The 133447-nt window shown below is 39.9% G+C and overlaps 3 protein-coding genes across 10 annotated transcripts; 2 read left to right on the top strand and 1 right to left on the bottom strand.

The window, feature by feature from the left end:
- Nucleotides 1–23005: 23005 nt before the first annotated feature.
- LOC126471200 (uncharacterized) lies at nt 23006–73321 on the bottom strand. 6 transcript variants are annotated; one of them, XM_050099343.1, is made up of 6 exons: nt 73178–73321; nt 64624–64828; nt 51621–51844; nt 36113–36318; nt 33769–35181; nt 23006–23668 (listed from the first exon to the last, which is right to left on the bottom strand). In XM_050099343.1, exons 2-6 carry the CDS (start codon nt 64743–64745, stop codon nt 23615–23617), a joined length of 2019 nt encoding a protein of 672 aa, XP_049955300.1. In that variant the 5' UTR covers nt 64746–64828; nt 73178–73321; the 3' UTR covers nt 23006–23614. The 6 variants fall into 6 exon arrangements, with proteins under 6 accessions (XP_049955300.1, XP_049955282.1, XP_049955274.1 ...); XM_050099325.1 differs by lacking the exon at nt 73178–73321 and adding an exon at nt 72566–72650; XM_050099317.1 differs by lacking the exon at nt 73178–73321 and adding an exon at nt 72497–72618.
- LOC126475126 (uncharacterized) lies at nt 68186–71061 on the top strand. The gene is made up of 2 exons (XM_050102766.1): nt 68186–68809; nt 70987–71061. The coding sequence occupies exons 1-2, from the start codon at nt 68186–68188 to the stop codon at nt 71059–71061; spliced, it is 699 nt and encodes a 232-aa protein (XP_049958723.1).
- On the top strand, nt 72849–110205 carry LOC126471180 (protein PTCD3 homolog, mitochondrial). 3 transcript variants are annotated; one of them, XM_050099290.1, is made up of 13 exons: nt 72849–73186; nt 73263–73383; nt 89713–89910; nt 91680–91809; nt 102561–102602; nt 106166–106307; nt 106409–106640; nt 107478–107679; nt 107770–107989; nt 108147–108255; nt 109437–109669; nt 109757–109943; nt 110026–110205. In XM_050099290.1, exons 1-13 carry the CDS (start codon nt 73152–73154, stop codon nt 110191–110193), a joined length of 2019 nt encoding a protein of 672 aa, XP_049955247.1. In that variant the 5' UTR covers nt 72849–73151; the 3' UTR covers nt 110194–110205. The 3 variants fall into 3 exon arrangements, with proteins under 3 accessions (XP_049955247.1, XP_049955256.1, XP_049955264.1); XM_050099299.1 differs by lacking the exon at nt 102561–102602 and having other exon boundaries at nt 72852–73186; XM_050099307.1 differs by lacking the exons at nt 72849–73186; nt 73263–73383 and adding an exon at nt 73666–73704.
- Nucleotides 110206–133447: the final 23242 nt, after the last annotated feature.

Here is a 133447-nt window from a genome sequence, read left to right as displayed (position 1 = left end):
GTCTTCTATTATATATATATATATATATATATATATATATATATATATATATATATATATATATGTGTGTGTGTGTGTGTGTGTGTGTGTGTTTGTGAACATTAATAAAATCAACGAACTGTAAGGTCGGTTTCCTGACTAGAAATGGAGAAAAAAATGTCCTATTAACAAGTGTTTGGAAATACGTCATTGCCATGGTAGATTGATGCCAACAAATGACAGTTCGTCTCACCATGTGCTGTGTGTTCTTTTTCTGTTGCAGGCTTTGTGATTGATGCAGCATACTGTAAGGCAGAATGATCCAGTATTCATGTAGGGAACAAGCCGAGATGGTGTAGTCAAGAAGATTTATTTACACATCAAGTTCCACAGGACCAAATTGAGGAGCAAATCTCGAAGCTCATGGAACGTGTCAGTACATGAAATTACAACATAAACGTAATAATAGATAAAAATTAGTGTTTATGAACCCGAAAAAAGTCCATGAGATTAAATAAAAGCAATCAACAATACAACAAGAATCAGCTTAATTTTTCAAGGAACTCCTCAACAGACTAGAAGGAGTGACCCATGAGGAAACTCTTCAGTTTCGATTTGAAAGTGCGTAGATTACTGCTAAGATATTTTGAGTGGTAGCTTCTTGGAAATGGATGCAGCAGTATACTGCACACCTTTCTGCACAAGAGTTAAGGAAGTCCGATCCAAATGCAGGTTTGATTTCTGCCGAGTATTAACCGGGTGAAAGCTGCTTATTCTTGGGAATAAGCTAATATTGTTAACAAGAAATGACAGTAAGGAATATATATATTGAGAGGCCAATGTCAAAACAACCAGACTCATGAACAGAGGTCGACAAGAGGTTCGAGAACTTACACCACTTATTGTCCAAACCATCCGTTTCTGAGTCAAAAATATCCTTTTAGAATAGGAAGAGTTACCATAATATAATACCATACAACATAAGTGAATGAAAATAAGCAAAGTAGACAAATTTTCGTGTCGAACGATCACTCACTTCAGATACAGTTCGAATATAAAAATGTCAGTATTAAGTCTTTGAACAATATCCGGAATGTGGGCCTTCCACAACAGCTTACCATCTATCTGAACACCCAGAAATTTGATCTGTTCAGTTTCACTAATCATATGCCCATTATGTGTAATTAAAAAGGCAGGTTTTGTTGAATTGTGTGTTAGAAACTGTAAAAACTGAGTCTTACTGTGATTTAGCGTTAGTTTATTTTCTACAAGCCATGAACCTATGTCATGTACTGCACTATTTGAAACCAAGCCAATGTTGCACACAACATCCTTTACTACCAAGCTAGTGTCATCAGCAAACAGAAATATTTTAGAGCTACACATAATTCTACAGGGCATATCATTTAGGTAAATAAGGAACGAGAGTGGCCCCAACACTGATCCCTGGGGCACCCCCCACTAGACCCTACCTCACTCAGACCCCACGTCACAGCCATTATCAGCATTGTGAATAATGACCTTTTGCTGTCTGTTGCTAAAGTAAGACGTGAACCAATTGTGAGCTACTCCCTGTATGGTGTAATGGTCCAACTTCTGGAGCAATATTTTGTGATCAATGCCTTAGTGAAAACAAAAAATGTGCCAAGGGCTCGAAACCTTTTGTTTAACCCATCCAGTACCTTACAGAGAAAAGAGTATATAGCGTTTTCAGTTGTTAAACTACTTCTGAAGCCGAACTGTACATTTGATAGCAAATCATGTGACATAGAAGGATCAATTATCCTTACATACACAGCCTTTTCAATAATTTTTGAAATCACTGATGGCATAGAAATAGGTCTAAAATTATCTACATTATTATTTCTCCCTTTTTATAAAGCGGCTTTGCCTTCTGAGTACTTCATTAGTTCAGGAAACCGACCATTCGTAAAGGAAAAACTACAAATATGGCAAAATACAGGGCTAACATGTGCAGCACAGTACTTTAATATTCTGCTAGACACTGCATCATAACAATGAGAGTCCTTAGTCTCCAGTGATTTGATTATTGACTCAATATCCCTCTTGATCATATCACAGAGGAGTATTTTAGACATCAATCTCAGAAAGCCATTTGCCATGAAAGTTATATGATTTCCTATATAAACTAAATTTTTATTTAATTCACCAGCAATGCTCAGGAAATTATTGTTAAATACTGTACATATATCTGATTTATCAGTAAGAGAAATATTTGTACTGTGAACTGACTTTATATTGTCGACCTTGTGCTGCTGACCAGACACTTCCTTCACAACTGACTGAATGGTTTTAATTTTATCCTGTGAATTAACTATTCTGTTTGTATACCACATATTCTTTGCCTTCCTAATAACATTTTTAAGCTCCTTACAATACTGTTTGTGATGGGCTACTGTAGCTGTAATCGGTCGAGAGGCAACATGGTTATATCTAAATAAGTACCCTCAGAAACACAACATTTCAAGCACTTTTTGGGCATTTTGTGATCATGGGTCCTTTCGCACAGACGAATCTGCAGGTAGGTGGTGGACTGTGCATGCATCAGATTTGGAGGACCAGGGACTAAAGGATATTGAAACAAACGCAAGTAGAAGCTCCAGGCATGGTGTAAGCCAGAATAAAATTACATGAATCCTGCATGACAACCATTCCTAACCCTATCACCTCCAATCCCATGGAGGCCACTCTGAACAACTGTTGTGACGTGGATGCGCTGCAGCTCACTATTGTGTTCTGGGACAATTTGTTGTTATTGCATGGACACTGTCCATTTCTGGACATACGTTCATAGGAGCTTTTCTCCTCTATCAAGAATCTGTCCCTGCAGTTTGTCAGTTTTATCACTGTTCACACTGTATATGTATGTGTGAGTTTCAAAACACTCCATAATGCATTTTAAATGGTGGCATTCACACAGACCATCAGCAGACAGTCCGTCATATCCTGTGATGTCAAGGTTTATTGGAAGGAAGACTTCAAAGTCATCATGCACAGTCAAGTTATAGTAGTGGACTGTGCTTACGTTTTTTCTTAATCTTCATCGTTATTATTATGCAGTTTTTCTGTAACAAATTGCAGATGTTCCATGATGACTTGGTTATTTTTTCGCCTACCACGCGAGAGGAGTTTTATCTGAAAGAGAAAAATACAGGACTGACCAACACATTGTAGATACTATAAACAAGAACTTAAGTCAACGCAGTTTTCATTAAATAATTGCTGGCTGGGGTGGCCAAGTGGTTCTAGGCGCTACAGTCTGGGACCGCGCGACCGCTACAGTCGCAGGTTCGAATCCTGCCTCGGGCATGGATGTGAGTGATCTCCTTAAGTTAGTTAGGTTTAAGTAGTTCTAAGTTCTAGGGGACTGATGACCTCTGACGTCAAGTCCCAAAGTGCTCAGAGCCATTTGAACTATTAAATAATTTTTAAGTGAAAAAGCAAGCTCTAGTGATGGAGCGAAATACAGTTGTTTACGAAAAAGACAAAACAGATAAGATATACCGGCTCTGTTTACGGTCAATTCACACCAACTGTTGAATCATGTAATGTCCTGTCTGCAATGCATTTCAAATGATGGCATCCACTCTGGCTGTTTTGTGATGTCACAGCACCAACAAGGTTTCTTGGGAAGAAAGCTTTGATGGCTTACATGATCCATTGATAATCGCATGATACCCATTCACAGCATTGTACTCATCTTCCATTCTTCGATTCACTGTGATTTTCATGGTTGATATCAGTTGTTATTCTAAGACATTGTTATTCATTAGTTTTGTTATTTGATGTAAATTGTTTTATTTCGTTGCTTCCTTTGTTAAAATTCAAAATTTTATAATGAATGACGAAAAATTAATTGAAGCAGTGAGATGGCAGTCTGAATTGTACGACACAAGTGATGAGAGGTTATCAGGCACAATTAGGAAAAAGGCAGTGTGGGACAGATACAGAATATGTGTGGTATTACACCTAAATATCATAAATTTTCTCATATTGATGTAATTATCGTGTATCAGATATGGATTTTCAATAATATTTATAAATTATGTGCCCTCTGCTATATTTACAAATTGGGTTTTTATACATACTAGTATTTAATATTTTACGACGAAATGGATAGCAAAAACACTGAAACTTGAACTGGAAAAAGAAATGTGAATATAAACAGACTGATTAGTATCTGAAATTTATTTGTTTGTTGCCAGGCATTTGTGATGTATGATAAAGAAATGGACCCAAACCTTCAGACACCGCAACAGCAGCAAATGGTTTTTTTGTGTGGTATACATCAAGTAGTGTATTAGAGTTGTTTGTTTAAGTATGTGTTTGTAGCAGGCTTATTTAATGTTAAGTGTCTTTCTGGATTTCGTGTGAAACAGTTTTGCAAGCATCAGTCATCAATAGTGTTTCACTAGTTAATCCCAATACAAATAAGGTACTTCAAGTATTAAAAGCCAAATACAAGACGTAAAGAAAACCTATAATTCCTGAAGTGAAAAGTATTGAGAGAGATATGACTATTTCACCAAAATTTGCACTAGACTGACAAATAAACTTAACCTTAAACAAACCAATTTTTCATGGGGTGTGATAGCTGCTCATAATGTTGTGCTCATTTTAGTAATTCTTGGTGCAATTTGTCTTAACAAATAAAAAAAGTGTTGCTTTGATCTTCTAAATGTTTATAAAATGCAGATTTCTCTTCCTCAGGCTCCTTGTACAGTATGTGGATTCCCCCTTCTTTGCCACACAATGACATCATTCTTGAGACCCATCCACTTTTTGCATTGTTTCGCACTTCTGTCTTCCTCTTCTGACGAGCAAGGTATCCCTGCAAATTACAAACCATATGAGTCCAATAGATGTCTTTTCCCATAAATGTCGACTCTAGCATCCACATATGTCAGCTACAGCGATGTTTATGAGCACTTTGTGTGAAAAAACAGTAGAGAGTCACAACGAAAGCACAACAAAACAAAGTCTGGGGATAAGAGCACTGCTGTATAATGAGGTTTTGGGTATCTTGATCAGCGATGGACAGTGACATCAACCATCAAACCTTCGTTCCCGACGTACATGACAGGCAATGTGGGTGGCACCACTTAAAATGCATTGCAGAATGTTTTGAAGTGCTGCGACTAGTGGTGTCCAGTTATCATGTGCTAAAATCCTACAGCATACTGTAAATATCCCACAAAAATTATATCATTTATTCTTGAATGCGACCGAAAACGGTACTAGAATTACGCCATTTCTCTTAGAATGCCAGCCGAAATTGCACTAAAATACGCAATTTCTCCTTGAATGTATGGTGGTAATCAAATAAAATAGACAACAACATGCTTTGTAACACTTTCTCTGCGATACTCAGATATGATGGTCATCCATGCTACAGGCAACTGGAAGGAAGGACACAGTTATCTCTTTTCGACTACTCATGCTCTGATGTGATATCATCTCTTCTGCCGTTATGAGTGCTATGTTGCTCACAGCACCAGATCAATAATTCCTTCGAAATTTTGTGTTACATGCAGTGCAAATGAGGTGTTTATTATGTGCAGTTCAAGTAACAGCTCTGTGGATGAGTGTTTAGCAGCATACACTGGTAAGTCTTTGGTCCAGGTTTGATTCTTCCTGCTAATAATGTTTTTTCTCTTTTTATTTTCTCCTCATAATGTTAAACAACAGATTATAAAATTTAAATATATCTAAACAGTTCATCTTGTATACATAAAATTAATATATTCAGTTTAGTTATGATTACCACCATTGCAAGTCAAAAGGCTATAGCCAGTCAACAATAAATAAATAAATAAGTGTATGAGAAAATTTAATATGACTTTTTTCTTTTCACAGCTGGTACTGCAGTAATGAATTTATTGAAAGAAGTTGGCATGTTGCGCTGTTGCTGTATTAATATTATTCATATATGACTAGTTTCACCCTTCTAGGTCATTCTCAAGCGATTTTTTAATCTGCAAAATATGGCTTACATATTGAAATGTCAGTGTTTTTAAATTTGTGCTTTCTATTTACTTTGGTTCACAAATGTTGTCTTGTTGGTGGGACAGCTTGGCATTTACAATACGATACATTTATAATACCTTTGTAAAAGTCAACTTGTCAAACCAACAAGAAAGGTTTCGTGAACCAAGGCAAAAAGCCGCGAGGTGCTGGGGCTAGCAGTGTATTTAACACTAAATTCTTCTAGAATTTTCATATGTAAATGATGCTCTAAGCCCCCCCCCCCACCCCCCCCATTCTAACTCTGACTTTTGTTGTTGCACATGGATTAAAAAGAAACGCGAACTGACTGTAATCGACCCTGCAAGTGGAGTAGAAAAGAGTTTGGCACCTGCAATAATTAAATTTGATAAATAAGTTAAATAAAGGAAAGTTTCATTAACGCAGTGAGAAATGATAGGGTTGCTCTACTGATTAACAGAATGAAAGTTCTGTCCAAAATAGCAATATAATTTATTATGTCTAAACTCAAAATAATAAACAAAACACATGAAACATTTACAATACATCAAATTGGCTCAAAGTGGATACTCAAATAAATGCTGTGAAAGTGAAGTTGTCCCTAAACTAGATTGTGACATTTATGATGAAGTGGTATGTGGAGCCAATTCCTTGCAACTCAAATCTTAAGAGAAACACACAGCCAACCCAACATTAATTGTTGCTACAGTAGTGAGAACTCAGGTAATGAACACCCAAGTCAGAACAAAGTTAGAAAAAGACGAACAGGCGCGCTCTGCTGAGCTCTGATTATCACCTAGGAAAACCCTAATCTGCCGGTGCTGCGGAGATACATTACCAAGCTGTCTTCTTAACTGCAAGAACACAATCTGGTGTACCAGAGGCGATGGCTGGTCACTTCGACGTCCCGTCGTGGTGATGATAATGTCGCGAGTATAGCCCGAAACAAATTATCCTGGGCTGGATGTTCTAGAATAAAGACTTCCTAGCAATACAAATGCGACTCTGAGGGAGACGAAGAAGGCTCGCCACACAATCACTGACGGTACAGTGATTGATTTTAACAAGCGAAGTCACACAGTAACTCTGATACAGTCAACTTTAGCCAAAACTGCTCAAGACAGACAACATAGGCCTCTTGTACGCAGAACGCTCAATTGCCAACTGTACTCAGAAAGTTACGTTGAAGTCGAAACTTCAGCAACGTCGTCAAACAGTTACAATTAAATAAAAGTATATTAGACAGCCAACGGAAAGCAAGCTGTCCAGAGCAGCGAGAGCTCAGTCTTGTAACCTACTCCGACTGACAGGCGAGAGCCGACTCTTCTCAAGAGCCCCCGTACAAGCCGAACCAGAACATTCCCGCTCCCACGACAGTGGCTGTGGTTAAACGTTCCAATCAGCAACTCGAAAACTGGCGGAAAACTCCACTCTATTGCCGAAGCACTACCATTCCACCAATGGAGATTCTTGGCGCCAATTTCTGCGCCGATTTTGCTACATCACGGAGCTATGCCCTCAGCAAGCCAATCACATTTACGATTTTGCAGAAAACGTGGGAATTTGCCCGACAAGACTGCCTGGGAACACAAGTCATTCCCACGCCTCGCTGGTAGCCCGCCAGAAAGTGTTTTCGCTAAGTTTCTGCGAAGTAACGGAATCTCTAGCCCAGCCGCTCCTTCAGGCCCCTGTGGGCGTGTCTCCGCCGCTCTTATGACAATGTCGGCGTCTGGAAAGCATTCACTCGACTCCCTCACACCCATCGGCTTAACCCTTTCAAGATCAGAAGAGCCCGCCTGTCACTGGACCACCCGGATGACGAGAGACGCTGCATGGGAAGTCCGCATGTGAAGGAATAGCGACTTTTCACCGCATGCAATTAGAGAGGAAGATCGAATTACTCAGAGTAAGATAGAAATATGAGAGGGGGCTCATGCCACCTCTCAAAGGAAACACAAGTTTTGCAACAGTGACATTTCAATATGTAAGGCACAGTCTTGTCTTGCAGAACTACAATATCTCTTGTGTTTGGCCTAGAAGGCTGCTGAAACTAACCATGAGAAAATAAAATTAATACAGAAAAAGTCACCTTCTTTTAGTATGAAAGTGTATTCTGTAGACAGTCTGCTAAATGGGCCCTTTCGATTATATCTTAGGAGGAGAAAGTGAGACTTAAAGAGTGAGGTACCTGTAGATCTTCTCCAAATGTAAATCTAACAACAGGTGCATGTGGGACAAGGCTCACTGATTTGGCTTATACTATGTTAATAGAAGCAGATAAATGCCCCTGTCATGTTCCTAGAATATTTCACCTGATTGGGACATAGAAAAGGTAAATTGTTCGCTAAAGATTTAACAGAGGATATGAGTAAAATTTGAATGACAGTTGTCATATAGGTGTAACAGCCAAGTGATTGGGAGTGTGGACTAGCTAGCTCGTGTTTTGGTGGCCTGGATTCGATTCCTACTGATTATGCAGTATACAGGAAAGTCAAAACAACCTTTGGTGACATTAAAAGCAATGGTGGTAACATTAAGAGTGCAACAGGAATTCCACTGTTAAATGCAGAGGAGAGAGCAGATAGGTGGAAAGAATACATTGAAAGCCTCTATGAGGGTGAAGATTTGGCGGATGTGATAGAAGAAGAAACAGGAGTCGACTTAGAAGAGATAGGGGAGCCAGTATTAGAATCGGAATTTAAAAGAGCTCAGAGATCAAATAACGCAGAAGGGATAGATAACATTCCATCAGAATTTCTAAAATCATTAGGGGTAGTGGCAACAAAACGGCTATTCACGTTGGTGTGTAGAATATATGAGTCTGGCGACATACCATCTGACTTCCGGAAAAGCATCATCCACACAATTCTGATGACGGCAAGAGCTGACAAGTGCGAGAATTATCGCACAATCAGCTTAGCAGCTCATACATCGAAGCTGCTTACAAGAATAATATACAGAAGAATGGAAAAGAAAATTGAGAATGCGCTAGGTGATGATCCGTTTGGCTTTAGGAAAAGTAAAGGGACGAGAGAGGCAATTCTGACATTACGGCTAATAGTGGAAGCAAGCCTAAAGAAAAATTAAGACACTTTCATAGGATTTGTCGACCTGGAAAAAGCGTTTGACAATATAAAATGGTGCAAGCTGTTCGAGATTCTGAAAAAAGTAGGGGTAAGCTATAGGGAGAGACGGGTCATATACAATATGTACAACAACCAAGAGGGAATAATAACAGTGGACGATTAAGAACGAAGTGCTTGTATTAAGAAGGGTGTAAGACAAGGCTGTAGCCTTTCGCCCCTACTCTTCAATCTGTACATCGAGGAAGCAATGATGGAAATAAAAGAAAAGTTCAGGAGTGGAATTAAAATACAAGGTGAAAGGATATCAATGATACGATTCGCTGATGACATTGCTATCCTGAGTGAAAGTGAAGAAGAATTAAATGATTTGCTGAACGGAATGAACAGTCTAATGAGTACACAGTATGGTTTGAGAGTAAATCGGAGAAAGACGAAGGTAATGAGAAGTAGTAGAAATGAGAACAGCGAGAAACTTAACATCAGGATTGATGGTCACGAAGTCAATGAAGTTAAGGAATTCTGCTACCTAGGCAGTAAAATAACCAATGATGGACGGAGCAAGGAGGACGTCAAAAACAGACTTGCTATGACAAAAAAGGCATTTCTGGCCAAGAGCAGTCTACTAATATCAAATACCGGCCTTAACTTGAGGAAGAAATTTCTGAGGATGTACGTCTGGAGTACAGCATTGTATGATAGTGAAACATGGACTGTGGGAAAACCAGAACAGAAGAGAATCGAAGCATTTGAGATGTGGTGCTATAGACGAATGCTGAAAATTAGGTGGACTGATAAGGTAAGGAATGAGGAGGTTCTACGCAGAATCGGAGAGGAAAGGAATATGTGAAAAACACTGATAAGGAGAAGGGACAGGATGATAGGACATCTGCTAAGACATGAGGGAATGACTTCCATGGTACTAGAGGGAGCTGTAGAGGGCAAAAACTGTAGAGGAAGACAGAGATTGGAATACGTCAAGCAAATAATTGAGGACGTAGGTTGCAAGTGCTACTCTGAGATGAAGAGGTTAGCACATGAAAGGAATTCGTGGCGGGCCGCATCAAACCAGTCAGTAGACTGATGACAAAAAAAATGCAGTTTCTTCCTTTATTTTGTTCCCTGCAAATATCGAACGATTGAATATGAAATTTAAATGTACTTAAACTGTTCTCTTTATATGTAAAATTAATAGATTCAATATAGATACGTTTACCAACCTCAGAGATCAAAAGGTTATGGGCCACCACATTGTAGCACTTTGGTGAAATTTCACACAAGCCAACTCTGACAATGAAGGGTCTTGGTGTGTCATTATAACCACTGTAAATGGCCTTAACTATTGTTTGATGTTTGTGTGTATACATTTTCGTTAGGAAATAAATGTCGAAGTTTTGAAGTATTGTTTCACTTCTCAGCAACTTATCACATAAAATTGATCAAAGAACATATGTCATGAAGTTTGCTTTGGTCATTAACTTATTTTATGGTCGGTAGTTTGTTGATTTCTATACTATACTCTGTCTTTTTGTGTAGTGGATTGTAAATCATTACCTCACTTTCGCCATTCGACACAGGGTTAAGCGAATTGGCACGACATGATGTGACAGTGCTGTGACAGCCATTCAAGTGTGTAGAAAACAACTGATATCAACCAAAAAAATACAATCAAATGGAAGCATGATGAAATGAAGTATGGAGGACATGTACTTTTCGTTACTAGTACTTCAAAATTTAATGTAATTACATTGTTCGAAAATGAAGAGAGCAACAATTTTACCTTATTTAATAAATAAACTGAGTGTATGTTCATTCATGCTGAAAGAGCTTGAAATTAATCTCCAGCTGAACAGTACTGAGCGAGGTGGTGCAGAGGTCAGCACATCGGACTTGCATTTGGGAGGACAATGCTTCAAACCAGGCCATCCTGATTTAGGTTTTCTGTGATCCCCAAAACACTTCAGGCACATGTCAGGATAGTTCCTTTCAGAGGGCCGACTTCCTTTCCCATGCTTCCCTAATACGATGGGACTGATGATCTTGCTGTTTGTTTCCCTCCCCGAAATCAACCAACCAACAATATTTTCACAACCCATCTTTTCATTTACTAAAAACAATTCAAATTAGGCATAGAAATTCCTCTTTCGACACTTGTAGTTTGATGGAACACATGAACATATTTTCTACCCTGCCTGATGTTAGGGATAATTTCTGCGTTCCCACAGTGACAGGATGTGTATAACAGAAAATATTATTCAAACCTCTCGCTTTTTAGACGTGTCTTCTACAAACAATTTCAGAACAACTTTTTCTTATGTAGTTGAAGTGTTAGCATGAGGGTCTCATTCATACTGGATAGAAACAAAGCTGTCTCTCAATGAACATGATTTTTATTTCTTTGTTGCGGCTTTAAACAGATTTACATTATTTGCAACGTTAAGCACCATAACTGCAACTTGAAAATTTTCCGTCTAAGCTACTAGATGTAAACAACAACAGAGTACTTATGAAAAGCAAATAATAAATGTATGTAGACATTTTTTGATGTAGAGTATACACTTTGTGTTAGGCTCACAATGGCCACTATATTGCTCGATCACTTCGCGATGACTTCAAGTTTTAATTTTTAGAATAGCTTTTTGTAAACCAAACAGACAAATTTTAACACCTGTTTCTCATTTACTTCTAGCAGATAAGGGTGTGTGGCGGAGGGTATTCTTGGTACCATTAACCTCCCTTCCCTCTTTCACTCGTGAATGGCGCGTGGGAAGAATGATTGTCGGTAAGCCTCTGTACTAGCTCTAATTTCTCGAATTTTTTCGTCGTGGTCATTTTGCGAGATGTGTATGGGAGATAGTAATGTGTTGCCCGATCTTCCCAGACGTCATACGGAACGTCTTTGTTGTACATAGTTATTGTACTGTTTCTTTTTTAAAAATAAACAGTATTTATAGCAAAATTGAACTTGTCAACATTTAATTCAGATTTTATTCGAAAATTGTTGATTTGTACCATAAAAACAGACATATGTTGTAGTAAAATTAAAAAAAACAAGACAGGTGTATCACATAGTGCTAGAAAAATACAATTTCCTCAACAAAAAGGTACAAAAATATATCAGACATCTCTTCAGTATTTTGTCCAACTTATATAAAACATGTTTATATTATTCATAAACTACTTTTGCATTTATCAATAATAACAGGAAACGCTTGCCTTTGATCATGACGAAGAATGTTCTATTGACTACAAAATAATAACAATAATTATACATATATATATTTTACGTTTGTGCATGTAAACTGTACCTTTATCAAAAGTAATTGCTTTGCTTGCATAAAAGTGCAGAAGTTACACAATCGATTAATTTTTGTTAGTTGTAAAATGCAGTTTATATTTCGTAAGAATATAAAATACACAATGGACTAACACTCAATGATGTGCAGTTCTAATTACATGCAAAAAAAAAAAAGTTCAACAAACAAAAAAAAGAAAGAAATCATTGGCTTACAGTTTCTGTCTTACACATTCTTTCATTTTCTATCCCCTACTAATCCTATCAATACTACCAATAATCCAAACGTTTACTGTGTCCTTTATGTAGTGTACCAAAACTACCAAACTGTAGTTTTGGTAGAGCGTAACTATAGTCCTATAACATGTCCTTGTGGAACTGCAGAAACTACCTTTACATCTACTGGTATCGTTCCATTAAGGGAGACTTGTTGAATTTTATCCACATGGAAGTGTTGAATCTGGTCCGATACTCGGTATATTTATCACTAAATGGTAGTACAGAATGATGTCAAATTACTTCGTGAAGCCAATGAGCATGACAACTACATGACCGCCGTTGTCTATGCTGCTGTGGATCTCATGGAAGAATAGAGCGATCTGAGTTTCATAAGATCTCTGTTTGCGGAATCCATGTTGATTTTCGTAGAGGTATTGTCATTCTCCAAAAAAGGCATAATACTGCAGCATAAGACATGGTCCATAAATCTACAACAGATTGACTCAGTGATATGGGCCTATAATTATATGCAACAGTCCTACAACCCTTCTTGAAAAATGGGAATGACCTGTTCTTTTGTCCAGTTGCTATGTGGTACCCTTCGTTGCTCCAGTGATCTACGATGAACTGCTGCTAGAAGTGGAATAAGTTCTTTCCCATAATCTTTATAGAATCTTATGTGTATATCATCTAGTCGTGATGCCTTTCCACTACTAAGTGATCGTAATTTCTTTTCTATTCCGCAATCAGTTATCTCAATATCTGCTATTTCGGCGTTCATACGACGACTGAAAAGAAGAATCGTGTTAAAATCTTCTGTCGTGAAACAATTTCGGAAGACCGAATTCAGTATTTTCATTTACTCTATGTTAACCTCCGTTTTGGTACCATTGTGGTCACAAAGTGTATTAATAGAGGATTTTGAACCACCTACTGATTTTACATAAGACAAAAACCTCTTTGTTTTTTTACTCACATCGGTTGACAAAATTTTACTTTCAGATTCAGTGAACGCTTCTCTCATTGCTCTCTTACACTCATTTTCGTTTCGATCAGCTTTTGTTGTCAGGTGGGTTTTGACTGTCCTCGAATCTATGATGAAGCTCTTTTACTTTTGTAACAGTTTTTTTCACATATCCATTAAATCACGGGGTTTTCCCAACCATTAGAACCTTGTTGGGAACATAATTGTCTAAGGTATATCGAACGATCCTTTTGAATTTTTTGCATTTGTGCTCCACTTCTTCGGCCTCATCACTGAATATTTGACGCTGAATGCTCAGATAATCTGCAGTTGCCGGCCGCAGTGGCCGAGCAGTTCTAGGTGCTTCAGTCCGGAACCGCGCTGCTGCTATGGTCGCAGGTTCGAATCCTACCTTGGGCATGGATGTGTGTGATGTCTTTAGGTTAGTTAGGTTTAAGTAGTTCTAAGTCTAGGGGACTGATGACCTCAGATGTTAAGCCTGTCAATTGTAGCACAAACAGATCCAGCAGCCAATGCTCCTTGTGTCCACCTACAACAAACACAATCCCTAGCCATATCATGCTGTGTAAAGAAACTGAATAAGACGACTAAAAATACAATCAAAGCAGTCAGGAGTATCTGAGAAAGTACAATCAGACCCCAACAGAAAAGATAACTACCCAACAGTGACAGCAATGATAATGAAAAAACACAAGATATAGCGACGACAGTAAACAAATATTGAAATCTGCTCTATAGATTTGTCACTATAGCCTGAGACCACACTATCTACAAACTCTTAAAATGTAAATAAATGTCTCTACTGAAAATGGATATATCAACAGTTACTTCTTACTAGAAACTTTGCTTGAACAAAAGCTACTGCAGGAATTATATATGTAAACTTAAATGCACCGAGCTAAACTATACGCCGTATACTAACACGAGATTTAAACGTAGTCACTTGATGTGGCACTTCTGGTGGCGATGAAATTATACGTGGAAGCCACCTCACACACGGATATGCACCAAGATAAACGCAAAAACAAAGAAAGCACTGGTAAGAATTGGTGTGATGGTGGACTTGCCTATAATCTCTTTGACTGATATTGATCTGTCTCATGTAGAATTTGGCTTTCATTTCTCTTCAAGTTTATTAACACACAGCTCATTTGGATGATCAGCTTGATAAACTGTAGGACATCTGCCGGTACTAACTACAATATGGAAACACCAAAAACACAATATATACCTTGCCTAATATGGTGTAGGAAATTTGTTGGCATTCAAAACTGCTTGCAGTTATCTTAGAATGGATCAATACTGTTCCATTACAGTTTTCAAGGGAATCTTGTACCACTCATTCTTTAAAGTAGCGGCAAGTTCATGTAACAGTAATGGAGATAGGCAGTGATCATGAGAGATTGCAGGGCACTCTCACTTCTGAGTCGGTGTCATGCCACATCATGGTCATAGGGAATATGATCTTTATTTCGATTTGACTTCATACATTATAATGAAATGGTGGGCAGCAGTTAATGCTCTTGCTTGCGTGTTCTAGGGAAGGAATAATGGAAGCTTTACCTGCTTTCAAAGGAATAAGGTGCCGATTTAAACGACTGCAGTGAAAGCGCACGGCGACGGTGGGCCGAGGGAAGTGAGTTTTTTCTGCGGAACCTGGGTGGAAACATTTCCGGACGGCAAATTGCGTGGTCTCATTGCGCAGACACGTTGGTCGGCGCCAGTCGGCCAGCATCCATGTCCAGGTAGAATGACTAGCGCCGAGAAGTCGCCACTGCAATGGCCAGAGCATTGTAGACCGGCAATAAAGCAGAGGATGGGGCCATGTTAGGCAGGAAGCCGACAAAACATCTGTGTGCGATCTGCGAATTTCCGTGGGACGGGTCACTGGCGCCCAGACTCTGTTACAAAACATATTTACTAAAGCACGAGGCTTGTAGCGAGTTTGTGGCTGTTCTTTGGAAACTTCGAAATGGATGCAACAGAAGAGGAAACAAACTTTTTATGGAGGGCTGTGGTTCCATCTACGTCATGTTGTTAGCAAAAGTCACAGCATAAACGCATGGGAAAGAGGCCATGAAGCTAAATCTTTTCTTCCTTTTCTCACAATTAACTTTAAAGTGTGTAATTGGTCAAATCGGTGTATGCAGAGCAAAGGGCGTTCTCTGAGCTTCGAATGCCGCACTCCAGCTCGTGATTGGCTTGTGCTAAAGTGGGGGAAGTCTAAGGTCGAAATGGGCTTTTGCTACCGAGTTGAGAAGGAAAGCGGACAGAAAGTGAAGAGATCACTCTTGTACTGGCGCTTTACTAGTAAAGAACTGGAGGTTCCTACCTAAATGGTGAGGCTTGTGTCCTTTGCTAGTGTGTCATTTAGAATCTGTGCCAGTCACCTTTGCAACCATCAGAGGTACTGCTTCTAGCATCATGCACACAACGAGTGATGCGTGGGTGTACTTATTTGTCTTGAGTCAGCCGTGTAAACATTTGACATACCGTCACCCACAGTCATGGCACGGAGTCAATTTGCTTTGGCAGACCAGCAAACGGATCTACCTGCATACTGGAATCCATCTGGGTTTCAGAGGCTCATAGGAAAGTACCTGCAATCCAAATTAAACGAACGCGAGACCACGTACTTGCATTTTGCAGACGCGCACCATTAATAACAGATTGCAGCCGTCCATGACTTCTGTCGCCGAACGCAAAGTAGTGTGATACCCCTACCAGCAGGAGGGTAAAGTATTCGCTGCTACGGCTTAGGGCTCCAATATATGTTTCTCAGCACCCTGTTCTTTCGAACCATATTTTTCTTTTTGGAAGGGTAGAATATAGATGCTTGATGGTAGCATAGTTTTTGTGCCATAACCCGGATTCACGAGTATGAAGTCAGATGAAGCGATTAGTGTTCCGGTTAGTGTCGTGTGTCGATCCCCAACTGATCACTTTGTCCACCATAGACCCCATGTTAGGACAACGTTTGTCAAATAAAAATGTTTGTGATGTTTCTTTAGTCATTTTTGTTGTCTTGTGATGTTAAGGATGAATAAATCTGTTGTCATTTAGATCACAACTTCTCCCTGCGTTCTGATTAACAGTACCTTCCCATTTAATTATTAAAGTCCAGTTTCAAAACGTAAGTAGAAGGTTTTCAATAACACACCCTTCTCTCCAAAGTAGACCACAAAGGATCAATAATATTGAGATCTGATGACTTGTGGCCAGAGATGTGACAAATCTCCCGCATGCTCATAAAATCAGTTCTGGACTATACGAGTTGTGTGAAGAGGGGCCCTGTCTTAGAACACGGCATCCCCATTGGGGAGCAAACCTTGTACCATGATATGAGCCAAAATGATCACATAATAGTTGGCAGTAATGCAACAGTGAAGAGTAACCACGGTACCCATGCAATACTACAATATGGCTGCCCAAATCATCACCAGCACCCCACCATGTTTCACTCTTCAGACACAATCTCAGTCAGAAGTTGGACACAGCATGAAACAAGGCTCATCTGAGCAAATTACTTTCTTCGATTGGTCCACGGCCCAGGTTTTCTGACTTCAGCACCACGTTTTCCTCATGGACAAAACCATCATTGATGAGTTTTCAGAAATTACTGCAACCAGTCGCCTTTTATGTAGATGTATTTTATTTAACCATGACCGGTTTCGAGCTGCCTAGCAACTCATCATCAGATGGTATATACATTTAGTGCTTTTTTTTTTTTTGTAACCATTGTGTGGGTGGTTGAGTATCTGTGGAGATAAATCTTTCTGCAGGTATATATATATCTCTTTTAGGACGTATTTTTGAAACCATTGTGTCTTGTTTTTCACAATTTCACAAGTTAAAACTTTCACTAGATGTATATTACTTTTATGAGGCACTGTTGGAAACATATATCTTGTTTTTCGTAAACATCGCTGAACACACTTAGCCACATGATGAGTTGCTAGGCAGCTCGAAACCGGTCATGGTTAAATAAAATACATCTACATAAAAGGCGACTGGTTGCAGTAATTTCTGAAAACCTTTTCACACCACAGTCGCAGTGTTCCACATCCACAATGGATAAAAGTCTTATCATTGATGAGTGTTTTTGGAGTTCCAGCTCGCCTTGCAATTCCCTACTTATGGTCCTCCCTTCGTGTTGCTCTATAGTGGCATTTGCAGCTATCGTTCCCTTAGTTTTGATCACAATCCTCTTCAATGACCACCTGTCACGATCACTCAACACAGGCTTTCCTCTGTGTTGTAATTTAACAGGTGACTTTTTCTGCTTTCCCTGTAAGTGACATAAATCTTCGATACGTTGTCTCATAAAACACCAAATACTTCATATATCTTGGATACAGAAACACTAACAATATGAACAACAACATTGTCAATGTTAGAATCGATTTAGCTGTGACATAATGCACACACAACTACACAGAACACTATTCTGACCACAGCTGACACTTGGAACGTATTGAGGACGTTGCACAGATGTCATCTGTGGTCAAATATACTCGGCTAAGATCTGGATTTCTCACGGTGTTTCCGTATTTTTGTCCAAGCCTTGTATATCTTGGCACAAGTCATAACAATGCAAAGAATTTTCAGTCCTTTTACAAATAGCAATAATCAACAAAACAAGTGTACATGTGAAGCTCCACTGGACTGACACATTAACTGTACGCTTTAAATATGAAATATACACAGTCCATCTTTTTAACTAGTGGAAGCGGACTGCCTAAGTCTGCTGGCTGCATGATGTTTATTTTTTCACTCTCAGATGCTGACTGGCTTAAGTTGAGTTCACATATCAACAAAACTGTCACTATAGCTAGTGGCATACTGCATGTCTAGGCGTAGACACGTTCAGAGTACCAGATAGAAGGACTGGTAGTGTGCATAAACATGTTCAGAGCACAAAGAGACAGGTACAAAGGCCCATGCGTTAACATGTCCAGAACAGTTACAGGATTAATGGTTCTCTCAACTGAATTATGATCTCTCCACCTACAGGCAGCAGTAGGCTGTTCAAGCTGTTGCTTACTCGGAGTGTGACCACTAAGGACATCACCTAGCCTACCTTGATGCTGTTGACAATCCAATACAATGGCATCGTGGTACTGCCAAGCTTGGCGGGTTTGCACTGCTCACAGCATTGTAATTCCTGCCCAGCAGCATTTTTCAGGTCCTTGGCATCATTTTCCTTCCAGTCATTGGCCAAGCCAGTCACTTGTTGCATGTTTGCTCACATGTGGAGGCCAAGTGTGGGTTATGCTGGTGGATAGGTCATTTGGCAGCTGTTTGTGACAGCCAATTGGGCCATGAACCAGTCAATGGCTGTCCCAATGATTTCACTGGACTCTGGGGCTATGTCTGACATCTTGCACATCTCCCCATTGTATTTCGCTGACATTGGTGGTGGATGGGCAGCTGGTTGAATTTCACACAGATACAAGAGTGATGGTCGGCCTAGTAAACTTCAGTATGTACAGGCTCTTTGGGTTCCTGGAGTTACAATGGCTGTGGTGTTACATTGTGTGTTATACTGATCAGCACATACCTTTGTGGGGACAATTCTCTATGCAAAATATCTTTGGACTCAGATCATTGACAAAGAGAATTTCATTTTTCAGTCAGCTTCTTTGCAGGATTTGGACTCATTACTGTGGGCCTACAGCGTGTCGTTTGAAAATACGAGTCCTCTGACCCGAGCAGAAAATTTTTAAGGCATGTGTTTCTCTTAAGCTGTCAGAAGTACCCAAATTTTGTCATTCCCACCCCATTTCCTTCTCCATGTGCGATAAGGTAAAGGGTAAGTTGCAGCATTGGCAGGATCAGGGCGTCATTTCTCCTATTTTGTTGAGTCGGTGGGCCACCCTTTGCTGGTGATTCCGAAGTCCGATGGCACCGTGCACATTTGTGGTGATTTCAAACAGATGATCAATGTACAATGTGTCGCAAATTTGGATCCCATTCCACGGCAGGCAGAGTTGTCGGAGGCCAGCGTATTTCCCGCATCAACTTGTGCAATGCTTACTTGCAGTTGGCACTGGACGTGGTTTCTTGGACTTTTCAGGTCCTACACAGCCCCATTAGGCTTCCCTAGTTTAATCACTTGCCTCTTGGAATATCATCTGCAGCAGGAATTTATCAAAAGTATTTGGAGCTGTTGACCCTGCTGCGTCAGCTACCTTGATGACATCTGTGTCACGAGCGCTTCTCATTATGAGCATTTAAGAAACCTTCAGTCGGTTTTCAAATGCTTCCTGAAGATTGAGCTTCATTGAAGCTTGGAGAAATGCAGTTTTTTCTCCCTGAAGGTACATTTCTCAGTTCATTTGTGTAGTAAAGATGGTCTTAATATCATGACCACTGTCAACCTACCAGTGGCCAAGAACCTGACGAAGCTCATATTTTTTGGGTAAGATTTTGTAATATGTCTGCTTAACCCCAGGCTGCATACATCTGACAGCCTTTTAACTGTATTCATCTATAGATTGTCAATGGGCTTTTCAGTCTGTCAAGCAGCATTTGTGCTCTGCTCCCTGTACGCAGGGTAAACTTTTAACCCTGGCCTGTGGCGCTTCCCAGTACGGTATTGGTGCCATCCCGTCCCAACGGAATCGAACAGCCTATCACTTACACATCAAAGATGTGTTTCCATTGCACAGTGTAAATATCCACATGTGGTAAAGATTTAACAAGTTTCAAGTCTTCCTGTATGGGATGAGGTTCCTCCTCATCACTGCCCTCAAGCCATTGGTTTCCTTACTTGGTCCTCATTCCAAGATGCTGGATAGGACTCTGCACAGGTTGCAGCAGCAGGCCCTCTTTGTCAGTAACTCTTGTTATGACATTTGTTAACATTCCACTGCCCAGCATACCACTGCTGCAGGGGGCTCGACCTGGAGTTCAATCGACAGGAGGTTCTCGTGTTCGTGTTCCAGCAAACCCTGTCGGACTTTCCATTGACGGCATGTGAAGTCACGACCACTATGGACCCTACCAGTTTTTCCATCATATTGTTTCAGCAGTCCTATTGCGTTGGCCAGAGTGCAGCTCTTTGGGCACAGTGCAGGGGTGGTGCGTGTTTTTTCTACTCTTGATCAACGCAACGTTGTCCGGGGTGCAGGAAGTTCTCGTGCTTGCCGAGAAAGAACAATGCTGTTGTGTGGTCAATACCTTGGCACTGCGTACTGCACACTCCAGTTGCTGTATGTGTCGCATTGGTGTACGACTCGTATGATGGCATTAGTGCAATGTCACGTCTACTTGCACACGATCAGTCATATCAAACATCTGGCGCATTCTTGTGGGCTTGTGCACAGAAGCAGGCTGCATCACTTCTGTCCTTGGCTGGTCCTGGAGCACCATCAGGAGATGCCACTGATTTCACTGGCCCATTTTTAGGCAGCACGTGGTTGTCGGTGGTCGATGCATTTTCTAATTTTTCACACACAACCAATCTGTCCTCCACATTGTTGAATGCCACAGTTTGCAAATCATCGGTTATTTTTGCCATTGAGGGGTTGATCTGGTTGGAAATTTGTGTCACGGGAGTTTGAAGACTTTTGTGTTTGCAGTGTGTAGTGTTTCGAGAATTTCTGTAAATTCTAGAACCACTCAGCCTTCTACCGTCCCGAACACACAATATTTTAGATGTGAGTGTGGGGCGATAGAATCCTACCTATTGCGTGTCACATGTTTGTGTGTGCAGGTTTGAAATTCTATCGCCAGAAGAATGTAGATGCAGCGGTTGAACGGCAACGACAAGTACTTGTTGGGTGATCCAAGGAAGTTTTTAGTGAAAGTGTGCGGAAGAACCATGGCGCTCCTATATTATTCTGTGCTAATTGTGTCAGTGACCATTGTTATAATAACGAGAACAGTTGAGAAGGTACTCTTGAGAAAAACTTTTGTTTAGCCTTGTTGAAGGGAAGACGTATATTATGGTTCATGTTGAGACTGGACATGGTGTTCTAGCCGACCTCCTCTTATATGTAAATTAGTTTGTTTCTAACATCTGGATACACGAGAAGCTTATGAAGCAGTACATATTTACATGAAGAGTGAGATTTGTAATATGCCTGAAGTTCAAATAAACGTCGTTAGTTGAAGCAAATGAAACTTTGTATGTCTACTTATTTTTATAAGTAGAGAGAGTCTTAAGCAATTCCTGTACCTAGCAGCATACTTCGGAGACGTCGCCCTAGTATGTCAAGTACGTCATCTTGTAAAAGAAGTGGAAGTTAGTATGTTTACTTCACACTTAAATTGTCATCCAAAGCCTTTAGAAGTGGTATCCAGCGTCTCACTATTGCCCTGTTTCACTCGGATTCTAACTCAGATGTGGAGCACTCCCTGTGTAAATTTAAGACCAAAATGAAGCAATCTGTCTCTGCGGCTTCCAAAAATGATGTGTTGTTGATCTATCTGGCTACATACCAAGCAACGCTGATCAACAGGTGCAGTCCGGTGGAACGATGCATAGGTGTCAGTGTAGGGTCTCCTGGGTTTGCTGCACTCAATTACATACCCTGGACTAGCTGCCATTTGGGACTATTTTTTCAGCCAGTAGTATGGGTGGCTACCTGGTATCATGGTGGGCCACAAAGGTCAGCAGTTGTTTGTGGTAGATGTTGGTATCGACCCTCTCCTCCTCCTCCTCCTCCTCCTCCTCCTCTCCCCCTCGCCGATGTATGTGGCATCGCCACCACTGCTGCCAGTGGACCTCATCTTGCCACAACCTCCGTGTCATTCCAGCAGAGCTATCATTGTTGGCTCCTTTGGTGGTTGGTCCACTGTTGGGTTTCCAGGGGCATCCCCAGCTGTTTGCCAGAGGTTGCAGACCAAGCCTCGTCAATGTTGGCCCCATGTGGTCTTTTCAGGGGGCAGGGATTTAGTATTGCCCTAATTCACATCGTGATGGAGGCAGGTAAATTGCATGGGTAGCACAGTGGGATAGTGCCATAGAGGGCAGACGCGACATGTAGGATGGCAGACCCACTGGCAGAGTTGTTTACTTGTGGGTGGCAGGTTGGCAGTGCTTACTGAGTCTGACCACCATGACCTAGCTTAGCTTACTGTACTGTGTTGTGACCAGTACTTAACTGTTAGCCATCTACGCCGCCCAAGCACTGAGTTCTTCACGTGTTCATTTCTAGGTGGGTCAGTCTCTTTGCTTGCTGTAGATCGACTCACGTGGCATGTTTGTTTCCCTCTCACGGGGTTCTATTCCCCAGCTATATTTGAGCCACCGTAGGTCTGTGAAGTATCCATGCTCAAGTGCCATTGTCACACCTGTGCACATACTAAAGATACAATGAAACCCTCAATACCCAAAGTACTTACAACATAACTGTCTGCAGATACACAGTATGTTAATTAAGCTAAGAGTTAAAAGCTCTGATAACCACATAAATCAAAATAAACTCAAGGTTTACAAAGAGTTTCACTTTATTCTTATTCCAGACTTCATGGACCCTTAATAAAAAGTACTAGCTTATCAATTTAACTATATGGGAAGTCTGCTAACACATCTACTCTTGAAATTAATATTTGTACAAAATGTGATGGAGCTTCTCTCAAGTTAGTCGATCATCTGGCAGGAATGTTGAAAATTAGTTTGTGAAGACAGGCCTCCACATGTTAGTCTCATCTGTTTGCAGTGCAACAACACAGGAGATGAGTGATAATTCAGAACTACTATAATAAATAAGCATTTTTAATGATTTATGACATAAAAATGATATATTACTACATAAATGATATACAACACATTTTTACATAAACTACCAGAAAAATCAATTATGTAGCTGACAGCACTGGTCTGCAATTTGAGATCTATTACTGTGCCCAACAGTTTGTTTCCAGATGGCAACATCAGGATAATCTGGTAGGAAAAGTCACATCTAATCAATTATAGAGTACTGTCTATTGCTATTTAGTTGTATTTTCACATATACAAAACATTCATCCATATGACCCATTCACAATGATTGTTGGAATGGTTTTCGTAACTATCCAAGGTTTGCATTTTGTGTACTCTCACCAGCCACTCATCATGTAGTGTATTTTCTTCACTTCTTCAAACATGTCACCCTGAAAATACACAAATTGAAAAATTTAAAAATAAAGTCATATAAAGAATTAAATTTTTTTCTTGTTTCAGAACATCTGAAAATAAAAATATATATGTTTTTCAAAATAAACAAGTTTACTGTACACTGCCAGATTGGATCTACTTAAAACAATTATTCAATGACAGCACAAGAACATGCCTTATTTTGTGCAGGTAAACAAAAGTACCACACAGGTGATAATATTTTATGGCGGTTGGTTAAACACAAATTCACAATGTAAAAAAACAGTGATTTCTTAGGATTTTCTTGTTGAAATGCATAAATTAAGAACTCCTGTCACACTTTTTCAATACCTGCAATGTTGCTGCCATTGTTAGACACTGGTGTATGTAACACAAACAGACAGGAAATAAGTAAGCTACAGAGAGAATTTTCGAGCAGTAGGTGAATTGGCAGAATGTATGTGTGGAGTAGTAGGAAGAATATTGTTTAACATCTTGCAAGTAGTGATATTAGATATAGTGCCAGCTCATATTGGGGCAAGAAATTGGCTGCAGTCTTTTTCAAAGAATGAACTTAGCATTTGCGCCTTAAATCATATGGAAACAATAAAGATAAATGAATTTGGTACACCCCCCCCCCCCCCAGAATTCCTTACAAATGTAAATTCAGTGTCTTAACCTCTTAATAACCTTGCTTAGTGGAGCATGAAGATGGACAGCAAGAAGGAAACAAATTACGTTGAGGAATACGCAAGAAAGCGAATAATACATAACACTCATGAAATGTTCAGTGACATATGAAGGAAATGGATTACATCAGTATGAACTAAAACACATATAGGTTTGTAAATAAGGACAAATACGAGGCCTGTTCAGACGGTAAGTGTACTGTGACTAGAACAGGTTATGGTTTTTTGAGGGTTGGCAATGCTGAACAGTAGAGGGAGATCCCCTGACATGCGAGCCATGTGCTGTGATCCACTTCCTACTCATCGAAGGAATAACTCCTATTGAAATTTTTTCATGATTCAAAAAGTGTCTATGATGAAGGTGTTATAAACAGAATGAGTGTGTTTAAATGGTGTAGGGAGTTTAGTTGAGACCAAACAAATGTTCATGATGAACAGAGGAGTGGAAGACTTTCCACTTTAACTGATGGTGCAAGAACCGAAACTGTTCATGAAGACCACTGATTGAAAGTGGACGAAATTTCCACACGTTTCCACAACTCTTCAGAACTCTCTTACATGAGACTCACATAGAAACACTGGCATGCAGGAAACTGTGTACAGTTTGGATCCCAAAACAGCTGGCAGAGCAGCACAAGAAAAATCAGGTCAATAGTGCCCACAAGTTTCTTGAGCGACTTGTTGGAAGAAGTGGATTTTCTGAGCTCTATTGTGACTGGAGATGAAACGTGGGTGGCTAATTACATGCCTGAGACAAAAAGACAGCTGTCACTGTTGCATCACACCAATTCTTCACACGGAAAAATTCAAAAACCACAATTTTGCACAAAAAAGTCATGGCCTCAGTGTTATGTAATCGAAAAGGCATAATTTTGGTCGAATTTCTGCCTCTATGGGAGACCACCTGAGCACAATGATATTGAGACACCCTAAAAACTCAAAAGGAGTGAAATGCAGACAAGAGGAGTGTCCTTGTTACACAACAACTTCCATCTTAACACAGCCTTGGCCACTAAGGTGCTCTAGGACTCATTTGGTTGGGATGTTTTGATCCACTGCCCACATTTCCCTGACTTGGCACTTTCAGATCTTTTCACCTCCCATAAGGCACACAAAAGAGGAACTAAATTTTCAACCAACGAGCAGGTGCAGAAAGAGGTTCTGAAGTGGGGTTAGAAGCTGGTGGAAGAGTTCTTCGAGAAGGGCATAAATAACCTTATGCCACAGCTCACCACATGCGCTGAATGGGATGGCGATTTTGGGGAAAAATAGTCAACAACTGTATCAATGATATCCTGTAACTGTCTTTCAAATACACTTTTTCTAAAAAATATAAAAATCTAGCACACTTATTTTCTGAATGTGCCTTATACAAATGAAACATTGAGGACGCGATAATACAGGGAACAATGGATGAATAAGAGAAATAGTTTCCTTTGCCACCTGTGTCTCATGTGTTTTTCTTTTTCATTTTTAATAGAAATAACAACCTAACCAGGGAACATATTGCTCCCACCCATTATCCCAAATACAAGAGCACATTGGTTACTTCGGTGTCCTGTAGATGGTTTAGAACTGGGTTACCAGGTTTTCATGTAAACATTCACCACTGGATTATAACATAGGCAATGAATGGTGTGCATGTGGCAGTTGGTTGTTCAGTATTAACACAGCAAGATGGGTCAACATGGAAATGTGACAAATCGCAGGAAGGTGTTTTTGTGGTAGGAGATACCCATGCCCACATTGTAAACGTAGCAGCCCAATTTGACCAATTGGGCTAACTTGTCTACAAGGAATGATATACCACTCGCAACCATGTAACACAGTGGTTGTAGAATGATCCTAACTGACAGAGGCCAAAGAAAGTGTCCCATCTTGCAAATGGCAATCACTTTCAAACAACACAGAATTGCTGCTGTTACTGGGTATAGGCCAAGCTAAACCAATTTCTGACCTAACATTGTGAAAAAAATTGCACGCAATGGATTTGAAGTTGGGTGCCTTACAAAAGGCCATCCTTCACAGTGGCATATATAGCTGCACATCTACAATGGACCAAACAACAAAAATACTGGACAGTATTTGACTGGAGGCATGTAGTAAGGCTGACAGTCACACTTTTGCCTCTTTTCAAATGATTCAAGGTGTCGAGGGTGCTGACAGCACAATGAGGCATTTAACCTGCAGTTGAAGTTCAGGCTGGAGGCAATTCTGTAATTTGTGGAAGCGGTGTTCATATGAAAACTCGGCCCCACTCATTCAGATTACCTCACACACGAAAAATGATGTTTGCTTGAACATTCAAGGTGACCAAGTGTTTGCCTTTCCTGCACGTCTTTATGATAACTATGCTGTTGACAGTCCCATCTTCCACGATGGCAACAGTCACGGTAACAAGACTGCATGCAAATGAACACCACACGTAGCCCATTACATTACCTACTCCCACAGAAAATATTTAGGTCATTCTGGAACCACATGTGAAATGTAGCAACAATAAAAGTGCAGTTTACAATAAAAGTGCAGTTTAGTAGCTCTGCAGAATCTAATCATCAATGAATGGATACATGTAGATATGGCATACTTGAATAAACTTGTGGACTCACTTTCCGCCAAATTGCAACCATTATCAATGCTAGAGGCAGTGTTACAAGATACTGATGTGCTATTTCCTATGGTGGGGAGGTCACTTACTTTTTGTCTTCGCATTTTTTAAAATAAATAATTACTGTTCAGGTATACTCATAAGAAAGCGTTAACTACGCATTCTGAGATAGACTGAAGTTTTCCTCGGAGCTATTTCAGAAAAGTTCCAGGTAACACTTTGTCTTAACACCTTTAAATACGATAGTCATGAAGTGCCTATACTGAGCAGGAACCACCTGAATTTCTTAAGGATGGGGATTTGAAGCCAGTGAATCTGTTGAACTCTTCTGTATCTGTAATGTCATTTGTAGTTCATTGTCTAAAAGAGATTTCAGACTTAGTTGTTGTAACATATCAGTTTTGAGATGATATGGAACAAGCTTTCATAGTAATTAGTAAGCTAATTTGGATTTTAAATTGGATAGTTGTTTTACAAATATTAACTTAGGCACAAGAGATACGAGTGCCATTTCGTGGATTGTAGAATACTCTTCCAAGAATTTGTGCTCTGACCTGAATACCAAAGGGCCTTCCATCACACCAGTCGAACACGTTCTAAATATGACACAAATAATAATGGATAATAGGTCCTGCCAGGAGATAGCACCATGCAAGTGAAAGCAATTCAACAGAAAAATGAGCAGAACAATGGGAATACTTGTAACTAAGGCTGAGACAAAGTTTATGGCTGAGGCTGAAAGTTTGTATGCTAAAAAATATTTCAGCAATTTTACTGCAATCTACAGATAAATGAATAAACCTTTGACTAAAGCAGAGAGTGAGAGCAATAACTATTTGCAGTTCTGATTTCTGCAAGTGATGATTTACTCTCAGCATATGAGCTTCTGAGCACCACCCTTTGCTGGGTTGTAGCTAGAAAATGAAATAAACTACAATATTTGTGTGGAAACTATGGTGATTGTTTCAATATCAGTTTCATTCTTGTGTTGTACCATTATTATACTGAGACCTTTCCTTCTCCACAATTTGAGGACATTATAAGAAACATACAGACTGTTAACAATGTATAATTTACATTCCATTTGTCACATCATGAACTTATCTAAGTACTATCAGATAAAGCTAGAGCTCAAACAAGTGATGTAGTACCTGTAACTAATCAAATATATATCACAGATTGTAGTAACACTGCAATAATTATTCATGCAATTTCAAAAATACAAAAACACAGAAAGGAAAAAAAAGCCAATTCTCTCTCCCTCTCATAGCTGCTTTTGGAGTTATTTCATGGGATAATGAAATATGTCACACTTCATCTGGACCATATGAACAACAGTGGATGTTATTTTGACTTCATGGAAGAAGACCTAAAAGCAGGTTACTGTAAAACTCATCCAACATTAGATATGACACCTTACTGCAGCAGCATGCTGTTCTACTTGGATATTGCCTTGAGAATACGGCTTAATTCAGCATCAGCAGCATTATTTAGCCATGGAGGAATGCAGGACACAGAGATGATAAAAAGCCTGAATTTTAAGTTATCACAAATTGTACAGAACTAAATGTATCATAATCTTCCAAAATTTGAAAAATAATGCCCGTCCATTGTTACATGAGCAGGGTAGTCAACAGTTTTTCTACTTTCAGAACAGTCATGTTAATGAATGTAAAGTGATACCTTCTAAGGACACACAGAGATTTCTGGATTCAATAATATACACCGAATCGCAACTGACTATGCATGCAAAAGTCTTTCTTTTTTAGAAGAGGCAGTTTTCTTACTAATTTACTTGAAAAAAATTATATGGCACAGTGGTGAATAGCTGTATGCAGCACAGTGATAGTATACTGTAAATGTAGGGTAAAGGTTATGTTTTTACCATTTCCTTGTGTTTTGTTAATGTACAGTTGACTCATTCTCCATCCCTGAAGGTTATTTTTCTTGATGGAATTTACGGTACATAATGAATTCAAATGGTAAGGAAAACAGTCTCACAACCATTTCAGTTTGCCCATGTGATAGCTATCCTCCACCATGAAAGGCACTCTTTAAGACCAAGTTCCATTAAATATTATGATGACTATTCTCTACCATGAAAGGCACTATTTAAGACCAAGTTCCATTAAATATTGTAATGAAGTATCCTTATGTATAGCAATAAAAGCTTAAATCACTTCCCACTGTAGTCCATATAGCAAAATACTAGGCTGCCAAAAAAAGGGCACAATCCATTTTCTACAAGGTGATGCAACATTTAGTATCCACCAAACTGAACTTGTACTTCAATTCTTGAGTCTGCCAGTGCGAGAGACAGGTAAAGGTAGCTGTCAACTTTTGAAACTGATCAACCATATCTAAGAAACTGCACTTGCAGTAGTAACCACGATAACATTGCTAATTCTATTCACTCAAAACATTGCTCTGCTTTTCACATTACATTGATACAGTTAACGGACAACCAGGATTCTTGTAGTGATCTTTCTGATATTGTGTTTAACACTGGATTATTATGATCAAAAGGCTGGGATGTTTCCGCCTAACAGGCAAAATTATGAACCTCACAGTGTTTCTTAAAATGTCCTTATCCTTAGTGAGTTTTTGGCCCTTTACCACATACTTGTATTTATTATGGCAGACTTTTGGCAGAAATCTCTACATTCCACCACACAAGAACACTTCTGCACACAAAAAATTAGAGAATATATATAAAAGAATGATTTCAGATGTAGGAGATAAAAATATAAAAAAACTTGCATGCTTCCAGCCTATTATGTCATATGGGATTATATTTTGGGGTAATTCATCAAACTGAGCCAAAGTTTTTAGATCGCAAAACTGTAATAAGACTCATTTGTGGTGTAAATTCAAGAACATCACATAGAAACCTGTTAAAGGAACTGGATATTCTAGCAACTGCTTCTCAGTATATTTATTCCTTAATGAAATTTGTTGCAAATAACATGTCACAATTTCCAATCAATAGCTCAATACATAGTATCATTACTAGGAATAAGAACTATGTATTAGGGTTGCAACTTTAATAGTGGCAACTATTTATTTACAGCTCGTACAAAATAGATACGTGTTTCAAAGTTTTACTGACCTTCAAAGTAGTCACCAGCATTGTGTATAACCTGTTGCCAGCAATGTGGAAGTCGTAGGATACTCTTAGCAGTGCCACTTGTGTTGACAGTTCGAGCGGCGCAGTCTATCGCGGGATGAATCTGTAGCAGTTCTGAAGCACATACTGTGAAGTGTTTCCTTCAGTTTAGAAATTGAGTTGAACTTATGAGGGCTTAATTCAGGGAAGTGCAGTAGGTGGTATAGCACTTAGCAGCCCCATCAGTCAAAGAAATCAGTAACAGCTTGCACTGTACGTGCTTGAGCATTGTCCTGCAGAAAGTGTCATCACTTCTGTCTCTAAGCTGGTCGTAGGTTGTGTTCCAAAAATGAACAGCATAAAGACAGAGGTGATGACACTTTCTGCAGGACCTGACCATCATTTCGCAGGACAATGCTCAAGCACGTACAGTGCAAGCTGTTACTGATTTCTTTGACTGATGGGGCTGCTAAGTGCTATACCACCAACTGCACTCCCCTGACTTAAGCCCTCATAAGTTCAACTCAATTTCTAAACTGAAGGAAACACTTCACAGTATTCGCTTCAGAACTGCAACAAATTCGTCCCGCGATAGACCGCACCGCTCGAACTGTCAACACAAGTGGCTATGCTAACAGTATCCTACAACTTCCGGATTGCTGGCAACGGGTTATACACAATGCTGGTGACTACTTTGAAGGTCAGTAAAACTTTGTAGCACATATCTATTTTGCATTAGCTGTAAATAAATAATTGCCACAATTAAAGTTCCACCCCTCGTACATAAAGTCCTAAAATCACTTACCTTGGTTCAATATACAGGAACACACATTTTCAATAAATTGACTGCAACCATTAAATATTTGGTTTCAGATAAAACACAGTTGAAACAGAGTTTCAAAGACTTTTTGATAGTTTGAAAGTCTTTTTGATACTCCAGAAATGAATATCTTAACAGGGACTGTTAGACCAGCTTAAATAGAAATGTCTGTTAGATTTCAGTTTTGAGAGCACTTGGTTCAACAGTCAAGATTAGGAGGTATTTTGTGTATGATAAATTTATTAAAAGTGGATAATTATGTTTCATTCTGACAGGGTATTAATTATGTAAATATTAGCAGTTCCAGTTTACTGTAATGTATGCACATACTCTCACAATCTCCTGACAAATGATCAGGGAAGTGAGTGTAATATTCAAATGTTTTATGTTTAAGTTATATCATTTCATTTTTTGGTCTTTGGAACAAAAACTGAGTCTAATGTATTGCTTGTTGAAGGGAAATAATGAACAGAGACTCAGCTGGTTTGTAAATGGAATGAGGATTACCGGAGTTTGTGGAAGTAAAGAACATGTCAGTAGTAAGCTCAGACATAACCAAAACTTATTTAACTTCAAAATTACTAATACTTTCTGAGTGTGTTAATGCTTCAAGTCAAAATTTTACAAATCAAGCTGAACAAGCTATTTTGAATATCACTCTAAAGTTTGGTCAAGCTATGTTACTTGGCAGTGACACAGCATGCAAAAGTAAAAGTTTGCAAAAATCTTCTCTTAGATATAACATCTGAAGGGCAAATGTGTGTGTCTCTTCTTATGCAGCCAATCTTTCAAGGAATACCATTCTCTTTCTGATTAGCAATGTGCTAATGGCACTGAATAATAATGACTCTGAAGAATGGAATTGACACACAATAATCATGCACTTGGATTATGCTGAACTGCATATACAATTATTAAATGTTTGCACAAAATGTGTTTTGAAACTGCCATTTACAGAAGTTACAGCTTAATTGGGTTAAAGCAATTTAATAGCATCATATATGCCACCTTTTGCAATATTTTATATGTCTAATAGTGGTCTACTCATTAAATCAAACATGAACATAGATGTCCACATGACATACTGAAATAATGTGACATAGTCCCTTGTCTCAAGTGAGTGGAGTATTTCGAGCTATATCTGTGAACTGTGCACTGTAGCGCTGTGCACGTTATTATGGATCATTATGAAAATGAAAGTAAGCTTCCAATAGAGATCACTACGACAGTATCACAAGTCCTCATTTCATGTGTGGCTTAGAAATTAAAACAGGAACTCTCACACTAGTAACAATAAACTATAAACTGCATGGGACTACAACTTTATCCTTTGTCTCGTGTATGCTGGAGATCAAAATGTTGACCGTTCAGCTAACTAGTACTACCCTAAGTGCCTGTAAGTGTGCATGACTATTAAAATGTAAACTCCTGGAAATGGAAAAAAGAACACATTGACACCGGTGTGTCAGACCCACCATACTTGCTCCGGACACTGCGAGAGGGCTGTACAAGCAATGATCACTCGCACGGCACAGCGGACACACCAAGAACTGCGGTGTTGGCCGTCGAATGGCGCTAGCTGTGCAGCATTTGTGCACCACCGCCGTCAGTGTCAGCCAGTTTGCCGTGGCATACGGAGCTCCATCGCAGTCTTTAACACTGGTAGCATGCCGCGACAGCGTGGACGTGAACCGTATGTGCAGTTGACGGACTTTGAGCGAGGGCGTATAGTGGGCATGCGGGAGGCCGGGTGGACGTACCGCCGAATTGCTCAACACGTGGGGCGTGAGGTCTCCACAGTACATCGATGTTGTCGCCAGTGGCCGGCGGAAGGTGCACGTGCCCGTCGACCTGGGACCGGACCGCAGCGACGCACGGATGCACGCCAAGACCGTAGGATCCTACGCAGTGCCGTAAGGGACCGCACCGCCACTTCCCAGCAAATTAGGGACATTGTTGCTCATGGGGTATCGGCGAGGACCATTCGCAACCGTCTCCATGAAGCTGGGCTACGGTCCCGGACACCGTTAGGCCGTCTTCCGCTCACGCCCGAACATCGTGCAGCCCGCCTCCAGTGGTGTCGCGACAGGCGTGAATGGAGGGACGAATGGAGACGTGTCGTCTTCAGCGATGAGAGTCGCTTCTGCCTTGGTGCCAATGATGGTCGTATGCGTGTTTGGCGCCGTGCAGGTGAGCGCCACAATCAGGACTGCATACGACCGAGGCACACAGGGCCAACACCCGGCATCATGGTGTGGGGAGCGATCTCCTACACTGGCCGTACACCACTGGTGATCGTCGAGGGGACACTGAATAGTGCACGGTACATCCAAACCGTCATCGAACCCATCGTCCTACCATTCCTAGACCGGCAAGGGAACTTGCTGTTCCAACAGGACAATGCACGTCCGCATGTATCCCGTGCCACCCAACGTGCTCTAGAAGGTGTAAGTCAACTACCCTGGCCAGCAAGATCTCCGGATCTGTCCCCCATTGAGCATGTTTGGGACTGGATGAAGCGTCGTCTCACGCGGTCTGCACGTCCAGCACGAACGCTGGTCCAACTGAGGCGCCAGGTGGAAATGGCATGGCAAGCCGTTCCACAGGACTACATCCAGCATCTCTACGATCGCCTCCATGGGAGAATAGCAGCCTGCATTGCTGCGAAAGGTGGATATACACTGTACTAGTGCCGACATTGCGCATGCTATGTTGCCTGTGTCTATGTGCCTGTGGTTCTGTCAGTGTGATCATGTGATGTATCTGACCCCAGGAATGTGTCAATAAAGTTTCCCCTTCCTGGGACAATGAATTCACGGTGTTCTTATTTCAATTTCCAGGAGTGTATTTTTAAATAAACTACACATTACACATAAAAACAGGAAAAGACTTACAGCTTCCTCTTCAGCTTCAGAATTTTGTGGTGAAACACCAAACTTCAAGAGATCCAGGATTTGTCTCCAGCCTTCCTTGGGAGATCCCAGAAGCCTGTCAACTGTTTTGATCCTCCATATACACCAAAATCTATGTTCAACAACAGGATTGAGGTTTTTCTTCCTCAGTGGACTATTCTCTGAACTAATATTCAATCTCTTGTTTGGTCCCTCTGTTTGTTGGTCATCATCACAAATGAGCTGTCGTTTACCAACATTTGGACCAATTTCCTCAGAGGCAGAAATGGCAGCTATTTTTGCAATTTCATTCTGTTTTTTCTCAAAATTGCTATCTCCTCTGTATTCTTCCTCGGCTGGAGGCACATCATCAGATTTATTGCAAAGGGTATTCTGCACGCAATTTGAAGAGGATGAGGCTTCTTTTCCCTCAAGTTCATGGGGACTTACAAGCTGTTCGCTGACTGGCAGATTACTTTCAGTCATGTTTCTACTTATTTCAACATTTTCTGAGGTCAAATTTCTTGTAATCATCTCTGAATCTGATTCTGGTTTTACAGAATCTTCAGCACTACATTTCACATTAGACACTGTATCGATATCCACTTTATGCATATTAGAATTATTATCCTCAATTTTAGAAACATCAGCAGCAACTTTCTGCTGTTTGTCAATTTGACATATTTCAATATTCTCAGTGTCTTCATTATCAGGAAATTTTCTTTTAATACCATTTTTTCCATTCGGAGGACCAGAGTCTTCCCCATCAGTTTTGTCAATGTAATATAATTCTTGAGTAGGTTTCTCAGAAGCTGATTCATTTCCATTAGTTGTTATCTCATCTTCCACAATTATGTCACTTCCTGAATATTTCCTCCCCAAGTATTTTTTATTTTTACGGGATCCTCTGTGTTTGGGTAATTTAACACCATACCGCAAATGAAGCATATTACAAAAAGAGGGGAATTGCTGTTTAGTCACACAAGATAGAGCACGTGCCCGATGACGTGCGATTCTTGTATGAACTGCAGGCTGACCCCTTCTGATTCGTTTCATTGGGTGTAACGTATGAACACTCTCAATTTTACATCCACTGTCAGCGACTGAATTATCTCGATTAGTTTCTGATGACAAGCTGTTGCCTGCATTTGTTTCAGAGATGTCCATTTTCGTTGCTTCATCCCCTGGGCGAACATCATCTTGAACAGGTACAGAGTCATTAATTTTGCTGCTGTCTGCAATGCTAAAAAAGTGACGCAGGGCTAAATGCCTCTCACAATATGCACATTCTAGAGTGTTATCTTCTGAGCTCTTCAGCCAACCACAAATCACTAAAACCAGTGCACTTATTCCTTCTTCAGAACAATTTGTTTCAATGATTTTAAACAAATGCTCCAGAATATCTCTGCTCAGGCCCTAGAACAAAATATGTAAATGAATTAGCTCTGCCTTGTGTAAAGTGTTTTACATAAAAATGGAAAAAAAGTAACTTAAAAAATTATCCAAATGATTCTTTGCTTAATTTACGAAAGTAAATACTAAAATTTTAGAAAACAAGGTAAAGGATTAAACTACACATTGCTACTCCCACTCTAATTTGAGCCGATTATTAAAATCTGTTTTCACAGACAACAAATTTGGCATAAGATTTTCTTTTTACCATCGTTCAGTGGCAGCTAATGAAAGCTGTTTGTTTAGCTTTGACCATAACATGGTTTTAACTTCCATGAAGATTTACAGTGAAAATGTTTAACAATAGGAATTGAAGAAACAGATAGTTTGGCAATGGAGAAAAAATAATAATGATAAAAGATGAAAGCAGCATATGACAAAATGACATTTCCTGGCCGTATCAGACAATGTATCCTTAATTTGACGATTTCATTACACAAATTAGCTACGCAGAATTCGTAATTGATGTATATTGAGGGAGAACCTCATAACTTGAGAGAAAACATATGTAGTGAGGTGGTATTGTGAACTTTCAATTGCAATTTTCATTGTAGGTCAAATATTAACTACAAGACAAAAAAAGAGTTCACCCTGACTGGAACAAACAGTATGGACTAAACACGATAATTTACTTAAAATATTTTGAGAAATTCAGTATAGTTTTTGTCATAAAACACTGTTGCTACTGCTGTTCCAATCAGTTACAAAGAATCTGCATAGTGTCCTTTGAGCCATTCTGGTTTACAGTCCACATGGCACATATGAGGGCAGAAATGGGAAAATCCAATGCATTTATCTTAGTCATTCTTATGATCAACACACAAAATATTCACATTTCTTATCTATAAATGCATGCAATTATTATAAAATTTATACACAAGTGCCAAATAATTACCATTTTATCTAACACAACTTGTTGTATCTTTGGTAACTCACTTTCATACATAATAATTTTTTTCCAACTGTGGCATATATTTTTGCACAAAATTTTTGGATGAGTTATGATCTGTATAAATCTATCCGGACAGGGACAAAATGACCAATAGCACAAATTATCATGTGCTTTATGAGCAATATCGCCCCACAAGTCTGGTTTCTGGACTGCAAAGAAACAAATAATTGACAGTTAACTAAGAACTTTTATGACAAGTTATTGGAAAATGCCTTAATGATAAGAAAATAAAGTGTTTACATTAATTACAAACATCAGAATTTCAACTCAGTTTTTTTTGTTTTCACATAGTTGATATTCTTTACAAGTTAAGCAGTCACTCCTCATTAACTTTTTTTTCTGACTCCATAGACTTATGTCAAGTTATTTCATTTTCATTATACTACAGACTCAAAAACAATACAATAAATAACTCTTTCAATATTACTGGATTATGTGGTCCAGTAATTGTTTCTACCATATCTTTTTCTTCTAATCTTCTGCCAATTCACCACACACATCAATTAAGCATCATGTCACGTCAGGCTGTATTCGCACTGGATGTCATGTCCCGTCAATTCACTTAAACACAGTATCAAATGGTGAAAGTGAGGTTATGAGATACTGTCTGGGATACAAAAAGTCAGAATATAGTAATGAATTGAGAGACTAGCAATGATAAATTTTATTACTGCACGAAACGAACTTCATAACATAGGTTCTTGATCAATTTTGTGTGGTAAAGTAGTGAGAAGTGAAACAACATTTCAAGATATCAACATCTATTTGCTAGCGAAAATATATACACATAAACACAGAAAACAATATTTATATGGAAACAAACACATCCTCTTTACCTTACCCACAATTTTGTTTCCTCGCATAACTAATAAAGTCATAAATTATATTTTTCTCCTTCATTAGCGTTGATCTTTTCACCCAAAAATGTTATTTACTAAAAATGCTTCATCGACATATGTTTTCTTTATACGTAGTGCAAACTTCAGCTCTGTTCTGTTATTGTAAAACCTAATAATTGTTCACCATCAAATACCTGACAATGCTTATGGAAGAACACCCAATGGAAAAACATCCAAGCTGTCATGGAACATTTGCAGTTTGTCACGAAAACAAAGTAAAATAATAAAATAAGAATTAAGAAGAAAGTAAAGCAGGAAATCCACTAATATAACATAAGTGAATGCAGGGAAAATACATTCACTTTCATTGTTAGCAGACTATGACACCGTGGAAACTTTCTACCTGAGAAACAGTAATGTGACGTGATGACCCACTGACAGCCAGTGCGAGTGCCACCATTTGAAAAGCACTGTGGATTGTTTTGATGGGAAGTGGTGTGATGGCAAATTTGAATTGGTGTTCATACTGCTCACTTTCATCTTTTGCCCCCAGTTTCTTTAATATTCTCTCTTTTAAGGGATGAATTATTTCCAACAGTACAGCAATGTCAATTATTCATATCTCAAAATCTAGTTAGAGGGCCTACATTTTATTCTTTCGGTATTTGTATTCTCAAAAGCACGTGATATGAAAGTCACATATTGTAGACTATCTTAAATGCCTAAACTCTGTAGCTTTTGTACACATAAAATAATGGATTTACGAGATTGGAATAGTTTTATTTTCATTAACTAATTTTTTATGGCTTTTTGGTGCAACTCTTAGTTGAGGTGGTAGGTGTTTGCTGCATAGAAGCATGTAATACAAACAATATGAGGTACTTACACAACATTCTCCTGCCGTACTGACATTAGAGGGAAGGAGGGAGGGAGGGAGGCAGGCAGGGATGCAGGCAGGCAGGGAGGGAGGGAGGGGAGGAGGGGGAGGGAGGGGAGGAGGGGGAGGGATGGAGGAGAGGAGGGGGGAGGGAGGGAGGGAGGGAAGAGGGGAGGGAGGGAGGAGAGGAGGGGGGAGGGAGGGAGGGAGGGAAGAGAGGAGGGAGGGAGAGGAGGGGGAGAGGAGGGGGGAGGGAGGGGGGAGAGAAGGGGGGAGAGGGCGGGGTGGGGGGGAGGGTGGGGGGAGGCGGCCTGGTACCTAGCGCTGCAGGTTTCGAATTCGTGCCAGACAGCATGGACCTCGATTACCACTAGAGGTCTCTCCAGCCGTTGCGCCAGAAACCGTGACCACGCACACACTCCTAGCCCGCGTATAATGTGGGGGTGCCACGGTGGAGCATGTGGTCCCAGCCGCCAATAGCGATGTACTCTATCATGTATGTAAGTGCCTGCCTCTTGCTTAGCAGGCAGTCTGATATTCGTGTTAGTCTATTGACAACTTGCCTACAGAGAGCGTGTTTACATTACTTTGTTTCCGTGGACATTGTGGATTTGTGAGTTTTCACTTGTGACCCCATTGCTATATGTGTGTTGTTCGTTAGGTCTGGCTTGGTCGTCCGTCGTCATTCATGTCTGCCCTTCCCTGTTCGTTTTGTTTGTTCATGGGCCGCTTCCGTTTGGTTCTGCCGCGCTTTCCTTTTCGGCAACCCCGCAGTCGTTCTGGTCGCGGTTACAACATTTTGGCGACGAGGTAAACGGTGGTAGTTGTTAGCATGGAGGTGAAGTTGGTCTGTCTTATGGATCAACAGTAGCAGCTCATGCAGCAGCGGCAGCTCCAGTTAGACAGCTTACAACAGTCGCTGCAGTTGCTAAAGGACAAAGTTGATGCCCGGGACGCATTCCCACAACAGCTACCGAGTCCTCGGGTGTTCGATGCTTCCCTGGTCCATCGTCATTCCCACCATTTAATGATGCTAAAGAAGACTGGGAAACATACTTACATAGGCTGAAACAACATTTAACAGCTTTTCAAGTCACAGATGACTCCTTACAGTGGTCATTGTTTTTGTCTTGCGCTTCCCCAGACAGGTTCTTTCCTCTCCGCAAGTTGGCACTGTTGTCCGATCCTGTGGCTCTTTCCAGGAGATATGCCTTTTGCTGATAAACTATTATTCCCAAAGCTACCACGTGGTCACCTCTCGGCTGGAGTTTCACCAGTACCATAAACAGCATGGTCAATCACATTGTTCCTGGGTCACGGACTTGCAAGGTCTCAGCTGTCGATGATATTTTACGTGCACAAATCGGCAGTGTAAGGCTTCTTATGCGGACTCCTTGATCTGGGATGTGGTGGTTCAGCTGGCTCCCAATCCTGAGGTCTGCACTGAGGTGTTGAAACTCTATAACCCGTCCTTGGAAGAGATTCGCTGCACTGCACACTCCTTTGAAACTGCGCAGGCAGCTAATGAGCGTCTTATGGTGTGTGTGCAAGTGGCGGCAATAGATGTGTCTCGGCAGGTTCCGCCCTCACGAGGTCGACGTGGCCCTGCCGATGGAGGCTAGCACTGTCGGGACTCCTGTTTGTCCTATGTCTCTATGGCATTGGTGCCTCTGGTCGCCCCTCGTCGCTGATCGTGTGGCCCACTTCCATCTTGCCCACAGTGCGTTACTGCACATTCTCGAGCTGATTGTCTCCACCACTAGAAAACGTGCACGCTGTGTAACAAGGTGGGCCACATCTGATCGGTTTGTCACAGTCACTCGACTCGCTTCAGTCCTGCCCCTCCAGGGCCTCAAGGTACCGTCCATGCTCTGCACTCTGTAGTCCCACAGGATGACCCATCAGCATGGAAGCTTTTCCTCATGCTCTGCCTTTTCAATGAGGATGTAGTTTTCAGGTTGACACTGGGGCCACCACCTCCCTGATTAACACGGCGACGTATATCCGCTTGGGCTCTCCTGAGTTGTCACCTCCCTCTCGGCGTTTGGTCGTCTACGAAGATGGTTTTATTCCCCTTTGTGGGCAGTTCGTCGTCCAGGCGATGTACAAACGTGTTGCCTGGTTCCTTACCCTTTTTGTCATCGACCGTCCGTTGGCTTTGAATATTTTTGGCCAGGATGCGTTTCAGCTGTTTGGCTTTTCAATTTCCGATGAAGTTAATGTCATTTCCACGGCTGTTCCTTATCAGGACTTGGACGATCTGTGCTTTCCGCTTTTGTGTCATCGTTTGCAATGGATCTTGGATGTACTTCTGATTTTCAGGGGCACATCACACTTCGGCCAGATGCGCATCCTCACTTTTTCCGGGCTCGACCCCTTCCGGTGGCCTTACGGCTGGAAGTCAAGCAGGAACTTGATCAGCTCCAGGCCCCTGGCATTCTGGAACCTGTGACATACAGTGCCTGGGCGACACCATTGGTGGTCATACGAAAACCCAATGGGTTCCATCGACTGTGTGGGGCCTTCGGCACTACTGTCAATGCTCAGTCCCTCGTAAACATTTACCCCATTTCCCGACAGGAAGACCTCCTCACCAAGCTTGCTGGGGGAGAGTACTTTTCCAAGATCGACCTGGCTGAGGCATACCACCAGTTACCCTTGGATGCCGATTCCCAGAGCATCTTTGTTATCAATATGCCTTTCAGACTGTACAAGTACAAGTGCCTTCCATTTGGTGTCTCTTCGGCACCGACCATTTTCCAGCAGTTCCTCGAGCAGCTTACGCAGCCTATCCCTGCCTGCGTGAATTATCTGGATGACATCTTGGTCACCGGGCATTCTCGCCAGGAACATTTGCAAAATGTCAGTGCCTTATTTCACGCTCTGTAATCTGCAGGTTTATACTGTCAGCTGGATAAGTTGTTTTTTTTCAACCGGAAATGGAACACTTAGGCCAATGGCTTAGCAAAGCTGGCATTCGCCCTTCGGGTCGCAACGTTGCGGCCATTGAGGCCCTTATCTGAACTGCAGGTCTTTTTGGACAAGGTCAGTTATTACTTAAAGTTTTTACCCCAGGCTGCCTCCGTTGCTCAGCCCCTCAATCACTTGGGTCACAAAGGGGTGCCTTTTGATAGGACTCCTGCATGTGTCCAGGCTTTTCTCTGTTTAAAGGCGATGCTGAAATCCACCCGTTGCCTTACTCCCTTCTCTCCAGACCACCCCTTGGTTGTGGCGGCTGATGCGTCGGCATATGGCAGTGGGGCCGTCATCATGCATTGGAATGCCGACGGCTCTGAACAGCCATCAATTATGCATCTAATATGTTGACCCCAGCACAACGGAATTACTCCCAGATTGAAAAGGAAGCCCTAGCGATCGTGTTTGCCATCCAAAAATTTCGTACTTATCTCTTTGGGGCAAAGTTTACCCTCCTGATGGACCATAAACCCTTAGTTACGCTTTTCGGACCTCACTCTCACCTTCCAGAGCGGATGGCGCAACATCTCCAGTGCTGGGCATTATTTTTACGAAATTATGCTTACACCATCCAGGATAAGCCCACCACCCACCATGCTAAAGCGGACACTTTGTCATGCCTCCCAGCAGGCCCCGATCCTGCGTTTGACAAAGAGAAGGTCATCTGCTTTCACACTGATTCCGCCCGCCAGGTTGTGCCGGATGGTCTGCCTCTTATGGCTGCTCACATTGCTGCGGTTACCTGACGCGATCCTATCTTGCGGCAGGTTTTCCGCTACATGGTCCACAAGTGGACCTCCTATATTACTCGTTGGATGTGGACCAATTTCAGCCCCTGGCACCACCTGTTCGACAGGCTCTCTGTGGTCGATGATGTCCTTCTGTTGGCCACAGAGTCGGATGCTCATAGGGTAGTCATCCCTCCAGATTTGTGGCATCAATATTTATTACACTGGAGTATGTCCCGCATGAAAGTTTTAGCTCGCCGGCATGTGTATTGGCCTGGCATTCATGGTGATACTGATTGTCTGGTCTGCGGGTGCACTGTATGTGCATGTTATCAGGCAAGCCCAACTCAGTTGTTTGCATGATGGCCTGTACCTCACCGGCCCTGGGATCACATCCACCTCGATTTTGTGGGCCCGTTTTTGGGGTCCATGTGGTTACTTATCATTGATGCCTACTCCAAATACCCATATGTCGTCCGCATAGCGTCCACCACCACAGAGGCCACACTCATGGCCTTGGCCCAGGTTCACACCATGGAGGGCCTGCCTCAGACAATGGTCTCTGATAATGGTCCCCAATTCACAGCATCCTCCTTCCACAACTTCTGTCAGGCCAACGGTATCAAACATATCCATAGCCTGCCTTTCGACCCTTCCTCACATGGCACGGTGGAGAGGCTTGTCTGCACATTTAAACAACAGTTGATGAAGGCGGTTGACACATCTCCAGCCACATCGGCCCTCACCCTGTGTTTGAGCACCTATCACATCACGCCAATTGATGGCCGCAATTCGGCGGAGCTCCTCCATGGGCGACAGTTGCAGACCCTGCTCCATTTGCTGATGCCGTCCCTCTCCTGTCCCCCAGCACGGCTGTGTGGGCCCCTTGTACGGGAGCAAGGCAGGTTGGACGTCTGCCATGGTAGTTGCTGGCTGGAACGCTGCCATCATAACCAGCTCCGCCTGCGTGCCCCCGCGGGATGCCCACCGTTATCGCCTCCTCCTCCTCCACTACCTCCTTAGGATACAGACGTGGTCCTCGAGTTGCTGCCACTGTCCCTGGTTGCTGCCTCCCCGCAGCCTGCCGCTGGCCCTCCCTGCCCCTAGGTGGGTTGGCGGCTCCCTCCTCCACCCTGGCCTCTGGTTTGGTAGTCATGGACACCTCAGACATCCCTTCCTCCCTGCCACCGGCAGCTGGTAAGCCTGGGTCTTCTCCCATCTGCCAACCACCTCGGCACCGTCCAGGGCGTTTAAGCCCTTTCCTGCAAGTTTCAAGGGGGAGGGATCTGGTACCGAGTGCCATGGGTTTCGAATCTGCGCCAGACGGCAAGAACCTCAATTACCACTAGAGGTCTCTCCAGCCATCGCGCCATAAGCCGTGGCTGCATGCGTGCTGGTGGCCCACTTTTAATGTGAGGGCGCCACGGTGGAGCACGTGGTCCCAGCAGCCAATAGCAACATACTCTATCATGTATTTAAGCGCCTGCATCTCGATCAGCAGGCAGTCTGATATTCGTGTTAGTCTACTGACATCTCGCCTACAGACAGCACGTTTACATTACTTTGTTTCCGTGGACGTTGTGGATTCGTAAGGTTTCGCTTGTGACCCTGTTGCTATTTGCTTGTTGTTGTTCATTAGGTCTGGGTCGGTCGTCTGTCGTCGTTCATGTCCATCATTCCCCGTTCAATTTGTTTGTTCGCAGGCCGCTCCTGTTTGGTCCCACTGCACTTTCGCACTCGGCAACCCTGCAACCGTTCCAGTGCGGCTACAACAAGGGGGGTGGGGGTGGGAAGAGAGACTGAAGCGCCCCCCCCCCCCCACACACACACACACACACACAGAGAGAGAGAGAGGTGTGTGTGTGTGTGTGTGTGTGTGTGTGTGTGTGTGTGTGTGTGTGTACACTGTTGTATATGGAGAAGTGAATTTAGTAAACTGAACTGAACAACAAAGGCTTTCCCCACATACTACATTGCAAGGACTATGTCCTATAGACCAAAATTAGAAACCTCTTTTTAACATACGAAATAGGTTTCATGTATCAGCCATTTTGGAGTACTCCTGGCAATGCCAAATCTTAAGAGGATTTTGAGGCAAAACTTGCAGGGTGAAATGACCCTCCCAAATCGCAGCAAAAATGCCTGTCTTGCAACTGCCAGAGGCGGAGATCATTTCACAGCAATCCCTTACATTGTTAGGAAATTAACAGCAAGGGATGAGTGACATTACGAATAATGACACACCTAGACTGAAAATCTCTCATTGCGCCTTTTGGTCTAATTTAAGCTGTGATGTAGATGGTGAACAACTATATGCAGAAATTTAAGACTGTGGGGTGCTTTTAAAGCTGTGGTTCCATAAAACTGTCAAGAACAGAAGAATTCTTGCAGACATTCGTTGCCTCCATCACCAGTTGAGAGAGATCATTTAGCAAAGTTAAGCTCATATTTCCATTCCACAAAATGGTACACACTGAGAACGTGTCACGTCCAACCAGCATTCAGAAATCCCAACTTTGATTCAAATTATTTCAACAAAACTTTCAAAGTCTTAAGAATAAGCACAATGACCTGGATACCAGGGGCTGGTATTTTAGTTGTAAGAGAACACAGATATCCAAATGAGCTAATTAGTGTATGTGTCATTCTTCATGATCATGCTCTGTCTTCACCAAAAAACAGAAATGTGACGGCAGGGTAGTCATCTTAGGTGTGAGAGGTAGCAACCATAATTGTAACAGATATATGTAACTTCATGGTATTATAGAAGTTGCAGCAATTGGTTGTAAGTAGGGGAAAGAGAACTTAATCATTATAGGTTATACAGATCCCCTTGTAATAGCCTAGATCTTTTCTTTGAAATTCTTAATGACCTAATTGTTGAAATAGACAGTTAAGATTGCAATAAAAATGGCTGGGTTAACATTATATTAATAGGAGGTATAATTAGTTAGTTACTTGTTCCATAGATCAAATCCACAATAAACATTATGATGTTGAATGTGTCAGCACGCGCAGTACACTTATATGCAACTAAACAAAAAATAATATTTATATGGCTACATGGCCATTTACAGAATTTATTTAAATGACTGATTTCCTCTACTTAGGAATTCCTCTACGGTACAGAAGGAGCTGTTAAGGAGAAAGCTCTTTACTTTACATGTAAAAACATCTCCGCTATCTGTCAGACATTTTATTTCTATGAGTAGATTGCCAAAGAGTTTTACACCTGCGTATTTCAACCCTTTCTGAGCCAAAATTCGATTCGTTAAAAGGTATTACAAATTATTTTTCATTATAAAGATTGACATGCTGTCTACTGACAACAGCTCGAAAAAACTAAAGCTAATACTAGATCACTGGACTGAGCCCCATTAAACACATCAATAGCAGTGAATTATTCATTGGCTACATTATAACAAATAAGTTTTATTACACATAGGATGCGTAAGTTCTGTAGCTTGCCTTTTCTAACCACCATGCTACTTAGGTACTGATGGAAGCTGAAAAATCATTATATTACAAAGTGACAAAAGGAACCACACACAAAAACAATGCTGAAAAATCTCAACAGTAAGCCAAAAAGCTTATTGCTAGTTAATGATGACAAAAAAATGGAAGTGTATACATCAAAGTGAAAAGAGAAAAAAATAAGACTTTTCCAATGTGGAATGCTAAAGGTTGCAACAATGACAGAACTAACAGTATAATTTAAGAACTATCAAGACTATTTACAAAGATCAACTACTAGCATCTAGAAGGAACTATGCAGCCACACTCTTCAGAAACTCAAATAATATTGGAATAGTTATTTGAAAAGTTATCAACAGCTTTAGGGCAAATCACCTAGTGATCTTACCAACAACCATCAATGAAGTATCATCAAATTCAAACAACAGACTGCAAATCTTTTCAATGGGTACTTTCCCTCTGTTGGAAAATCTATCAATAATCTATAACATAGATACAAGGGCATTCCAATAATAAAAAAAAGGAGATATTTGGCCTCAACATTCTAAGTCGACACAATTTAATATCAGAGAAACAGAACAGCTTTATGAAAAATAAATCAGCTTCCTTAGCTGGAGCAGAGTTAATACACAACACAATAACTGCCACAGAACAAGGAGTATGTTACTAGACTTATTTATTATTACTTTTGTGTATGGCTTACAGAATTACTGGTGTGTTTCTTAATCTTGAAATAGAATCTGAGTTTGTTAACAGCACTAGACTATTTGATAGGCTAGATATCGAAGGAGCTGGCTGTTAATTGATAAAATTGTATAGTAGCAATGGGAAAAAGTTTGCATGGCTTAAAACAAACATGGAAACACAAAGCCTATGACAACCTAACGGTATTGTGCAACAGTGTTACCAATGAAATAGTCCAGTATTTCAACGAAAGCCATTTAAATGTAAAAAATTCCACTGTAAAAATGGAAAACTGGACATAATTCTTGTGTATCACAATCAGGGACAGTCTCCAGTAGGACAGGCATTGAGATTCCTTGCATGTAAGCTATCTTAAAAACAATTTATCACGAATATGATTATCAAACATTGTAAACATATAAATGTGGTGAAAACTGCACATCACTCATCATTCTCATCCAATCTGTAGATGCAGTAGAAATATGGGGTTAAGCATCACAAACAAACCTGATTACCTATCCACACACACACACAAAAAAAAACCTACTTACAAAGTTTTAAGAAACATCCCTGAATGATGAATCCATATGTATCACTTCGTAGGGATAATGAGGAGAAGATTAGATCACTCAGAGCTTGCACACAGGCATTTAAATGGTCATTCTTTCTGCACTTCATATGTGAGTGAAACAGGAAGAAGCCCTAATAGATGGTACAATGAGAAGTACCCTCTGCTGTGCACTTCACAGTGGTTTGCAAAGTGTGAATGTAGAAACACATCACCAAAACTACAAGAAAAAGATGTCACAACTATTTGTGGTGCCAAACAAAGAACCAGGTTGTAAACTGTTTCCTTTATAAATGTAAAGGTAATATAGCTAGCTTGTGAAAACAATGAAATAAAAACAAAGACATGCACCAGCATACTACTAGACACAAGTCAAAATACAATGTAAATAACCACAGAACAGCATTATATTCATTCGTTCATTCATGAATGATGAAGGAATGAGCATCATATTAAAATCAAGCACTTCATGCCAGGCTGAAGCTAGCCAATGTTGAAGGCATGAGCATTATATTAAAATCAAGCACTTCATGCCAGGCTGAAGCTAGCCAAGGCTAATCTTAAAATCTCACTACCAAATTAAATATGTATGAGGCGTCTGTACTTTCGGACATGTCTGAAAGAGAAGACACAATTTCAATCCTGTAGCCATTATGAATCAATCAAGACACAAAGGAATTAATGACATTAGCTAGCAGTGTGTGCTGATCTAAATCAGTGGAGAAAGTTGAAAATGTGTTCTGGAGTGGGATTCAAATCCGGGTACCCTGGTTACCACTGCAACATGTGGAAAGCACGAGAACCGGGTTTGAATCCCAGTCTGGCACAAATTATCAGCTCTCTCCATTGATTTAAATCAATGCTCACTTGCACCTAATGTCATTAGTTCCTTTCTGTCTTGATCAAATTAAATGCTCAACGAAAAATAATTTTAAAAGAACACCACTTTTGTTCTCTAAATGAGTTCTATGTCTTCATGCTTCAAAAGTATTTCAGGCTAATAGCAGTAAGTAACTTGCAAGCAATCTGACTGAACATTGCTCTTGTACATTGACAAACATAAAAAGTAGAAAAATATTGTTAAACCCAAAACTATAGTTCATAAATTGTAAACATCAATGTTCTTACCAGATGTACAATGTACTCATGATGTATTATTTTACGGACTTTATTGATTATGCGATACTGAATAAATTTTATTATTATTATTATTATTATTTTCTATGGAAGAGAGTCAGCTTACTGGACTTGTTCTGCTTAGTACTGAAAGGGAGGAGGCAGAAAAATTTCATTTTGATGGAGTGATTAAGCAATTTCCAGGAGCAAAACCAGAGGGTGTTATTTGGTTATACTTGTTAAATGTTATGTTATATTTATATTTGTTAGTACACAACTTTTTAAAGTTTTAATAATTTTTATTTTTTCCTACCATTCACAGTAGCAAAAGTGGAAACAGAGCTTCTTATGTGTTTTTTTTTAATACCCCACGTACACAGTGATCTCAAGAGTTTTTCAGTTACAAAAAATAAGTCCAGTACATTTTATTGATTTATTTCATAAAAACAAACCAAATTTCCTTCTAATTAAAGTTTTAAGTTTTGCTCCTGTATATACAGAGTGATTCACAAAGATATGCAGATATCTTAATATGTTATTCTGAAAGTAAAACTAAAGAAAAAAGTTCATAAGAACATAGATCCGCAAATGTTTAGTTATGGAGTTACATCTAATAACAGATTTTGACTGAAATTTTGCAACTTTGCTAATATGAAGCCATCGCAAAACTGTACGAGGTTAAAGTAAAGTGTGATTTTCATTTATTTTGTTGTTACTGGTCTGGTGAATCTAATAAAACATGTCTCAGATGTGTATCTGCAATAGTTTTCCAGAACATCCAGAGAAGCAAAGATTATTATACAAGTAAATTTGTTTACTTTCCATTAAGAATGTAGAAATGTTTATGTCATTGCTGGTAACCGTTAGTGAGTTGTTTCAGTCCTTTCCTAACCTTGAAACGAGCAAGTTTTCTGTATTGTACAGTATATTTAAGTAAAACCACATAGTAACTGTTGTAGTTTGTAGATTATTTATGAAATAGGGATGCCTTTCAAATTTATGACAGAGGAACACATCGACATGGTGTTTGTTTATGGCAAATGTGATGGTAATGATACGGCTGCAGTTAATGGATATCGTGTACATTATCCCACTCGGAGGATTCCGAATACATGAATCATTAGCAGAGTTATGTTATGGGAGACAGGTTCTCTACCTAGCATTGAGAATCAGTATGAGTGCTCGATATGTGAAGGCGATGATGAGGATATTATGGCCGTGTTCCATATAGCCTGCATTCCAGTACACAATGTAGCTCTCAATGATTAGGCATTTCACAATCTAAGGTATGGCATGCAATGAAGTACAATAATCTGTATCCTTACCATAAACAAAAAGTACATCATTTACATCCAGGAGATCCTGTCCTTCGCTTAGAGTTGTGCAACTGATTAAATACTACAGTAGAGCGTCAATTATCCGAACGTCGGTCAACCGAACGACCGCTTACCCGAACTGTGTACTCCTCGCTCGCACCTGTTACTCTCCCACCCTACCGTCCATCATCCCCCTCACTCCCAAACCAAGTTTTCCACAATAGTCGACGCACTGGGCCACCGCTGGAGGAACATTGCTTCTAATGGGGCCTTCACAATGCGCTGCTGACCGGCCAAGCTGCCAGTCGCTGTGTTTCAACAATCAGCACACTTCTGTCGGCTTGGCACTGGCAGTAGAAGTAGCGGCAGTATCAAAGCTGTTCACAGCAACAGCTGCGCCAGCTTAGAGTTGAGGCGTGCTTTACTTTGTATTACTTTTTAATACTAAAAGAAATGCCTGTTTTTATGAATAAATTTACTGTACAGTATTTCTTTTTGGCAAATAAACATGTACAGTTCGATTATCCGAACAAACTAGTTTTCCGAACACCCATGTCCCCCAATTACTTCGGATAATCGACGCTCTACTGTAATTGGTAAAGTACTGACCAATGCTTTCTAAACATTTTGACCACCTTTCTGGCAATTTGTGGACACCACGCCAGAAATGTTCATCTTCTGAAGCAAACCAATGAGACACCCAATTTTCGACTTCTTTGTAGGAATAGAAGTGTTCCTCAGCCAATGCGTGTCCCATTGATGAAAACAAATGGTAGTCGGAAGGGGCCAAGCCTGGTGAATACAGCGGGTGGCGTAGCAGCTCCCAGCCAAGTGTTTTGATTGTATCCTGAACCAGTTTTGCTTTGTGAGCAGGTGCATTGTCGTGTAAAAAAATTACTTTGTCAAGTCTTCTGGTTATTCTGGTTTTTTTTTCAATCAATGCATAGTTCAAATTGATCATTTGTTGTCTGTAGCAATTAGTATTCACAGTTTCACTGGGTTTTAGAAGCTCATGATACACCACACCTTTCTAATCCCACCAAATGCAGAGCATTGTCTTCTTGCCACATCAATCTGATTTGCGGTCGATGTTGATGGTTGTCCCGGATTAACCCATGATTTTTCCCATTTAGGATTCTTAAAATAAATCCATTTTTCATCACCAGTAATAATTCAATGCAAAGCTGATTTTCTTTTCATGTCTTTGAAGCAAAATTTGACAAATGCTTTTTCGGTTTTCCATCTGTCTTTCATTCAATTCATGTGGCAGCCATTTTCCACACGTTTAGATCTTTCCCATAGCTTTCAAACGGTCAGAAATTGATCGTTGTGCAACATTTAGCATGGCTGCCATTTGCTTCTGATTCAAAGTATCATCTTCGTCCAATATTGCTTGCAATTCGGCGTCTTCGAACTTTTTTGGTGGTCTTCCACGTTCTTCATTTCTTACATCAAAATCATTATTTCTGAACCGTTGATACCATTTTTTGCATGTTGCTTCTGATGCCTCGACAAGCATCTGATGCGACCCTGCAGCACTTTTTTTCAAATGAAAACAAAAAATTAATGCTTTCTGCAAATCATCACCTTCTGGTACAAAATTCGACATTGTTAACATGATGAAAACATATTATGTTTGTTCCATGACTTGATGTATACTAAATATCTTTGACAGATGTCATACCAACCAAACAAAAAAAATTAAGGCTCGTTCACAACAAATGTTCCCTATCGACACATTTGTATCTTAACGCTCATTTCATACCAGTACACCTGGTACATAATGAGCACCTATGGTCCACAGCAAACCCACATGCAACAGTGCAACACAATTTCCAGCAGCAATTTAGCATAAATGTATGGTGTGGTATAATTAACACACACTTACAATACTGGACCATTCATTTTCCCAGGACGTTTAACTGGCGAGATGTACTTACAATTCCTTCAAGAAGAAATGCCCCACTTGCTCGAAGATGTTCACTTGCTACGTGATTGCAAATGTATTTTCAACATGATGGCACACCTCCACATTTCACCAACGCAGCTACTACACATTTAAATGAACATTTTCCCCAGAAATGGATTGCTCATGGTGCTACAAGTCTGTGGCCGTCCACATCGCCCGATTTAACACCAATGGATTTTTTAATACAGGAAGGATGAAAGACATAGTTTATGAGGACAAAGTCAATACATGTGAGGCATTACCTGCTTGTATTATGAATGCAATAGATGAAATTAAGAAAAATCCTGTGAAACTGAAACGAGCAACAACATCTGTTCATACACATGCAGCTAAATGCACTAAACTCGGTGGAGGCATTTCTGAATGTTTATTGTGAATGTATTGTGAAACTGTATGTACACTGTACAAGTTCTACATTAGTGTATAACTCACCCACTGAGATGGAGGGTTTGTCCACGATTCAAAATCTTAGAGGATGGGGCACTGACCATCCCGAAGTCAGGTTCCCAAGGTCTGTCATGCCCATATTCAGCTATTTCTCTCTTTCTCTCTCTTGTGTGTGTGTGTGTGTGTGTGTGTGTGTGTGTGTGTGTGTGTGTCTGTGTGTGTGTGTGTGGTGGGGGGGGGGGGGGGGGGAGGCACATGTGTGCTCATTAACAAGCTAGATATCAGTGCTGCCTCAGGATGGCGGCAAATTCAAAACTTTTCCCTCTATATAATAGTTCGTTCTGTGAAATCATTTTCCAAATTCTGAGAAAACATCTTTGAAGGTATTTCTTAATACATTTCACAAGTTGTCATCTCACTACAGTCAAATAACAAAAAATTGCATAATAAGCAGTATTAGAAATTTTTTAGCCCTATTCTTATACCTTCATAAATCTAGAATTATTTTCATACTTACTCAATGAGGAACATTCAACTGTTGCTGAACATATATCACACTTTATCACAAATTTTTCAGTGCATCGCCAGCCATATTTCGAGAACCACAGAACAGCATTTGGATCAGCTCCCCAATGTTGTGGTCTATAAGTGAGCACTCTTTCCTGAAAGCCACGAAAGCTTATATTGCACCAGCTAGGGGGATCAGGAATAAATGATACCTCACTGTTTTCTTCGATATATCTGAAACAGCAGAAGTTTATTAAACAACTTCCATACCATACAAATGTATGGAAACTGGCTTTACACTATAATGATAAGTTTGATATGGACAATTTAGTTCTATATTTTTATCGGCAGTTTATCAAATAAACATGGGATGACCACTGGAAACAGAAAGCATTTTTTTGTAAACCATCTGAAGAAATAAAAGGACTTTATCTTAAGTGTATGTATCTAAAAGTCACACACAGTCCTTCGAATATATCTCTTGTTTTTCATGCCATTTACTTCTTTCCTTCCATCCAGCTCCAGTACCTCTGAACAACACAAGTGGGACTTGCCCCTACAATAAATTCTCTTTTCACACTATCTACCTAACCTACATCTCCAGCTATACTTTGCAAACCACTGTGAAGTACCAGTTACAAGAGCTTCTTCCCAATCCATTCACACATGGAGCATTTGGAGAATGACTGTTTAAATAATTCTGTGCTTGCTGTAATTAATCTGATTTCATTCTTACAATCCCAACAGCAGGATATGTAGGTGTTGTGTTATATTCCTAGATTCATTATTTAAAGCTGATTCTTGAAACTTTGTGAGTATGCTTCCTCAGGATAGTTTTTATCCATCTTCAAGTGCCATTTCAAATTATTCAGCATCTCTGTGGTACTCTCCTATAGGTCAAACATACCTGCGACCTGTTCTCTGTGTATATTCAATAACCCCCATCAGTCTTATCTGATAGATACCTCAGGTACTTGAGAAATACTCTAGGATAGGTTGCACAAGTACTTTGTTACCAATCTCATCTGTAGACTGAGTGCATTTTCCTAGTACGCTACCAATAAACTGAAGTCTGCCACCTGCTTTACCTAAGCAAAGTGTATGTGATCAATCCTGTTCATAATAGGGAAAATTTCATGTTGGGGCAGTCCAAGTGCACTGTAGTCTGGTAGAGTGGCCTGCACTATTATGTCCTCTGCCAGCTGAATTCTAAACTGATTGAAACAAGATTTTTTTTATATATTATGGCATATCTTCTCATGAGAGGGAAAGGTAACACCTGCTGGCCCTGTCTGTCAACTGCGTTTACTGCTGTGTCATTTAACGGCATGGAGCTTCTGGGCTGGGGTTTTAGTTTTCATACCACTTTTTCCTGTTGCTGTCATCCTGACATCTGTATGGGTACTGGGCAGAATATTTACTTATTTTTCATCCATCCACTTCAGAGCCATGAGCTTGCATGAAAGTAACTCAAAAGTCTCTCCTTGTACATCTAACTGTTCCTACGGCATATGTGCCCCTTACAGTGAGCCTTACAGACAAGTGTATCAGTTGTCAACATATACGGTATGGCCATTGTCCAAATACAGTTGTATCATGTCCATAACAGCAGCTTCATTAGCTGGGATTTCTTTATTGCTTGGCACAGGTTTTTTATTGTAAATATTAAATGCTGAACAGTAGCCTCTATTTGACTCACAAATTTTGAAGAACTTTATTACAAAATATGCCCTTTTTTTTGTATTGAATTGGATATAGGAGAGTGTATCTCTGAATTTCATGAGGCTTTCGTCAACTGCAATATCTTCTTCAGGATAGTAAACACTTTAGAAATTTTGTTTGAGATGGTCAATAACAGGCTGCAATTTGTTAAGGCGGTTTTCAGGGTCAGCATTTTCATTGTGTACAAAATAAAGGAACCTAGAAATATGTAAGATTCTTCTATATGGCACAACTTCAGTAACAAAAGGAGTATAAATTGATTTTTTTATGGACCAGTCTGACTGAACTGTTGGCTTCTTTACCTGTACCATAAGAATACATAATGAAAAATTTGCTTCAATTTCATTGGTTATAGTAGGAAACCAAGCACAGTTTGGTTTTGAAGTAAGAGATTTTTTTTTATAACAATCTGTTGCACATCTGTTTATTTCTACTGCTACATCCTCCCACAAAGACACGTGAATCATTTTTCTGTGCACATCTAAGGGTGTTAGTTGTCGAGGGAGTTGTCTTTGAACCCTAGGATTGATGTCACTAGAGCCAGAAAATGAAATTTTGGGAGGCTTATCCTAATTTATTCTCCATTTCCATTCTTTTATCTCCTGGTTTTTTTAGCAACATTCACAACTGTTGCTGCAATGTCTCTTTCACCACCTGTTTCATCTGCCTCACTGTCATCTATAGTATCATTTACCTCGCTATCTTCATTATAAGAACTACCAGACATACCACTTTAAAAAAAATCTGTTACTTTTATTCAACAGACTTGATTTCATCATTTGAGAGAAACTTTTTACGATATGGCACTGCTTAGTAAACAGTTGGCAAAAAACCCTGAAAAAGATTTCTTTTAATACACAAAATATCAAAAGAAATGGAGTGTGTTATACACCACTAAACAGTTCAATTTCTCAGCTTTCCAATGTTGTTATATAACATGTCATGCCATCTACTGATAGAATAGAAGAAACACTAAGAAGCAGCAACAGCTGCTCGGCCCGTCTCATGGCCAGCAATGTAATAATGAACTTGAAACCTGAGGCTGGTTGTATAAGCCAGTGGGTTATTTTTAAGTATGACTCACTGATACTGTATAGGTAGTATGGGTTTTCATTTTGTGAAGCGCACAATTTTACACTTTTGAACATTTAAAGCAAGATGTCAGTCATAGTATCACTTTGAAATCTTATCCAAGGTCTGACTGAAGATTTGTGCAGTTTTTTTCAGACTGTACTTCATTGTAGATAACTGCACCATCTGCAAAAAATCAGAGGCTGATATTAATACTGTCTGCAAGGTCATTAATATACAGCATGGACAGCAATGGTCCCAACACTTCAGTTAGGCACACCAAAGTTACTTCATATGTCAATGACTCCCCATCCACAACAACAAGCTCTGTCCTCTCCACCAAAATATTCTCAAGCCAGTTATAAATTTCACTTGATACATTGTAAGTTTGGACTTTAAATAATATACATAGCTGAAAATGAGAAATATTGTATCTACCTGACTGCCTTGATCCATGGTTTTCAGGCTGTCACGCGAGAAAAATTCGAGTTGTTTTCACATGACTGACATTTTCAGAAGCCATGCTGGTTGGCACAGAGATGGTTATTTTGTTCGAGATACCTCATTACATTTGAGCTCGGAATATATCTAAGACTCTCCAACAAATAGATGTTAAGGATATTGGACAGTTTTTTGGATTAGTTCTGTTACCTTTCTTGTAGAGACAGGTGTGACCTGTTCTCTTCTAACCAGTGGGCATTTTTTTTCCCCAAGGGCTCTACAGTAAATTCGAGTTAACAGAGAGGCTAACTCAACCATAAATTCAGTATAGAATCTCATACGGATTAAATGAGGCTCTTCAGCGATGCTCAATTTCAACAATTCCAGCTGTTTCTCAACACCACTGACACTAATATCTGCATCACACATCTTTTAAGTGGTGCAAGCATAAAACTGGAACAATACCCCTGCATTTTCATTTGTAAAGGAACATTTGAAAACTTGAGTTCGATGTTTCTGCTTTTGCTTTGCAACCCTCAATTTCATTTTGTCTTGTATACACACCTCAAAAAAAGTTTTCCATCACCCCGGTTCCCAGAACTCCTGAAGAGAGATGTGGATATTGTATCAAAGACACAGTCCTTTTGACTGTTCAGAGATGTCACTAAACCTGCCCAAAGATGTAAACAACCATGCATGAGCAGCACCTATTAGACGGAGGGGGTCCGTCAGCAGATCAGTTCCAGTCATTCCACCAGGAAGGAGGTACACGGCTCATGTTGTCTGCAGTTCAACCATGCCTAGATGGTCAATATCATGGTTCGATAGCATCTGCATTGTTACTTTGAGCAAGGAAGGGCTCTCAACAAGGAAAGTGTCCTGGCATCTCACAGTGAACCAAAGCAATGTTGCTTGGAAATGGGGGAGATATAGAGAGACAGGAACTGTCAATGAAATGCCTCACTCAGGACGCCCAAGAGCTATCACTGCAGTGGATGACCACTACCTATGGATTATGGCTCAGAGGAATCCTGACAGCAATGCAACCATGTTGAATAATGCTTTTTGTGCAGCCACAGGACGTCGTGTTATGACTCAAACCGTGCGCAATAGGGTGCATGACGCGGAACTTCACTCCTGACGTCCATGGCGAGGTCCATCTTCGCAACCACGACACCATGCAGCATGGTACAGATGGGCCCAACAACATGCCGAATGGACCACTTGGGATTGATAACATGTTCTCTTAACCGATGAGTGTCACATATGCCTTCAACCAGACAATTGTCGGAGACTTGTTTGGAGGCAACCCAGTCAGGTTGAATGCCTTAGACACACCGTCCAGCAAGTGTAGCAAGGTGGAGATTAGCTGGTGTTTTGGATCTTGTGAATGACTTCCTTCAGGACAACGACATAGCTTGACTAGAGTGGCCAGCATGTTCTCCAGACATGAACCTTATCAAACATGCCTGGGATAGATTGAAAAGGGCTGTTTATCAACGACGTGACCCACCAACCACTCTGAGGGATCTATGCTGAATTTCCATTGAGAAGCGGGACAATCTAGACCAACAGTGCCTTGATAAACTTGTGGATAGTATGCCATGATGAATACAGGCGTGCATCAATGCATGAGGACATGCTACTGGGTATCACAGGTACTTGTGTGCAGCAATGTGGACCACCACCTCTGAAGGTCTCTCTGTATGGTGGTCCAACGTGCAATGTGTGGTTTTCATGAGAAATAAAAAGGGTGGAAATGATGTTTATGTTGATCTCTATTCCAATTTTCTGTACAGGTTCCGGAACTCTCGGAACTGAGGTGATGCAAAACTTGTTTTGACGTGTGTATGATTGTATGGACACTGACTTTGGTGCACTAACAGCATTTACATATGACCAGAATTTCTTCCAGTTTTGTGATATTCTTCAATAATATTCTGTTATGGTAGTCATTGAAGGGTTGACACATTAGTCTCTTGATAACCAAATGCATTTCAATCAGCATATCTATGTTTATAGCCCTATGCTTTGTTTTACATCTATCACATCATAGTCTGTTTCATTACAGTGACTGTATACCACTGAGGGTCTCCTATCATCATGAACAGTTCTACTAGGTACATATACATACGTAAAGAGCACGGTCAACTATTGTTCTAAACAGGAGCCATACAGTTCTATACATTCCTCTAAAGTTCCTTACCGAGATACGATACTACTCTCCCTTAGTATAGTTTGCTGAGGATATAAATCCTACTACTTGTTTAGCCGCCTTTGTACTTTGGTAAACATTGTTGCTACAAATGCCTCATGGTCACCGATACCAGTTTCAATGTGAACACCTTCAAAGAGAGCAGTTCTATTTGTTGCTATTACATCCAATATGTTTTCATCATGCTTGAGCTCCCAAGCAATTTTTCAAGGTGGTTTTCAGAGAGAACATTGAGTAATGTTTCATTGGACGTCTTGTCACATCCACCACTTACAAACTGTAATTTTCTTAACTGGTTGTTGAATGATTAAACTGGTTGTTGAATGATTAAAGTCTCTTCTGATGATGATAGTATGACTGGAGAGCTTATGTCTAGTCTACTTAGGTTTACTCTGAAGTTTTCAGTTACATTTGGAAGTGAGTCTGCTGGTCGACAGAAGGACCTGTAAGTTTACCCCCACCTTTGATAATGACGAAGTAATACTACCCATGTGCCATTCGCCGATTCCGATACACTTCGAATATGTTGTAGTCTAGGTGAAAATATGAGACACGTATTTTTTTGTGTGTGTCGATGTGACCACGGAAGTGGTGAAAACCCTCCCAAAGAAAATGCTGTAGTTACCTTTCTGAGTATATATGATCGAAACAGTTGGAGATATAACAAAAATGTTGAAACCAATCTTCATGGTTGCTACTGTACTTTACAAATGTGCAATTCTGCATTTAAACATTTTGTTATGTTTCAAAATCCTCCCCCCACCTCAGTATTTTTGAAATGGCAAAAAGTTTGTGTGTAGTATATCTAATAGCGTATTTAACAACAAATTCAACCATATATAATAAAGTTACATCCCAAGGTCGCAGCAGTTAGATATAAGTTAGAAGTAGCCCTACATACCGCAATACGCACGCTCTGTCCGCCATACGACATTTGTCATACTTGGTGATAGTGTTGTTTGCAATTTCACAGTGTAACCATAAAAGACAGGCTCCTGAAGGATTTAATTGAAATAATAACATCTCACACTCTGTCGAGTTCGGGAATAAGCAATATCGAGGTTTTCATTTTCATGGTCTTTGTTTTATTCGTTTGTTGTTTATTTTGTTTCATTACTTTTGTTGTTTGTTTTTGGATATTACGTTTGACATCTACTTTGTTATTTTTCCGTATTTAGGTTGTGTTGCATCATCTTTGATAGTCAGTGCAATAATAAGGGGGTGTCGTATTATCAACTGCAAAGGAGTGCTGCACACACATAGAAATTGTGCATCATGCACATCTGATTATTGCAATATTATTGCACAGTTTACAGCATTACCATAATTTTTAAGGCAACAATTAACAGGAAGTTCACAAGTATCACGTTTTTCTGTGTGTATCCCTTTTTGAACCACGCATAGCTAAACATGTTCACAAAACGAACTGATTATGAATCAAAGATTGAATTTTCAGGTGCATATTTACATCATAGCCTTATAGTAGGATTACATCAGAGAACTGTTTTAGAAAATTCTTCCACGGTCTGAATGTGTAAACATCAAGTAGTTGAAATATGCTGGCTGTTCCAGCAGGAATCTTCATTCATTGTACGTCCTTATTTCCCTATTCCATATATTTGCAGTAGATTGCCAGAAAAGGGTGTTACGGGGGAGACCAATCTAAATATGAGCATGTAGGAAGCATTAATATGGGCTTATTCTGGCCACATGTATATTGTGCCCGTATAGTCTGGAGGGAGGCGGTGATGACAGCATGACGCCTTTGGTCTACCCAAGACATTTGCACACACAGGCATAGCAACCTCCTTTTACACCAAAACGTGTCATGCTGCAAGGCATGTATGGACATCGAATCGCCTGCTCAACGTAACAAACTCACTGCTATCAACACTCTCACTCTTGCTTTATTAAGGTTTTGAGATCATTGACAGAGCTTTATTATCAACACTCTCACTCTTGCTTTATTAAGGTTTTGAGATCATTGACAGAGCTTTATTAAGGTTTTGAGATCATTGACAGAGCTTTTCTATTTGATATGAATTTGTCTCTAGTTAAAGGTTTTGTGAATAAGTCTGCCAATTCTTTATCAGAATAAATATAATAGACTTGAATCTCATTATTTTCAACATGTTCATGTATATAATGGTATTTAATGTCAATGTGCTTGGTGTGTTTGTGATGTTGTGTGTTTTTAATCAGGCGAACAGCACTTTGATTGTCAACATGGAGTGTTGTTGGTTTGTCTAACTGAAAACCAAGTTCATTGAGAAAACCATGCAACCAAACAACTTCAGTAGCAGCATCATAAGCTGCTCTGTATTCGGCCTCCATTGTTGATCTGCTTACACATTTCTGCCAACATGAACATCATGTCACAGGCCCACCCGCCAACAAGCTCACATAGCCTATTGTTGACCGACAAGTGTCACAGTCACCAACAAAGTCGGCATCTGAGTAGACCCCCAGTCCAGTAGTCAGCTTTGTACCTTATGGTCAGGTCCCTGGTCCCCTGTAGATACTTCATAATCCTTTTAAAAGCATGCCAATGATCAAGACCCGGATTATGTAAAAACCTACTCACCATGCGCACAGCGAACATGATGTCTTGCCGTGAGACAATTGCTGCAAACGTTAAGCTGCCGACTGCCTGCCGATAAGGTTTGCTTTCCGGCTCCTTTACCTCATGTTGGTTTGCAGGAGACTGTCCACTGTGCAACATGGTTCCAACATCAAAAGGAGTGGTTTTCAGTTTTGAATCATCCATGTTGAAATTCTGAAGTAAACAATTGATCTTTGCTGGCCTATATACATTTCTTTTGTAGAAGAGCTATGTTCAATTGCCAATCCACAGAAGTACTTTCCATTGCCCACAGTAATTTCAAACATTGTTCCCAGTGCTGACAAAACATTTTCCAGTATTTTTGGAGACTTACAAATAAGCAAGCCATCATCCACAAAGTGCCAGGTAAAGCATGGAAAACACATTTGTCTGCATTCAGCTGCACAAAGCCAAACATTGTCAGAAACTGTACAAATTTTTTTATTCCAACAATGTGGTGATTCTTTGAGTCCATATCGGCTCTTCTTCAGATCGCAAACATTATTTGGGCCTTCTACAACAAAACCTTTTGGTTGCTCCATGTAAAATTCTTCTTCCAAATCCCCATTCAGGAATGCAGTCTTAATATCAAACTGCCTCTGCCCACAATTTGTGAGACAAGTCAGTACTTAATAACATAGTGTGTGCACACTCAGCATTGGACCTGTTTTCTCATTCAATTCAGCCATTCTGTTAAGGTGTATAGGGACTTGTTTTCTCAAGTATTATACCCTTATGTTTGAAATAATCTTCAAATTGCTTATTTATGAATTCAGTTCCATTGTCACTTCTCAGAACTTTTGATGTTGTTTCCAGTTTTTCTTTCAACCAGTCTCTGAAATACCAAAAACACAGGAAAAATATCATGCTTACTTTTAAGAAAACACACAAACCTGTATGAAGTGCAATCATCCTTTAAACTTTGTCCTACTGTACACCTCCAAGAGACGGTTTTCTCATCCATCCACTCAAATCTACATGAATAAATTCACCAGGAACTTTCCATCTTGATTCCAAATTTGAATAAAAGATTTTCTTTTCATCTTGCCATACTAACACGGTTCAAAATTTAGTTTTTCAACTTTCTTCATGTTGCAACCAAGTATTAATTTCTGATCAGCCATATGCTTGAGACCATTGAAATTAATGTGCCCAAGTCTGTCATGCCAAATCATGGCAGAATTCAGGGAAGCAGGATCTGGACATTTAAACATTTGATAACACTGATTGTCCATCTTAATTCCTGCTGCAATTAGACCTGAACAACAAACTTCCATTCTCTTGTTGTAAAAAATTACTTTAATTCCTCCTTTTGTGACTGCTGCCACTGAAAATAAATTTTTCTTTGGCTTAGGAATATCTAATATGTTTTCCAAAGTGTGAGGTTGCCATTTGCCCTCAACTAATGACACTACTTCAATTCATCCAATGCCTTTTGCTTTGATGATCAAGTTGTCTCCAATCTGAAAAAATGAGTCATCCGACCGAATTGGCTTAAATGTGTTGAATCACTCTTTGTGTGACGTCATACGTTTTGGTGCAGTTAGCACTGTTAGCTAACCAAATGTTTTCGCAACCTGCAGCAAAAACATACAAATGTTCTGCACTCAAAGCTTGGTGCTCAGACGTATCAGTTTTCATATTAAGTTTTGCTATAAGTTTTCTGCACTCAGATTTAAAATGTCCCTTTTTGTGACAGTAATAACATTCAATGTCTTTTCTACTGACCATGTTAGACGTATTGTTGTTACTGGTATTTGAACTGAACTTGCGCATTTTGTCCACATTAGCTGCTGCAAAGGGTGTTGAGTTTTCACCACATTGTAAAAGTTTTTGTTCTTCTTTCAATAACCTTTAAAGTCAAATTATGGAACATTTGTTGATCTTCAGCACAAGAGTCCCAGGCAGATGAAAAAACTAAACTTTGCTGGCAGACTTCCCAAAATTTTAGCCATTTTGTCAGCTTCTGTGACACGTTCCCCAGCATCAGCTAATGCTTGTGCTAAGGACTCAACCTGACTGATGTGTTGTGTGATTGTGTCTGTTGGCAACATTCAGTAATCGAAAAATTTCTGCTTCAAGGCCATTTCATTAACTGTGGACCGCTGTCCAAGAATACTCTTTAGTCTGGCCCACATTTCCGCTGTGCTTGTGCATGTCATAACAGACTGCAATCGGTCAATTTCCATCGCAGTAGATAGAATGAGTATCGCCTTCGCATTTAAGTCGTCCCAAGCAGTTTGACTCTCACCAACTTCATTTGGCCTCGGTTTCCTCTCAACGATATCGAGCACTTTTTCAGCATGAAAAATAATTTGTGACTGATATTTCCACAGTTGGAAATTTTTACCATCAAATTTCTGGGTACTGTACGTTTTCAATTTATCCATCTTCGTGTACTGTTAAAATTTCTGGGTACTGTACGTTTTCAATTTATCCATCTTCGTGTACTGTTACCAATATTAATCCTTCTTCCTTCACTGTTGCTGAAAGCCATCCTGGAGTTGCAATTTCCAAAAACTTTTTTCACCTATTTTTTGGTCAGATGACTAAGATCTTCATGCCGGTAATTCGCACAGTCTAATGAAACAACCAACGCTGTTAGAATTTGTATTAATGCTTACAACAAGCTGTTAACACCCACACCTTCATCCCAGCTACCACACGCCAAGGTAGGTATGTCTGTTTCACTTAGGTGTAAAAATTTTTATTTCACAGCCCTCTCTCTTGAATTTTTACACTTTCTTGGATTCATCTTTCCATTTTGTTATCTTTTTCAATTTTTTTTATCTTGCATTTAAAATACTGTTAATATTTACTGTCATATCTTCTTAGTTACTACTCCAGTTATGGTTTTTAATGAAAATTCTGTCTTTCATAACAAAGTATTTACGAGTAGCGAACATGTTACACCCATTCATGCTAGGTATCTTCAGAGGTCTATAATACACAACTGAAGATACCTGGAATGAACTAGCGAAACAAGTTTGGTGCACATAAAGAAATTCAGTTGCTAAAGAGTTTTTTTATTTATATGGCAAAACATAATGTATTTAAAGGTTGGTTGCTTTAATTGATTTACAAATTTTTGAAGTATCCTTGCAGTCTCTAACTAAATAGTCCCTCATTAACCATGAGGTACAACTTTCTGTAGTTCGCAATTGTTTTCAGAAAATTGGACCAGGTAAGCATTACATTTGTAACTAGCAGAATTAATGAAAAACCACTTAAATTTGTTCCATCACTCTTCTCGAAACTCTGAGCTTTCTTGTGTTCCCCTTTTGGTGCTGCAGCATAAAGCTGTACTTCTTGGCAAAAATTTAAAAAGTCTATCACTTATACTCTCCATGCACTGTGATGCAAATACTGGAATTATTAAAATTTTGCTATAGTTCCTACTGAAATATTTCACTTAACATTAATAACTGACTTTTTCTAGAAATATCAAGTTCTATTGAGAATTAGCACTTAAATGGTGTGGATAATATTTTAACTTAAGCTGGGGTGTCGAAGACAAAAATTTAAAGTACCATCAAAGTTTTGTAGAATACTTACTTTACAAAATTTAAATCTTGATTTACCTCCTCTAAGGCAATTTATTACTAATTTAGTACCATCAGTTCAAACTCTCGATCTAATTAACAAAGCCACACAATTTATAAGCAGTCTTCACTTCATCTTTAACAGCTACATAAGCCATACATCAGTAGCATTCTGCTAAGATATTTTCTCCATTAGTTATTACAAATTAATAATGCAGGTTGTTGTTCACGTCATGCTTTGCTTCATAGAAAATCGTAATCCTGCTGTAAAGCAGCTGTCGCTTTCTTGTACCTATCTGAATAATGTTCAATAGACAGTCCTTTCATTTAGCACACACTGTGGATGCACAGTAACTTGTTTCAGGTCAACAGAAGCATCCGACTCCACCCGGCTGCTTTGACCCATAGTGTAAGGGTGTTTGGTGTGTGACGTCGTTAAGGCGCGGAGTTTATGAGTTGGTTGTGTTTGCAGATGTCGTTTTGTTGTGTTTGATGGTGCCCTGAGTGTGTGTGTGTGTGTGTGTGTGTGTGTGTGTGTGTGTGTGTGTGTGTGTGTGTGTGTGCGTGCGTGTGTGTTTCGTAGTTGTAGGTGTTGGTTTTTTTCGTATCAATAGCTATGGTTGACCTATATAGGTACCGATTCAAATTTTCGTAGTTTTATGTGTGGGTACTAGTGTTTTGGTATTGCCAGCTGTGGCTAAGGGAAATGTCCGATTCCAATTTCCATATTGTTTGCTGTAGGCGTTGGTGTTTTGGTATCACCAGCTGCGGTTGACCTAAATAGGCCTAGGGAAGTGTCCAATTCCTGTAGATTTTGTAATTTTTTTTTTCATCATTTTGTGAGTTTTTGGGATCGTGATGTGTTTTTTTTCTGTTATATTTAGCTTGTCCCCTACCTAAAATCCCCAGTTTCCCACAGTTGTCCCATTAGTTTGATTGTATTTTATGAGATACATGTTATTGTTTTATTTATACGTATTTTCGTGTTTGTTGCCGTGTGTATGTGGTGACATCATTGACGCCATATTGGAGAACTTAGATTATCCATTTCTGCCATACTGATGAAGTCATGGGTCAAAGCAGAAGGGTGGAATCAGACACTTCCATAATCTCCTTGTTTCAATAATATAACAACAACATTCCAATCATGACTTATGTTTCTTATGTTATTGAAAATTACTTCACGCCCTAAAGACACTTGTACAAAACGTTTTTTTGAGAATGCAAACTTCCTTTTTTGATTAGCGAGGGGGCCATCACCCATATCATGTAGTCATTGACATTGTACTACAGTCAACAAAAGTTCCACAATAGCACCATCAGTAGAAAAACAAGAGTATCACCATCACATTACACCAAACAACTATTTTAACAAACATTGGTGCACAAACAATTTAATTCCTGTCAATGATATACTAACCTATCTAAATTTAAGAACTGTGATTCCTTTGGTGGTACCATGCACTCTGCCAGTAAAGATTTAATTTTGCGAACTTTTTCATATCCATCATCAGCCATCATACTAACTTTCCCCAATACCATCTGTAGCCCACAACAAGCAGTTTTTCTTCCAGAAATAGAAATTTATGTCATCATTTGAATCTTGAGTTTCCTGTGAGCTGCCCCTGAAAAGTAATTTCATTTCGTTATAGAAATACCCAATAATTTTTTTTCGGAAAGTAAATATTTCAGGAGTAAAGGACACACCACTCACTGAATAACAGAAGCATTAGGCTGTAAACAGACACATGCAAAAGAGAAAGAGGGGTCATTCCATGTCAGTTCAACCAGGGGCTCCAGCTCATAGTCTCAGATTTGACTGAAATTCAGTACACTAATTTTACCATGTGTGGAACACTCAAGTACAAAGTATTAGTTTCCCCTGCCAATTAATTCCAGAATTATGACTTGTGAAAGAAGGTGGCGTGGCCCAAAAATTGCAACCCGCATCTGGCAATCTATCTACAGACCCAACTTCAGGTCTTAATAACTTTGGAACTATTCCACACAGTCCAGTGAAATTTTTACAACCCAGTAACATCCATTTAGAGAACACACCCCATGAATCAAAACACCAACAACATATTTCTGAGAGAAAACAAAAAATTCCAAAATGTGATTAAAAAAATATAATACGTTAAAAGGTACATATTGAAGGTGCCCTCTATGCCAAATATAATTCACTCAAAAAGGGTAAAAAAAAAAATTTGTGGTAAGCTTAATGTGGCCTAAACACACACAAAACTCATCATGCCCATATCAGTCACAAAAACCAAGTTACAAGCACATGAAAATACAAAAATTTGAAAAATTACCTGAAAAACATGGATTTTCTAAGTGTGGTAGCACAAAAGGGACAAGTGGAATCCAAGCCAAATTTAACACACTGCATAAGTAGACCATAATGATATATATCTCAAAATTTCAGCATGTTATTGCAAGACATTTGTGTACAATGGAAGTTGACAGATGTACTGGACACTGTTCCACAACAAAATTTTGTAAAAACATATCGTAAACTGTTCTACCTCTTCTTATCCTCTCCCACAACTGTTTAAACACTAAGCAACAACAATAGACAAATTAACACAACCTATCATTAATGTTTACTGCATCTTAACTGCTAAAAACCAGTCGATTGTGCTTCGAACAGAAGTTCTCCCACACTTTAGCTACTGTACTCTGTACATTGAGTGGCAAACTGTACTGTCTTCCTGACACTGGTAGGAACTGGAACTGTCATAAGAATATATTCGAAAGGAATTCAACGCCTGTCTGCCAAACATGGCCAATGAAATGATCTTGCTGGTCCTGCTGGTGCCATGAAGTTCACAAGTACATCACCTTCTGCTTCACAGCACTCTGCAACACATCCTACGTACCATTTGTCATCATAAACAGCAATAACATAGCAACCTGGTTGTATGTTGCTGCTTTTGCTTCTGAATCCTGAATCAGACACACTGTGAAGAGACACGTTGTGCATGAACCTATAGTTATAACTGGACAGTCTGCTCATCTGCACATTGTCAGAGTCCGCTGGAGAGAAGTGATGATGGCTCCTTGTGCCTGCAACAGTTTTAACGTGTTCTAGTCTGCTTTTTAGCAACTCTTCGACTGATTTCACCTCATCTTTCGAAACATAGAATGATTGTATGCCATAGATATTTTTCTGTACCCAGGTAAATAATTGAAGAGGTGTTAGAATGCGACCTTCTGTAGGGTGCTGCACACTAGCTCGTGATGCCATGCACTTAATGGTAGCACCAATACCATCACATACATTTTTACCATGACTTCTTGTGAAAAAATTCCATTCTGCGTGAATCTGAAAATTATGGTAATGCATGCACAAATTTTTGAGATTTTTACAGTTTTTGCACTGACTAGCTGCCTCATCACTGAAGTATTTCGCAAAATGTATGTGAGGCAGCTTGTTTTTCACATATGCCATGACAGTGCGAATGTGGGCATGAACTGCAATGGCATCATGAATTAAGTCACTAAAAACGCACAGGTTCATGGCAGACACATCACGTAATTCACCTCTATTGTAAATCGCAAATGGCTGGAGAGTTGCTTGACTGTTGTCCCAATGATATCCTTGGATGGCATCTTGAACTATAAATGCATCATTTTCAGAAAATTCTAGTATTACTATAATTTCATCTTGTTTCAAATTATCCTTACAAAACTGGAGATAAGCTGAGTGTGCTGTTGCTGTGAAGCTGTGTGTGGTCAGTTTGTCCGGTTTTTGACAAAACATTTCAACAAAATCTTTCCCTGTACTTTGCTTTGTTTCAAAACTTGTGCGATCCATGTGTGTCCATTGTTTATAAGAAACAAGTTCATCGTCATCCATAAGTAGTTTACCAGACAGTTCGTTATTCATGTTTGTTAAGACCTGAAGTTGGGTCTGAATATACATTGCCAGATGTGGGCTGCTCACACACACACACACACACACACACACACACACACACACACACACACACACAGGGATGTGTATTTTTGAACTCTAAAGGACTTAGCCTGAGATTAAGCATCCCTCCTTCCTCCTGCACCTGTCAACGACTGATCTCTTCTCCTGTTCGGTAAGTGGTCTCCTTTACTCCTAAAGTATTTACTATCTGCCAGAACTTTTCTTACTATATTCATAAAAGTCACAATCATCATTACAATTACTATTATAAAAAAATTGTATTGATCTCAAAAAATTTCACAAATGTAGTAAGGGAAGTCTCCCATAAGTCCAACCCCTCGTCCAAGTCGTGGGAGATGGGCAACGGCACAAAGTAGGGGACTGCCTATAGGGGCGATGTACGGCGGGGACTTCGTGTGCCCCAGGACCGCTAAGGTAGCTGGGAAGGCCCTATGGGAACCCTGAAACGTGACGGCTAACGGGGCTCTGGTGAAGCTGCGATAGGCCTAGCAAGCCAGTAGTGGATAAATCAACTGCTTTCAAAAAGGGAACATGCCTCGGATCACGGAACGGATTTAAAGGAAACCGACCAAGCAATGGAAAAGGATTACGAGATGGTTTACGACTGGGCACCTTAAACGTAAGGACTCTAACTGGGAAGTTAGAAGAAATTGTAGAAATGATGGAAAGGAGGAAATTGGACATCTTGAGACTTGCTGAGACTAGGTGGAGAGGAGTTGGGGAAAAACCACTAAGTAAAGGATGTAAACTGTACTGGATAGGGAATGAGAGGGGAAGAAATGGAGTGGCAATAGTGGTCAGAGAGGGTCTGCAGGAGGAGGTGGAAGGTATCAATGATCGAATGATAAAAGCCAGAGTACAAGTGAAAGGAAAAAGCATTGAAATCATCCAAGCATATGCCCCACAGGTGGGGTGTACAAAAAAGGAGAAGGAGGAATTTGAAGATGACATGCAAAAGCAGCTAAATGGAGGTAATCAGATTATAATAGGGGACCTCAATGCACATGTTGGCACAGACAGGAAAGGATTCGAGGAGATAATGGGACCAGAGGGCTGGGGGAACCGAAATAGAGAAGGAAAATTGTTGCTGGAATTCTGCAAGAGGAATGGGCTGGCAATCGCAAATTCCTGGTACAAGAAGAGAAGTAGCAACAAAATAACTTGGTACAGTGGAGACTGGTCCCAAACTTCAGTAGTAGACTATGTACTAGTGGATAGGCAGATGATGAGCAGCCTCACAGATGTTAAGGTCATTCCATCTGAGGCCTTAGACAGTGACCATCGGCTGTTGGTAGCCACCCTGAGAGAGAAAAAAGATAGGAGGGCAACAGACATACAGGAGAAAAGGTTGAAGACATGGATGCTAAAAGAGGATGAACGGAGGACCCAGTACCAGACACTGATCAGGAAGAAGCTGCCAAAGGAAGATCAGAGAACAGTGGAAGAAGAATGGGGAGATTTTAAGAGGGCTCTAGTTGAGGCAGCTGAGACTGTGTGCGGAAGAACTAGCACAAAGAGGAGAAGTAAGGAAACCCCATGGTGGAACAACATATGTAAAGAGGCAGTACTTCGAAAGAACAATGCCTTCAGAGAATGGTTCCAGACCCGAACAGAGGAAGCTAGGGTAAAATATAAAGGAAGCAAGAAAGCGGCACAGACCATAGTAAGGGCGGAGAAGAAGAAGTGCATGGAAAAATGGACAAGAATGTTAGAAGAGGACAGTGAAGGGAACAAAAAAGTACTTTACACCATGGTAAGAAATAAGAGGAACGACAGAAGCGAGTGCCTGAAGATCATGGATAATAATGGAAGAGTTGTGAAGGAAATGCATGAGCTCAAAAAGATTTGGAAGGAGTACTTTGAAGATCTGTTGAATGCCATCAAGCAGGTAACTAACAGCGATGGAGAGCCTAAGGCAGCAGACGATTATAATAGTGGGGAAATTGATGATCTAACTTGGAATGAAGTGGAAGAAGCCATAAAGAGGATGAAAGGGGGCAAGGCACCAGGTTGGGACAAAGTAACAGTGGATATGATACGAGCAGCAGGAGAAGTAGGAACCCAGTGGCTATACAGAGTGCTGAGGGTGGTGTGAAAGGAGAACAGAATTCCTGAGGATTGGAAGAAAGGAATTATAGTCCCGATCTTCAAGAAAGGGGATAAAAGGAGATGTGAGAACTACAGAGGAATCACCCTGCTATGCCACTGTGGAAAAATCTATGAAAAGATCCTGGAGAAGAGAATAAGAAGCAGTATTGAAAGAAGACTGCAAGAGGAGCAGTATGGTTTCAGACCGGGAAGATCAACAACAGACCTCATATTTGCGGTAAGGCAACTGCAGGAAAGGCACTATGAGTACGGGAAGGACTTAATCATGGCCTTTTTAGATATTGAGAAGGCGTATGACAGTATCTATAGGGACAAGCTCTGGGATGTGCTGAACGCAAAAGGGATAGATGAAGAGATAACACGAAAAGTCAGAAAAATGTATGAGGGAAGTGAGAGTTGTGTGAAAGTGGGGAGGGAACGTACTGCATGGTTCAAGCTGGAAAATGGGCTGCGACAGGGAAGTGCACTTTCACCTTTATTGTTTATTATTGTTATGGATGAAATCCTACAGCAAGTATTAGATGCAATTGGAGATCATAAAATGAAAGCAGTGCTTTTTGCCGATGACCTGATGTTATGGGGAAATTGCGAGAAGGAGGTGCAAGAGCAGTTAGATGTATGGGAGGCAATGGCAGCACAATATGGAATGCATTTCTCTGCAAAGAAAAGTGAAATAATTGTCACAACAAGGAAGAAGAAAAGGCCAAATGTGGATATAACTTGTGGAGGGGAAAAACTACAAGTGGTAGAGAACTTCAAGTACCTGGGAAGCATGATTGAAAGTAAGGGGGGAAACGCAATGGAAATAAATGAAAGGTGCAGAAAAGCAGGGCAGTTCTTCAAATGCATTAGGGGGCTTATTTGGAGCAAGGAGGTGCCACAGAAATCCAAGGGAATTATATACCGAACCTACTTTGTCCCCATATTGGCATACGGAAGTGAGACATGGGTAATGCACAAAAGCGACAAAAGTAGAATACAAGCTAGTGAAATGAAGTTCCAGAGGAGCAAGTTGAGTGTAACAAGACGAGACAGATTGCGAAATGTGTATGTGAGGGAAAGACTAAAGGAGGAACCAGTACAGGACAGGATAGAAAAATCAAGACTGCAGTGGTATGGACACATGAAGAGAATGGATGAGGGAAGAATTCCAAAGAGGATGTTTGATCTGCAACTGGAGGGGAAGAGGCCCAGGGGAAGACCAAGAGATAGATGGGTGAAGGGAGTGAAGGAATGTGTGACGAGAAGAGGAGAGAACTGGACGAAGGTGGAAGAGGGGGAATGGTGGAAAGACAGAACACGATGGAGAGGCTTGTGTTCCCGACAGACCCAGCCAGGGGCTGGAAACTGTCCAAGATGATGATGATGATGAGTAAGGGAAGTTACAGAATAAAGATATGAGAGACAGGGTAAATACTCATAAGCCTCCAAATATTTTACATAACATGACAACTTAGAAAAAAAAGGCAAGGAAATCAAGAGAATGTTATTACATGAACAAAAAATAGATGCAATCAAAACAATAAAAAAACTATACTCTAGAACAATTACATCGCCTAATTTCCTGTCTGGTCACCTGTGTCTTCAGTTATTGGAAATTAATACAGCGGGGTACAGTCAGTTAAAATTAGGGCCTATATGTAATAACTCAATCTTATTTAGAAAAAAAGTAAGTACTACTACACCATTAAGATTACTATTTAATAACAAGACGAAAAATCTATTTACCAGCACCTTTGTCCAAAAAAGAGAGGGTGCAAATGGTTAGAGGATGCAAGGCTTTGTAACCAGGAAGTTCACTCATGACAGAGAAAAGGAAGAGGCAGCAGTACCACGAAAGAATGAATGAGATACCTGGTGCACAGCGAATAAGTACATGACATTTAGAAGGGGAGAGAGGATTACAAGCCAAAGATAAAAGGAGGAGAGACAGAAGTAGAAGCATAACAAAATACAAATCAACAGTATGCAAACATAATTGAAAAAGAAAATAGTGGTCCTGAGGGGAAAAGTAATATGAAAGAAGGAGAACATACCAAAAATTAGGTAGGAAGTGGTGCTGGAAAAGAGGTCCAATGTGGCTCAAAATAAATTTCCTTGCACACTTTGGCATATCTTCTCTTTCCGAGGACCCTGAATGAGGGTGCAGACAGCATCATGAACAAATAAGATATTGAAAGAAAAAAAAAAAAAAAAAAAAAAACTATTTGTAACACATGGGGGAGGGGGGGGGGGGCGGTAACACGACAGGAACATACAGGGCAAAATAAAATTGTGAAATAACAAAAGTAAAAGGAAGGCATCCATTTCAACAAATGCCAATGCCAACAGGAACAGCTATATTCGGAAATGTAAATCACATGTAAGGCTAACTTAAGGGCCTTTGGTGACGCACATTAAGCTATGTCATTATTGTACTGTGAACCACATGGATAAGGAAATCAAAAGCGTCCTTTTCAAAGGAGCAATCCCAGGACACACCTTAATCCACAGCTGGATGTTATCTGAAGCCTGTGTATCCAATATATCATCTCACTAACAAGAGCCAGGCAGAATTTACATTTAATCAGATGAAAATAAAGTAACATATTCTACCAATCACAAAGAATTAAATTATACGTTTAAATTCGACAAAAAAAACCTTCAAACGGTACAAATGATAGATCACATAATATCAAATAAACCAAGGGAAGAAGCGGCAAGGTTTTCAATTTCATTACACCTTCGAACCATGATCTATCATAAATATAATTTTTACTTACGGCGACATAAACCCGATCACTTTCATCCCACGTATGCAATGCATAATGAAACAATTAGGCTAAATATTCATAATTATCTTGGAACGTACTTCTACAGCTTGAACCAATCTTCGAAACTGGGCAATCTTTATAACGCGGTGAATTAGCTCTTCTACTTTGTTCTCTATCATGAAGTGTTGCCTTTCAGTAGGAAGCCAAATATTTCTTTTTCCCAGGCTACAATTCCCAAGCATGTTTCGGTTTATGTCCATGTTAAGTAGCATATTTAATACAAGATCAATAGAATCATAACTATAGGTCGCACAATATCTGATCCAGCAACTGCTTACAAAAATAAGAATTCTATATAAGTACTTGTCTTGCATCAACACACAAGTTACCAACTTGGATTTCGAAAATTAAATATGAAATCATCGCTCCAAACAACGTACATATTAACTTCTATTTTTACCATTAATCTCTATAAAGTATATACATACGCGTTCTCCAGGCCACCGAACCAAATTTACAACACATTCAAAACAAACATCAATCGAAACGTAACGTACCGGCAAACACAAGAATCGCAACTCACAAGCCTTTGGACTCAAGCAAAGAGCTCTATGAAAGATAATACATCAGTAAGCCTGTCAGAATGCAAACTGTTCAACTGTAAACATATTTACGTCACGACAAAATACGATATCTGTACATGCGTGATCATAAAGTTAACATGCCACTTTTTTAAAAAAAGTTTTCAGTTATTGCATGAAAACTATTTACATTACTACATTTGAAGAGAAGGGAAACTGCTCATATTATAGTTATTACATGGTCGTTCTAAGTTTTAATATTTTAGTTTTGTGAAAGTAGACGAAGAACGACATGGTCTCGTATCATAGCTGGCTAAACTCGTTTCCAGTTTAATACTCGTGCCACATGTATCTGTGTATTGTAAGGTATCTTCATCTGCATTCCGTGCTGTAAGGTTGGCGATCTATTATGTTTTGGGTAAATGGTAATTGTTGTACGAAGTTGCGCGAAGGGGTGGAAAAGACAAACTGGTAACAGAGTACAATTCGTATCTTCTGATTGTAGCAGCTGGAGATGTTACTGAACCAGAACTGATTTACACTGCCAATAGCAAATTCCAATATGAATAATTTTCGAAAGGCACATACATTTTTGAGGTTGGAACCCGTAGTTCTGATGTACTAATGCGTATCCGCTACAAATTGACTTGAATTCATCCGTTTTTCCTTGCAGGAATATACCAAACAGAAGCGCCCTTGAAACAAAGCTTTCAACATCCGCATGTTACAAAAAGGAAGTTGTGGAGTTCACTATCCCCAAACGTATACCACGTAGCTCAACAGACATCTTAAGGGTAAAATCCATACTTAAGTTTGTGGCATTGTTTATATTTCTAGTTTTGTATTTTACGCCCTACACCTTTAAGTTCATAACTCGTCGGAGATAGTTTTTAGTATGTACCCATGCAATTTTTTACATTCATGACAGCATGTATTTCGTAGTCACAGTGGACATGATTTCAACCCATACCTCTTGTCTTGTGCAAGTCTTTTCACATCAGTGAACCAGATAGGTTTTCTTTGTTGTCTTCGTACTCCTGTCAATGCAAAAATTACCAAATACAGGCCCATCTTTCCTTTTGACCTCGAAAATGTTCATCATGTGTGGTAGTGTTGTGTGTATCATTTTTTTCGTAACTGTTGGGATTTGTCTCCGTTTCCTTTTGACCCTTCTTGTGCCCTAATATGTTCCTTCGCAGCGACATTCAATTTTCAAATTTTGAATGGCCCTTAGGGTCAAGAGGAATGTTCGATACGTGCTATCAGCTTTGGCCAATGATGTAATGATAATTGCTGCTGTTGCATCACTTACTGATGCACATATTCACATTTTTGTTGTTAGTTGTGAAGTCAGTGAATGCAGGTAAAGAAAGACTGGGTGTGTGAGTGCTTAGCCCGAGGTATACATTAGGTTGGACAGTGTGGTTGCAAATTGGCAATGCCAACAAATGTAGTACTAAAAGAAACTGGTTGTGGTGATAGACTGATCTGTAGTTTTGCCCGAGGTCTAGGTTAAGTTGGAAGGTGACATTTGGTCATGAGTTGGAAAGCTAACAAATGCGATACCAAAAAAATCCTGGTTGCGGTGAAAGACTGATCTATAGCTTGCCATGATTGAAAAAACCATCAGTAACATCACATCATAGTCACCATACTGTTTATGGCGTTTTTTACATGTTTCCAATGTCACTGATGAAAGCAGATGTCCTGTACTGATTGTTTCATATACAGGTCATCCTTGTATGTTATGGTAGCTGGTTAAATGTGATATATGTGTACTGCTGACAGATACATGTATTTATCTCAAAAGGCTCCAAGATTTCATCACGGAATTTTGATTTCGTATCTGTAAGAGTCTGGCATAATTTTTCTCTGGTGTTCCTGTCAGTTATAAACGCTTCTAGAGTGTCAAAACCAGCTGCCCAATGACAGAGTGTTAAGCCTTTTTAACGTCCACCAAGGTGACAGCTGCACTGATACATCATCAGCTTGTTAATATCATCTTTCGATTCCATATCTATTTGGTACACAACTCTTGAATTCTTATAAGTGGTCACCAATCAAGTGATCAGTCTGTTGTTACAAGCCATGTAGAAGAACTTTAGAAATAATTTTGTATGGGACCAGAAAAAGAGGTACATGTCTGTAGTATTTGGACTGCATTATTACAGCTTCCTGATGCAGTGAATGTTTCAGTCCATATTTCTAATCCTAGGGAATTGTTTCAGTTTCTCAAATATTTGTTGAACATGGGTGAATTATCTCTAAAAGTTATTAACAATAATGCTGTTTTCTAAGTGATCTGATGTTTGTATTGTTGGGGGTTCTGGTCTGGATGCTCAGGCTTTTCAAAAGGTAATCTTTCTTTTGATGGCTTACTATTGAGTGTAGCTCCAGGTTTCATTTACATGTTTATTCATGAATTGTGACACATTTCATTTTAAATCTGTAAAATCTTTTCTTTCTTTTCTTCTGATTTGTTGAAAGAAGCCACCAAGTGACAAGTGTGATTTTAATGCTCATTAAAATATCAAGTTTTGATCATATTTTTGTCCCTTTTTTATCTGTTGCAAGTTTTGAATGCATATTTATTATTTTTAAGCCGTTATTGTGTTGAATGTTTACCTGTGCAAATGAATTTCGGGTAGCGATTATTTAGGTTTGACTTTTGTTACATCCTGAACTCAACACTCATAATGAACTGTTCCATCCATGTATATTTTACACGTACCTTTCGTTCTTAATGCCTGCACTAGTATCTTTATCTTGTCACACAAGTGAAGATTTGACATCTCTGTGTTGTGTTTAGGAAATATCTCATGTTGTTTTGAATTTCTGTTAGATGTGACTTGGTTTAATGTTTCATTTGAATACCTGTCTCCCCTATTACTGGACTCTCACTTAATAGAAGACTCACCATGTTGTTGTGAGGTTATATTCTTTTATATTGGAATAAACGTAATATGTCCCCATGAACCATAGGCTTTTCCGAGATGGTGTGACTGGTGTGCCTCAACAATGTAGATAATCATACTGTAGATGCAACCATAAAGTAGGGGTAATTGTGAAGATGCAGCAGTCTTTCCAGTAGTAGCAGGGGTAACAGTGTGGATAACTGACTGACCTGGCCTTGTAACATTAGCCAACATGGCCTTGGTATGGCGGTACTGTACATGGTTGAAACCAGGGCAAAACTACAACTGCTGTTTTTCCTGAGCTCAAGGTGGTCTACTGAATGGTTAAATGATGATGGCTTCTTCTTGGATAAAATATACTGGAGGACTAACAGTGCCTCACTTGGATCTTCAGGCAGGAGCCACTAACGAGAATGTTCTCATAAGAAAAAATGAATTTTGCTGGTACACAGAGCATAATTTAGTTATCATTACTACTTGGTTTCAGAATCAGAAAGGTTATATACGTGAAAGACCTGGAGATGCCAGGATGTTTCAAATAGATTACACAATGGTAAAACAGAGATCACAAAACCAGATTTTAAACTGCTAAACCTTTCCAGGGGCAGATGTTGCCCCTGACCATAATTTATTGGTTACAGACAGCAGAAGCAGACAAAAGGAAATATAGATGTCTAAATATGAGACTGGCAGAAATGCAGAATTGCAAATTGGTAATGGCTCATGGATAAATGCAAAGCTATAGAAGAGTGCATGCATCTGAGTAAGTCAGATGCTTTCTGTAGCAAAATTAGAGAGACCTATAGATAAGGGTGAAACAACTGTATGAATATTAACAGCTCAGATGGCAGAAGAAGGGATAGCTGAAATGTGAAAGGAATATCTAGAAGGGCTATGTAAAGGAAATGAACCTGAATGTAATACTGTAGAAAGAGAAAAGGAAAGAGAAGAAGATGAGTTGGGATATATGGTCATGAATCTGGCAGGGTATTGAAACACAAAGTCGAAACAATATCAGTATTACATTCCCTCAGAATTATTCAGATCCCTGAGAGAGCCACCATGCCAAAATTATTCCACCTGGTGTGAAAGATACGTGAAACAGGTGAAATACAGTCAGACTTCAAGAAAACCATAATAATTTCAATTCCAGAGTGGCAGGTGTTGACAGGTGTGACTTTTACCAAAGTATGGAATCTGTTTAACAAATGATGAATGCAAAATACTGATGTGACTTATTTATAGAAGGACTGAAAAACTGGTAGAGGTTGACCTTGGGGAAGATCAGTTTAGTTTCAGGAAAACTGTAGGAATCCTCGAGGCAATACTAACCCTTTGACTTACCCTAGAAGGTAGGTAAGAGATAGGCAAACATATATTTAGAATATTTGTAGATTTTGAGGAATCTTTTCAAAATGTTGACAGAAATACACTTTGAAATTCTTACGATAGCATGGATAAAATGCAATGAGTGAAAGATTAACAACTACTTTTACAGAAACTGCACTGCAATTATAAGATTTGGAAGACATGAAAGGAAAAAAAATAGTTTGGAAGAGAGTAAGATAGGAATGTAGCCAAACCTTATTGTCATTTAGTTCATACATTGGGCAACCAATATTGTTACACTCCATCCTGGATTTACCATTGTTTGACATTAAAAATAGCAGATGAATTTTGTGTTTTGGGAACAAAATAACTGATGATGGTCAAAGTATGAAAGTGGGGAATTTGTTACCATCTAATACGAATTTTGACATTAAGAAGTCTTCTGAATGTATCTGTATGGAGTACAACTTTGTATGGAAGTGAAACATGGATGATAAGCAGTTCAGATAAGGAGAGATTAGAAGCTTTTGAAGTATGATACTGTAGAAGAATGTTGAAGATTAGGTAGGTAGATTGCATAACTAATGAGGAGATACCGATCAGAATTGAGGAGAAAAGAAAATTTGTGATTGACTAAAAGAAGGGATTGGTTGACAGAACATATACTGAGGTATGCAGGAATCTCCACTTTCGTAATACAGAGAAGTGGAAAAGGAGATTGTAAAATGTGGCTAAGGAATAAATATAGTAATAAGCTTCGAATGTAGAATGCAATAGTTATCTTGAGATGAAAAGGCTGAATAGTGTGAAGAACTGCATCAACCAGTTTTCGAACTGGTGACCACAACAGCAACAATAGTATCTCAGAATATTCTTTTAGTTTCACATACTTACGTTTTTGTTCTGTGCTATAGATATCTTATTTAACAAAAGAGTGGAAACTGTGAGGATTGCCAAAGAAAAGTCGGCAGTGGGAAACAGTGTGGGAGCTGTTGCAGTTGGTATCACTGGACGGGGATGTTGTGGGGAGTACTCTGGAGAGGTTACTGAGGCCCTATCTTTGAACTGGAAGATATGCAACAGGAAAAAGTTAATAGAGGGGCAGGAAAGAAAGAAGCTAGGAGAGAACTAGTGAGGAGGAAGAATAGCAGTGATAAAGGGGATGATTGGAACTGGCAGTTGGTAGGAAGACGAGCAGGAGGAGGATGCGGTCTGACAGTTCTTTTGTGTCTACAAGTAACAGTTACTAACTACCAGAGTTGACGAGGGAGGGGGATGTTGTAGGAATAGCAAATGCACAGCATACTCTACCTATGAGAAGGAATAATACTAATGTTAGGAAGTGTTGCTAGGAGGCAGAGGTGTAAGCTGTCAGTTACAGGAGAAGTTAGGGGAAGAATTTCAGGTCACCAGCATTGTTCAAGCTGATGCTGGGCTGAATCATATGATGGTGGGTTCAGGATCTTTGTGTCAGTATCCCATGAAAGATGATTAGATATTGATAGTTGGTAGGACAGGGAGTGGCTCAGATAGGGACAGGACATGCATTGTATGTGCTGATCCCAGCAAGATAGATTCCCTAACTGTTAGCACCAGTGTGACCGTCATTGAGTTGTTATGGCTGCTCTGTACAACGAGTCAGTGCAAAGCTGGAGATGGCGTGGGTAACTGTTGACTGGATGCACCCTGCACGGTGCCATTTGAGATATCGGGAGATGGTGCTGTAATTGACATGGTCTGCACCTCATCAGGACTAGGAAGGGGAGATTGATGGCCTTAATTGGTGAGAGTATAGCAATTGGGTGTAAGGCCACACACAGCCAAGTACCTGTTGTTATGGGTAGGAGGCCTTAATACAGTATGTACCTGACCATAGTGTGTAGACACTACAGAAATTTGCTTATAATTGCCTATTTCTCATTAAAATGAACAGTCTTTTAAAAATATAGTACACCAGATTGAAGTTGAATTACAATCTTTGAACAGCAAAGTGGTGTACATTATAGAGCACTGCTGTAGGGACTCTGAAATACAGCATATAGTGCTTTCATCATATGGATGTGCCAGTTGCTACTGTAGAACCATCTTAAAGGATGAGGGATCACACATTTATATCGGAGATCACACATATTTTAAAGGTAGATATCTGACCTTAATTTGTGTGGTTAAAACATTTTGAAACTTACTGGCAGATTAAAACTGTGTGCCGGACTGAGACTCGAACTCGGGACCTTTACCTTTCACGGGCAAGTGCTCTACCAACTGAGCTACCCAAGCACGACTCACGCCCCGTCCTCACAGCTTTACTTCTGCCAGTACCTCGTCTCCTACCTTCCAAACTTTACAGAAGCTCTCCTGCGAACCTTGCAGAACTAGCACTCCTGAAAGAAAGAATACTGCGGAGACATGGCTTAGCCACAGCCTGGGGGATGTTTCCAGAATGAGATTTTCACTCTGCAGCGGAGTGTGCGCTGATATGAAACTTCCTGGCAGATTAAAACTGTGTGCCGGACCAAGACTCTAACTCGGGACCTTTGCCTTTCGCGGGCAAGTGCTCTACCAACTGAGCTACCCAAGCACGACTCATGCCCCGTGCTCACAGCATTACTTCTGCCAGTACCTCGTCTCCTACCTTCCAAACTTTACAGAAGCTCTCCTGCGAACCTTGCAGAACTAGCACTCCTGAAAGAAAGGATATTGCGGAGACATGGCTTGGCCACAGCCTGTGGGATGTTTCCAGAATGAGATTTTCACTCTGCAGCGGAGTGCGCACTGATATGAAACTTCCTGGCAGATTAAAACTGTGTGCCGGACCGAGACTCGAACTCGGGACCTTTGCCTTTCGCGGGCAAGTGCTCTACCAACTGAACTACCCAAGCACGACTCACGCCCCGTCCTCACAGCTTTACTTCTGCCAGCACCTTGTCTCCTACCTTCCAAACTTTACAGAAGCTCTCCTGCAAACCTTGCAGAACTAGCACTCCTGAAAGAAAGGATATTGCGAAGACATGGCTTGGCCACAGCCTGGGGGATGTTTCCAGAATGAGATTTTCTCTCTGCAGCTACTGAACTAACAAAGCTAGATATCCATAAGAAGTTAATCATCCTATGTGTGTACTGCTCTCTAGGCAGTAACAGGCACTTTCTTCAACAGGTTAACTAATGTTTAGAAAGGGTCTCAGTTTCCGAAATTAACATAATAATAATCAACACAGTTGTTTAGACTGAAATCAGTAATAATTTCGTAAACATTTTGAACACTTTTGTTGTGGCTCAAATAGTATACACTTCTGATTGATTATCAAAAAGTTCAGCACTGCTTTTAGGTCATGTACTTTCAGATATCAACAGGGAGTATTGAAAAGTATTTTTGAAATAGCTTGGCCTCTCTGATCATTACTGTCAGCTAATAATAAAGCTGAAGACAGGCTTGTACTAAAATCCTCAAAACTGCAAGCCTACAAAAGCATCTTCTCGGAAGAGCAGCAATTTACCTCTCCTGTTCCACTATCTTCCTATCTCTACTATTTCTCATACAAAACTGCTGAAGAGCCTCATTTATCTATGCATTTCCCACACCATTACAGTCACTCCTCTGGAAAAAAAACTACAACATCTATCACACCATACCTGGAAACTAACAATTCTGTGGCAAGACAGGCACATTTCACTGATGATAAAGCAGTGCTCTATTACAAATAAGTCAGTCTAATTACCAATAAACAACAAAACGTATTTACAGAAATGTAACCTATATTCAGCTGTATGTAAACAAACCACTTGTGCAGAGTTTTTTAATCAAACAACTTAAAATGTACACTCTGTTCTAGAAATATGAATTAAATAATATAGGGATACACCCAATTTAAATTGGTGGGAAGAAAAAAGAACAATTAAATAGTATTCTCTACATTTACTGTCCATAAACATAAACAAAAATACCATTACAACACAATTCAGTGAGCTTTTCCTAATTTTTGGAATAGTACATAAATAGTGGACTTAAAACATGCAATAATACACATATTTAGTAAGTAATCAATAGTAACGTAACTCTCATTGCAATCTAAATAGGACTTACCTTTATGATTGCACAAAACTCGCTCATCTCTTCTGGCGTAGGGCACAGTAAAATAAATCAAGAAATAAGAAGTTAGCAGGCATAGGTGAGGTTCCAGTCTCTTGTCCTGAAGGAATGCATAGACAACATACAAGCCCAACTGACACACATAATAGAGTCTGTAGCTCAGTTATTTTTCTAGAGGATTTAAAGCACACTGAATTGTGTACTTACTAAAGATAGGTAATGCAGAGAGTATAGAAAACCACAGGCCAGTTTCACTAATGTCAGCATTCTCATAAATAATTTAATCAATCATGGAAGTTATGCTAATGAGTTACATGAAGACCAAGTTTCTTGAGAAAACGTAGTTTGTTTTCCAAAGTGGGAGAAGTACGTACAATATTAGCGATTACAGAGTTCACAAAAGTGTTACTTGAAACTCTTCACAAGAATAATTGTGTAGTCACTATCTTAGACTTGTGCAAGGCTTTTGACCATAAAATACTAAACAAGCTGGAAGCACTTAGTGTAAGAGGAAGAGCAAACGTGGTTCCAGTCTTACTTGAAAAATGGAGTGCAAAAGGTATAGATATTTCACATGCCTGTTGATGTTAAATTTCAATAAAACAATTGTCAGACAAGAAACATATAAACATATGTGTGCCTCAGGGTAGTGTACTTAAAGTATATCAATGAGTTTTCAAACAGTATAAGACTTGGAGAAAGCGTTCTCTTTGCTGATGACTCTGGTACCCCAGCCTGGCAACTTTGAAAGCCCACCAAAAAGCATGGAGCTTGAGCTCAGCTGAATGGCAGCACTATTAAAGCTATGAGTGCTGGTATCACCGTCCGCAGTGCTTGCCTCAATGTGCCGCAAGGCCACATCCTGTCTCACTGGCCAATTAATGCTCATAGTGGCACTACGAAGTGGGCCTTATGCATACTCGCCTTCACTGTTGTATTTGCCTCACACTCATATTGCTGGTTGTGACGGACCTTTATTCTTGTTATTTCGCCTTACTATGTCTTGGTTACTCTGTTTGGATTAATCACTGGACTTTGTTTTTTGCATGCCATCCCTAATTGTCTGTTCTTCATTGTTGTCTTCTGTCCAAACTCGGTGATTGGCTGGTAACATCTCCAGGCTGGTTGGGCAGCCTCTGCAGGTTTTTTTAGTCTTCCTTTAGTTTTGCCAGATTCCAGTCACAATAATTGGCGACAAGGTAACATGTTAGCAGCTTGTCCTGGACACAATGCTCATGCAACAGGAACAGCTGCTTCTGTAACAGCAGTTAAAACAGTAGTCCCAGCAGCTAACTGAGTTGGTCCACCAAGAAATACAGCTTCTGAAGATTCAGAGTACTCACCCAGTACAGGTAGTAGTCACTTCCCAGGTGGAGGGCCACCCTCCTACATGTCCACCCTTCAGCGATGCCAAAGAGGAGTGGGATACTTATTTGCAGTGGCTGAAGCAGTACTTCACTGCCTTTTAGATCTCTGATGATGCTCTCCAATGGCCACTTGGGCTTTCCTTGAGCTGATTGTCTCACTGAAAAAGTTGGTCCACCTATCAAATACTGTGCACTCACATTTGAGGAGATATGCACATTGCTTTAGATTTATTATTTGCAGTGATTCGATGTTGTTGCATTATGAATTGGCATTATGAATTGAGTGTTATCAATACTGTGGGCAACAAGATCAGCTGTATCACTCTTGGGTGACTGATTTGAAACAGCTGAATTGCTGTTGTGATTTCACTTGTGTGAACCCAGCAAGCAAAAGCTCGTATGCAGGCTCTTTAATTTGAGATGTACTGATCCAGGTGGTTTGTGATTCATAAGTGCACCTATTGGCCTTTGAGCTGGACAACTCATTGTGGGATGATATGTTGACAGTTGCAAATTCTTATTCAGATCGCTGGGTACACTGCACCCATTGTGGAAAAGAGGGGCATCCCTGTGATGTCTGCTATAATCTGTCAGGACAACTGGACCCAGTTCCCCACATTTGTCATGGAATGGTGCATGAAGTGCGGCAGTTGTTCCCCAGGGTGAATCTTTCACTTCCTTGTTGTTTATCAACCTTACCATTGTGAACACACGTCCGTTTCCAGATAGATGCAGGAGCTGCCATTTCTTTATTGAACCTCCAAATGTATGCTAGTGTAGGCTCCCCAGAATTAGTCTTGCCTTTCTGTGTGTTGCTGTCCTTAGAGTGACAGCACAGTTCCCCTCCGTAGTCAATAAACATTCATTACTGCTTTCAAAAAGATCGCACATCTGACAATGCTGTTTGTTGTCAATAGTCACTTGCCTGGCAATATTTTCAGTCTGGATGCCTTCTCATTGTTTGGCTTCTCCATGTCAACTGTGACACAGTTCATTTCCAGGAACTTGATGACATTTGTGCTTCTTTCACATCTGTATTCAAACCTGTGGTGTGCCCCAAATTTCCGGACACATATCTGCTTATTTCATAACACAGTGTCCTAGTTTTGCTGGGCACAATCCATTCAGGTCTCATTACAGACAGCCGATAAGCAGGGACTCGATTGCCTCCATGACACGGTGCTGATAGAACCTGTGAAAACCAGGGCTTAAGTCGTGTCCGAGGTAGTGGTAAGGAACCTGGTGACTCCCTTGCAAGGAACCTGGTGGCTCCCTTCAGCTATGCAGTGACTTTAAATAGACAATTATTGCCCTGGCACATGTGGAAACTTACCATACACCATGCCCAGAAGGCACCCTCACAAAGCATGTCAGAGGAAAATATCTTTCTTAGATTGATCTTGCCAAAGTATGTTTGGAGATACCACTAGAGGAGTTTAAAGCATTGTAATTATCATCATTCCCTTTGAAATATACAGATTCAAGCAGTTGCCTTGTGGTGTCTTTTGCCCTGGCAATCTTTCAGAGATACCTGGAATAGTTAATCATGTTCATATCTGTGTGCACTGACTATCTCACTGACTTAATTGTCATGGGCACTATGCGTCAGGAACCATTTGTGAAACCCTTACCCCCTTTTACCACATTACACGAAGGGGGGCTGAAGTGTTTATTAGACAAATTCCACTTTTCCAGGGACAAGTGGAATACCTTGGGCACTTGCTCAACAAAGATGGAGATCTCATCCCTGACCACAATCTCACAGTTATTGACCTTCTTTGCCAACCCCAAGACTTACAGCAGTAGCAAGCTTTTTTTTGGAAAAGGCGAATTATTATTCTAAGTTCCCCCACAAGTAGCCCATATGATGTGTCCTCTCAACCTGTCACAGAAGAAAGGCATTCAGTACAGGTGGATGGCTACCTTCATGCAGTTGAAGCATGTGCTGCAGTTGGCACCCTGCTTTGTGCCCTTTTCTCCATCGAATCCACTGGTTCTGCCTGCTGATGCTTTCCATATGGCCTTCAAACAATCCTGGTGCATAGGAGCAATGACTGTACTGAGCAACCAATTGCGTCTACATCAAAGACACTGACACTCGCTTCAAATAACTACTTGCAGATATAAAAGGAATCACTTTTCCATTAAAAAGTCCTATGTTTACCTTTCAGGTCTAAGTTCGCATAAATTACGGAACAAAAACAACTGATAGTGCTGTTCAGGCTGCACTCCAATCTCCAAGTATGGACAGCAGAGCAGCTACAGTGTTGGGCACTTTTTCTCAGCATCTAAAATTTTGTACCCTTAAATACAGGCCCAAAAAAAGTGACAAACAAATGTAAACTCTCTACTTGCTTACATATTGGAGCAGACCTAGTATCCGCCAGCATGAAACACACAGCTTGGATGGATTTTCCATTTCAGCTACACAAATTGCCCCAGACATGCTCCATGACCCAATCTTATTGTTAATCTTGCAAACTTCCTCCGTGGGTAGCCTGCATAGTTTCCACATGATGCCAGTGCAGAGCTCAGTGTCTGGGCTTGCCTCTACCACCATTTGTTAGTTGTCAATTGTATCCTTCTGACAGATGCTATGGCACATACTCACCATATCGTCATCCTGGCTGCCCTGTAGTCTCAGGTTTTACAAGTCCTCCATCACAGGCACTAGGGTATGTCCCGGATGAAAGCTTTGGCATGGTGACATGCTTACTGGCCAGGGCTAAACAAGATATGGAAGCCATAGTGTGCAGCTACTCTGCTGGTGCCCAGCATTAGGCCGCATCACCCCAATCTTTCATTCCCTGGCTCACTTCCATCGCCCCTGGGACTACATTCATGTGAACACTGCAGACCCCTTCCTAGATTCTGTGTGGCTCATAGTTATGACAGTTATTCTAACTACCCATATGTGGTCAGCATGGCGTCCACTGCAGCAGACACCATCATTACTCAGCTCGTTCAGACTTTAGATATCACATTGGACAATTGGCCTCAACTCAAGGCGACAACTTTTGAACGGTTCTGTCCCTTCAACAGCATAAAATCTCTCTTTAGTGTGCCGTTTCACCCATCTTCCAGTGGTGAAGCTGAGCATACGGTGTGGCTGTTTAAGTAGCAAATGTTGAAAGTGATGTTCCTCCATGAGTGTGGCCTAGCAGAGCTACTCCGTTTGAGACAAGCACCAGCTCTCCTCCATCTCCTGAACCGACAGCCCTGGGAACCTCAGACCTAGCATGCCAGGCTATATTCCCCAGGGTCAGCAGTGTGAGCACACTTTTAAGGAGCAAAAGACTTGTGGGTGCTGGCTACAGTGTTTACCATTTGTGGATGGTGCCTTATGACAGTTGATACTCCAAAGGGCTTGGAGTGCCATCATACCAACCAACTCCATCCACACCTCCCAACTGCACTATTGCTGGCCCCACAAGAGCACAGATCTAAATTGTGCTCCAGAAAACCAGCAGCTGTTTCTGTGGACACAGCCATTCCAGCATGATGCCAGACACTCCTGATTCGTCACACTGGCCAGTGGGCATAAGCACTGGAGTACCAAATGTATCTCTACTTGATCTGCCAAACCGTTGTCCAGAACACCTTTGTCCCTGTGCACCCATTTCGGGGGGGGATCTGAAATCCTGGCCCAGTGACTTTGAAAGCCCGCCACAAGGCATGGAACTTGATCTTGGCCGATAGACAGCTCTGCCTTTAGTGATATATTCACCTCGCACCCATATTGCCAACCGTATTGCATTATTGTTCTTGTCATTCCACCTCACTATGTCTTTATTACTCTGCTTGGATTACTTACTGCACTTGTTTATTGCCTCTGCTGTCTCCAATTGTCTGTTCTTCGTTTTTTTTTTTTTTTTTTTTTTTTTTTTTTTTTTTTTTTTTTTTTTTTTTTTCCATCTGCACTTGGCAGTCCACTGGTGACAGCTGCAGGCAGGTTGGCCAGCCTCTGTGGGTCTTCCTCCCCCCCCCCCCCCCCCCCCCTGCCACCGCCCATCCCCCCACCCCCCACCCTGATCTTTGTCAGATTCTGGTTACAGCTAATGACAGCAACATCACAGTCACTGATAAAACACCAGAACTCCTATTAGAGGAAGCAAATAGAACTGTTGAGGATGTTTATAGTTGGGCAGTATGTAATAGATTAACACTGAACATATAAAAACATGCAATCACACATTAAAAGGAAAAAAAACAATTGTATTGCTTTAAACAAAAGTGATAAATGTGTAGATTGTGTGGCAAAAACAAAGTTTTTAGGGGTGACAATTGATTCTCAATTAACATGAATGATCACATAACGTACTGGCAAAAAGAATATCATCAGCATGGTGGGAGTCAAAGGCACAAAAACTGGATACAGTATTCAAACTTGTTGTTGTTGTGGTGGTGGTGGTGGTGGTGGTGGTAGTAGTCAGGCTCATTGTAAAGAACTATTTAAGAATCTTGGTATCATTAGTTACCAGTTTAGCACATCTAGCAATGTATTGTCCATATCAGGGGAAACATTACTAAATATTTCACTAATAGTTCTGTACCTAACTGTGGAACAGAGGCACTTTGGACTTAGCATTTACCAAGCAAAAACAAAAATATCCCAAAACAGCATTTTCTATCAAGAAATAAAATCAAATAATAAATTACCCAAAGATTTGAAAAAGATTACCAAAACGCACCTATTTAAAAAACAGATAAAACGTACTTTATAAGGAATTCATACTACACGATTAAAGATTACTTAGAAAACTCAAGAGTAATGGTAGATAATAAAAGTGGATGGCTACAACACCTGTCACACTACAATACATGATGACAGTGTACTACATTTACAAGAAAATGATGTGGCAAGATGTATAGTGCACAAGAGTAATATCTTGTCACTCTCCGGAGCTCAACATCTTACTCATCATGGAGAACTGCTGACTCAGTTTTTCAGATCAACTGAAGCAAGGATATGAAGATATAGGTGGCGGATAGTTGTGTGTTCTGTACCTACATCTATGTACATATTCTTGCAAACCTCTGTATGGTGCATGGCAAGATGATACCTTGTACCACTACTAGTCATTTCCCAAGTGAGATGGGACAGTAGTTAGCACACTGCACTTGCATTTGGGAGGGTGATGGTTCAAACCTGTGTCCAGCCAGCCTGATTTAGGTTTTCCATGATTTCCCTAAATTGCTTCAGGCAAATGCTGGGATGGTTCCTTTGAAAGAGCACAGCCGATTTCCTTTCCCATCCTCCCTTAATCCGACCTTGTGCTCCATCTATGATGACTTTGATGTCAACAGGATCTTAAAACACTAATCTCCTCTCTCCTCGTACTACTCATTTTCTTTCATCTTCCAATCACAAATAGAATGAGAGAAAAAATTACTGTCTGTATACCTCTGTATGAGTCCTAATTTATCGACTCCTATTTTCACGCTCGTTATGTGAAGTTTAAATTAGTGGCAGTAGAATCATTATGCAGTCAACTCAAATTTCAGTTCACTAAATTTTCGCAATAGTGTTTTGCGAAAAGAATGGCATCGTGCCTCCAGGGATTCTCATTTGAGTTTCCAAAGTATCTCTGCAATACTCACGTGTTTATCGAAACCACCAGTAACAAATTGACAGCCTGCCTGAGAATAGTTTTGATGTCTTTCTTCAATCCAACTTGATAGTGATTCGAGACACTTCAGCAGTATTCAAGAATAGGTTGCACTCGTGTTCTGTATGCAGTCTCCTTTCGTAAAATTTTACCAATAAACTGAAGTTGAATATTCACTTTCCCTATTACCATCCATATGTGCTCGTACGATTTTATATTGATTTGCAGTACTATGCCTAGATATTTAATCAATGCGACTGTGTCAATCAGCATACTATTGCTTTTTCCCACTCGTCTGCATTAACTTACATTTTTCTCTATTTAGAGCAAGCTGCCATTCATTGCACCAACCGGAAATTTTCTCTAAGTCATGTCATATCCTCCTACAGTCATTCAGTGATAACAGCTTCCTGCACACCACGGTATTATTAGCAAACAGTCACAGATTGCTGCTCACCCTGTGTGTTAGATCATTTATGTGTAAAGGAAAATAAGAGCGGTCCTATCACACGTCCTGGGGCACACCTGACAATATCCGTGTCTGATGAACAATCACCGCTGAAGACTATATACCAGGTTCTATTACTTAAGAAGTCTGCACCACTCACGTAACTGGGAACCTATTCTGTATGGTCTTACCTTCTTTGACAGTCTGTACTGGGGCACTGTGTGGTACAATTCCTGGAAATCGAGGAATATGGAATCTGCCTGTTGCCCTTCATCCATGGTTTACAGGATATTGTGCAAGAAAAGGGCTGAGTTCCATACAAGCAATGCTTTCAGGCCTAGAGTCAATTTCCTGAACAAATGAAAGGAGTGCAAAGGGCATAGTTGCATGTTGATCATCCAGGAGTCATTAGCGAGTGTTCACAATGTGACTAGTGATAAACTATGTTTTATAAAATAAGTTATGGGGTACAAATAGGGCATGACCAAAGAACATTATACAGCAGGGACCAACTGAATGAGGCAGTGCAGTTGTTAAGACAATGACCTAAAATTCGAGAGGATGGATGGCTCGCCATCTTGATTTAGTTTTTCTATGGTTTCCCTAAATTGTTTCATGCCAATACCAGCGTGGTTCCTTCAGCATGCCCATGACCAACCATCTGTTCTATCCTCTTAAATACGTATTTATATAATCTATGTGTACATATATTTTGAGCTATGTATTTTCATTGTATTATGGTGATAAATCCTGCATTGTTGTTAGATGATCCCTGGATGAAGAAATAAATAGGTACAAAGTAAATAATACCACACCGCTTGAATGCCGTCACAGAATGAAGTAACAAAATCGTTAAATTAGAACACTTTTTTGTTATGTTACTGCATTTATGTTTCATTTGGAGATGCCTCGTACTGCAGTTTCTGGCCTTTTTCATCATACATACAAATTATTAATGAATTAGCACTTTTATAATTGCTACATATCTTTGCTTCTCTGTGTTGGTGTTTTTTGATTTCTTCCATGTCTCTAAACATTCTTCTTTGTATAGGAACCAGTAGAGAACTATATATGAGTCATTGAAGGACATTGTTTGCAAACATAGGATAATATTGTGTTCCTTTTTCCTACCTAGTCATTAGCTCCATATAATTTAATTTGCAGTTAAAATGTTTGTTTTAACAAAAAATGAAAACTTCTATTGTGAATCATTTACACATATCTATGAAGAGGTATTTTTGTATGAATATTATAAAACAGTAAAAAGCATTAAATCATCCAGTGTGCTGTTTATTATATATGGGTACATGATTTAATAATTTCAAGAGTGTTAGACTTTCAGATATAAATTATTACTATTTTTTTCAGGCTTTGGCAAATACTGTACAGCAAGATGTGACAGCACCACATTATAAATATCATGATGATCCATATTTTATACCAATGTCTAATGTTGGGAAAAGAACATTTGCATTGGCTAAGGAATCTGGTCGCAAAGCAGCAAAATGGGTTAGGGCTCAACATCCAGAATTCTTTCAGCATCGAGTGGCTGATCCACCAATAAAGGTATCAACAATGTTTTAAGTAAATCATTGTTTCTCTGCAAGTGACACAACATGTGTTGGTTATAGTGTGATTAAAATTATGTGATAGTTGACATCTGTCACTTGCTGCTATAGTGTTGCCGCATTGGCTGCCAGCTACTGCTCAATTATAGGTGACACACTAACATGGTGGGTGACTTCACAAATGTGTAATGCGGAGCGACATTGGAGGCGCCCCCCCCCATGAGATATGACAGAAATGCGAGATGCTCTGTCGACAGCTGATTTTAAGTGCCGTATGACTGAACTGTGGCAGGCAACTTGTTTTGTAGCCCTTAATTTTAACCCATCTCCTGATTTAACCACAACCTCGTGATATACAACGTATCCGAGGAAACGGCAGTCAACAATCTGTAGCAGAACTAAAATCACAATTGCTTTGTTCACAATGATTGAACTTAATCTCTACAACCAAATTCAAAACAGAAAAATTGCAGTTTTGTTGCTAAAAAGCAAACTGTAATTTCTCGCTTCCATTCATTGGTTACCTAGAACTATCCTCACAATGCCTACACAAACTACCTCTTTACCAACTGATGAGCAGTCTTGGCTGGTGCTTTTAGATTATAGATGATACTGGCAGGTTCCAAATGAAAAAAGAATGCTAGGAAGAAAAATAGGGGCAAATAAAGAAGCTAATATGCCAATGAAAATGGCACAGCAAAGTATTAGGGGAAAAAAATTACATTTAAGTCAGTTCAAATGAATAAAAATAGCAATGAAAGTTTTTCATTAGATTTAAAAGTAAAAAAATCACTGTGTTCCACAAGTTTCGAACCTACAATCTTCAACAAGACAGGTTAATGTGCTAATCACTACCCCATAACACTATGATGTGTAATGCTGTTACTTTTATTAATCAGATATTCCAGTGGCAATAATGAATTTCAACATTCATAAATTTGGCTTCACATAATGTCATGTGAAACTTTTCCAATGTAAATCAATCTCTGTGATTATAATAACTGTACGTGTTACACTAAATCACGTGTAGTGCGGAAGGCCCCAGTAGTGTCTGGTTGGTGCTGTGTATGAAACGCGTTTATATCATTAGCATCCTTTGTGTGTGTGTGTGTGTGTGTGTGTGTGTGTGTGTGTGTGTGTGTGTGTGGTGGAAGTTTGGCAATGGTGAACAGTTCGGGCATGACATTGAGTGCTCTGGTTGGAGCATACCAGCTTCAGCCCTTGAAGTGTCAACTATCAAGTAATTTTAATCAGAGTTTAGTAATGTATCCAAATCAGTGCTCATACAATTTTATAATTGTAGCTGTTCCTCAGGTCAGCTTATGAAAGAGATGTAAAGGGAAATGGCTAATAACATTAATAGTTACTATTAGATTGTGTATTTGAATGTCAATGGTTACAGACTGATGTCACTCCCATAACCCCGATGAATACAGTTTGTATGCACTATTAAGTAATTTACAGCGTATAATTATTGAGACACAGCCTTGCAATAAGTTTAATGGCTTGGGCTCAAATCCCTTATTTCATTATTTTACCCTGTAAAAAATCTGCAAGCATTACATTGCTGATGCTTTTGTATTGAAAACATATTGTTTTTAATTCAGTTATGGAACTTACTTTCATTTTATGTGATGTAAATTTTGAGACGATATATCTGAATTGCGGTGTTGTTGTCTGTGGGAAGATATTTCCTCGTGATTATTTGAAGAAAAAAATATTTAAATTGTGTATCCTCATGTTTAATTTTCTCACCTATTGTTTCAGGATTATTTTCCACTGGAAGTGTATACAGAGGAGAGTAATGTGGACACAGATACCTTAAAGACACTTATTGAAGACTGTCGTGTCTCGGATGCAATAACAGTTTATCAACTTCTTGAGAATGCAGGGAAAGGTGAGGCAGCAGAGCATAAGATGTCATAGATAGGGAAATAATATTTTACCCAGTTTTCTGGTCCAGCTACAAGTATAATATTGTTTTGTGCATATTTTAAGAAAGAAATGGATTTAGTTTTGAATTTATGTAATATTGGTAAGTAAAGAAATTGTTTCTCTGTGTACATGACTGTGCTCTTTGACATATGATGAGAGAAAGTTTAAAATTGTTGTAGAGCAGTGCATTGTTATGCCATAGAAGTAAATGTTTCAAAAGTCACAATATCCGCTTTTCTGGATTGTGTTATGTGTAGTTTTGTTCAGCTGTATGCAAGTTCTGTATGGTAACTTGATGTGATATAGGACAAATCAGTTGGTTTCAAAATATTGTACATTTTTTGGATAAAAATTTGATCACATAATTGACTTCTGTGTTCTCCTTAATCTACTTGTAAAATCTCTCCAAAAATTCATTAGATAAAGGGGAGTTGTAAAGCAAAAAAACTTTTTGTTTTCATCATTGTCCGTTGGTGTGTGTAATTCACAAGGAACATGGTCAAATATTTTTGTGACTGCATACTTTTCTCCCTTCTGTGCTTTAATTGTAGTCAATTATTAATCCAGTTTGTAGTAGCTTCTTTACTTCGGTAATGGATATCTGAATTCAGTGAACATCCTTAAAGGTTCTTCTTCTCATTCATCTCCCAAAGATAAAACTGACCAGCCATTATTGTCTTCTTGTTATTTTATAGTTTGGTACAGTGAATTTTCCTTCTGATACAATAAACATAATGTGTTGCTTTAGTATAACTAATTGTTCAGCTTGCATGATTCTTGATTATATACATCTGACAGTGTCTTTACATCATATTTCTGTGTGATAAGTACTTTGTGCCTGAGAGTGGAGCTACCTTACAATTTTATTCCATTTGACTTTAATGAATAAGCATATGCAAAATACTGTTTGGTAGCTGAAGCCAGCAGTCACTCTCAGAGGAAATGTTGCTGAACTTATGCTTTAAGTACCCCTATAATACATCATTTCCAATTGAAGCTCTTATCAGTGTGTACAGCCGGGTATTCTGAACATTCCATTTTGCGTATTTCCTTTACACTTTGCTTTGTTGTTATTGATGATGATATATCCTGTGCTGCACAGAAATGAATGAATTATTTTTTCGAGGTTAAGTGATCAACCAATTTCAGAAACACGACCTATAATTTTTGTAAAAATTTCATTTATTATTCCATCTGTTTGTGTGTCTCTTCTGGGGTTAATTGTGATGCTTACACCACCTGCAAAGAGCATTATTTACCTATAGCCACAGGAGTGAATACATTAACAAACCCTGCTGAAAATTAGTAGTGTTCTATCCCTCACTAGATGATCCATTATAGGAACAGCTTGGGCTATCTAACTTGAGCCTGTGCTTTTTATTACTTAAAAACAATGTGAATGAGTCATTCATAGTAGCCTACTGTCAGAGGCACAAATTTTAAATTTCTGCAAAATTATTTGCAATGTGAATGATCATAGATGGGGGAAAAACTGGGTAGAAGAAAATGTTACAGTGAAATGGTAGTTCAAATGTTCAAGGTTGTTTAGGAATCTACATTGTGACTCAAGAAGTGTTAAGTATATATGTAAATATGAATCCCTAAGTACATTACTATTTCCAAAATGTTTGACAAGGAATGATAATGCCATGAGAAATTTTCGTTTTAGAACAGTTAATTATTTTCCTGCAATAAATGTCACTAAATTATTTATAAACTTAAGATTTAGAATTGCTGGCCAGTACTTATCTCAGGATGGCAAAATTTCATTACTGCCATACTCTATCCTAGCTTTTGGAACTGATAGTTCCCTCTTCGGGAAGGAGGAAGGAATACATTGGTGAAGGTCGGAAATGAAGGGTGAGTCATTCAGATCCTAGGATGAAGAGAGACTGATCTTAGATTTCAAACTATAACATTTTTTTCAGGTGCATACGTAGAGACAGGAACCAGCAGTATAAGAGTTGCAAATTGATGACAATTTACAACTCTTATACCAATGGTTCCTGTCTCTATGTTCTTCCTGTGTTTTACCTACACCCTTTGAGACTGAAGCCCTTTTTGTATTTCTCCGAGACCCTCTAACCCAAGAAACCGCCCAGTCCAATCCATACAGCCCCTGCTACCCGTGTAGCTGCCTCTTGCATGTAGTGGACTCCTGACCTATCCAGCGGAATCTGAAATCCAACCACCCTGTGGCGCAAATCAAGGAATATGCAGCCTACATGGATGCAGAACCGTGTTGGGAAATTACCACCACTGCTTCAAGCACTAATAGAAAGCTCTGATGCTCAAATCGTTATAGGCACTGAAAACTGGCTAAAGCCGGAGATAAGTTCAGCTCAAGTTTTTGCAGAGAACCTAATGGTGTTGCGAAAGGATAGGATAAACACAGTTGGCAGTGGCATGTTTGTTGTTGTTAGAAGTAGTTTATCTTGTATCGAAATTGAAGCAGACAGTTTCTGTGAATTAGTGTGTGCAGAGGTCATTCTTGTCAACTGGAATAAAATAATAATTGGATCCTTTACCAACTTCCCAACTCAGATGATACAATTGCTGAAAGGTTCAAAGAAAACTTGAGTTTAATTTCAAACATGTTCCTGACTCATACAATTATAGTTGGTGGTGGCTTTAATTTGCCCTCAATATGTTTGCAAAAATACATGTTTAAACCTGGAGGTATGCATAAAACATCATCCAAAGTTGTTCTAAACACATTCTCTGAAAATTATTTTGAGCAGTTAGCTCATGAGTCCATATGAATAATAAATGGTTGTGAAAACACACGTGACCTATTAGCTTTAAATAATCCTGAGCTAATAACAAGCATCAAAACAGGTACAGGCATTAGTGAACACAGGGTTGTCATTGCAAGATTAATTATTGTAACCCCCAAATCCTCCAAAAATAAACAAAAAATATACCTATTCAAAAAAGCAGATAAAAATTCTCTTGAAGCCTTCCTGAGAGACAATCTCCACTCCTTCTAAATTAACAGTGTAAGTGTAGCCCAGATGTATACTGAATTAAAAGAAATAGTATCGACAGCAGTTGAGAGATTTATACCAAATAAATTAATGAACGACGGAGCTGATTCCCCTTGGTACACAGAACGGGTCAGAACGCTGTTGCAGAAACAATGGAAAAAGCATGCCAAATTCAAATGAATGCAAAATTTCCAAGATTGACAATCTTTTATGGAAGCGCAAAATTTAGTGCAAACACTAATGTGAGATGCTTATAATAGTTGCAACATCGAACTTTATCTCGAAACCTGGCAGAAAATCCAAAGAGATTCTGATCGTATTTAAAGTATGCTAGGGGCAAGACGGTCAGTGCCTTTTCTGCGTGATAGCAGTGGAAATACTATTGACGACAGTGCTGTGAAATCAGAGCCACTAAACACAGCCTTTCGAAATTCCTTCACTGAAGAAGACGAAGTAAATATTTCCAGAACTCGAACCAAGAACAGCTGCCAACCTGAGTAACTTAGAAGTAGATATCCTTGGAGTTCTAGAAGCAACTTAAATCACCTAATAAAAGCATGTCTTCTGGTCCAGACTGTATACCAATTAGTTTCCTTTCAGAGTATGCTGATGCAGTAGCTCCATACTCAACAATCTTATACTGCTGCCCACTTGACAAAAGATCCTTACCCAAAGACTGGAAAGTTGCACGGGTCACACCAATACCCAAGAAAGGTAGTAGGAGTAACCCACTAAATTACAGGCCCATATCATTAACATTTATATGAAGCAGGATTTTGGAACATGTATTGTATTTGAACTTTATGAATTACCTTGAAGCAAATGGTCTATTGTCACACTGTCAACACAAATTTAGAAAACATCATTCTTGTGGAACACATTAATCACACGAAGTGTTGAGTGCTATTGACAAGGAATTTCAAATTGATTCCGTATTTCTAGGTTTCCAGAAAGCTTTTTTACACAGTACCACACAAGTGCCAAGATTGCGTGCTTATGGAACATCATCTCAGTTATGTGAGTGTATTTGTGATTTCCTGTCACAGATGTCAAAGTTCATGGTAATTGATGGAAAGTTATAGAGTGAAACAAAAGTGATTTCTGGTGTTTTCCAAGGTAGTGTTATAGGCCCTCTGCTGTTCCTTATCTATATAAATGATTTAGGAGACAATCGGAGCAGCCATTGTTGTTTGCTGGTGATGCTGTCGTCTATCGTATAATAAAGTCATCAGAAGGTCAAAACAAATTGCAAAATGATTTAGAAAAAATATCTGTATGGTGCGAAAATTGGCAATTGATCCAAAATAATGAAAAGTGTGAGTTCATTCACATGAGTGCTAAAAGGAATATGCTAAACTTCGGTTACATGATAAGTCAGTCTAATTTAAAGGTCGTAAATTCAACTAAGTGCCTAGTAATTACAATTACGAACAATTTAAATTGGAAAGAACACATAGAAAATGTTGTGGGGAAGGCAAACCAAAGACTGCATTTTATTGGCAGAATACTTAGAAAATATAATTGATCTACTAAAAAGACCGCCTACCCTATGCTTGTTCGTCCTCTTTTGGAGTACTGCTCCACGATCTGGGATCCTTACCAGATGGGATTAATGTATTACATTGAGAAAGTTCAAAGAAGAGCAGCACGTTTTGTATTATCGCAAAATAGGGGAGAGATTGTCATGGACATGATACAGGATTTGTGATGGACACCATTAAAACAAATGTGTTTTTCGTTGTGGTGGAATCTTCTCGCAAAATTTCAGTCACCAACTTTCTCCTCCAAATGCGAAAATATTTTATTAGTGCCAACCTACATATGGAGAAACAATCATAATGATAAAATAAGGGAAATCAGAGCTTACACAGAAGGGTATAGGTGTTAATTTTTTCTGTGCGCTGTTCTAGAGTAGAATAATAGAGAATTATCGTAAAGGTGATATGATGAATCCTCTGCCATGCACTTAAGTGTGATGCGCAGGGTACCTGTGTAGATGTGTTCTAAATATATTGCTTCTAAATATAAACTGCACAAAAAAGAGTTTCACACCACATTCATAATTTGCATAGTTTTATTTTTCGTTCAGAAACCTACTTCTCAATAGTATTTTGACCACAGAAAATCACGACACACAGCAAACTGTCTAATGCAGGTAGAAGTAAACATCCATTCTGTGTGCAATTCGATAAGACATACTTAGTCTCCAAGTTTGAGGAGGATTACGCAGCTTGAGCACCCTGTTCAGTCCCCAAACCTGCTTTGAAGGGCCATTTCAAGTGTAGATTGTGCACACGGTGGCAGTTTATGACAGGAAGGATTACCAGCAGCTATAGTGAAAGGCAGAACACTGAAGACCTATCTTGTCGCGGTATAATACCAGCTAACAGATTGCTGGGATCTGAGAAAAATGCAACAGAGTGCCACACTGCTGCTTTCGAGAGGCGACCTGGAGTTCTGTATCAAACCAGACAGTATGTCATCTCCACATGATCAGTGTGGTCTCTAAGCACACATTACAAACAGGAGGGAAAAAACTGGTGAGCAAAGAAAGTGGAACCTGTGTCACCAACATTGGATTCCCTTCACCAGTGAGTGGAGGATTTGTCTGATGCCCCATAATTGTCTTTTAAGAATGTACAGAGGCCAGGTGCCAGTACATGTCTCAAGTATACATGGAGATGAGTCAGTGTTTTGGGATAGCATCATATACAGATGTAGGACACTTCTTATCACTGTTGAGAGTATTTTAAGAGCTGTGTGGTATTGGGCAGCCCTACAGTCAACGTTTCATTGATGGGTTCATCTCTCAAGACAATAATGTGTGAGGACACTGTGCCCACCATATGAACACTTTCCTCCAGGAGGTAGAAATCAACTGAATGGATTAGCCTACACTATCTGCTAACATATATTTGATGGCAACCAGTTACAGACAGTTGCCACAGAACACAAAATTCCTTTCTGATCCCTATACACTGATGCATAGACAACATGGAGATAGTTTTTACTTCTAAGATTGTAGTCGTGAATTTCAGCGCACATCCTGAATTCTCTGTTACTATTTACCGCAAATACTGTTAGGGAGTATATGTGTTAGCATTTGAGTGTAATAATCACTAGGTCTCTGAAGAGGGTTCTGCAAATAGTATTCTTACAGCACACTTCTGTAGAATAAGTACTTTCTTATGTTCTACATTGCTTAAAAGTTTAGGTCACAGAACAATATTGAGTAAAAGTATGCCTGCAATTCTGTCTGCAGGTCTACAGAATGAGAGGGATATGTAAGTAAAAACTGACAGAGCTAAGAATTTTGATTAAGTTTGTCATATGGTGGTGCTATCTCAGTTTTTTATCCATCTGAGTGTCTTGCAATTTCACACATGTAGTGTGTGTTAATTTCTCTCTGCTACTTATAGCTGCAAGTCATTTTTATTTGTTTGTAGCTGCGTAATGTGAGTTAGATAGGGGTTATGGTGTTCGCGTTGAATCAGTTACAAGCATGTTGCACTATTTTCCTGGCTATGTCTGTATGAATGTGTTTGGTCCCTTTGACGTTATACTAGTATAATCAGTAAAAAATCGTCATTTTTAAATAGTCTTCTAGCATATAGTAAAACAGTTATCTAGGTCAAATAACAGGTATGAGGCAAGTGCTAAACTTTGATGGACACCATATGTACAAGGTCTGTTCAGAAAATTCCGGGACTTTGTCCGCAAAATTTTTCTACGCTTATCTTTTGCTTATGATGCATGGTCTCCTTCGAAATACTCTCTTCCACAATTGATGCCAGGGTTGCCACAAGTTCAGGAAATCAGGTAATTTCATATGTGTCGGGAATATCAGGGAAATTTGAAAAAACAAAAAACACTGGAAAAATCTCGTTTTTGTCTCATAGGAGGGAATGATTCGTCTACTGAGGTGTCATGCGTCGTCGCTGGATGGGTGCAGCTGAGTACGTGAGCCACTTATCTACTCCCTCATTCTTACTGCTTCTTCTCTTTCTACCATTCCCCTCAGCTTGCAGTCGGTGCTGCCACCACTTCTTGCTGCTAACCTGGTAGCTGTTGATGATAAGCAGGGAGGTGTGAGAAATGGTTTGTCTGGATCTGATTCTTAGAGACTGTTGATGCAGTGGCTGGAGACAGCTGTCATGTGTGCAAGAGTTGTGTCTGAATGATTGTGTGAATGTGCGTGCACTCTCATTTTCTGACCAAGGCTATGGCCAAAAATTTAGTTGTGAGAATGTAATTGTCTTTCCTATGTGCCTGTCTGCAGGTCAGTGATCATCTTTAAGGTGAGTTGCTACCTATCCTCATTAGTATTGACTTTCAGAGTATTCACGCAAGTCATCTGTTGCATGGATTCGTCACCATGGCCTCAGTGGGCTTCTATGATGGGCAAAAACCACAGGCCATTTCTATGGGTATCTCTAAAGGATCGAGCCTGCCAATCTAAAACCCATCATTTCCCACTACTGTTAGGCCCTGCCCATTGGACCTAGTCTCACCAATCTGCCTGCATGCCAGATCTGTTTGTGTGTGGCGTAATGCAGCAGATTTTCGTGGTTTATCCACGGACTCAGGACAGCGGTGCTCCTTGGCAGGCCAGAGACCACTGACAAAGGATTTCAGGAATTGCAACTGTCTCACAGCAAGAAAATTGTACAGTGCAGCATTTTATAGACATATATTGCAGTACATTTTGGCTCTTGGAAAGTAGTTTGTATATTAGAAAGTATGGATGATAAGAGGAAGAAAATTATGGCAGTCACTGGCAGTTTGTACACTATGTACTATTTACACTATGTACTATTTCATGAAAGAAGAACCATACAATACCTGTAGCACTATAGACATAACACAGTGGGTAGTAACTGACAGTAACAAATGTAATAGACCCAACATTTTATTGGCAGTCACCTACTGTGTTGGTTTACACAACTCTTCCCTTCCACATTTGGCTCATGGGTGCCTTCCCCTTACAGTGCTGAGACAGTATACTTATCCCCGTCCTTAAGCCTGGGAAGAACCCAACATCTCTCAACAGCTACCACCCAATTAGCCTGATGAATATATTTTGTAAACTGCGTAGAGGATGGTCAGTTTCCTATTATGTTGGGTACTCGAATCTCAGGGCTTTATCAGTGTGGCTTCTGGGAAGGACGATCTCCAACTCACCATTTACTCAGATTGGAAACTGCAATCTGACAGGCTTTTACTAACTGTCGGCACATTGTCAGTCTTCTTTGACCTACATAAGGCTTTTGACATGCCTTGGTGTCATCGCATTTTAGTTACCTTCCATGACTGGGGAGTTCGTGGTCCCCTTCAGATTTTTATTTCCGAATTTTTATCCCACCAGCTTTTCCGGGTTCAGTTGACACTTCACACCACAGATTCAGGAGAACGGTATCCCACAGGGTTTTGTATTAAGTGTCACACTCTTCCTTATAGCCATCAATGGGCTTATAACCTCTGTTGGCCCTCAGGTTACCCCTGCGTTGTATGTCGACGATTCTTGCATCTGGTGCAGCTCCCATTCGATAGCGTCTGCTGAGTGCCGGCTCCAAGGCACCATCCGCCGGACCTGTGCATGGGCTGTCTCCTGTGGCTTCCAATTTGCTCCCTCCAAAACGCAGGTTTTGCATTTTTGTCATCAATTCATAGAACATCCTGACCCAGAACTTTATTTAGGTGACCAGCTCCTAGATGTTACAGCACAGTCCCGTTTCATTGGCTTTTTTTAAAATGAGAAGCTGACGTGGCTGGCCCTGAGGACTACATGCTTGCAGAAACCTAGTGCTCTCCTCCTCCTCCTGGCCCATACATCTTGGGGTGCTGACCATGCTACTCTTCTCCATCTTTACTGTGTTCTTGTTTTTGTCCAGACTAGATTATGGAAGTCAGGTTTATGGCTCAGCAGCTCCTTCCATTCTGAAAATACTTGATCCTGTTCACCATTGTAAGGTGCGTATGGCTAATGGTGCCTTTCGCACTAGTCCTGTTGCTAGTCCCCTCACAGAAACGGAGATTCCCGCTCTACAAAGCCAACTCCAGGTTTCTTGCACAATCGCAGTTCGCAGATTCCCTTACCATCCCGTGTACTCTGTCTTCTTTGCAAGTGCGGGACGTCTCCCTCCTGATCACCACCCATTGGTGGGATTGCTGATTGGAATGCATCTCACTTCCCTCTGTCAGAATCTCCATCTCCGTTCACTGAAATGCGCCCCATGTATTCCCCCTGTGGAACAGTTCTGAAGCGAATGCCATGAAGTGGTTCTTTCATCTTCAGAATCAAATCAAAGTCACAAGGGCTTAAGTCCGGGGAGTATGGTGGATAGTACAGTACTTCCCAGTCCAATCGACTGAACAGAGCAGCCACAACTTGCGCTGTATGCGCCCGAGCATTGTCATGCAAAATGATGAGAGGGTTGCACAGAAAGTGTCGCCACTTCTTTCGCAAAGCTGGTCGCAGGTGATGCTCCAAAAACGAACAGTAATACTGTGCATTGACGGTCTGCTGTGGAGGAATGTAATGCGTTAGGATAACATCATCTCAGTCGTACACGAGAATCACCGTAACTTTCACTATACTGGGGCTCTGACATACTTTCGACTTTTGCAGCAACCCATAATGACACCATGCATTGGATTAGTGTTTCAGTTGTGGCCCGTGTCACATCCAGTGTTACGATATGGCGTAAGAAAGCCTCTCCTTCATGCTCATAGCGCTCCAAGTGTGTCTGAGCAGCGTCATAATGCATCCATTTCTGCATTTCCTTCAAGTAATGCAGAACCCATCATGATTCAATTTTATGCATGCCCAGGCATTCCTTCAGGATGCGAAGCACAGTCGTATGCACTAATCTGGCTTCGTGGACAAGCTCACGAATCGTATGGCATCGATCACTGTCCACTAACGCGGTAACAGCATGCACTACTTCTTCAGAGACACTAGGGTGACCTGCCCGATGCATGTCTGCCATAGTTTGGCGACCTTCGTTGAAGGCTTTTACCCAACATGCCACTGTTCTGTACGGCAATGCCGATTCCCCGCATGCCTCTTGAAGACCTTGATGATACTGTCAATCTGTACGACCTCTGGCACATTCAATCTTCATCCAACTCCGTTGTTCCTGTTTCGAGAACATAGTGACACCGTTATGTTAGACCGCTCGCTCACAAGTGACTGTGTTTCCCTTGATTGTGCGCATGCTGGTGACATGGGACGGGTGAGTCCATTTGCTCGGAGGTAAGGTAGGTATGTCAACAACATGTGCTATCAGTGACAATAGCAGATTCCATTGCATAATGTCTCCATTGCAGTGTTGCCACTAAGTTCCAACCTACGTATTTTATGATAGAGTAAAATTTGATGAATATGTAGATCATTCCTTACTTCAGGTCAAAACTCATTACTAAAAAACTTAAATCATCCTGTACCCGTATTTCTATTGCAATTGGATACAGATGTTACACGGGCACATATTAATAGTTTTTACTTCCTTATTTATACTTGTCGTGCCATCCTTTAAACATGCTTTATTACTTGTTTAAACTATGGTTTTGTAGCCCAACAAGTAATACTCAAACTTCTGAAACTGTCATACCATGGTTAAAGCTTCTAATTTTGAAAGACTGTAATTGTTTTAATGTGTGGATAAGGACCTACTTGCCAAAGCAATAGACATGTGATCAACTTCCACATTAATTACAATTTCAGTTGCTGAGCCACACTTACAGACACAAGCTGGCATACAAAATGGTAAGTCAAAATTTGGGCAACATGAAACCTTATTGTTGGACACTTTCTTCTTTAATCTTTTGAAAGTATCTTCACACTCCTTAGACCATGCCCACAATTCATTTATTTTCAATAATTTTCCAAAACATCTAGCACTAAATAACTGTAAAATAAATTTTTTTACCATGTACAAACTACACCAGCATTGGTTTTGTCTGTTTCCCATTAGTAGGAAGAGCAAAATCTTTCTTGTTTTTAATTTCCTCATCTTAGGTAGTATCCACCTTTCACTGATTATATGAATCAAAAATTGTAGTGCTCTTTCTAAAAACTCAAGCTTAGATAATTCATACCATCCTTTTCCAGAGCATTTAGAACCATGTGTACTAACTCACTGTGTGTTAACACTTTTAGCTAGCTATTAAAATTTCATCCACATGTACAATTACTTCATTAGCCATTACATGTCATTATGAGTCGAGCTTTGCAGGCCATTTCTCTAAAATGCTTCTCTCACTGATCAATCATCAGTGCAAATCTCATGTCTGTATTTGAATAAAATTTAACAAAAGGAATTAAGGGGTGTGTTTATTTAGCTATTTACATATTCACTTTGTAACATTCAGTATATTCTTGCGTATGTTAAATGGTTTGTTTCATATAAAAAAATTGCATGTAATTCTGCAGTATCAAAAACATCTGGTGGATACACCTGCTGAATGTCACATTTCCTGTCCGACCTATTTCCATTTTCAGAGACAATTTCCTATGGGGACCATGTATCGCTGATTTTGAGGAGTCCAAGAACTTCATGTTATTCCATGTAAAACATAATTATTACTTCAGTGTATGAGGGAAAGGGACTAAGCTCTTGGCCCCATGAAAACTTTGTCTTACCTCCTCCTTGTTATCTGATCTGTTGCTTGTCTCACTATAATTCCAATCAAATTTTGTACATTGATTATCATTAAATACAAGTACAGATAGCTGTGACCAATTGCTAGTGAAATACTACTATATTTTTATGTACCTACGTTTCTAGCATTTGTAGACTTAGAGAAAGCTTTTGACAATGTTGACTGGAATACTCTCTTTCAAATTCTAAAGGTGGCAGGGGTAAAATACAGGTATCGAAAGACTATTTAAAATTTGTACAGAAACCAGATGGCAGTTATAAGAGTCGAGGAACATGAAAGAGAAGCAGTGGTTGGGAAGGGAGTAAGACAGGGTTGTAGCCTCTCCCCGATGTTATTCAATCTGTATATTGAGCAAGCAGTAAAGGAAACAAAAGAAATATTCGGAGTAGGTATTAAAATCCATGGAGAAGAAATAAAAACTTTGAGGTTCGCCGATGACATTGTAATTCTGTCAGAGACAGCAAAGGACTAGGAAGAGCAGTTGAACGGAATGGATAGTGTCTTGAAAGGAGGATCAAAAGCAAAACGAGGATAATGGAATGTAGTCGAATAAAGTCGGGTGATGCTGAGGGAATTAGATTAGGAAATGAGACACTTAAAGTAGTAAAGGAGTTTTGCTATTTGGGGAGCAAAATAACTGATGATGGTCGAAGTAGAGAGGATATATAATGTAGACTGGCAATGGCAAGGAAAGCGTTTCTGAAGAAGAGAAATTTGTTAACATCAAGTATAAATTTAAGTGTCAGGAAGTCATTTCTGAAAGTATTTGTATGGAGTGTAGCCATGTATGGAAGTGAAACATGGACGGTAAATAGTTTGGGCAAGAAGAGAATAGAAGCTTTCGAAATGTGGTGCTACAGAAGAATGCTGAAGATTAGATGGGTAGATCACATAAGTAATGAGGAAGTATTGAATAGGATTGGGGAGAAGAGAAGTTTGTGGCACAACTTGACCAGAAGAAGGGATCGGTTGGTAGGACATGTTCTGAGGCATCAAAGGATCACCAATTTAGTATTGGAGGGCAGCGTGGAGGGTAAAAATCGTAGGGGGAGACCAAGAGATGAATACACTAAGCAGACTCAGAAGGATGTAGGTTGCAGTAGGTACTGGGAGATGAAGAAGCTTGCACAGGATAGAGTAGCATGGAGAGCTGCATCAAACCAGTCTCAGGACTGAAGACCATAACAACAACAACAACAACAACAACAACAACTAATTTTTTAACCTTTTCGAGCTCATCTTCAGGTCAGGCATATGGAAGGTGACTTTTCATCCCTATAGCATGATCTCACACCTTTCAGCTATGCCTTATTGAAAAATTTTTGTATTTCATCCCGCTGAATCAGAAATGTTAGACACTTCCCACATTGCTGCTTTGTTAACTTTATTTCTGCCTCATGCATAGGCATACGAGTAGTTATTAAACTCATATTTAGTCTTCCCATGCAAGCTGTGAGATATTCCATCCACACCATCTCACTGTTACCATTCAAGAGAACCGTGCTGCCATTTGTAGTGTTTACTTTTGTAATCTACCCCCTCCTTCCTACTTCCATCTATAGTCCACATTACACAGTGTCTTTTATGAACATTTGAGAGGAGCAAAGTTTCAAATAAACTTTCTAGTTTACTGAGCTTGTCGTGTTGAGATGGCTCCTGTTCTTCTTGGGTAGGGGTCTGAGTTTTGAAGCTATTATACAAAAATCTCACATTTTAGGGTCTCATAGTTGGATTGAGCTAATAAATTTGAAGATTGTTGTTGCAGAATTATTGTTTTTACACAAATATATTTTCTCACATTTTATTATATCATACAGCCTTTTGATTTCTCACATTAACAAAGCTGAAATTACATTGGTCGCACAAATATACGTCCAGTCACATCAGAGGCATGCTTACAACTCCCACACTCTGTGGAAATAACAGTATTCCAAAGGGTTTACAATTTTTCTTAACAAACGAATTCCTACTTGTTTCTGTTACATTATTAATTTCAATTATTACTTCATAAATGAATCCAGAAATAAACACAGTGAACAGTACGGGATTGCGTAATTAACAATAGAAGTTTTAAGTCTGCCTTAAAAAAAAAAAATTATAACTGTACATTCAGAACTAGTACTTAACGATTACAACATTGAAACTAAAATATTGTGTAAAATAATTTCTTTTAATAAAGTTTAGCCAGAAATATAACGCACTGTGTATAAAATTGTATGAAAGTTTTCAGAAAAGCAACTGAGATAATATTGATGTGTCCAAAATTTGAAAAATAATACTTGTATCAACAACTACTGTTGAGGATATTAATGCTAGAGGAGGATGTCTCGTTACACTCTTCAAGTACTGAATGAAGACTAGTTTCTTCTTCTTGTTAATATTATGAATAGTCTATAAAGAAATTCCTCGTAATGCAAACACAAGTTCTATATCAACCATTTGAAGCTTGTTCAAAATGTCACAGTTAAGTATACTGCAGATCCAGGTAAACAATCAATTATGTACTGCACCCAGTGTAACACAGAAAGATAGCTACAAACCTGTTCAGAAAATAATGAGAAAGCTAAAACAGCTGAGTATATGTCGAGCAGATTTTATCTGGCTCTGACTTCACAGCCACCTTCAAGGTAATGTTTCATTTGACTGTTTTATTATTTTTTGTTCTAGATGTTCCTGCCAGTATAAAACAAGCTTTTTTGGAGTTAATCTGCTTTTTTAATTGTGAAGAAGCTCACGCAGAAGATCTGATTGAGGAACACTGGTTTCGACAAGGTCCCCGAGGTTACGCAAGATTAAGAAAAACTTGGAAGTAAGAATACTGAAGCACAATTCAAGTTAAAAGATAACTAAATTGCTCATACATTGTATAAATAAACATAATCATTGAATCACAATATTATTTCATTTCAGAGATAATGGTCTTGCTGAAAAAATCTTCACCTCTTTGAAATCGCCAGATGCCTCTGCATACTGTGCTCTTATCCAGGGAATGACCCGATTTTATCAGGTAGAGAGGGCTTGGCAATTGTATCAAGAAATGCTTCAGAAAGGCATGCCACTTACAGTTGAAGCATACAATTCTCTCATCCGTGTATCTAATTTTCTCCGAGAAAGTAATGAATTGCGATGGAAGCTGATTGAAGTAAGTTTCTGAAATCCATGTTAACATCTCATATTTGTTTAGTGATAGTGTATATGGGCTGCCAGAAACTGCTGAGCCCTGTACCAGCTTTTTAATAGGTTCATCTTTTGATAGATTTTGCTCCATAGGCTTAAGTGCATGTTTATGGTGCATGTATGCTAGTGCTCAAGAATCATAATCGTCACTAGTGGCAGCAACAGGTAGTTGAATTAATCTGCACTGTTTAATTAATTATGTACATGAAAAACAATAGTGTCTTTTGTCAAGTTGAACAAAGAAACCAATGGCAATGAGTTTGTAGTGCACCAAATATGTTTGCATAATCTGCACTTAGCATACGTAATAATACACCTGAACTGTGCTTCTGCTAGGATGATTGCAGTAAATGGAATGAAAATGGCTTTCAGTGACTTTACATCAAAATAATGTGTAAAATCTTTAATAGTATTTTTAAGTTATGGTTTATGACATTATTGCGTCTTTCAAATGTTTACCCCCCCCCCCCTCCCCCCCTAAGATTTCATCTAATGTAGCATTGGCTGCTGTAGCTATGTAGTTATTGTAACTATTGCAGACAGAAGCAAGTAAATGTATGTGCATAGTTCTAATCATTTTCTTCGTGTTTTGTAAGAAATGTGTTTCAAAAAGTAAACCAATTTAGCTTCACAATATTGAAAATTAAGCAGGAAAATTTAGTACTTGTTTGTTATTGTTTAATAACTAGGAATTTTCTGCTAGGTTTGTGTAGGTTTCTAAATTTTGTCTAAAATACATAGTTTCATAGTAAAGGCAAAAATGTTTATTTCATTCAGACATTAATTCACCATTAATTTTCAGGAATTGCTGACGGCAATGTCAAAGCAGGAACTTGTGCCAAATGTTGGTACATTAAATGCCGTTCTGGAGGTTATTAGTAGTATGAGTTCCCAGAAACTCAGTAAGACATATGCTCTGCAAATACTATCAGAGTTCAGAAGGATAAACATTGAACCAAGTTTAGGATCTTATTATTATTTACTTATGATATTCTGCAAGGAAAGTAAGTGTACATATATTTATATATATGTACATTGATTTCACTCTGAAGTGTTATGTAACTCATTGAATTGTCTCTTTTCAAACTTTTCAGGAGGTCCTGTGAGCTCCATTCTTTTAGACATAATGAACTACATAGAAAATAAAGAATATAAAGTTACACATCCCAAAGACACATTTTTCTTTGTTACTGCAATGGATGTTTGCAGAAATCATCTTCAGGATAAAGAACTGGCATACAGGTTGGATAAATTTCTGCACAGAGGAAATAATTATGATCTGATTGGAGACTCATATAAAGAGTCAATCTACTAGTAAGTACCATTATTAAAATATTACCAATGATCAGGTGTTCAATGAATAACTTATATAATAATTCATCTACTTTATAATATGTTAAGAAATAAGTCTTTTGTAAGTCTTCAGATTTTATGCTGTATTGTCTTACAGTGTGTTCTTATTTTCTTCCAGTCGGCATTTTTTTGCTCTCCTGTGTGTAAGTGAGCCTCTAGATGTCCTTATGGAATATTACAATAAACTAATTCCACATATATACATTCCAGAACCAAGTGTTATGGAGGTAAATTAATCTTTGTTGTTTTATGTCAAGATTCAAGCCAGTGTATTTTGCTAAATGACAGTGTTAGATCTGGTTCTTTAATCTACTGTTTTGAAAATGATTAATACAGCATATTTCGGCAAATATTTATATCTATAGCTATCCACAACTACTGCTATTGAACAGTGATTTCTTCTGTATAACAGTTATTGAAAAGCGCCAACTACGAAGTATGATGATAATAATAATAATAATAACAATAATAATAACCCATTTGGTGTTTTATGGTTGTAAACACACTGAGATCATAATGTCCAGAAGAAAAAAAATGCTGGATTTGATTGAGTAGACACGTGCTTTTAATTATTCCCAGATATCTTGAATCTCAGTTGTAAAAATCTTGGCAACAAAAAATAATTAGTGTGGTATCACAATCACTACATGTATTTTATATTGTTTCTGTGTCTTGTAAGTTTTTTAAAGGTTGTTTTACTATACATTTTCTGTCTCATAGTTGTGCCATATTTGGATCTGACTGACTTATTTCACATTGTGGCTAACAATAAGCTTATTCATAGTGCAATAGTGGATAGTTGTTGCTTGTCTTTAGTTCTATGGAATAATTTTCTGATACAAAAATAATATTTTCTGAAGTGAAATAAAACTTGCACTGTATAAAATTTCAATCTTCAAGCAATAACTAGGAGCCTCTTCTCAGCCAAAAAAGCAAATGAATGGGACAGTGAAGGCACATTGACATTCATGACTGATCTTGGAGATTCAAGAGATTGGCAGATATGAAATAAAGTGTCATTCTATTGCATTGTACAATTTCACTATTGTGACACAGTTTCTGTTTTTGTGCGAAGATGAGGGCATGAAGCTGCAATTAGTGACACTAACTGGTTGATCACAACTCTTTTGGGCCGTTAAGATGACATGTAGTAATTCCACCCATATGAGCTGGCAACCTGAGGTGTATTTTAGGTAATGAAGATCTAAATGTATAAGATGAAGGTTCTTTCTAAAACTGCAAGTAACTGATTGCTAGGTAGCTGCATTATGCACTTTGGTAAACTGGAAGCAGGGGCACCAAGTTATCGTTCTTTAAATAAGTTAATTTAAAAGAAGTTATCCTCCTTGTATTTTGTAAGTTTTTTAAATATTATCTAAATGTCTTTTCCTTTTTTATGTATGTACAGGAGGTGATTAAAGCCATTGACTTAAGTGGCCAGGTTGATCATCTTCCAAGAGTGTGGTCAGATATGGTCACTTTTGATCACACTGATAGGGAGAAATTGATATCCAATCTTTTAGAGTCAATGGCCAGAAATTTACCACCAGTGGATTCACCAACTGCTCTACAGTTTGCTGATGTAGCTTGGGAAATTTTTAACAAATTTCAAGAAAAAGTGGATGTTAAATCTGCACTCAGGTAACATACAGATTTTATGAAATACTTAGGTTGAAAGTATTTTAATGTACTTGTCAAAAGGCGTGTATGTTGTGTACTTCTAAACAGTTGGACTGGGCAAAATCTTGGAAACATCATTATTCTGTTGCTGAATGGCCAAGAGATTGAAAAGGCATTTGCAGTATTGGACAAGCTTGACAAGGAACATCACAAAATTGTTGGCTTGCCAAAGGTTACAGTTTTAAACCAACTTCTGGATGCTTGCATTGCAGTCAACAATAGTGAAAAAGCAGTTGTGAGTAACTTCTTTAAACATTATTCCATTTCTGATGCTTTGTAAGTTCATAAAAGTCAACTTATATGTTATGGTTTTTCAGGTCTGCATCCGCTACTGTGCTGATGCCGGTTATTCAGAAGCTGAAAATATGGGTGCTAAATTGAAAGAAAAACTGCAATTGGATAGTACAACACTTGAAAGATTAGCCACTGTCTTAAACAGGGGAATGGCAAAAATCCTACCTAATTTATCAGAAAATAAATCATAATTTTGAAAATAATTGTATATGCTGATATAGAATATTACTGTGATTTTAAACATGTTGAATGTTCCTCACATGTAGTGCCAGACTCAGAGACTTTTGCAGACTGATTTGATGCTGATACATTTGTCATCAATACTTGTTTTCAGTTTTTTTAATGCTGGTCTGCCAAATGGGAAATGACAGAAAAGTATAAATATGAATTACCTCTTGCCCTATATTTGTTGCTTCTTCACTTACAAACAGAAACATTCAATTACTGTTGTCTCTCTTAATATTACCAAGAGAATTTGCTCTCTCTCTCTCTCTCTCTCTCTCTCTCTCTCTCTCTCTCTCTCACACACACACACACACACACACACACACACACACACACACACAATAATGTAGAAACCAGTGAGTTCTTTACAATGATTACTATTTACCAGATTAAAAGACGAAGTTTTTCCCCAAATTCATTAACCAACTTGTTACGTTAGCAGCTTAAACTATTGTTGCTGAGGTCAGTGTCTGTCTGTCTAACAATGCAATATGGGGGGGTGGGGGGTGGCATCATACATTTATTTGCAGATGAAGCTTTGGCAGTTGAGGTCATGTGCAGATTTACTTTGAAGAATTTGGGTGAGGGAATAGTGACTCCAGCTTTGCCAAGGACTAGAACTAATCTGAGGAGTTGAGCGGTGAGTGGACAACATGTGTCATCATTTTGCCAATCATGGTAAAGTGTACTCTGTACTTTGGCTTTTTACAAATGTCTGCCACAGTTAAATGGCTATTTGCTTGAATCCATTCATAGTCAGAACTGAATTTACTTCAAAATGGAACAAATACTCGACAATAGTACACATTTCAGCAGAATACTGTAACTCTAGATCATGGCCAGTGGCATACTTATGTGTTTTGTGCAGCAATGTTGTCAACGCTCGATGTGATGTATGATGGGAATGAAAGGGGATGCGTCAATGCTGATTCTACACAGCCAGTGAGAGAGCAGTGGACAGATGACTTGTTTGGATGCAGGAGGTGAAGGAATATTGTCACATTTTCATGTCGATATAGAAGTGAAATCCCTATGCATTTGGAGAAAACAGCTGTGTTCTCAGGTCCCACCATCAGCACAACCACAGACATTGCAACATATTCAGAAGAAACAGTCAAATATCTATGACAACCACGAATATAAATTTTATTAATGCCCATTTCACTTGCAGCAGTTTAACCTGTACTATTAGTTCCTGCCCTAACCACAACCTCAGCGATCATGACATATTTTGAAGAAACAGCCAAATATATGTGTCAACCAAGACTGCAAATTTCAATGCTGCTCTTATATAGAAATACACTGCCTTTTTTCCCGCTTCCCATTGGCTTGGTGAAACTCATCCTATTGGCAACATGCAATTTACAGATGATGATGATGATGATGATAATGATACTAGTGATTATGATTAAAAGTAGTGATGACTGGCTTAATAGTAAGCAACAAAAGGATGTTTATTTTGTTCTTCCTTGTGGTATCAGACTATTGACAGTTGATATAAGACATACGTTTCAAACAGGTATATTGTTAACTCTTTTAATTTATCAATAAACAGTTTGTAATTTTGATTAGTCAGAATATGTTGAAAATGAGTTTTTCTCGAGGAGTCTTAAAAAAAAGGGGGTTGGGGGGCGGGAGTTGTCTCATATCAGGGTCACCTTATAATTGATGTCAATATAATAGAGGGAAACATTCCACGCGGGAAAAATATATTTAAAAACAAAGATGATGTGACTTACCAAACGAAAACGCTGGCAGGTCGATAGAAACACAGACAGACACATACATTCACACAAAATTCAAGCTTTCGCAACAAACTGTTGCCTCATCAGGAAAGAGGGAAGGAGAGGGAAAGACGAAAGGAAGTGGGTTTTAAGGGAGAGGGTAAGGAGTCATTCCAATCCTGGGAGCGGAAAGACTTACCTTAGGGGGAAAAAAGGACGGGTATACACTCGCGCACACACACACATATCCATCCACACATATACAGACACAAGCAGACATATTTAAAGACAAAGAGTTTGGGCAGTAGAGGCGGAAGTGCAGAGGCAAAGATGATGTTGAATGACAGGTGAGGTATGAGTGGCGGCAACTTGAAATTAGCGGAGATTGAGGCCTGGTGGGTAACGGGAAGAGAGGATATATTGAAGAGCAAGTTCCCATCTCCGGAGTTCGGATAGGTTGGTGTTGGTGGGAAGTATCCAGATAACCCGGACGGTGTAACACTGTGCCAAGATGTGCTGGCCGTGCACCAAGGCATGTTTAGCCACAGGGTGATCCTCATTACCAACAAACACTGTCTGCCTGTGTCCGTTCATGCGAATGGACAGTTTGTTGCTGGTCATTCCCACATAGAATGCATCACAGTGTAGGCAGGTCAGTTGGTAAATCACGTGGGTGCTTTCACATGTGGCTCTGCCTTTGATCGTGTACACCTTCCGGGTTACAGGACTGGAGTAGGTGGTGGTGGGAGGGTGCATGGGACAGGTTTTACACCGGGGGCGGTTACAAGGATAGGAGCCAGAGGGTAGGGAAGGTGGTTTGGGGATTTCATAGGGATGAACTAACAGGTTACAAAGGTTAGGTGGATGGCGGAAAGACACTCTTGGTGGAGTGGGGAGAATTTCATGAAGGATGGATCTCATTTCAGTGCAGGATTTGAGGAAGTAGTATCCTTGCTGGAGAGCCACATTCAGAGTATGGTCCAGTCCCGGAAAGTATCCTGTCACAAGTGGGGCACTTTTGTGGTTCTTCTGTGGGGGATTCTGGGTTTGAGGGGATGAGGAAGTGGCTGTGGTTATTTGCTTCTGTACCAGGTCGGGAGGGTAGTTGCGGGATGTGAAAGCGGTTGTCAGGTTGTTGGTGTAATGGTTCAGGGATTCCGGACTGGAGAAGATTCGTTTGCCACGAAGACCTAGGCTGTAGGGAAGGGACCGTTTGATGTGGAATGGGTGGCAGCTGTCATAATGGAGGTAGTGTTGCTTGTTGGTGGGTTTGATGTGGACGGACGCGTGAAGCTGGCCATTGGACAGGTGGTGGTCAACGTCAAGGAAAGTGGCATGGGATTTGGAGTAGGACCAGGTGAATCTGATGGAACCAAAGGAGTTGAGGTTGGAGAGGAAATTCTGGAGTTCTTCTTCACTGTGAGTCCAGATCTTGAAGATGTCATCAATAAATCTGTACCAAACTTTGGGTTGGCAGGCCTGGGTAACCAAGAAGGCTTCCTCTAAGCAACCCATGAATAGATTGGCGTACAAGGGGGCCATCCTGGTACCCATGGCTGTTCCCTTTAATTGTTGGTATGTCTGGCCTTCAAAAGTGAAGAAGTTGTGGGTCAGGATGAAGCTGGCTAAGGTGATGAGGAAAGAGGTTTTAGGTAGGGTGGCAGGTGATCGGCGTGAAAGGAAATGCTCCATCGCAGCGAGGCCAACCGTAAATTAAACAGTATGCCACCCTCCACCTCAAAAAACTATCCAATCTCCTGGTTTCCCACCTCCGGAAAGGCAACTCACTCACCCTTCACAACCTTTCCAGCAAACCTCAACCTCCTCTCATTGCACACAAACCCAGTCTCTCCCATCTACTCAATCTCCCACTTCCAGCTCGACTCCCTCCAAAACTTCAAAATTCCAATCAACACAATCTGGAACCACAACACCCTAATTCAGTGGTTAACCTTCCCTCCAAACCTCTCTCCCAATCTGAAACCTCTGTCCTATCCAAAGGCCTCACCTTCAGCCCCACTCCCAGATTCAACCAAACAGCCCTTGTCAAAGATTTACTGTCCTACACTCATACTCTCTGCTGGAAATATCACTTTGCCACGAAGAAAAGTGATCCTAATCCTACTCCTAATGATCCAACTCCCCAAGACACCATCCAAATTGAACCCTGCCTGGAACAGTTCTGTCCTCCGTCGCAGCGGGACCCATCTCCTCTTCCTCAAAATCACCCCCTCCAAACCTTCCAGGAATTTCTGACTTCCAGCCTTGCATCTCAATCCTTCTTAAAAAACCTTAATCCTACTCCCAACATCACCACTGCTGAAGCCCAGGCTATCCGTGATCTGAAGGCTGACCGATCCATCGTCATTCTTCCGGCGGACAAGGGTTCCACGACCGTGGTACTTGATCGTCGGGAGTATGTGGCTGAGGGACTGCGTCAGCTTTCAGACAACACCACATACAAAGTTTGCCAAGGTAACCCCATTCCCGATGTCCAGAGCTTCAAGGAATCCTCAGAACCTTAGGCCCCCTGCAAAACCTTTCACCTAACTCCATCAACCTCCTGACCCCACCGACACCCCGCACCCCTACCTTCTACCTTCTTCCTAAAATCCACAAACCCAATCATCCCGGCCGCCCCATTGTAGCTGGTTACCAAGCCCCCACAGAATGTATCTCTGCCTACGTAGATCAACACCTTCAACCCATTACATGCAGTCTCCCATCCTTCATCAAAGACACCAACCACTTTCTCGAACGCCTTGAATCCTTACCCAGTGTGTTACCCCTGGAAACCATTCTTGTAACCATTGATGCCACTTCCTTATACACAAATATTCCACACGTCCAGGGCCTCGCTGCGATGGAGCATTTCCTTTCACGCCAATCACCTGCCACCCTACCTAAAACCTCTTTCCTCATCACCTTAGCCAGCTTCATCCTGACCCACAACTTCTTCACTTTTGAAGGCCAGACATATCAACAATTAAAGGGAACAGCCATGGGTACCAGGATGGCCCCCTCGTACGCCAACCTATTCATGGGTTGCTTAGAGGAAGCCTTCTTGGTTACCCAGGCCTGCCAACCCAAAGTTTGGTACAGATTTATTGATGACATCTTCAAGATCTGGACTCACAGTGAAGAAGAACTCCAAAATTTCCTCTCCAACCTCAACTCCTTTGGTTCCATCAGATTCACCTGGTCCTACTCCAAATCCCATGCCACTTTCCTTGACGTTGACCTCCACCTGTCCAATGGCCAGCTTCACACGTCCGTCCACATCAAACCCACCAACAAGCAACACTACCTCCATTATGACAGCTGCCACCCATTCCACATCAAACGGTCCCTTCCCTACAGCCTAGGTCTTCGTGGCAAACGAATCTTCTCCAGTCTAGAATCTCTGAACCATTACACCAACAACCTGACAACAGCTTTCGCATCCCGCAACTACCCTCCCGACCTGGTACAGAAGCAAATAACCACAGCCACTTCCTCATCCCCTCAAACCCAGAATCCCCCACAGAAGAACCACAAAAGTGCCCCACTTGTGACAGGATACTTTCCGGGACTGGACCATACTCTGAATGTGGCTCTCCAGCAGGGATACGACTTCCTCAAATCCTGCCCTGAAATGAGATCCATCCTTCATGAAATCCTCCCCACTCCACCAAGAGTGTCTTTCCGCCGTCCACCTAACCTTTGTAACCTGTTAGTTCATCCCTATGAAATCCCCAAACCACCTTCCCTACCCTCTGGCTCCTGTCCTAGTAACCGCCCCCGGTGTAAAACCTGTCCCATGCACCCTCCCACCACCACCTACTCCAGTCCTGTAACCCGGAAGGTGTACACGATCAAAGGCAGAGCCACATGTGAAAGCACCCACGTGATTTACCAACTGACCTGCCTACACTGTGATGCATTCTATGTGGGAATGACCAGCAACAAACTGTCCATTCGCATGGATGGACACAGGCAGACAGTGTTTGTTGGTAATGAGGATCACCCTGTGGCTAAACATGCCTTGGTGCACGGCCAGCACATCTTAGCACAGTGTTACACCGTCCAGGTTATCTGGATACTTCCCACCAACACCAACCTATCCGAACTCCGGAGATGGGAACTTGCTCTTCAATATATCCTCTCTTCCCGTTACCCACCAGGCCTCAACCTCCGCTAATTTCAAGTTGCCGCCACTCATACCTCACCTGTCATTCAACAACATCTTTGCCTCTGCACTTCTGCCTCGACTGACGTCTCTGCCCAAACTCTTGGTCTTTAAATATGTCTGCTTGTGTCTGTATATGTGTGGATGGATATGTGTGTGTGTGCGTGTGTGTGTGTGTGTGTGTGTGTGTGTGTGTGTGTGTGTACCCATCCTTTTTCCCCCTAAGGTAAGTCTTTCCGCTCCCGGGATTGGAATGACTCCTTACCCTCTCCCTTAAAACCCACTTCCTTTCGTCTTTCTCTCTCCTTCCCTCTTTCCTGATGAGGCAACAGTTTGTTGCGAAAGCTTGAATTTTGTGTGTATGTTTGTGTGTCTATCGACGTGCCAGTGCTTTCGTTTGGTAAGTCACATCATCTTTGTTTTTAGATATATTTTTCCCATGTGGAATGTTTCCCTCTATTAATTCATCTTATAATTGGGTAGAAATGATAATTTTCCTATAGATCTCCCATGTAAAAAACAAAATCATTATTTTAAAAAGGTACAAAATGCAATTGCTCACTTGTAACTGATTACTGTGTATTGATAGTCGTGTGTAATAGCTTAGGAGGGAGGGGTGGTGGGGGGGGGGGGGAGAGAGAGAGAGAGAGAGAGAGAGAGAGAGAGAGAGAGAGAGAGAGAGAAGCAGAGGAAATGTATTCTATGTTGGCAGAAAGCAATGGGCTGGATAGTAAATAATAGGAGAGAAAGGGGTGAAAGCAAGAAAGTAGGAGAGGGTGTTGCATCTGCGTAGTCATACATGATATCAATGGCAAGCCAGATATTTTTAGAATTAGTTAATTCACTACAACAAATTTAATTCAGGTGAACAAGGGACAGCTGTAGAGATTCAATGTTTGACTGTGTGAATGCTGCAAGGCGGTAGTGGGTCAAATTTATGAGGTGGTCCTGCACATAGGTAAGTACTGAACAGCAAATTTAGTGCAAAAATGAAGTGCACGCCTTGCTACAGAGTGTATCTTGACTGACTAATAACCATCAAAAGCTTCACAGGTGATATGCTCTCACTGCATGTACGTACTGAGTACAGTGATTAAGACAGTGCAAGGGATCAATGCTTCCCAATATTTTTCCCCTTAACATAATACTATTCACTTACTATTTTTTTCTTATGTGAAGATTATTTTCTTTGAATGCTACACTTCTTTTCAGTCCTCCAACTGCCTTTATTACACACTAATAAGTGACATCAGCATTCCTATATATTTACTCTTCAGATAATATTCATCACCACTGGAGACTTCAACTGAGTCATTTGATCACAAATAACATGTTGAAGAGCTCTCCTGGAACTTTCATTAATGACTGGAACTTTTATTAAAAGAACATGTAAGATTGAAAATTAATAATAGTTTGTGACATCACTCGAGGTCGAGGATGCTTAAGGTGTTGCACATTCCATGGTCATTTTCAGAAGCTCCTTCCTGGTTCACAGACACCCTCTACAACTTGCTGTCTGTTATAATCAGGTGTTAGTCACACACAGTACCCTGCCACCGCTGTGGAGACTCTGGAAGTTACAAATTGACCAGTACCAACTTTTAAAGCTGATGACGTATAGGATCCAAGACAACAGCTAACCTGTCTGTTTTATAAAGTTGATAGCAAAGGTTTGTATCCTTATAACAATGGATTTGAATTTGGGAGGAATAGGGCTCAGATCGTTACAGGGGCAGGCCAATTTGAGTTTTATATGGTTATGGCAGCTGTGAGGATGATTCCTTTGCACAGGACTCAGCCAATTTCCTTCATCATCCCTGTTCTATCGGAGCCTATACTCTGTCTTTAAGTACTCCATCATCGATGGGGTGTAAAACACTATTATTTCTTCCACGACATTTGCAGAAACTAGATTTCTGTCCGAATGTATCCACTGTGTGTGGTTGCTTGTCCTGACCATGGCTTGCTCTGGTGCACTGTGTCAGTGATTTACTAGCTGTTCCGCCCAGCCTATTATGGCTCCCCACCTGACTTGCCATCCACGCATTTAGAAATTCTGGCTACCACTGTTGTTTCCATATACTGCATTGCCTGCATGTTATGAAAACCTCCTTCCTCTGGAGAAAAGCAGTGGACATGGCCCTTAATGGTGACAAATTTGTACACATCATATATTTTATATTACTTTCAACAGAAAATCCAGGCTGGAATAATGACAGTATAATGAAAAGGATAGATTGCTTGTAACCGTATAAGAGAGATGTTGAGTTGCAGACAGGCACAATAAAAAAGACTGCTAAACGAGTTAGCTTTTGCCCAAAAGGCCTTTGCCTAAAGTGGACAAAACGTGCCCCTCTCCCCCCCCCCCCCCCCCCCCCCCACACACACACACACAAACACACACACACATGCGCGACCACTGTGTCTGGTCGCTGAAGCCAGTGTGTGAGCAACTGCACAGTGCACGATGGGAAAAGCAATCTGGGTGGTGGGCGAAAGGAGCATAAAGCTCTTTACCATTCACGACTTCTCCCCTGCTATCCCTCTTGTGTGTGTGTGTGTGTGTGTGTGTGTGTGTGTGTGTGTGTGTGTGTGTGTTTGCTTTAGACAAAGGCCTTTTGGCCGAAAAGCTCACTTGTCAAGCAGTCTTTTTTCTCGCGCCTCTCTGTGACTCGACGTCTCCGCTATATGGTGATTAGCAATCTGTCCTTTTGTATGAAAGAATTATAAGTTTCCTACCATGATTAAAAGTCATTTACGTAACATAGAACCACTTAAGCCATCAGTCCAAAAATTTTTGAGACTGGATTAATTAAAAAAAAAATAGAGGAAAGTTGGAGGTGGTGATTCTAATGCTTCAGGTGCTCTACAAGTCTGTATGTCGGTTATGCCATGAAAGCATTGACCCTTTGTGTGAATTTCTGCACTTTGTTGTTTTGTAATTGGTTCATATTGATAACATCAAGTCTTGTCACCCATGATTTTTTCCAGAAAAGATTTGTCCCCATTTTGCATTTTAATCAAGTCACTGCAGATGAATGTCTGTCATTGTTTTTGTTCAGGAGTCACAGTGTGTGGGACAGACTTTGCAAACGCTTTTCTTTTCGTCGAAATAATGTGGAGAATGTCTTGATTTAGATATGGTGTTCTGCTGTGATTTGTAACTCAACAACTTTGATGCACAGCTGCCGCATTTTAGCTACTTAACATTTCCTGCTCACAATTGCACAACTGGTCGGATGCACATGTGTTATTTACAGTTGTTAGTTCAAGCTGCCACTGCAGAAATTGCTTATAAGCTGGGAATTAAATCAGTCTCAGAATTTTTTAGACAAATATTCTTCTTAACAATTTTCATTACTTTTTCCTAACGTCATTAAAAATGTCTCGTATAGAAGAGGATCATTTATTTTAGAATAGTCGGAATAAAATTGTGTTCTGTATCATGTCACAATGCCTTTAGTGAAAATTTGCTTTTGCTCAACTGGAATAATAATCTTTATTTTTTATCAATATCTTGATTGCAGCTTTAAACCATACATGATTCACAAATATTTCAGAGATTGTGGATGAAAGCAGTGTTCAGGCATCCTACCTTAGTTCATCTGACACATTATACAATACAAATTAAAATAAAATCCTCTTTCTTAATACAACAAATATTAAATAAAATAGTACACAGTAAATATCATCATCGTTAGCCAGTAGCACTTTTGTCTTCCACCCAGAGATTCGCGACCCTCGCCACTGTTCACCAATCACTGTCAGCTAAATGTTGACTGGCCACAACGTGTGAATCTGAATGTGCAGCAGCATCAGGAACTCTAGCAGAGCTGTAGGCTCCAGAGGAGCCAAACCATTCATCTCAGGGGCCTCAACTCCACCACAGCCCAAGGCAGCAGCCGACAGTGGCCAACACAGCTTTCAGCAGTTACGGACAGTGGCCAATTCCCCCTGCATCTGTACACAACATGCACAGTCCCTAGACATATTTAATCAGTTTTTGTCTATATTGTAAGTAATGTGACATTATCCCAAGAAGTTGCTGGATGTTGCTTTAAGTTCTGCTGCTAAGTTGCCTCTACTTTATACTACACTAGGAAGATAAAATGCACTAAAATTTACACAAGAAACTTAGAAGAAGTTATTAAACACTAGCCTACAAAGTAAAATACACAGGAGCAATTCACTTCTTTGAGGAAGTATATGGAAACAAATTAAATGAAATTCAATTACTGTGTATGAAACAAACTGCTACAGCCCCAACACAAAAATATTGTGTGGTCGTAGACCCTTTATTCCCATTTTTTGTTGTAGCACTGTCTTTGAGAAACTGACAGTTGCCCACATTTTCCTTTCCAGTTTGTTTTGCTAATTATATCTGATAACAGGCTGTGCGTCAAATTTTCACTGTATTTATTGGGTATCTGTTTACAAAGTACAAACACAAATTATAAACTGTTAACTAAAACAACTCTCATTCTTCCATCTAACAATCTACAACTGGCATTCATCCCGACAAGACTGTCAGTGTCACAGTACATTTCTTTATAAGAACAGCAGTGTTTACATGATATTTGTGAAACAGATTTACTATGAGAGAGACGACAGACGATTCTACAGTGTGCAGTTCAATTGGTTATGAATCCCCCTCTTGTGATGTGCATAGTTTTCCTCAGTAGATAATAATCCCAAGAAAAAGAAAATTGTATTATTAAACAGAACAAAGTGTGTTTTAATCTGTGTAATAAAAAGAATGGTCTCACTTATGCTTGTGGCTCTCATCATAAGCTGTTTCTTCAGTGGAAGAGAGAATATTTCTGTCGAGTTTTCCATATTACATATAGTTCCCAGTAACTTGGTCTACAAAAACCACTTCTTTAGAATGCAATATGTTATCAATTAGCCATGGTGCATTACATATTTGAAACGGTAGTTGGTAAATATGCAGCTGATGAGAGAAACGTGTGTGTGTGTGTGTGTGTGTGTGTGTGTGTGTGTGTGTGTGTGTGTGTTGGACAAAGAGAAGCCCAACTTCAATGTTAAAAGTGTGATAGACTTTATACCGTCAAATCCTTACATTCTTAAATATGCCTCTGTTTTAAACAACTTCGGCACTGGCTATGGCCATAGGCTAGTAGTGTGTTGAGATAAATGCAAGGGAATGAACGTACAAATTTTTTAGACTGAAGAGAAGTATTATTAATCTCATAGAAGCTAAAGAAAACAAAGGAACCTTCCGGCACATTCTCAGGCCTAAATTTAAAGATTTAGTGGCAGAAGATATTGCAAAAGCAGTTGTTTTAACCACACAGGAAATTGGTGGTTCAAGTAAGAATAAAGATAACTTTAAAAATTTAGTGCTAAAACTATAAATTTACTTAAAATGAGGAGGGAAGCTATGATGACATGATAGAGTGTTCTGAACCTTGTAAAACCTTGAGAAAGGAAAATAGTGAGATCATTCTCAGATCCAGTTTAGAAAACAAAACAAGCTTAATTTATGCTCATGATTGGCCAGAAACAGATTATTGCAGTAGATGGAGACAATCATGAACTTACTGACAAAGAGGAAAGTTTAAATTTCATCAGTAATTTTTACATTCACCTACATGCAAAACAAAGGCTAATTATGACATTACCTCATGTCTCCAATGTATCAAAGTCTACAATGTATCCAAGTTCCTGACTTACTTCCTTTGAAAATCAAATATGCTATTGATACCTTGAAAGAGGGTACGCTCCTCGTTATGTGGAGTTGTCTGTTGATATTATGAAGTTTGCTTGTGAGGAAACTTATGAGCACTTACTTCATCTGTTTATTGTGCATTGAACCCTCCCTCTTAGAACAAAGCAATTCTGCTCCACAAGAAATGAAGCATTCACAACATGAAAAACTATCATCCCATAAGCTTAAGTTGCATTGTGTACAACAGGTTAACAAGAATATTGTTAAATTATATCAGTCCCATCCTTGATGCAGCTCAATTCAATGAGCAGGCTCGATTCTGCAGCAGCTTCAATATGCTAGAGCATGTGTGTGTTCTCTGAGAAGTAATAGGCAGAGTAAATGAATACTGGATGCCTCTGTGTATAGCCTTTTTATAGTTCGAAAAGCTCTTTTATTCAATTAACTATCCTGCTGTTGTGGATGCCTTAGCTGAACAAGGGGTGGAGAAAGCCTATATTAAAATCCTGTAACATATATAGGAAACATCTACAGGTTTTATTAGTGTCAGGGAAACAACTTCAGAGTTTCCAGTTCACAGAGCAGTGAAACGAGGTGGTCCCACATCTCCCAAACTGTTTTCTGCTATCGTGGAAATGGCAGTGTCAAAACTGTAAACTGGAAATTAAAAGGATTTAGGATCAACGGAAAGAGATTTAACAACCTGAGAGTTGAAATAACATTGTACTAATGGCAAATGATTTTCAAGAACTATAGTTGTTGGTATTGGGTCTTACCTCTGAATGTCAGACAGTGGGGCTGGACATAAACCTTTCCAAAACAAAAGTTATGTCAAACAAATGTAATGTGGTAGGAAACAAACAACTCAAATACACACTACTGGACATTGTCACTCTGGCAAGCTTGTAAATAGGTTATGTAACATAAGATAGCAAATCTTTCAACTCATTAAGCTAGGCTGACATTCATTTGGAAGATATTCAACCATCTTCAGGGGAAACTTAAAAAAATAGTTCTAGCCCAACGTCTGTTCCCTGTTTTTGACTCATGGCTGTGAGACTTAGACACTTCATGAATATACAAGATAGAAACTTAAAAACTGCAAAGAGTTGTGGAAAGGTCTATGTTGGAATTTACAACAGTAAAAGAACAAGACATCAGGTCAATTATGTATGCCAAGGACATACGGAAAAACAGCCTCTATGAAATGGCAATGGGATGGCCATGTTGCCAGAAGAAATTATGGCTAATGGACAAGGGCAGTGCTGGAATGGAGTCCAAGAGATAGAGACAGACCATAAGAAGATCACTAGACTAATTGGATGAAGACCTGCAGAACATCACTGGAGTCAGCTAGCTGAATGTTGCCCATGTCCGTTACTCGTGGAAGAAGCTCAATACTTGGAGAGGCCACATCATTTAATAATATAAATTAGCTGAGTTTTGTATGTAATTTTTGCTTAATAATTCTGTAGGTCCTTTCATACGCATCCCCTTTCAAAAAACATATTTGAACTTCTGCATTCTTCTCACCCAAGCTGCATTCTCTGTAGAGAGGATATGAATTTTGATTTTTGCAGATTCATTTTATCTCAAAATCAAACTCTTGACAAACAAGTCTACCTTGTGAACAGACTATATACTAGCTTACTTTGCATGAAGATTCATGTACAATCCAGATAATCTAATTTCCTAATTATATTCATTTCTGTTGAGCCATGTGAATAACTTTCCCACTCCATTCCTTTCTTATGAGCTTATCCAATGATTCTTCCCAGATGATTTGATGAAGAGCTATTAAAAACAATAGATGTAATTAACTGAAAATGTAGAGCTTAGTACTATTAACTTTACTCTTTGAATAAAAACTATGTATAAGACCTAGATTCCTTAGCTAAAGGACTAGCACTATGAAGCTGAAGTGTGGTGCCCCTAAGACTTTTACTAATAGTTTTTTCATCATTAAGAGTTAGTCTCTTTCCGTATCAATTATTTTGTTTAGTATATGAGTTCCAAGCACTAGGTTAGCTGATTCATCAATTTTCCTTACAGCTTTATATCTTGTGCCCCACAACCATTCCATATTTAATCTTGGAATGCAAATGGTTCTTGTCAGAAACAAATGTAGCATGCCAAGAAATGACAACCAAAAATACTGAAGAATCTCATGATGCTCTTCCTTTTGCAGTGCTGCATATAGGAAAACAGCTAGGGTACTGGGAAGATTCTCGTCTTCCCAGGACCCTAGAATCTCTGAGAACAAGGAACAGTGGATATTATATTAGTGGTGTGGGCAAGCAAGCTCTTGATAATGAGAAGATACAGAGAAATTTGTTGGATTGTTTTTGCCTCTATGGGAGCAGTGGTGCCACCAATGTAACATTGCGACAGCCTGTGGGAGCATGATGTAATGACATCAGCAAGACACAAGCCGTCTCTGAACTACAAAAGGTCACCACAGCAACAACCACAACAGATATTTGCTCTGAAATAGAGGATGATGGTGATCATCAAAAGCTAGAAGCCTCACCCAGATTTGATGCAGCTAAAAAAAAAAATCAAGAATGTTTAATACAGCTTTGATTTGTATCAAAAAGGCTTTTCATTCTCACATCCATCTCATTCCCCAAATCCAAAACTGTTGATTTTTCTCTTCAGAAGACTCCACATGTAACCAGAAGGCACTTTTTTTCATTTTGCTCTTGTTTTTTATGTAACAAATGATCAGGTATGTACTTAAATTGTAAATATCCAAGTTAACAAGTTCATGAACCCATTAGACCAATTGTTTCTCAGCATATGACATGGGCATTGTCATAAGCCATTTCCCATTTTTCTGTAAGTTGTTCTAGGCATTAGACATTTTTATTATTCCAAACTCCATATATCAGATTTCTTCCTCTAGTTCCCTAAGAGTTACTGGATTGTCTGTAACTTGCCTTGAATCTGATAATTATTGAGAGGTAACCTACTTTAATTAAGCAAAATTGACTAACAACCCACTTTCTTCTATAACAAGAAGAGTTCAGTAACTCCAATCATAATTTCTACTACCGGTACTCCACTTCAGATCAACATTTTGATGTAAATTGTGATCAAGACCACCATAATTCTTTAAATCCTCTATGTGCAGCTTCTACTCTGGGCAGCATTACTTTCAAGTTGCATGACTAAAGAATTTACCTTTTTCCTAATTACTCCCAGATTCAGGAAGCAGGTCTTTAAATTGCATAATAAAGAACCCCCAACCCACCCAATTTAAATGTAGGATCTATAAGTAATACTACGAGGGGCGTTCAGAAAGTAAGCTCCGATCGGTCGCGAAATGGAAACGACTATGAAAATCCGATAAAGCTTTGCACAGATGTGTTGGGTAGTGTCTCTAGTATAACCCCAGTTAGCATCACGTCGCTCTTCTCATTTCTGAGCTCGCAGTGAGTGCGTAAAGATGTCTAGAAAATAGTGTCTGCCGCCAAGTACGAGGCCTGGTGAGAAATTTCGCCTGAAGCTATGCAGCTAACATTACATAACTGTCGTGCTGTTTCGTCTTCACGACAATTCTCAGCCGCATTCTGCAGGGGCAATGAAGATGCTCCTGCATCGTTTTCAAATGGAAATGTTAGATTACCCACAATACAGTCCGCAATTGTCTCCCCCTGAGTTTCATCTCTGGTCACATGAACCGCTGTCTTTGAAGACAACATTTTGACACAGACAACGAGGTGTAGGCCAGCGTGGAGAATTGGCGGAAAGCACTGGTGGCTGCCTTCTATGATGAGGCTATTGAAAAGTTGGTACAACGCTATGACAAAAGTCTAAGTCAGAACGGCGACTACGTAGAGAAGTAGCTGAAAGGTGTAGCTAATTGTTACAAGTAAAACATTTCTGATGTTCACTGTGGTTTCAATTTGGCAATCAATTGGAGCTTACTTTCTGAACAGGCCTCGTATAAACAGTTACAAACAGGAGCTATTCTTAGAAATTTGAATTAATCTTGTTTATAGATTTCTTTATTTTAATTTTTTTTAAATCCCATTCTTTACCTTTCCACCTCTCGACATTGTGGGATAGTGATCTACACGTGGCGGCAGTAACACGTATGCAAGGTATAAAAGGGCATTGCATTGGTGGAGCTGTCATTTGCACTCAGGTGATTCCTGTGAAAAGATGATTATGGCTGCACGACAGGAATTAACAGACTTTGAACATGGAATGGTAGTTGGAGCTAGATGCATGAGACATTCCATTTTGGAAATCATTATGAATTCAATATCCAGAGATTCACAATGTTACGAGTGTTGTCAAGAATACCAAATTTCAGGCATTGCTCTCACCACAGACAGGCCGATGGCCGTCACTCGATGATCAAGAGCAGCAGCATTTGTGTAGAGCTGTTAGTGTTAACAGACAAACAACACTGCGTGAAATAACCAAAGAAATCAATGCGGGATGTATGACAAACATAGCTATTAGGACAGTGTGGCAAAATTTGGGGTTAACTGGCTATGGCAGCACCTCTCCTGTGCTCATCACCATATCAGTTGGACCCTAGATGACTGGAAAACCATGACCTGGTCAGACAATTCCCAATTTCAGTTCATAAGAGCTGATGGGAGGACTCTGTGGCACGGACCCCATGAAGGCATGGACCCAAGTTGTTAACGAGGCAGTGTACAAGCTAGTGGTGGCTCAATAATGTTGTGGGCTATGTTTACATGAAATGGGCTGGGTCCTCTGGTTCAACTGAACTGATCATTGATCGGAAATGGTTATGTTGGGCTACTTGGAGTCCATGTGCAGCCATTCATGGACTTCATTTTCCCAAACAATGACAGAAATTTTATGGGTGACAGTGTGCCAAGTCATCTGGCCACAGTTGTTCGCGATTGGTTTATAGAACATTCTGAACAGTTTGGTCACACAGTTTGCCTGAGATGAATCTCATAAAACATTTATGGGATGTAAGTTCACGCACAAAATCTTGTATCAGCAACACTTTCGCAATCATGGACGGCTGTGGAGGCAGCATGACTCACATTTCTGAAGGGGTCTTCCAGTGACTTGTTGAGTCTCTGCCACGTCGAGTTACTACACTATACTGTGCAAAATGAAGTTCAGCATAATATTAGGAGGTATCCTATGACTTTTTTCACACCATTGTACTTTTTGAAATGACTAAGTAATCTATGTCTGACTTAATCCTAATTGTGATCCACTGCACTATTTCTTCTAATTCAGCCACAATGGAGTCACCAACTTTATCTTTTCTGTCTATAATAAACTCTACATTATCTCTAGTGTTTACTTGGCAATATCCTATTAGTAGTAGTGTGGCCTTCCTTGTGACCATTGAGATGACTTGCCTAGTCAATTAAAGGAGGTTTCACAGGTGTTCCCAGTTGCTTTTCTTCTTTTTTTCCCAGAAAACTGGCCTTCAGTGATGATTAATTTTACTGTTCATCAGCTAAGATCCCATCCCACTTTCCACACAGACTATATCTGTAGTTAAAGGCTATGGGGAGATCTGAATAGCAAATAGTATGAACACTACTGATTCTGGTATGTATGTGCAATATTAGCCACCATAACTCCGCCAATCTTTTGATTGTTCCCATTGTGCCTGATGACTACCTGCTGCTGAGCTGGTCAGTGTTCTATGTCTCCTCCTTGGCGTCACATCCAGCATACTAACATTCTAAAGGGGTGACAGGCTATGCATTCAAGCCAAGTTTCCTGTGTAAATGTGACCCCTTGCACTTTCGGTGAGAATGGCTAACCAAACAATTGTTTGACCATCAGAACTAATTACTGTTTAGCACTGGAGAAGCAGCGATGCTGAAAGATGACCCACACATTTGGACAAGTCTGGGACCACACACATGTGTAAGAACAGATAAGAATCTAACTACTAAACTAAAGATGAAGTAGGAAGTACACCAGTTGCATAGGTCTTTAAGTGGCCTATACATATAAATATATATTCGCACCATCTCCATATGGAAAAAGATATTGTAGGTATGCGTGATTATATCTACACTGACAGAAAATTGAAAAACAAAAATATCAATTATTTTATATAACTTATTTGTCTCTCTTCACCGATCTTGGTGTCACTTGTTCTTCTGAGTTAGTGTGAGAATGATGCATCTAATTGGGCTTCAGTATTTTGTTAAGTAAAAGTTCTAATGTAAGTTACAAGTTTTCATTCTACTACCAAGTTACGTCCTAATTTCCTTCTGCCGATGTGACGAAAACTGAAATGGACACATTTGGAGACAAAGTTATTTACAAAGAGAGAATAGCCGCTGCAGCCACACTGGCACTGTTGTACATCATTGGGGAGAAAAGGTAAATTACCAAGCCACACACTAAAACTACGAGATTAACTTTTATCTAATGTTTTAGAATGCAACTATGCCTGCGCACATTTCTGGGCAGATAATTTTTGGTGTGGCTTACTGATAATTACTGCACATCTCTCTATCTCTCTCTGTCTCTGACCAATATACAGTGGCCACTTTTGAAACCAGTAGCAGTTAAAATCTTTCTTTGAGTTATTGAGCCCTCCAAAGCAATACAGTGAGTTTCATTTAGATGGAACTTTTTTATACAAGTGGAATTCCTCAGATTTGAAGTAAACTGTTGTGTATTAGCTGAATAAACTGATGCACTATGCATTGATTCACTGGGCACTAGCCTGTTTCTTCCCAATCTGATGGATATTATTCACTCCTTGGTACTCTCAATGATAGTGCCCCCTTAACGATGACTACTTCATGCTTCATTTCACAGACTCCTTACATTTTGATGTCAATTTATTTTGCGTGCTTGAAATAATGAGTGTGGGGGCAGATAACCAGTTGGGATGGTCGCAGGTGGATCAGTTACTCTGTTTGTAACAGTCCAAAATGCATTCAGTGTATTATCTTATTTGGACAGTTTACCGTGGATACACAAAAATTTAGACTGAAGAGGGTGGTGAAGCCAACTGCGTGTGGTTTGTACAGAGTTCTTTCATGTATGATAGGTCATATACAATTGACAAGCATTAGTTCGCAGTATTTTGTAGCAAATGGGTAAACACTATTTGTCCTGTGGACATTCCATATGATGTATGAACTCAGAATCTGCTTTCAGCACAATACGTGAAGTCAAGATTTTCAGACATTTTTCCCATGATCTTGACTAGATATTGCTACCTTTGCACTCGGATGCCTTCCTGTTCACAACCAATGTATAATATCTTCACCAATCTCAATAGTCCACCATCTTTAGTGAGTTTTTTGAAAGTAAGTACAACTGCACACCCGCACCCAGATCACAACATGTACACCACCTGGTCATGATGAGCATCCTTTAATCAGTTAAATTGCTGGAAATCTTGTTTGGCGCAGCAGCTTTCTTTTTTTTTCCCCCCCAGAGAACTGCATAAGTAACTGAAAATCACCACTTTCATGTAACTTAAACAATCTAAGCAGTGAATGCCAACAAAGTTCTCAAGAGGCATGTAAGTTAACCATCCCATAGATAATTAATGTTTGTATGACATCTCATTGGAATAATGGGAGCTACGAGCTACTGTACCACCTGGTCTGTCTGACTGCAGTGTTAGTTTGGTGAGAGCTACAGCCCCTTGCCACCTGGCAAACTACATTTTCTGTGACTTTTTCCTACATTTCCCTTCACACCCCTTAAACATTAATTCTAAGTCTATTCGTATCAGCTTAATATCTGATATAACCTGCATTGCAGGTCACTTAGGAAGCCAGTGATAGCTCATGCAGGCCTCCCAGTAGCAGTAGTTTGTAATGGCCTCACAATGCAGTCATCTGGCCTTACTCTTATCTCCTGGCCCAGAAAAATTGCTATTGAAGCAATCTATTACTGAAACTGCATCAAAATCCCTGCAGTAATTACTGAGATTAGCCTCCACATAGACAGAAAAACTGGGTGGGGGCCTTAATTTATAATACTTATGGATGATTCCAAGATGTTCTTCTTAAGGTACAAATATTCCTTTCTAGATGTACAGATATAAATTCCAAAAACGGTCTTGGAAAGGACATTCTGAATGTTGCTTCTTAAATATGGTAAAACAGACAAATTGGGCAAAGGGCCTAATGTTTGAGGCAAGAACACCTAGAAACAAGAGATATCTCAATATAAAAAAAAAATCTATACAACAATGTAAGAATAAAAACCAGCCAAATATACCGCTGCCATCTAGTGGAGAGTGGCAGACTTGGAATTTATGTACTTACTTGAGTCAGGAGCATACAACTGGATTCTATAAACTTACAATTTAGGTAAGGAAATCAAAGGAATTTATGCATATATACACATATAAAATGGAAATCGGACACTCTTTATGCAGAAACAAGCAAATGCCACAGCATTTTCTTGTGCCCTGAACAACTCTTCGTTGCAAGAATCAGGGCAATATATACACTGGCACAGATGTTCTGTTGCCTGTACTTCTCCACATTCACACAGTGTTGGCCCTTGCAATTATCCCTGTTTCATTAATTTGTCCTTAGATTTGCCAACACCCATTCGTAATGTTTTTAATGACCTCCATGCAGTCCAGTCTGAGATGCTTGGCTGGTAAACATTCTGCTGGCTTTACCCCTGCTTGGAGGTGACTTATTTTGGCTGCCCACATGTTTGATCTGGCTCTCTCAGCTGATAATTTAGTGCAGACATTGACTGTAAAAAGCTCTTCCTAGACTTTAACCTAGATCTTGATGGAGTGCTTCCATTCAGTGGGTATAACTCATTTTCTTTGACTTTCTTTGTTTCAGCATTTGCAGCTACTTCCTGGTGTATTTCTGGATGAGCAATGCCTGCCATGCAGTGCATATTATCAACAAGAGCTGGTTTCAGACATTCAGTAATCAGCCTTGCAGTTTTATTAACAGCTGTGCCTACTTATTTCGTGTGGACGGATTTGTACCACACTAGGCAGGCATATTCAACAGCCGAGAAACAGAGTGCCAAACACATGTACAGACCACCAGGGGTCAGGCACCACAATTACTACTGACAAATTTCCAGATGAGTAAGAGTTGAGTGCACACTTTGTTTGGTGTTAAGGCAGTGCTGCCTGTAACTGAGTGAACTGTGTAAGACTCTTAAGTTAAATCCAAGGTTGTAAAACAATGCCCAGCTTGATGCCTTCCCAAATCACTTTCAGTTTTCTTCCTGCCTTTATGTTTCAGAGGGGGAAAATGCAGACTAGAGTTCAGTTTGTTCTTGTTACAGTAATCAGAAAATATTCCTACAGGTTGTGTCAAGACCTGTTCTGCTTCTTCAAAATCACTTGTCTATATTGTCAAAGTGAGGTCATCAGCGTATATGAAAGTTTTAGATGGATTATGTCTTGGCTGATCATTTATGTAAATGCTGAAGAGCACCATAACAATACACTTGCTTGGGGATAGATCATTTGTTTGGTTCCTCCATTGGCTGTGTCTTGCTTGCAACTCAATGCAGAATGTTTTCTTGTGCAGGACGGTGGTAATTATCCTAATCAGACCATTGTTCTGGGTCAGAGCATAGATCCTGTGCAGCATTATATGGTGTTGGATGTATTGAAAACAGATGAAAGACCAATAAATGCTTCTCCATAGATCTTCCCACTTTCAGACCTGTCCTCTGTATGCCGCATTAGATGAGCTACCTCAGCTGTGCAGTTTTTTTGGGGCTGAAACTGGGCTGTTCAGGTATACGTAAGCTGTCAGTCTTTGGTGACAGACTATTGAACAGCATCCTTTCAAATGTCTTATGGAGATGGCATGATAATGAGATAGGTCAACAGCTCTGAGGACTGAAGACTCTTTTCTTGTTTATATTTTTGGAATATTGTTCTGTTTTAAGCAATTATTGTACATGGTGTAGTCATATTAATTTGACCACCACCTTTGTTCAATGTCAAGATGCAATAACCACTCAAAGATGTCAGCACTAGCAGTGGAGGGCATATAAAGCTCGTCGAAGGCACGCAAAAAACAGTGTAATCATCGTCATAATGCAGAAACAGAACAATTTATCTGATGTCCAAAAGGGCATGATCATTTACTTTCAGGCCAAGGCTGGAAGTATTTCCTAAATGGCTATGTTAGTAAACTGTTTGGGTGCAACCGTGGTTAAAGTATACCATGCATGGCAAAATGGCACTGTACAAAATTGGTGCTACAGCAAAAGTGGTGCCCCATGGGCCATAGATGATGGGGCAAATGACAGCTGCAGAGATGTGTACAGGCGAATAGATGTGCAACTGTTGAGCAACTGCCTGCCCACATGTTGCTACATACGGGCCTCCACAGCAGACACCTGATTCATGCACCCATTCTGACTGCTGTTAGTTGGTGAAGAAGGCCGGAATTTGCCCACCAAAAGTGCAACTGGACGTCCACTGACTGGTGACAGGTGGCCTTTTCAGATAACAGATGACCATTAGCATGTATAGCATGAAACTACTGAAAGCAAAAACTGTAACAATTATTGGAAGGGTCCAGGCTGGAGGAAAGATCATTATAGTCTGGGGAATGTTTCTGTGGCATTCCGTAGGTGATATCATCAATCTAGAAGGCTCAATGGATAAACACAACCATGTGTATAGCCTCGGGGACCATGTTCAAGCCCACATGCAATTTGTTTTTCTTTTCGACAATGGCATCTTCCACCAGGACAACGCAAATGTGTACAGGCATGGTTTGAATTTACCGAAGGCTCCTGGCAACCTAACTCCCTGGACTGAAACTCAATCGAGTATCTCACTAACAGACAGTGTCACAGGCATGGAAGTAACCTCAAAATGGGGAAATGTCACATTCAAGGTCTCACAACACTGCTTAACCTATACAAATGATTTTCCAATGACTTTAAAAGATGAATTGAAACCTGTAACATTTGCTGACACAAGCATACTGATCAGAATCCAAACTTTACTTAGTAGACACCCTACAAGTAATTCACAGCCAGCTCTTTTGTTATTAATCTTAATCTCATAAAGAACTGTATGATGCAAATAAAACAAGCAATAATGATGTGTTGGCACCAGAAGTAGACGTTAATGGTCACACACTGAATGAAACACAGTGTGTGTTAAATTCCTAGGTTTACAGTTGGATAACAGATTAAAGGGATTCAATACACAAATATACTAAAGTTGTTTAGTTCAGCTTGTTTTAGAACCATTTTTTTTATTGTGTTGACCTAAAGAAAAAGAGTCTTGGCTTATTTTGCATATTTTCACTGCGTTTTGTCTCAGAGAATTATCTTTATCTTCAGGGGCAGTGCATGTAAAGTAAATAATGTGCTTATTCAGCAGAAGCAGGCAGTAAGACTATTGGGTGAAGTTGACAGCTGTATTTCTTGCAGAAGCTTTTTAAGGCTCTTTCAATTCTTGTGCTCACTTCCCTATATATTTATTCCTTAAAGCTTTTTGTTACTGATAACAAAAATCAGTTTCAATTGAACTGTGATGTACACCAGAATAGTTATCATGTAGACTTACTTGTCTAGCAATCTATTTGACAAGTTCCTATCTACCATAAAACAAGACATTGGGAATTTATCCTAATTTAAAAACATACCTCATCACACACACACACACACACACACACACACACACACAC

This window comes from Schistocerca serialis, chromosome 1 (assembly GCF_023864345.2).
Source record: "Schistocerca serialis cubense isolate TAMUIC-IGC-003099 chromosome 1, iqSchSeri2.2, whole genome shotgun sequence".
NCBI lineage: Eukaryota > Metazoa > Arthropoda > Insecta > Orthoptera > Acrididae > Schistocerca > Schistocerca serialis.
Note: the sequence above shows the minus strand (reverse complement) of the source record. Positions and strands in the feature narration are given on the sequence as shown.

Bases quoted from the DNA above. Each gene is read 5' to 3' on its own strand.
- LOC126471200 (XM_050099343.1), bottom strand. From the start codon at position 64,745: ATGGTATTGGGGAAAGTTAGTATGATGGCTGATGATGGATATGAAAAA. The intron at 36,319-51,620 runs GTAAGTATGAAA...GTTTCTTTGCAG, and splicing joins AGTTGAATGTTCCTCATTGA to TCCAGAAACCAGACTTGTGG. The intron at 35,182-36,112 runs GTAATTATTTGG...ATTTTGTTCTAG, and splicing joins AAGTTGTGTTAGATAAAATG to GGCCTGAGCAGAGATATTCT.
- LOC126475126 (XM_050102766.1), top strand. From the start codon at position 68,186: ATGGGACCAGAGGGCTGGGGGAACCGAAATAGAGAAGGAAAATTGTTG. The intron at 68,810-70,986 runs GTAAGGGCGGAG...TCTATTTACCAG, and splicing joins AGAAAGCGGCACAGACCATA to CACCTTTGTCCAAAAAAGAG.
- LOC126471180 (XM_050099290.1), top strand. From the start codon at position 73,152: ATGAATAATTTTCGAAAGGCACATACATTTTTGAG. The intron at 106,641-107,477 runs GTAAGTTTCTGA...ATTAATTTTCAG, and splicing joins TGCGATGGAAGCTGATTGAA to GAATTGCTGACGGCAATGTC. The intron at 109,670-109,756 runs GTAACATACAGA...ACTTCTAAACAG, and splicing joins GATGTTAAATCTGCACTCAG to TTGGACTGGGCAAAATCTTG.